The sequence below is a fragment of the Hirundo rustica genome, chromosome 3 (assembly GCF_015227805.2).
Source record: "Hirundo rustica isolate bHirRus1 chromosome 3, bHirRus1.pri.v3, whole genome shotgun sequence".
In the NCBI taxonomy this organism is placed as follows: Eukaryota; Metazoa; Chordata; class Aves; order Passeriformes; family Hirundinidae; genus Hirundo; species Hirundo rustica.
In genome coordinates, this window is record NC_053452.1 from 110,895,808 (window position 1) to 111,026,529 (window position 130,722).

Consider the following 130,722-nt stretch of genomic DNA (forward strand, 5'->3'; position numbering starts at 1 on the left):
AAAATATTGCTTCTGCCTCTAATGAACAACAAAATCCTAATGGTAGAGCTTATATTCTCTGGGTGAAGGCTCACAGGAAGCCTCTGTGAGTGGTAGCAGAGGCTGGAAACTTAGGCTGAAGGCAAAACATAGATGAAAGGGGTCAAACTGGGGAAGGAGCAGCTTTGCAAAAATTGATGTCAGAGGATGAAGGAGGCAGGAATTTGTGGATAGGCACTACCATACATTTTATAAATTAAATTGGACCAAATGGTCAAAATGATACTACAAACTCAGCACTGGATAATTTACCAGCTTTCTATCCTAGGAACTGAGACTGTGGGTTTTATTAATTGGGAACAAAAGGCTGTGGTCTCTGCTCTTCATGGAATCCTGTTTATTACCACATGAGAAATCATCAGTCAGGCTAATGAGAGTGATGGTCTTCAGGGGTCTCTGGACAGAAAAATTATCAATTCTTCTTATACAATACACCCTTGAGATGCTGGAAAATGTGTCTGTAGTTTCTTCTAGGAAGAACATATTTCTTGAGGCATTAACCAACTAGACATAGTGACTTTTCTCTAGATTCACAATTTAATAAATGCTTGCTAAATAGTTTTTAAATTTTTTTGGTATTAGAAACACTACAAAACATTCTGGAAAGAATGAGCGTAATTTTCCTGTTGCAATGGGTCGGTTTTTTCAGGAACCATATCTGGCCAATCTCAGAATCTTCTGTCTTCATGCAGAAGTAAATTGATGCAAATAAACACTTGTTTTGTTTGCATTCTATTTTAAAAATTCATTACTGGGCATGTGGTTAGGGTGATAATTCCCTGTAAGATACCTGGTACTACCAGGTTGTTCTCAGGCACAGCAGATGAAATGTTAGCATCCATGGAGAGGCTGTAATTCTGCAGTGACATCTTGCTCCATGCCCTTCATGCATGTAGGAAGTCCTGCTGCAGAGCAAAGAAGGAAATAGGTCCCCTGTCTATCCAGCTGCCAGGACTTTTCCCAGTTCTTTACCCACTCTGATCCATCCACGAACCTTGATGCAGCCCCATCACCTGTGTGTTCTAAGGCCTGCCCTACTTTGCTTGGACCTTTCAGTGGTGTGAGGCTGGGAATACCCACAGAACTGTAAATTCAATACCAAAATTTGGGATAATGTCAGTGCAATACAGTGCTGTGATAGGATAATGGTCTCCTGGCACAATAAAACTGCCAAAAAGAAGCCAAGCAGTTTATGGATAATAAATGTCAAACGGAGGTAGATGTTTATTTTCAGAACATCACAAGCCTATTATCCTGTCAGACCCTCCTGTTTTGATTTCTTTATTTCCATTATGGCAAATGAATAAAGAAAGGTAAGGAATGAGGTACCCTGCAGGCCAATCACAAGCTCGTTCAGCCTGAAGGCTCCAGTAAGGCACTAGTTTACTTCAACATACGTTTTTTTGAGCAGCTGCCTTGTACTGGTTCACTGACACATGAGCTTCAGTCGGACAGGAATCCCTCCACCTCTTCCAGGAGGTGTTTGTGTTCCAGCCTTGTAGTTCTCACTGCTGTTAAAACCTTTTAGTCCTGTGGATCTTCATTCCAGTGAAGGGGGGCACATGGAAGGGGAGCAAGGAGAAAACGTTTGTCCCTGTGTCGTGCTGCTGGCATCTGGATCAGCTTGGCAGAGATGAGCGTTAAATGGTCTTTAGAGGGGGTAGAAGAGGGTTGTGGGCAGAGTCAAACAGGACATATTTATGTGGGTATGATCACCCTGAGTTTCTAGAAGTGGATAATGGGTATCTCTGTTTATGTCCATATTGCAAATAGATGTGGGTTGAGTAAATCCAATGTCATCTTTCATCAGAAAATCACAGAAATCACAGAATAGTTTGAGTTGGAAGAGATCTTAAAGTTCCAAATCTCCTGCCATGGGCAAGGGACACCTTCCACTACCCCAGGCTGCTGCAAGCACCATCCAACCTGCCTTGAACACTTTCAAGGATGGGACACCCACAACTCTGGGCAACCTGTGCCAATGTTTCACCACAGTAATAGTAAAGAAATTTTTTTGACATATGTTCCCTCAGATGAGCATTTTTCACATTTTACTCCTTTTATTTTGTTGTTGTTTTTATTGGTGGTGATGGTATTTATTAATTTCTAATTATCTATATATTCATATTTTATATTGGTGTTTAACTATTAAATAATCACCACATTACTATTAATTTTTTTTAATATTAAACAATAAATATGGTACTTGTAAAAACAATCTGTGCCCCAAAAGATATCACAGTCTCTTGCTGAACAAGAAAACGAAGTAGAAGAGGAGCTGGTTGTGATTTTTTTGGCTGCTGCTGCGTATAACAAAACTCAGAGCTGCTGTAATGGGCAGGATGTCGTGAACAGACCATGCCAGTGTGGGACTGGAGTGGATATAAAGGGAAACAAGCAGGAGTATCTGAAATGGGGTGAAAAGGGTGTTTCCAATGGAAAATACACTGAAGTAAAAACCATCATGTGAGAAGAATACTGTGGTGACATTTGATCTCACAAACATTATTTATTTTGTGTGCAGCTTTCCATTCACCATCTAAGTAAAGTCAAAAGGCCTCCAGAAAAAAAGCAGCATGACTAAAGGAACTCCTGGCAGCTTTCCTGTGCAGAGAATGCCAAGGGCACAATATTAACCTTCAGACTTCACTCTGGTCCCTTTCTCTTCCTTCACTGGTTTCCCTGAAATTGTTCCACCTTCTCTTGGGGCAATGGCACTGCACTAAGGTTTTTTTACTCTCCTTCTTTCCTTATGGCTGAAAGAAAAACATCCAAGACAAAACCCGTCCACAGAGGAGTGATCTGGACATGAGCTCTAATATTCCATGGACAGCAGTCTGGACTTTAGCACATGTATTGCCTGGGAATGACTGAACATCTGAGGATTAGCACTTGAAAACAGCAATTCCAGGGGGAGGATGGATCTGGGCACCAAGGGAAAGGCCAGAGTGTCACAATAAGACTGTTTCAGGATTATCTCATGGTAGATGGATGCAGTTCTTTTTGCTTGCTGTGATTCTTAATTGCATCTGTCCACAGAGCCTTGTTAATTAACATTGATACAGAAAGGGAACAGATTTACTTAAACATTCCACAATTTCTCCACATAGGGATTCTTCCATACCCTTTCTGACTGGGTTTTTCTTCTCAGTTTCAGGGAGTGATGTCTTTGGTAAACAACCTGGATGAATGATGGCATCTGACAGCACAAGTGAAACACTCTCCAAGAGTGTGGTCATCTCACCTGATTCAACCACCTTTACACAGGCGGGCAGTGACAGGGCAAGAGGGAACAGTTTTAAACTAAGAAGGCAGATTTAGACTAGATTTTAGAAAACACCTTTTACTGTGGAGGATGGTGAGGCCCTGGCACAGGTTTCCCAGAGAGGCGGTGGATGCCCCATCCCTGGAAGTGTCCAAGGCCAGGTTGGATGGGGCTTGGAGCAACCTGGGACAGTGGAAGGTGTCCTTGCCGATGGCACAGGGTGGGATGACATAAGCTCTAAGGTCCTTTCCAACCCAAACCACTCTGTGATTTTCTGAAGGTCAGGGCTCTGGTCTAAACAAACCATCATGAGCCATTAATGGAGGCAGACAGTGCTGTCCAAAGGCTGCTTCATCCCCGTCTAAAAAGAGTTAAAGTCTAAGATGAACCCCCTGGTGTTGGAGTCCAGGGCATTCCTTTGGCTGCCCTGGAGGGTCAGGGACCTGGACAGGGGGGTCTGGGACCCCAGCCCAGAGCTCAGAGAGACACTGGCTTTGATCTCAGTCCATAGGAAAGGCTTCCTGCACTGCAGGAAGCATTGCAGGCCACAAGAGTGTGAAGTATAGTAATTTAGCTTATCACAGGGTGAAAAAACAGTAAGTTTAGGTTTCTAACATTGAAGTGAATGGGGGCAAGATGGAGAATTTGGGGCGTTGTCTCCTACTTCTTCTTTCTTCTTCCCTCACTCCATTTCGGCAGTGATGTTGGCACAAAGTAGTTTAATGGGGATTGGGTCAAGGTAGAGATGACCTGTTTAGTATTAGTAATAGGCATTGGTAAGAAATAATAAAAAAAGAATACGTAGCAATTAGTATAAAAGATAAGGACAGCCCTGGGCGGGAGGGGTCGTCAGAGGTCCAAGCAGCTGCAAACATCTTTTGGATGCTGAGAAAATTGTAAGATAAGAAACAATAAATGAAACATGCAACCTTGAAAAATCAGAACTTGAAGACTCCATCTCTTTCATCCGTTTGGCACAGAGCTTTGCAGAGGGCAAAAAATACTCTAAAACCACCTGAATGTCGGGGAACAAACCTGACACCCTGGTGAAGATGTCTTTTTGGTGAATGTTAAAGGACATACCTAAACTGATAAGACTGGGCACATATTTTCAACAGCCAAAGTTATATGAGCTGTAGCACATCCCATAAATTAATTTCATGACTTCCTATTGCATATTATTTCAATATTGCAATACAAAATATGCTCTGCAAACTGAAATCAGAGGAAAAATGAATAGGTGGTAAAATCATAAAGGTTAATTATATCAGATGAAAAACTAGGATTTTCAATTATGTTTTTATTTCAATATTAACTGTCCATAATATTTAATTTTAAATTCTGACACCTCTGTTAATCTACTTAGAATAATCTGGAACTGAGATATTACTTCCATTTATATAAATAATTTAAGCTAATTTGAAGAAGTTTAGGTTTCTTACCAAAGTTATAAAAATGTGACATCATCTAAACTGTGAAAAGCACTGAGCAAGTAGCAGGAAGCTGGAATTTAGGAATCAAAATGGTGGGAAAATTCTTTATTTCTGTCTGGAAGGATGACATTTGCTATGGTAATGCTGTGATAAAATCTTACGGAGTTGTGAAACTGTTCAATTTATTTGTACATATTATATTTTAGCTTCATCACAGATGCAAATCATGTCATTAAAAGCTCTCCAGCCCTGCTTATGCATCTAGGACATTTAAGATAATTTTATTTAACTAATAAAAATTATTTTTAAAACCCTTGGTTCTATACTTTAATTAAATTCTTGGATTCATGTGAAAGTTATTTGGCATCTACTATACAAGGGAGGGGAAGTTAATTACAGCTTTAGAAAATAAGAAATTTGTCATTCAACACATTTTCAGCAAAATAGACACACACAAAAAAATAGAGAACCCAAATAAGGGTATTCTGTGTTAATCTGTATATTTTGTTATGCATATGCAAAGATAAAAAATATCCAATATTTATAAAATGTGTCCCAGATCCTGCCAACCACTGAAGGTAAACATAAGAACACACACACACACACACACACATACACACATATATATACACACACACATATATATAAATATATAAAGTTGTTTTTTTCTTTCCCTATGTGTTTTAGGGGAAAAACCCACTGTCCATGTTTTCACTTTTTTCATCCTTGAGGAGGTTAAGGTTGGAGAAATACAATCTGTTCCAAAGCTGAGGAGGTTTGCATCCACAGTTCAAGACAAAGAATATTAGGAAAGCTATAACAGAATCCTAAAACCTTCTGATGATGGAGGCTGGGCCTCTTCTCCAGGCAGTTGGTGCCAGCACTTGTTCTCTGTGTTAGAAGGTCTTGTTGCAGTATTCAAAAACCTGCTCACTGAAGTTTATTTCATGTTATCCCAGTAACCAAGGTCATGCAAAACACACTATTTCTTTCTTTTTTTATATCTCCTTTCCATATATTTGCAAAAGACCATCACATCCCCTTTGTTCCTTGCCTTTGCATACACATTCTGCAAGGAATATCCTCAGAGGGACCAGTGCTGTCCCAAGAGGATCAAAATAGGTAAAGAATGAAGAACTGAGAAGTTTGCAGAGGGGAGACAGTTTTGGATTAGGGATAAATCTCGTAAACACTTGGGAAGGGGAAGGATTGTGATACTGGTGGTGAGACACTGGCACAGGTTGCCCAGAGAGGCTGGGGTTGACTCATCAAGGCCAGGCTTAACAGGGCTTGAAGAAACCTGGGATAATGGAAGGTGTCCCTGCTCATGGCAGGAAGGTGAAACTGAATGATCTTTAAGGTCACTTCCAACCTAAACCATTCTATGGTTCTGTGAGGATTCCATGATTCTCAGAGTATCACATCAAATTCAATAAGTTGCTCCTAATACGCAAAGTGCTTCATGATTTTGGCATGGCATTCCTCAAAGCCAAATTAATTCATCTCCTTTTGGCAAGACAGAGCCATTCACAAAAAAGACAGGGCAATCAGGTCGACTTATAGCAGAGCTCTGTGCGATTAGTTTACTGAAATTCTACTACATAATCCCTCCCCATGGGAGGGTGTGCCACTGAAATAAGCTCAGCAGAGATGAAAGAGGTTCTTCACAGGTTTCATAACCAATTCAGCAGAGCAACTTGACTTAATGGGAGATAGAAACAGAAATATTTAAACAGAGATAGATTTACTTTTGAAATCTTTTGTTTATCTTTTATTGCAATTTAATTAAAAACCATTGATAGCAAAAGATGAGGTTTCTGCTGCAAAAAGTTGCTCAGGCAATCATTTTCGTGCTGATGATAAAAAAATATTGAAGTCAAACCCAATAATTAAACTCAGGAAAGAACATCAGAGGAAAATTATTTACTAAGGCATCTATTCATGGTTTCTTGAGGTATGACGTCTCATGCCATGCAGCAGAACCTGCTTGTTGTGAAGTCTGTCTGATACATTTTGAGGCTGTTTCTTGAATAAATGACATGAGAGAAGTGGGCACTGATTCCTGAAACTTGCTGTCACGCAGATATGGATTTGCTAGGGAGGTAGAAAGAGGACTGCAATGACAGAGTTCTCTACAGCCTGGGGAGAGTGCAGAGGTTGGGATGATTTATGCCCCCTTTGGGATGGGAGTCGAAGATGACAACCACATTATATCAACCTTGACTTATCTTGTCTCCTTATGGTTTCTCATGTATAAGCAATGGAAATGGTCCTTTAACAGATGAAGCAGAGGTGACCTTTTTTTCCCAAGAAATAGAAATCAAAGTTTAGAGTAGACTATAACGCAGCATTGAGACAGGATCTTTCAACCAGCAACTTATCCTTGAGCTGTTCACTCAGAATTAAAATTAAAAATTCAACTTTGGACCGCATTTGCCCAAATCAAATCTATTTCTGACTCATCTCCTTATAACTTTCAGCAACACTGATATTAAACCACATCAAGCCTTAAGGTGTAAGCAGCATGATTAAGTGACATGACTTAGAGACACATTCCATGTGATGTTGGACTATTTTGGAAAATACCCTATTTTATTTTGAAAGGTGCTCAGGTTGTGATGAAGTGAAAACTCACTCTCCCTATTTGATCATCATTGTAATTCAAACTACTTGGCGATAGTAGACCAAAGAAAGAGTCTTGACAAATCTGCCACAGTACATCCATTTGGAAAATGAACCCATGCATGATAATTACTTTCAGGCAGTCAATTTTTACCAGTTTTCCACCCATCTTACTTCAGAATTAGCATGAACATCTTTCTCCCGTTTGTTATTTGTAATAAAATAACATTAAACAATATTAGCAGGCATCCTACAGTCTAATATTTAGCAACTGCTTTTGGCTATCCTGAAGCTGGCTGTAGCAGCAACTGACACTTTATTTTCTTTACAAAACCACATTTCTGCTCATTTCCTTCTATGAGCTTTCAGATAGTTATTGTTTCATTACCTCTGATTGACTGGTCAGTAGCCTTTGGCTTACTGTTCTTTCTCTTTCTTTTTAAAAACCTCCACTTTATTTGCTTTATCCTATCTTATGCGACCTTACCTGACGTCTAGGAGTTCACAGACATCAGCCAAAAATTCCGAGATATTTTCAATTTGTTATCTGAGAATCCAATTTAAACTCATAGAAGAGTTCTCAGAACCACTTCTACATTTGTTCTGCATTAATTTGTATTCCTTCATTTCTGGCATCACTTTTTTAGCTATCTGATTTGAACATACCTCACTCTCTTGTTGAAAATAAAAGCAAAAATGTTATCAAATATTTATAATACCTTGATGAAGAGTCAAGAGGATCCAGTCTAAGAAAATGTTAATTAATGTGAGGTACCACAGTGTCCATTCCCTCACGGAGTGATCTAAACCATCACACACCTGACGTCTTTGGTGGGGGTTAGGATCCATCAAAGGCAGAAGAAATTGCTTAAAGGAGACCGTTTTAGAGAACCACTAAATGCAAATGGAGGAGGAGGGGGGAAAGCAGAGAGGGGTGCATTTGTGTAATGAGGGAGGCTGTAGTGACAATGTCAAACTTACAATGGATAGGTGAGGTTTGTATCAAGTCAGAATTGCCTGTTGATCTACCTGTTCTGTACTAATTCTGACATTTCAAAATTAACAGGTTCTTTTGGGACTGGGGCTTTTTTATTCTGCAGCTGTTACCTCCCTCCTTTCCTCTGTATTCCTCCCGTTCCTCCCATCAAAGTTGTCTGAAATGACATTGCTGACACGCTTACTGAACACAATCACAAAAAAATAGAGGCCCTGCAAAACACAGGAAAATTTACATACAGGCCAAAGTATCTTGCATGCCCAAGAGTTTCTAGAGGAATATTTTCCAAAAAAACAGAATCCAGGGGTTCCTCCAAGGGGCAGGAAGCCTTGTCAATAGTATGTGTCAATAATAAACAACAAATGACATCTCCTGGGAAGACCACAGCAGCATCAATAACTGAACTGATTAGGGGTGGGGGGGCAAAAAAAAAAATTAATGAAGACTAAATAAGTAAGAGGGAATGTAATTAATTAATATTAGTCACCAAAATTTTACAGAAAACATCTCATAAAACAAATGCAATTCAATTTTTTGATGATTTTCCAAGGGTGGCTAATTAAGGTAATAACAAAGCTATAATCTATTTAGAGTTCAGTCTGGTATTTGACTTTTTGCTGCATAACATTTTGATTAAAAAATTGGCTCCATGTCATATTAATAAGGCAAATGATAGGAGATCAAGAAGAGAGTAATACACAAACCTGCAAGAGGGTTTGTCAGAATGGGAAACTGATGGAGAGAAGTTGCTCTTAGTAGAGTTCTGCACAGACTGTTGCTAGGTCTGGCACTATCCATGTTTCTGGAAGGCTGGTTGCAATTGGACTCAATGATCTTAGTGCTTTTTTCCAGCCTTAATGATTATCTGATTGTTCATTCGTATCTTCTCCTGAGGAGGGATCCAGTTTTCCTGGGTTGTCTCTCTAACTAACACCTGTATTTTTTGGCTCCTATTATAGAGCAGTCCTACAGTAAGCACCCAAGTTCCCAAGCGAGTAGTGATGACAGGTGACTTGAAGCCCTTGTAAAGATCCACTTTATCTTATATTAGTGATTGAATTTAGGCAAACAAGATATCTCCCTGAAGGCCTCCAGAGCACCCTGTCTATCTCCACTGACCACGTTGGGAATTTCAGCTCTTCTTCTGGAAGGAACTTGACACGGAGTCAGATAAACTGGATCACGTCCCCTTGGATCACTTGGCCTATATAAATCTACAGTCCCAACTGATAGGGAAATCTGTGTTGTTCACTCAGCCTTTCTTGCTTTTAAATTCATTAAATTAGTCCGTGCAACAAAACCGGATACCACACATGGGAATCACCTTTACTCTCTGTAGTGCATGTGCTGTGTCAAGAGTTAAGAGCATCCAGAGTTTTCATTAAGGACAAAATATGACCTGAATTAAATTCTTGCTTTGCCAGGAATTTAGGGCATGAAAATTGAATTTCCAGCTGGTGTAAGTGGAGAAAAAATCACCGGGTTCCTGGTTTTATGAAGAAATAACAGTCTTTCCTTTTTCTAACACTCAGTTTTTCTTTTCTCTTTGCCTGTGTCTTAGTTCCAGTCATTCATAATCCGCTCTTCTATTTTTCTATTTTATAGCCATCCCACAGGAATAATGTGAAATATAACCAATCAGTATTTGTAACACACTTTGGGGCTATCAGGTGGAAGTAAGTGTATAAATGCGAATTGTTGTGATTGCTCTTACATTGCTGCCAAGGGATCTGCAAACAGAACCAGGTCCTCATATATTCAGATATACGCAGACTTAGTCACATCTTCTGAAAGCAGCCAGAAGATACAAGCTGAGGAAGCATAAGAGGATAGAAGTTTAATAAAATATAGGAAAATGTTGTCCAGGAATTGTTTATAAGTTCAAGACTGAATCACTGCTCTGTCACAGATTTTTGCTCCATTTTGCTCCTAGCACTGTCCTCAATACCTGCTTTTGGAATATTATTACACTGTGTTGTGTGTACTGGTTTGTGTTCACAATGTGACCTGGTCTTTCTGGGCTCCTCTAGCAGTCAGTGTAATCTAATAGAGCTTTTATGAAGCAATCCTCGTGACTGTGGTTAGACATCCACTTAGTAACAAGTAGATCTCATATGATGAGACAAATTATGGCCAAGTGTTTCTCATCATCGACTATACACTGTCTGGGGCAGACCCAGACAACTGTCCCAGATGCTGGCATCTGTATTTGATTAGGCAAGTCCCATCCTATAATTACCTCTGTCAGTAGATTAAACACTGCCAGGGAACCTTCCCAAGCACTGGAATGCAATCATCTATATTCTTCAGTTTTAGAATGGTGCCTGGAATTATTCTGGCCTGAAACAAGCAGCACTTTCCCAAAGCATTCCTGGATACTGGAAGCATTCAGGATACAGCACCGGTCAGAGATCATTCTGAATGGTTGGTTTGGATACAGCTACCCTATTCCAGAGACAAGGATATTTCATAGCTATAGACACTGACAGGCTGTGCCAGCTGGAGCCAGAGCTAGAAACTGGACCCTGGCACTACTTGGTTTACCAGGAGAGTCAATACCCACAGCTCGACGCGCCACAACTGTGACTGGGGACATTCAGTGGTTCACAAAAACGCGTGCTGGTGCACCAAGTTGACAGAACGTTTACAGCCCTGATGGATCAGAGCCTTTTCAGTACCACTCCATGGGAACATTGTGGCAAAGGCAGGAACAAGACCATATTCCCTGCAGGCAGCTTTCAAATGCTTCACGCTCCTGCAGACACAGTCACGCTGGGTTTGGTTCAGGTTTTTGATAGTTTTTTCTTTTCCTGCTTGTTTTTCCAGGTTTTTGGTTGCTGTTGTTGTTACTTTAGGATTATTTATTTGTTTGTTCTTTGTTAATTTTGGTTTGGTTTCGTGGCTTTGGTTTTGGTATGGGTTTGTTGATCTGGGTTTTTTTTAAATGTTGCATTACTCTGTAAAAGGCAGAAAGAAAGACGCTGTGCTGATACAGTTTGCATGGACTCATGACCATGTAGGTTTGCTATTCACAAAACAAGTTCTCTAGCTCCCTGTTACAAATGTCTTAAAGCAACGCAGCTTTTAGGAGTAATAAAGTACTTTATCTTCAGCCTTTTTTCCTAGGTTATAAATTAATTCGTTTTCATACTCTTTTTTTACCTCTTGTTGAAACCACAATGCCCTCATGATGTTTAACAGCCAACACTATCACTAGTAGAGTTATTGCATATCTCTTGATTTCACATCAGTCTAAAGGAGCACAGTCCTGGATCTGGCTGCTCCTTGCTCCTTCCCATCAGTTTCTGTAGCAGCTTCTCTCACCACACTCATCTCTGCCCTCACAGGACTCACAGCAAAGGCCATCTCAGGCCACCTCCAAAGCAGCAGGCTAAGGGAGACAGAATTAGCAGAGGCAGCTGCAATAAAGGAGAAGCAAGAAGCCTCTTAGGAGGATGTTTTATGAAGGTGGTCTCTTCTACAAGATCTATAGTATTGCCTTTCAATCCTGAACCCACCACTGTAAACTGAAAATAACACTTCTGTGATCAGGGCATCACCCTCTGATCTGGGCTGAAGGACAACACTGCCCTCCATCCTCCATAAGGAGGTGAAATAGCTCAAGGCAAGCATCCAAGATGTTGTCAGACCAAGAATTAATACCGTCTATTTTCTTACTGGGATTCCTGTGCTTAGGAGAGGATTTCTGTCTCCCTCTGGAATTGCAACATTAAAAATACATTGCAGTATATTCCCCAGCCAGTTTGAAAACTCGTAGCACAGATCTGGTGTCTGTGTGAAGCCCTCACAGAGGACGTGGGGAGCAGGTATAATTGACAGTGCCACAGATCTCCACCTAGGGATGGGTTGTAGCAGGTACCTTTGTTTTCAAAGTACTTTTCCAAATAGGCAGAGACATGAGACTCAAGTCATATGGTGACAGAAGGAATGAATATTCATGGTTTGTCTGTTATAATAGTAGGAAGCACGGCAGCAAGAGCTGAAAACATGGGGTTTAATTGTTGCAGAAGTGATAAGGAACACATGTGGGAATGCATTTGTTTGATTCTTACACTCATATGAGGTAAATTCCTCAGTCATTTCCATTTTGTCCAGATGAATCAATATTTTCTCTCTAACAAAAGAAAACAAAACCACAACTTAACCTCCCCACCCACACAGAACATATTACTTAACTGCCTGCTGCTCCCAGCTATCTTCGCAAGCTGTATTCTTGCAGCATTTTAATTTTTCAGTCCTCTCAAGAAATATAATAACATTAACATTATGCATCTTGCAGTTCTTTTCTAACACTGGGAGCTTTTATCAGGTTACAGTGTAAATTAGCTGTAAAAGTTTAGAAAAGGGCAAGGATGGATTTGAAACAAAAAACAAAACAAAACAAAACAAAAACAAAAACAAAACCAAAACAAAAACAAAAAAAACACAAAACAAAACAAAACAAACAAAAAAAACCCACACCAAAAAAACACCCACAAAAAAAAAAAAAAAAAACAGGAGAAAAATGTCTATATCTATGTCTATATCTTTCTAATAAATTTCCAAGAAAGCTCCTAATTTTTTTGTTAAAAACCCTCAAATTTAATAAGATTTTTAGAATTAATCAGAGGGAAAAAATTACTTAAAACATGCTCCCAAAAGCTGGATTGACAAGTTTTTAATTTCAAAACTAAACTTGTTGTAGGAGAGACAAAACAATCTTCTCAATGTAGAATAAAGCACTGTGTTTGCACCCAATATTTTTCAAAATCTGCTTTTCATATGTGAAAGAATTTTCCAAGTTTATCCAACAAATAGTAACCCTTTAAAAACCCTGGCTTGGCATTCTTTACTTATGAGAGCAGTGTTTTAGCAACTTCCCGAGCCTCTCTTCAGTTACTTAAGGAAATAAAACCCAACTGGGGGAATAAAACTTTCACAATAAAGCAGAATACTTGAAAATACATCAATATATAATGCAATACTTGTTTCCTCCCATACCAGAGATTCAAAGGCTCTTTAGCTTTTGCTCTTTTCCTATTACCATTACAGCCTCCTGTGCCCCTTCTGAGAGCCTGGCTGTCCAGACTTTTCAGCAGCGTCAGGTGTTTCTGTATAAAATCTCCAGTGCCTATGGGTGCAGGTTTCTGGTCTGCAGGGCCTGACATTCTCCCTAAAAGGCATCTCAGTGTTTCATTCCCTCCCCTTCTTCAACTGGAAGGGGTTTTGCAGCTGTTTTCAAGAGTGCCACATAGCACAGAAATAAAACAGCCAATTCAACCGCAGCAACCACAGGTTTTGGCTTGTATTTTTTTCCCTGAAGGGTCACCCCAGTTCTTGCATCCTTTCTCCATTGCTCTCATCCCCCAGCAGGATAAATAAACCTCCTCTGTCTTCCGTTCCCATCCCTGCTCTCCCTGTGCAGTGCTGGCCCTGCTGTTCCATGAAGTTCATAACTGAAACGAGGATTCCTAAGGGATTTTTTTTCTTATGATCCACATTTTTAAAACTAAACTCTATAGCACATTTGAATTTTTCTTTCCTGGTTTGAGGTAGAAAATCATAAAAATATATGAACATGAACTGCTAGTTGGTCTAAAGTTTGTTTTGCTTGCTCTAATGTACACGGCCTCTGTTGCTATTCTGAATTATCCCTCTGCATTATTTTTTCACTCTTTAACTTTTTTTATACCATTAATTTTTACTATATCCACTCAGCTGTTAAACCATAACAACTTAAAATCACTATGTCAATAGGACCATTTGGGCCTTTACTTGTTTTTGAATCTTCATATGACAATCTGGCTCCTGGGCCCCCAATACACCTTTTTTCAGCACCTAATCAGTGCAGCTATGCCAACACCTCAAGCCTGTCAATAATTCTTATTTAAACCATTGTGTCTCAGTAGCTCTTTGAGCTGAACACAATCCACAATTCTTATTTAAACCATTGTGTCTCAGTAGCTCTTTGAGCTGAACACAATCCACCAGTGCAGCCTCATCAGAGAATCAGAGGGACTGTTCCAGTCCTCCTTGCTTTAGGTAACCCTGCAAGTAAATTTAGTTTGCTTTGACTTTCTGCTCTTCTCCAAAGCCTTTTCCAAAATCAGGTCTACTTTGCCCTGTGCTGTAATCCCATTATTTTCTTTGTGCTGAATCATTTGTTTCCAAAGTTGTCTCCTTTCTGGGAATAGGCAACTTCAATTATTTTCCTTAGACAGATGTGCACTTTTGCAAGCTGAATCGTCTCAAATATTTTGGAGTGTTTTTAGTTTTTCTCTGTGGTTTGCTATTTCTCTGAGCTCCAGACTCTGTGAACCATCACTCAGCTCCCCCAGTTAACATCCCTGACATGTCTGTTATTCCGCTTTAAAGAGGATTCATTGGATGACACCAGGGAGGATATAAATATCAGCATATCCCAGCACTGCTCTCAGAAAAGGTGCTGATGCCCTGCTTGTTTCTGAGACGTACTTCAAGCTAACTTTTTAGATCTTCCATGGATTTTCCCATTTGGGATGACCAATATAATGCACTGCTCGCTTTATCATCCACTTACCTGCGGGGTAACACTTGCAGGCACCTTCAGATCAGCAAGTATCTGGGCCACTACACAAAACCAGCCTGAATTTGAAAGGCACATTGTGCTTGCTGCAGCCATTCAAGTATCTGAAAATTAAGCCAGTTTTACCGTCACTAATGCTGGATTACACGTTGTTACTGTGTACTCCCAGGGACAGGCAAGACCAGCTGGCAGTGCCCTTTGGCACTATTCTTTATCTCCTGCTCAGGAAGGCAGCAGCACCTACTCAGTCACACCTTTCACTGCACAGCTTCCTTTGCCCCCTCCTAGTCTGGTCCGTGTTTCAGCCATGCTGTGTTGGAATGCTCCACTGCAGCATCCTAGCTGTCGGGGGCTCCTTTTCAGGAGCTTAAATTCCCCGGAATTCAGGTGGTTTTAGAGTTCTGGCCCTCTGCAAAGCTCTGTGCCAAATGCAGGAAAAGACGGAGTCTTCAAGGTTACATGCTTCGTTTATTAGTTCTTATCTTACAATTTTCTCAGTGTCCAAAAGATGTTTGCCACGGCTCGGACCTCTGGTGACTCCCCCCGTCTCTGGGCTGTCCTTATCTTTTATACTAATTGCTACGTATTCTTTATTTACTATTTCTTACCAATGTCTATCACTATTACTAAAAAGGTCATCTTTACTCTGACCCAATCCTCACTAACTACTTTGTGCCAACGTCACTGCAGAAATGGAGTGAGGGAACAAGAAGGAAGAAGAAAGGGACAACGCCCCAAATTCTCCATCTTGACCCATTCACTTCAATGCCAAGAATCCCAAACCCACTGTTTTTTCACCCTGTGATGTACTAAACTACTATTTTTCACACTCTTGTGGCCTGCAATGCTTCCTGCAGTGCAAGAAGCCTCTCCCATGGACTGAAATCAAATCCATTGTCTCTCTGAGCTCTGGGCTCTGGGCTGGGGTCTCAGACCCCCCTGCCCAGGTCCCTGACCCTCCAGGGCAACCAAAGGAATGCCCTGGACTCCAACACCAGCAGTTGTCCTGGTGTTGTCCTGGAGTGGTCCAGGACCTCGAGAAACAGCAGAAAAAAAAAATCATCCTTTGCCATATCTTATTCAGGCACTAGAGGGACGTACCTGCCCCACGGTGGTCCAGTCAATTTGTGCTGTGTTCCTGAACTGTTCCTGTGGTCACTGGCTGTAATGAATCATCTTAATTACTGTCTGCAACCTAACAGGTCAATGGGGAATGGGTTTAAGTTTGAAAAAGTGTAGATTTAGATTAGATATTAGAAACGAATTCTTTACTGTGAGGGTGATGAGTCACTGGATCAATTGTTCAGAGACATTGTGGATCCCCGTCCCTGGAAGTGTTCAAGGCCAGGTTGGATGGGACTTTGAGCAAAACCTGGTCTAGAGGAAGGTGTCCCTGTGCATGGCAAGGGGTTGGAACTGGGTGTTCTTTAAGGTTCTTTAGAATTCAAACCATTCCATCATTTTATGATCTGGCCAAGCTCCTGAGCTCCTCAGCTCTATGAAGGACCCACTGGGCAAGGCCACATCAACCCAGAGAAGTGATTCCAGGTTTCTCCCTGCCAGACCAGCTCCCAGCACTACCTCAGTCGCAGGAGCAATAAGTGCCAAGGATCCAAAGGCTCCAGGCTCACAGTACCCAGGTACCTCTGTCACCCACAGATTAGACGTGGTCACAACTCTTTGTCAAGGGCTGTTACAAGCCTGCACATATGGAAGTTAGGAATCAGGCTCTGGCTTCCCACTCAAGGTCTCACTTCTGTGTGTAAGTACAAAGGCTCGATAAAGCCTTTGCATTTAGACTTTATTCTCTGGGAGCACTCAACCATTGGCATAAGTACATCATAAAATAGACAAAGAGCTGTAATATGTACCAATGGAGCTTAGCATTTCCTGGGGTTATTGAGGAAGGCAGTACCTTAAGATGTGCAGATAGATGGCTGACAGGGTCTTTTCTGCAGAACTTCCCACCTTAGAACTCTCCTCATTGACTGTAAGAACTCCAATCCGCATTTGCAGATCAACTATATCCAGGCCACTAAATGAAAAAAACCTGAATTTGAAAGTCAGGATGTTCTTGCAGCACCCAATCAAATACCTAAACATTAAGCTAGCTTTACCAATAAAGTTGTTTCCAGACTTCTGAAAGTCTTCAGGCTCCCAATCTGAATCAGTGCCTCTGCAACCTAACACAGACCCTCCAAAGCCACCTCAGTTTGTCTCCTGCTCCATCAGTCATGTTCATCCACAAAGAGCCATAGAGTCATAGGATGATTAAGTTGGAAAAGACCTCAGAGGTCATCAGGTCCAACTGCTAGTAGCAGTAGAAGCCTGTGTAGCAGGGGTGTCAGCATGAAAGGGATTGCTGAATTTGCTGTTTCTTCTCCAAAACACTGATAAATACTTCAAGCTGAGTGCAGCCCACTGTTGAGTACTGAATCAGACAGAGGCTGCCAACTGACATTTTTGAGCTCCCCAGTTTCCACTCACCCTCTTGTTTCTGAGCAGCAGAGCAGCAGAGAAATGCATTTGCAGCAGGTGAGCTGCCCACCAACTCTCCAGATAGCAAGCTCTGCTCCTCTGGGAGCCTAAGCCAGGACTGCCCAGGACAGCAGGGCCAGCCCCAGCAGAGCTGACAGCCGCTTGCAGGAAAGGCAGGCTGGCTTTGCAGTGTCCTTGGTCCCATCTCAAAATAAAGAATTTCTGCTTGACAAAACTCACGAAAACATAGCAGAAATTTGGTGAAAAGGGAGACACCAAGCAGAGAGCTGCATTTTCCGGGTTTTGCTTTTTAATTACACTTCTGTGATTTAGAATTACAAGTTAAGTACAAAGCTCCTGCAAAGCCAGCCTGCCTTTCCTCCTGCCTTTCCTGCAAGCGACTGTCAGCTCTGCTGGGGCTGGCCCTGCTGTCCCGGGCAGTCCTGGCTTAGGCTCCCAGAGGAGCAGAGCTTGCTGTCTGGAGAGTTGGTGGGCAGCTCGCCTGCTGCAAATGCATTTCTCTGCTGCTCTGCTTTGGTCCGAAGGAGCTGCAGAATGGTCCTCCTCTTATGTAATGGTGTGCTGGTGTCTGCCTGGAAAACCTCTTTTTCAGCTGGAGGGTGTCAGGAGCTGTCCTACCTCTCTTGGGTCACTGCTGAGAGAACAGCTGGCTGAGGCAGATGTGCCAGGGTGTGGGGCAGCAGACAGGAGCAGCTCCTCTCCCCTTCCTCCCCTTGTGTCCAGCATTTCCCAGGGTCACCCTTCTCCTCACAGGAGCACGGGGCAGCTCCGTCTGGGCAACCCCGGGCAGCAAATGGGGGAAAAGAGAAATTTGGGCCGGGAGCTTTTCCTGGAGCAGTGTGTACCGTGTGTAGCGTGTTCCCCGCCCTCCGAGAGCCACAGCGAGGATGGGACAGAGCCGAGCGCGGGGGGATGCGGTGGGACAGCGGGATGAGAGTGGAGCGCGGCCAGGAGATGCTGCAGCCGTGGGACCGCGGGACGAGAGTGCAGCGCGGCGGCTGCTGCTGCTGCTGCTGTGGGAAAGCGGATCGCCAAGTCTCCGGGCCGAGCTCTTCCTCCTCCGGCAACCGGCGGGGATGGGGAGGGGGAGCGAGGGAGGGGCACGGAGGGGTCGGGGGACGTTAAAATGCAGCATCATCCTCCGGCCCCGGCGAATTCCGTGTGTGTGTGTGTGTGTGTGTGTGTGTGTGAAGGGGCGGAGGGGGGAAGGCGGCTGCACCTCCCGGAGCAGCGGGGCCGGGCGCGGGGCTGCGCGGAGCGGAGAGGAGCGGAGAGGAGCGGAGCGGGCACTGCGGAGCCGGCAGCGCTCCCGGTGCAACGCCCGAGCCTCGCCGGAGAAAGGGGGGCACCGGGCGGGAGGGGAGGGGAGGGAGGGGAAGGGGGGCGGCGATGATGCCTAGCTTGCGGGGAGGGGGGGGAGGGGGGGGAAGGAGAGAAAGAGGGAAAAAAAGGCAAGAACACCCCCCACACACCCCCTCCCCTGCCCGGTCCCTTCCATCTCCGGCACACACACACACACCCGCACGCACACACGCATCCCATTGATCAATATTTGGCTGTCTTGCTGCAACTTGCTGCAGTCTTTTAAAGGAGTAGTAGAGAGAGAGGGAGAGAGAAAGGGAAACTGGCAGGAAGGGGTAAGGAGCTACACATGTCACATGTGCTTTCTAAGACGGCCAGGAGCATCTGCAGGCTGGATCTGGTGGAGGATGCTGCGGCAGGTGATACACAGAGGGCTCCAGTCGTTTTTCTACAAGCTGGGCTTATTCGTGAGCAGGCATCCGGTGTTTTTCCTCACTGTGCCCGCAGTCCTGACCATCATCTTCGGCTTCAGCTTGCTCAACCGCTTCCAGCCTGACACTGACCTGGAGAGCCTGGTAGCCCCCAGCCACAGCCTGGCCAAGATCGAGAGGAGCTTAGCCAGCAGCCTTTTCTCCCTCGATCAATCCAAAAGCCAGCTGTATTCGGACTTGCACACCCCGGGGAGGTATGGCAGGGTGATTCTCCTCTCCAAACCCGGAGGCAATATTTTGCATCAGGCTGATGTGATCCTGCAGATCCACCGAGCCGTGCTGGAAATGAAGGTGAACTACAAAGGCTATAATTATACTTTTTCCCATCTGTGTGTGTTGAGAAATCAGGATAAGAAATGCGTGCTGGATGATATTATTTCAGTGCTAGAGGATCTGAGGCAGGCTGCCCTCTCCAATAAGACAACAGCCAGGGTGCAAGTGAGCTATCCCAACACTAAATTAAAGGTATGCTCTTACTGCATGCTTTTGCCAATTAAAGAGGCAGCACTTCATTTCTTGTCCTAAACAGCAAAGAGAAATATAATCATATCTCTCTCTCTCTGTATCGAAATGTGTGTGATCGGGGCTTTCCTCGTGAAGCAGCTGAATCCGGTGCCTTGCTTTCGTTCTGGGCAAGGAGGGAGGGTGGGGGACTGGAAACTGCCGGAGCAGGAGAAGGGAGCGGTGAAGAGCCTGAGCACCTGGAGACCTTGCAATGCCTTGAAGGTTCAGTACATGGGGGGAAAGGGACAGGAGGTCGGTGGGGGGTTGAGAGCTGGTTTGCACTATCACCTTTTCCAGCCTCACTGCTGTGATGGGATAATTTGTCTTTAATGTGGCCAGAAAATCTTTCCTCAAAGGCACAGTGAAGTCCTGTGTTGCCCTGCCCCTGCCAGTGCTGTGGGACCAGCAGGAGGTTTGGGCCAGAAGAAATTTCAGGTGTCCTGCCGTGTCCTGCCTTCTTTGGCTGCATGCAAAGGAGGTGAAGGGAAGTGGATTTTTTTTTTTTTCTTTTTTTTTTTTTTTTCTCTCAGTGTAAAAATTATTAACTCTGTTGCTGATGCTGGAGTTTTGGGATGGATCCCACCAGCTGGAGGCTTCCATCAAAGTTGAAACAAGGTAAAAGATGAAAGAAGTTTCAATCCTCCCAATTAAAAGAATAAACAATTTGGCACAAATTATCTCAGGACTATTTCCCTGGCACACAAGCACCCATCTGCTTTCCCTCCCATCTGGAGCAATTCCGCTCACCAGGACTTACCTGCTGTGAGTAAATAAGGTACAAAGTTTGCAGGTAGCACATGAAAGAATTTTTTGTGAATTACAGTACCTCTGCATGCTCCCCTGGGCATTATACCAGAGGCAGAATTTATTTAACAGAGTGTAACAAACTCCTTAGGATACTATTTACTCATGGCTCAGGCCATAAGGTAGAGGATATGCTCCTTCTTGTAGACCAGAGATCCCTGGAGTTCCTCTCCCCCTTTTTCAAAGAGTTCCTCAGGAGTAAGGATTGCTCTTGCAAGTAACAACATTAAGATCCTGAAGTTATAATTTATTTCTTACTCTACATTTACCAGAAAAAGATCCCATAAAGTCAGTCCCTGTTGCAAAATCTGAACAGAGACATAGATTGATTTTATTTGATAGTCTTTTCTCTTCAGTAAAAGTGCCAGGTGGAACAGCTTGGATTTGGTCCCATGGCTGTAGATGTTACAGTAATTGCTTGGTACAGAGTTGTGGCTGCCTGAGTTGAGTGTGTGGAAATGAAAAGGTGTCCTTGCTACTGCTGGAAAGTCCTGAGTGCAAAGAGTGCTCAGAAAAACAAGTTATTCTGGATTAAATATCTCTGAACAATTTTTATCTTCTAGTATGCTGCAAAGACAATCTCGTTATTGCAGAATTAAAGCGTATCCTTTACATTTTGCTTATTTTTAGAATTAAAATTAAGGTTGTTCAGTAGAGAACACTGATAATCTAGATTAATAGTGTTATAAACCAGCTTTATACAGAAATAGTGATCCTACTCTCTCAATCCAGATTAATTTTTTTCTCTAGACAAACCCTAATCGATCTTATCAAAACTAGGATGTGGTCACTTGCAATGTATTTTTTTCCATTAGAAGATTACCTGCAGCTCCTCCTTTTTTTTAAAGACTAAAGTAAAAGAAAAGATAATGTGGTCTGGATTAGCTACTTATTGGATTACCAGTTAATTCACACAGAGGGAAAGGTTTTCCCAAAACATAGAAGTCTAACTCTGAGCACTGCCAAACTATCTCAGCACTTTCAATCCCCCAAGGAGTTGTGTTTCAACTTCTGGGTGAGGGAATAAATGCCTTAAGTAACTTAGCTTAAAGCTGAGCAGAGCAGGGAGCTTTGTGCCCTCTTCCCAGTGAAAGCAAGTAAAGCCGCCAAAGCCTGTGACTGCACTTCAGAGAAAAGCCAACAATTACAACCCATTTCTGTGGGTAGGGAGAGTTCCTGCTTTTACTGAGAAAGAGAAACACACTTTACCACAATTTTCCTTCTTCTTATATGGTAAGGACTCTATTATGAAGCTGTGGTCAGCCCTGAACCTGGGCTGGTCTTCAGCAATGGTGTGTCTGCAGAGACTCACCTTTGCTGGTCTCCTTGGCTCCAGCTGCTGGGATTAAATTACTGATTTGTATAAATTAATTCACTAGTTTATATCTGTCATCTCTGTTGTCCCATCTACCAAGGGTTAGGAAGTTGTGAGCAACATGTCATGATCTTCAAACCATGGGCAAAATCTTGGTTTAATCCGAGCTCTCAGGCTGTTTACTGACCTCCTTCTCTTTGCACCTCTGAGCAAAGGCTGTGGAAACTCAGGCCTGTATTTCTTGTTTTGAGGTGTCTCATTGTGTTTAACCAGAAACATCTTGGTTGCTGCACCCACTCGGGTAGATAAGTTTCTGGATATTCAGCAAAGGGAAACAACTCCTGTGGCTGTATCTGTGAGGTTTTGTATTTCTTCATACTTGAGTTGTGACATTAAGGAAAAGTTGTGGCTAAGCTGCATGAGACTGCAAACAAGAGGGCCAAATCTGCCTACTCTTATTCAGTGTGGAACAGTGTTCATAACATTCACTGATCCATGCCCTAGGGATTCTTCTCAGCTAAACTTTCCTGTGCCATTAGGACCCACTGGGATTTCTCTTCAGGTTGCCTCACTTTCCCAAGGCCATGTTGTTTGGTTAATACTGGTAGGTTTTGCTTTGTTTTGTTCTTTTAATAATGGTCTCAAATTGAACAAAATTCTTCTAAAAACAATAGGAGGATTTACAAACCATAAAGGTGCCCCATATGTGTTTAGTTTACAGCTGACATGGGTCAAGTGTCAAACCATGCTGGTCTGGGAACCACAATGACAGCGTTGAGCTGTTCCACTCCTGCCCCATCTGGGACCTGCAAAAAAATCTTTTAGTTTTTTATTTCCCTCAAGTCTTGTGAGAAGCTGTTACTTTGTCTCTCTTCTCATGTCTTCTTGGAGGCCAAATCAGTTCAAGCCTCTCAGGTGAGGCTGGCTGAAGGCTGGCAGGGGGTGAGTTCTTGGCAGGTTTCCCGCAGGAACTTTGTGGGAACCACTCAAGCAGGTTTCAGCAAACTGCTCCAGTTTTGAAGCAGCTCTTATTGGGCTGCAAAATCTGATGAAAGTGCTTGGCTTTTCCTGAGGAAATCTGGATGTGAAGGATAATTGTTTAACCATTACTTGCTGTAGTGTTGGAAGAACTTATATCCCTAAATACTTCTACTTTCACTACCCCTCCGTAAGTCGGGAACTTGGTCTCTCCACTCACCAGAGAAGGAGCAAAGACACAGCACTCACATTCAGAGCACAGACTGCAGGGTGGTTTCAAATGCCTGAGAGGGGTTTAAAATTCACTCTGGTTACTCAGGGGTCATTGTAGGCAGGTGCCGATGAACCAGGCTGAAGGAAAATGCCAGCTCCCGTTGCTCAGGGGACACAGTAGCCTGTTCACTGCAGTCTGCAGCCCAGCCAGAGAGTGACTTGCCCAAGGTCATGCAAACAGACAGTGGCAGAGCAGGAAAACAAAGCTGGATTTATGACGTCTTGATGAAAAATTTTGAGATACTTCTTGGAGAAACATTGTTCATGCTTTCCTCAGTTCAGGGCATAAAAACGATGCTGCTGTGCTTGGGGTCTGGACTGTGTTCTAACTTGAACAAATTGGGCAAATCTACACTGAGCTCTCACTGTCAGTCATCAAATTGTTGAATCTCAAGTTTTGGCTAATATCAGCATTGTTTTTGTGAGTTGAGACTTCCAGAACAGTGACTGGGCATGACTTGGGATACAGCATGGGAAAGAGTCCGCTCCGGGTTGGTAAATCCGCTCCATCCTGCGGATAATGGTGTGTGGCGTTCTTAGAAGTGAGCACATTGTGCCCTTGCCTCCAGGGCCAGAATGTGGTCTGAGGCACAGTTTATTTTTTGGTATAAACAGAATTATTGATTACATGAGGATTACTTCTTGTGTACTGTGAAATATGAGGGAAGAGATTGCTTTTTGACTCTGATTCACCTATAACCATAGAAAATTTGCTGTCTTATTCCAGGAAAAAAAAAAAAAAACACACACACACACACAGAGAGAGAGAAAAAAAAAAGAAAGTTATTTCTGAACACAGTCTTTATATGGAAGGGGGAAAAAGCATAAAAACATTTTTTTCAGGTATTTCATCTTTACTGCTTCTTTGTTTCTTTTCATGTTTATTTGCTAGTTTGTCTGAGAAAAGATAATAACTGAGAACTTGCTTGTCTGAGATCAAAATAAATATGACAACTGCTGGTTTAAAGAAACCTTTGTCAGCAGATTGGTTCCTGTAATACTGCCTTCAATTAATTAAGTATCAGTCATTTATGAACACTAGGCAAAATAACAGCCAATAAAACAGAAATCTCTATTACCACATTTGTGATAAACACATCAGCTGGATATTGAATCTGATCTTGCTTAAGCTGAAGTGTTCCTTGCATCCACTTAATATCTTGAAACCTCTAATTGCAGTTTTGCTACTGGCCAGATTCTCAATTTTTCTCACATTAACAGCTGTACTTTAAATGAGTCTTGCTCTATTTGCATTTGTGGAGTCTTTCTGACTGCTCTAAGATTAATCCCTCCTTAGATGTCCCTGAGGGGGACACATCTATGCGACAGAGAAGATATGAAACCAGAGCCCACCTAGATCAGAGTAGGCATCTATGCACCAATAACATTCACATTCTGATTATCCCTTCAGCAAAATCAGTTAGAGTGTAAGATTGCCCTAACTTCAATGAGCAGATGCTTCCTTAGAGGCAAGATGGCTCTGCACCCATTTGTGATACCACCTGTCCCAATCCAAGCACGTGGCTCAGGATTTTGTGAAATGCTCTGTGGCTGGAAAAAGCTACCAAGTCAAAGCAAAATGATAAAACATACAGGGAGAAGATCAGAAAAGGGAGGCTGGAGGCTGCAAATAGTTTTCATCTCAGCCTCGCAGATGAAGACAGGATGGGGCAGGCTGAGCTCAGAATAGCTGCTCAGAAGCATAAAAGCAAGTGGAAAATGTTTGAAGCCTAGGAGCATCTTCTGGCTCACAGATTGGGAAACTAATTTGGGGGGAAAAAAAGACACTTTTACTCTTCCAATGGTGTTTCCATACCGTCTGGTAACGCTGGGGAGGGCTCCTGACCTTCCTCACCTGGAGGGGCCAGTGGAGCCGTGCCTTTGCTGGGAGATATCTCTGTAGATATCAGCCTTTGGGGATATGATCAGGCAGCTCATCTGCTCTGTTTGGGCAAGAAATTAAGTGTTTTCTTGCATTTTTAGGAGAATTCTCCACTCTGTCCTTTGCTTAGTTCATTAGGGAAGGTCTCTTCCTTGGCTCTGATAGACCAAGCATTAAGATAACTCTCTTCTGTAAAAGCAAGGCCAGGCTATGAGCCTTGACTGCACCGAGAACATGAAACTGGGTTAACATGTACCAGGATAAGCTATTCCAATGTAAACAAACAGCAGAAAGGCAGCAGAGACCTAGCAAAGCAAGAACAAGTGTTTGAGTGTTCTTTCTGAATTGCCATTCTTCGGTTCAGAATGTAACATTCCTTGTCAGTCTCTGAAGGACATTCCACCTTCAGCTGATCAGGGGTGTAGAGAGCAAGTTCCTTGGGTATGGGGCTCATTCCTTCCCATCCAGCAGCTGAGAGCTCTGGCCATATAGAAGACTGCAAAGAAAATATTCTCCATCGACCTTTTGGATGACCTTGGTTGTCTGCTTTGTGCCTTTCCCTCCCAGCTATTCCACTTTTTAGTTTTGTCAGCACTTGCAGGGGGACATGGCCTTTTGTGCAGTGCCAGGCCTTGATGTGAATAATAATAAAGAAACAATTGGAAGGTTGTTTAGGAGAGAAGAGCAAGATGCAATTACAAACCTCTTCTACTAGTAATAATGGCTCATCCCCGTGGATCAGGGATGGATGTCATCTGCTTGCCAAGGGAGAAAGCCCAGCAGAACTTTTCCATTTTCCCAAAAAAGTCCTCTGTGGACATAAAAAACATTTGGTTCCTTTACTAAATATTTGGTTAATTCTTGCCAATATTTCTACACTGACATGGTATCTTCTTATAACAGTCATCCCTATATTTTCCCAAAAGGTCTTTGTAGCCCCTCACTGTACTGATTGTGTGAGCTCTTGGAGGGTTCCAAACTTCTGTCTTCAGATTTATGAGAGATGGGTATTCTTGGTGTCTGTAACAAGAATTAAAACAAATTCAGACACCACCTAGAAAGGCAGGAGAATAAAACTGATTAGCATTAGTGAAGAAGAGATAAAATATTGAGAGGAGAGGAGAGGAGAGGAGAGGAGAGAGGAGAGGGAGAGGAGGAAGGATAGGAGACGGATTGTGAGAGAGGGTGTAGCCTCGAGCTTCTCGGAGATTCTGAGAGGCTCTTCTCCTCGGCTCTTCTACTTCTCTTCTTCTCTTCCTTCTCTTCTTGCTGCCTGTCTCTTCTCTTCCTGCTCTTCTCTTCTCTTCTCTTCTCTGCTCGTCTTTCTCTCTACTTCGTTCTCTCGCCTTCCTTCCTCGCGCTGGCTCTCTCTTAGGAGGAGAGGAGAGGAGGAGGATGAGGAGATCCTTATATCTATTCTATGGTAGAAGTGAGAGGAACCTTATAAGGACAAAATTAGATTGATAAATACAGCCAAAAAGAAGTCCTTAAGTTATTTAGCATCCTTCGTGCATATGTGGCTATGCATTTACATGCATATATTATTTGGTAAATGATGTAGATAAGGCTGGGGTAGGTGTTTGGAAGACAGTAATCTAAGAGCAAAACCCATATCAAACTTCTTCAGACACTGAGACAAGAGACTTCTATGCAGTGGTTGCTACCGAAGTCAGAGTAAAAAACCCACTGACTGGTTTTCCAAGAGAAGTGAATTGAGCTGAGGAAACTATGATCTTGCATTTGTATTGAAAGATTTCATTTATGCAGGCCCCACATCCACTGCCCCTTCATACTGCAAACAAGGAGACATGGTTGGGAGTTGAACTGTAAACAGCTTTAAGTACAAATTAAAGCCTTCAACAATGTAGGAAATGAGATACTGTATGTGATGGAAAGGAGAGGGCAAGACAACAAGAGACCGAAAGAACAAGATATGAAGTCTTTCATATCTCTTTTTCTCACTGGATTTGTCCTGTTCTCTGTTCTCCTACCTACCTACCAAGGGGCAAGGTGCTCATGTGGGGAATAGGCAGTGAAGGAAGTACTTGGAAATGAGGCAGTGAAGCACCCTACAAAGAGAGTAGCAACTGAGCTCCTGAGCATTGCAGAGATGATCACATGCAGTGGCACATTTCATTGCCCTAGCCCTGGACTCACCGGGTGTGAATTGGCTTCACTTTTTCACTGCTCAGGACACTTGAGAGCAGGAGCTTAAGGTGAAGTGCTGGAGATGTTTGATGACACTAGCAAGGGTGAACTGGTTGCAGCAGGAAGATTTCCATCTAAAAAGATTTACTGTGGAATCAGCCCAATGGCAAACTGCCAATTATTTTTTTGGTGGCGGGTCTGGTATGAATTTTTTCTGGGTTTTGGGTTGGTTTTTTTTGTTGTTGTTTTTTTGTTTGGTTGGTTTTTTGTTTTGTTTTGGTTTTGGTTTGTTTTGTTTGTTTGGGTTTTGTTTGTTTGTTTGTTTGTTTTCCTTAGTGCCACTCATACATTGGTAGGTAAATCCTACCCAACAGCATGCCTGGATGCCCAACAGCAGCTCTGCAAGACACCAGACAGCCTTCACAGCTGTGAATTGTCCAGATCAGCTTTTCTTCCCAGTTTTATGTTTTGCCACCAAACACTCACTCCTCCAGGCCACTCTTGCCAGCAAACTGGCGTCACAGCCAGGGAACTGCTGGTGATGATGGGTTGTGAGACTGGCATGTCACTAGCTGGCTAATTTTCAGAATGTTTTGGTCTGATAATGGTCTATATCTAAAAAATTAGTTGGCACTACATGTGTGTAACATTTCCTGAGTATGCATGATGGCAAATATTTTGATGCCTTGCAGAACAACGCTTCTTTAAAAGAATTACAAGACCTAAAGCCTGCTTGCCTGTGCTGAGGGCATCTGAGAAGGTAAAGGGCAGTCCTTCCTTCCTGTCCCACACTTTTGAAGGCAACACACACCACTGAGACTCCTAGAGCTGTGTAAGCAAGGGTATGCAAAGGGGACTAAAGATCCATCTCCAGTCTGCCACAGTTATTTCCTTGTGCTAATGGTGGGAGACCTGGGAGGCCCCATTAAATACTTCACAGGGAAGCCCAAACACCTGACATGTATCCTCTCACAATACGTAAGGATAAACACTACCTACAGGGCCATTTCTGGGACACATAACCCTCGTGCCCCAGTCTGCCACTGAAACAAGACAGAAAAGCTGCCCTCGTGTAAGACAGGGTCTCCCTTGTCTTACACACTGTGTAGTTGTTTCCACCAGTGTTACAGGAGCGTTGTCAGCCTGATGGACAGGTGTTATTCTTACCACATCCATGGTGCATTTTTGCACACATGTCAGCATCTCCCTAAAGGGTGCTACGATTCAGCAATGGCCATGAAGAGTTGTGCTGCTTCTGTTCTAAATGCTGAATTACCTAAACCAGATCATTCATGACCTAGGTGGCCCAAAAATCTTCAGCTGCATCTTTTTCTATCTGAAGTTACAGTACTCTTGAAAACAAAACCACCCTGCCCCTAATTTCATTTTAGAGGATGAAAGGAAAAGGTCAGGTTCCCATAGCTTCATTTTGACATGCCCCTAACAAAATGTTCCAATTTTTTTGCGTTAAAATGGTTCATTTTAGGTAGTCTTCCAAAATTATTCCAAAAACATTTTTTTCACTCACATTACACTTTAGATTAAAAAATAAAGGAGGGAAAAAACCCAAAGTCACTTTAAGAGGAAATATTTTCCCAAGTTCAAACTTTAGGGAAGGAAAATCACAGCAAAATAAACTCACCTAGTTGACTGAGGACACAGCCCAGTGCCCTTGCACACAAATTTACCCACCAGGAGGGTGCTCTGGCTCTCATTAATGCAGCTTTACACTGAAGACCAAGGCACTGTGTAGATGGAACAAATGATTCTGGCTTCCAGTTTTACAAGCCAGTTAAGTTTGTAAAAAAATTGTGCCGCTCATTAAGAAGAAAGATGTTGATAGCAGTATTTCATTATGCAATTCCATCTCTTTGACAGAATCTGTGACTTAAATATAAATCACCTTTTTCCTAATAATTTTGCAGAATGATTTCTTAGTTCAGATTTTAATACATTAAACAAATACATTAACAAATTCAGTGCTGAGTTAATGCAACATGGAAATATTCATGTGCATTTTCCCCCTAAAATTCGCCGTTCATTTTGTTCATGTTCTTGACTTGAGTGAAATTTTACTCACAGATAAGCACAAAACATCCCCAGAAGAGATTTCACCATGTAGACTTTTCATCCAGATGACAAACCCACTTTTCTTCAAGAGTGGCTGGAATATGTGGTAATAAATATTCTAACAGTGGTGGTTCTTTGTTAATTAACCTTAATTTTCCTGTCCATAACTGATTTCTCAACTGGATGTAGAAAACATTGGTCAACCAGTTGGTGCACAACAGATTTGTCATTGCAAATGGCATAGAAATTTGGGACACCAGCAGAGAAATATGAACATTTCTGAAGATTTACAAATGTCTCTCCACTCTTTTCTTTCCCCAGGCTTCAAGATTAGCACAAGCATTAGGCTTTAGGTATATACCCGAAAATAATTTTCACAAGCTTGACAAGCTTAAGAGGTCCCCTGCTATCATAAAGCATTTCATTTTTGGCTTTGGGAATTCAATTTAAAACAAGAGGGTGTTTTGTTTTTTTTAACTCCTAAAAGAATGAATCTTGTATCCTTACAATTTTTCTCATCTTCTTCCCTCAAGTATCAGATTTTGGAAGTGGGAGAAAGAGGACATCCTTGAAAGGAATTTTGTCTTATATAAATGACCAATGCTGTAATTTCATTAGATTCGTGGTCTTTTCATAACAACATTCACCTCAAAAGGCAAGTTAAATCAGATCATTTGTCACTACTTAACAGATCTGAACAAAGCTCCTTTAGGAACTATTCTGATACTTTCTTTGTGGAAAACTCAAATAAATTTTAAAATAGTAAAAATAACAAAGAAAAATAAGGCAGAATGGGATGTATTTTCATTTTTAGAGTGGCTAAAAAAAGAAAGATAACCAGGATAGGAATAGTCCAGGATGAAGTTCAAAAAATTCAGGTTCAAGCTGAAAGCATTTGAACTGGCTTTTCCCACAGCCTCTTCACTGAGGATACAGTGGACACAAAGGACAACATTACAGATGTTGTTTGGTAAAAGGAGCAGTTTGGGGTGTGTGGGATGGTGGTTTTGGTGCAGGGTTATGCATTCAAGAATTCATACTCTGCTGTGACTTCTCCTTTACATTAATTTTTTCCCATAATAAAGGAGGGCTGTGGTGCTGCTGGAGAAATTCAAAGAGCTGTTGGAGTTTTATGAGCCTTTTCCATGTAACATCAAGAGGTCAAACGCATAAAAGGTTTATAAGGTCATTCTAACCCATTCCCTGGTCTGTGCAGGATTATGAGGGAACCCTGATAGAGAAATTAATTCAGATTGGTTTGGATAGGAAATCAGTCATGTAGGTTGGAAACTGGCTGAAAGATTGTAAACGAGGAATCATGATAAATGATAATGTAACGAGTTTATGGAAGGTATCTTGCAGGGTATCTGGAGAATTTGTGTTAGGTCTGGTCTCATCTAACATCTCTATTAATTATCAGGAAACAGAATTGAATTGTACAGGAGTGAAATTCACAGATAATATTAAGCAAGGAGGACATGTCAGCAGCAGCTGAGTCATGGAATTTGCACAGAAAGATCCAGAGCAGTTAAAAAGCTGAGCAGAAAATAATACCATTTTCTGAAGAGCTTTGTTTGTATTCTGGCGCCCAAAGGGCAGTGTAGGGTCCTCCCTTGGAACGGTTTCCTGTTAGCTGAATTCTACCAATCTCAAAGTGAAGGTGCAAAGTGTGGGTGCAGCACTTAAATGACATGACCAAGGTCAAAGAAAAAGTTGATGTTGAAGTTGGAGTTTTGCAGCCCCAGAGAAATGGCGTTTACTTTGACTCTGACACTGCTTTGCAAGTACGGACTTTTCAGTACTTGATGGTCTTCTTCCTTCACCTTCTTGCAGATCTAGCTCTGCAGGACACGTAGAGTTCCCTGTGTAGAGCTTGAACAGTGCTTTGGAGACTGCAGAGGATATGTTAAATTGTCAGGGTAGCCTTGATGAAATGTTGGTTGTTTTTTTTTTTCTTTTGTTATCTTTCTAGAATGAAACAAGACCTCTTCTGGAGTTTTGTTCTGACTGTGGATTTTTGATGGGTGATTTGGATGATTTTTAAAAGGAATTTGATTTGGATTTGGGTGATTTTTAGAAGTTCTTCTGCCATGTTGTGCATTGTTTGGTTGTTCCCCAGCATTTCAAATTTGAATATCCTCATACCCCTGATGTCACAAATTGGCTCCATTTTGTCCCTGTTGAATTTTGTTATTTCTTAATTGTATGTTGGTTGTGCCAGGGAAAAAAATATGGGAGAAGACAGTCTTAAAACTTAATTGAAAAGGATAGTTATGAAATATTCAATTGGATTATATCCTAAAATTTCCTGTCCAACTTGAGAATGATTGCAGACTGATTGTCTAGGAAATGGCTGGTGATGTTTGTGAGAATTATGGAGTCAGGCCATTTCTTCTCTTTTTGTCCACAACATCAGGGCCCTTGCCATGGAGGGGCAGTGTATCGGACCTGGTCTGGTCTTCAGAGTCAGGCTGTGATCCTTCCAGTGGGGGTCTGTGGTGGAGAAAATTGTGGGTGCTTATGCAGAGAGTCACGATAGCAACACATCTGTTTCCTCTAATATGGGCCCTTTTCTATTCAGCATCTCATCTAAAGTGGGCCCAGTGTGCAAGCAGAGGATAGAAGGGTGAATGTCCAGGAGTAATTAGTTTCAGTTTTTCTAAACATCTACATTAAGACAGGAGAAACTCACCATTCAGAGACGTCATGGACCAGAGAAACAATATTCATACTATGCATTAACCTTTCAGATGTTAAACCTTAAAATTAGGTGAGATGAATGCCACAATACTTCTTATTTCAAATCACCAAAAAATAAAGTTCCATGAAATTTCTGTAAGCATGAAGATATACTAAATCTAGAGGTCTTTACAGAAAAGGCTCATGTCAGGTGAAACTTTTCCAAAAATCCTAGGGAATAATCTGTGTTTGCCTTGACAAGAGAAAAAATCTCCCAGAACCATTTCATGGGAAAAATCCAGGGTCCTTCTCAAGTCCATTGCAACTTTTTCTCACTCCAGATCTCTGACAGGGCTTTGAAATACTCTTTGGAAATTATTATTAGACAGTTGCAAAAGAACTAAAACACATTAATCTGAATAAGGAATTAGCTCCCACTGAAGGAACTGGAATTAAATGCCATCTTCGTCCAAAATAGATTGCCAGATATTGGCAGTTTATTGCATCAGGGAGACAGAGATTTTGCAGAGTGTTCAGAAGACAAATGCTGAAATTCCATCATCTGGAAATGCTTTAACATCTGATTACTCTTTGGCTTACTCTATCAGAATCTTTCCCTAAATATTTGTTTGAAATCTAAAGGGGGCTAGATACCACAAGGTCCCCACCACCTGCAACATTTTTGTTTTAGAATTAAAAGTCCAATCCTTCCTGTTCTGCCAGAACCAAAACCTTCCAAATAGACTACACTAATATAAAATTGAAAAATCACTTTGCACAGCAGGTGATTTTGAGAAACCTTTTTAGTTTTTTAACACCTATTGCATTACAGTAATTGTAGAATATATATTTGAGAAGAAAAGCTTTGATGTACTGCAAGGAAACATCTGAAATAAGTTGAAAAGATGGTTGTTATTACTAATATTATTTACAGAGCATTTCTGCATTTTTCCAGAAGAGTTTATACACAGTAATTAAATATTCATCTTGCTTTGTATCTGAGCTCATTCTTAACAAGAGCACTACATTACCGTATACATCTAGGAACCCATATAACCTAACTTTAAGCATTTTATGAAGCTACATAAACTAGGCTTTGGGGCATTGTAGGCTTTAGGAGGACTGAAATCCCTAACAATGAGATTCAGTCCATTTAAGATAAAAATTGCCCTCCAGAGGTGCCCTGTTTTCCTCTTTTTCTGCAGCAGGCAGTGAAGTAGTCCTGATATTTCCAACCTAACACCTTGGTTAGGCAGCCTGACTCAAGACCTCAGAGCCTCAACTGTGGCTTCTCATGTTTGGAGCTTTGTTCTGGCTGAAGAGGCGCATCCAAATCGGAAACTCTCCTTGAAGAAAATTGGGATTGTGTTCCACAAGTAAGGACAAATACTCAGCTGTGAAATACAGCCACCTTTAGGATGGAGCCATTCAGGTGTGGCGCAGTTGACATCACCAACGGACTGGGGGGTCTGAGCAGAGAAAATTAAAGAAACCTTCTGCCAGATGGCAGCAAGGAGGGGATTAATTTTTATTTTTTTTTTCCCCCCTTCTGTTCATTTTGCATAAACCTGGATTATTTCTCCAATCCATTTCACCATGCATCACACGAGCAGCTGCTGCACAGCTTGGCAGGGAGGAGATGCAAGTTTAGGACAGAGAGGAAAGGGAGCTCTCCTTTGGCAGCATCACCAGTTCACACTGAGAAATACAGAGAATAAAGAAAGCCCAGCACCAGAATGGGAAGATTTATGGAGCATGGGCAGCTTCTCCAGCTATGTGTTTGCACAGCACCTTGCACAGCAGGGTCCTGGGCCCTGCCAGAACCTCACTGGTGATCAGTGATTATGGTCTGAACCAAGACCTCAGCATCTGCTGAACTCTGTGTCCTCCCAGTCCTCCACAGCACAGAGGTTGCATTGAGATAATTTTTCAGGCATGCAGACCTTGTTCAGTGGCATCCCCTGAGATCTCTAGGTGAAGGGTTTGGGATGTTAAATTTCCTGGTTGTCTCCCTCTGTTGCATAACACTTGTATATCACTGCAATGTGCCCTGTGCTGAGACAAGCTGCAAGACACCCTCTCTCGCAGAGTATGAGAAAATACAGAAATCCAACCCTCGTAGTGTCTTGTGGTGAACTTCCAGTGTAAGAGCTCTGCAGTGATGAGAGGCAATGGGAAACCCAAAGTGGACAACCACAGAATGATTTAGGTTGGAAAGAACATCAAGTCCAACAATTAACCCAACTCTGCCAAGTCCATCACTAAACCATGTCCCCAGACACCACACCCACATGTTTTTGAACAATTCCACATGATGCCACGGACTTTACTTTTTTATACTAGGATAAGAATTAAAGAAGACCTGTTAGAGGATCACACACGACGACACCTTCATCTCTATGGGCTACAAAGAACAGAAGGTTTTACAATGAAGGGAACACATTACAAGGTGACCTTGAGACAGAAGTTACAAACGTAAAAGCTACCTGCTGATAAACATGGGTGTCAAAAATCTCTCTGAACGTACTGAATTCAAAAGTACTCTGGGTGGGAGTCAGCAGAGCCCCAGCTTTAGTTATATTTTTTTACATAAACACAGGCCTGCTTAAATGCCTCATTCCCACTTCGCCTTCCCAGATCCTCGTCCAGCACCATTAAAAAAAAGAAAAAAAAAAGAAAAAAGGAAAACGTCTGTAAGTAGACATTTTTTTGGCTCTCTCCAGCTAGCAAATGGCCAAACTCATTAAAAACCAGTGTGTGCTGGAGAGAAGGGAGGGATGCTTCTTGGTAGAGAAATTGCCTCACAATGCCAAATTCGAGAATAATAAAAAAGAGGGAAAACTGATTAATTATCTCCTAGAAAAGAGGAATTTTCAACTACAAGTGTTAAGTGTCCTCAACTCTATCTGCTTTGTACAGTGCTTTGTTATATCTTATTGAGCATTGTGAGAATAGAAGTCCCTGCTAAGACTTGGATAAGAGCACAGCAGCATCTTGTATTCAAAGGCTGGGCTTAGCTAATGCAGTTACCTGTAAATTAACCTCAAAACCATTCTAGCCTCAAAATCTTTCCACATCACACTTTGCTCTGTCTGATTCTCAGTTACTTCTTTTCTTCCTGCCTTTGATAGAACATTTGCAGTGTTTCAGTACTTTGGCTGCTGGTCCCTGGAGAAAACAGGATGAGCAGAGACAGCTAAAATTAAAGAGATGTTTGCCAACATAAAACAAAATTTAAAAAGAAAAAAGTACCCTTTTCTGTGTCATTATTGGAACTTCAGATTTTAAGAGCTTATATGATTCCTGTGGATCAGCTTTAGAGATCACTTTTTATTCTCTGCTGTTTGTTTTTTAACATTTCCTTTAAATGAAGTAATAAAACCAGGCAAATCCAATTCCTTTCACTTCCTGGCAGTTTTCTTCCTATTTCTTCTGTGCATTGGACTTGAGTGCATAGGGAAAGCAATTAGAAGAGGCACACAGTGGGTGTTCACAAAACAAGAGGGCCCACAAATATGCCAGTGAAAACCTGTGTCTTCTCTTTAGAATCTCCTGTTAGGGACAGTCACTGGATCCCATTCTCATCCACCCAAATCTCTGTAGCCTGGGCTTATGGAGTATGGGAGGAAGTTTTTCAAGCAGTTTTGTCTTCTGCTTTTGCTGATATGGAAAGAAGACAAGAAAGAAGGCTTTCTATATTTTTGGTGTATTCTGCTGTCTCTTTTAATTTAGTAATTATGATCTTGTTTAACCTATATCTCCATGGACCTCAAGAAATCTTAAGATTAAATATTCTCAAGAGATAGAAGGAATTTTGGTTAAATGTTATCCTGCTTACTCCATTTGGAGAAATCTATGACCCTCTTGAGATAATAAAACTGTTGAATTTCACTGGGGTACAAAGACAGTTTTAATTCACTAATTTGCTTACTTTTTATTGCTAATATAATTCAAATCACTGCATTTAGGAGAAAGATTTGTTTACTAAAATATTGAACAGTTTCATTCTTCCTCCTCCTTCCAAGCACCTCATTTCATTTTGAAGAGCTGGAAAATCAACAATACTCTGAGACTCGCAAAGGCATCTTCCATCTGTGTTGTAGAAGACACTCTCTTGGTGCATCATAGTTTAGAAATGGACAAAGGCTGAAAATTGGGCTGGATGGACCACTGGCTTGCGCTGAAAAAACACTTTTTATTTTTTTTTTTTTTTTTTTTAACGCTTATTGCTATTTTCTTTCTTTCCTTTGAACATTTTTAATACTGCACTTAAGCTGTGGAGGAAATCAGAACTAATACAGAGTATTCATTGATTAAAAGTACTCATGATATAGACTCATAGAGACTGCCAAACATGAGAGATGATAATTGCATTCTTCAAACACATTCCTGCATATGTCAGTGAGAGTGTTTAACTGTATCTATCCAAATATTGGTGTTTTATGCAATTCCCCCGAGGCATTGCTGTCAGTGATTAATTCCTGTGTTTCTCCTTGGCACAAACAAAATCCTTTGGGATGAAGAGTAGCTGTGGGTAAGACCACAGAGACCAACAACTTTTTCTTTTTTAAATTGTACCTGGGCAGTTTTCATGGCTTAGCAACTGGCAGAGATTTAAATGTTTTCCAGTTTGCATAGATGGAGAGTCACAGCTCTACCATGCAATACAGGAGCTTGTATTTCCCCCCACCTGTCACCTCCTTGCAAAAATTCTGATCTGCACTGGCTACTTTTACCATCATCCTTCATCCTGGAGGATTTAGAGGCCAGATGCAGCCATACCTTTTGCTCCATGATTCCTCCACTGGCAGGGGCAGGCTGTGAAAAGCAGAGGCTGGTCCCAAGGTGCTGCCTCAAGGGCTTGTGATCCTGGGCAGGACAGAGCACAAACTCCAAGGACAATGAATGATGAGGAGGCAGCAGAGGCTCTGTGCATGCTGAAAACAAGAGTAAAGTTGTGTTTTAATACCTGTCCTGGTATATTTACACATCCGGGGTAACCTACAACTTCAAAGGTCATGCTGACACACATCTCCTGTGGAAGTTGAACTTGTGTCACCTACAACAAGCTGTGATGAGCCACTCACCCTCCTCCTGAGTGAGCCATCCCAGCATCCCCAGGTTGCTGGGCATCCAAAAAAAGCTGTGTCCCTCACCCCTGCACCCATCTCATGGGGCTGGGGTGCAAACACCAGCTCACCTGCCTGAACAGTCCGTGTCAAACTTGTTTCGCTGCTGTGCCTGTGTCCTTCTCCCGATGGAGGGCAGAGGAGAAAAAGACAGAGAGACAAGCTGTACCCCAAAATTATTCCCCAGTGCTTGCAGTTCTCTTTGTGCTGTCTGTGACACCCTCCCCGCCCCGCCCCCGCCATCTTCCAGCACCTTGGTCACCTAGGGGGATGAGTGATCACAATCCACGTGGGTATTGCTCATCAGCTTCAAGGACACCTCTGTGTCCTTGGGTGCATGGGTGCTGTTCAGGACAAAACTCTGCTGGGCAGTTAATCTATTCCTCTTTTCCAAAAGGAACTGGGATGGGATCTGAGATGGACTGAGTGGGAATCTGACCTTGTGAGTGGAGGGAGCAGTTAAGCAACGAAGAGCTTGAAGATAGGACAAAGAATGAAGGAGAGTTGCAAAGGGTGTAAAGATGAAATATAATCTAGGAGAGAAGTGAAGCTGATACAGCAGGGAGAGGGCTTATCTTGTATTTGCTTCCCAGAGGGATGTGCAAGGGAAGCAGAAGGTGAAGTTTTTTTCCTTCCCTTCTGTCCTTCCCTTGCCTTGACAGAGATGCCCATTGAGGGTGGTGGGACACAGGGCAGCTTGTCCAAAGAGATGGTGGATGCCCCATCTCTGGAAACATTCATGTCCAGATGGGATGTGGCTGAGCAACCTGAGCTAGCTGAAGATGTTCCTTCTTATTGCAAGGGGTTGGACTAAGTGACTTTCAAAGGTCTCTTCCAACCCTGACCACACCATGATTCTAGGGAAACCTGACAGAGTGGCACTGAAGGAACAAAATGAGGAGCACCATAGAGAAATAGCCTGTGCACTGCCAGAAGCTCCTCCAAAGAGAAGAGCTCTCTAACAGCAGTCACACTTTGCTATTGCACCCTTATGTATTCTTCCATAATTTGATTTACTTCTAGGGATATTTCTCTAGAAACCCAAATCTATTAAGGGTGGGGCCACAGGACCTGAGCCATCAGAAAGAGGTGCCAGATGGTTCTGGTTCCTTTTTGGGTACTCTGTGTACTTCACTCTTTCACTTAAAAATCACCCTAGAAGTCCATGACTTCCCTGGGAAGGGCCTGAAGGGCTGTGGGTTTGTTAACCAGCAGGATATGTCTGTGAAGGGGCCGACATGAGCCAGGAATGACCAGACAGGTCAGGCAGTTTTTAGCATGATAAAATCTGGGGTCAAGTCTTAAGTAATCTCATGCCTCTGCTTTAAGTGGAGAGAAACGGGCAACTGCAGAGAACAAATCTGCTTTTGACCTGTACCTCAGGATTGAGCAGATCATCCTTTGGATGTGTCCAACTCTTCACAGCGACTATAAAACAAATTTGCTTGGCCAGCTGGTGAGCTAAGCTTTATCATTGCTGGGTAGCCAGAAATAACTGAATTCTTCATTATTGCAGCAGAGAGTTAGACAGTTATTTCCTGGATAGTTTCTCATGGCCACTTTCATACAATTCATTTTTGCTGTGTGAACAGACCCCTTGGCCATTGTTCTGTCCCTGTTCCCAGTCAGCCAAGGTGCAGCTCCGCCTCAAATGTGCTGCCCTCAGTGTTCACCTGCTCTGGATGCTCCCTCCATCCTTCATCCATAGAGAACAGCTGCACAGCAAACAGTGCAGGAGCACCTACGCAGCTGCAAGGGCAGGAAAACTGCTACATAAAAATGTTTGGGAAAATGGTGACATGAATCAGCATTATGTGCTTTGCTCTGGAAAGGAATGATGCAAGAATTTTTGGTAATGGGGTCGCTGTGTAACAGGGATGGACTGGTATGAAGTCTGCATGTGTAACTGTATTGGGGACAGGGACAGAAAAAGCAGTTTGATTAAAGCTAAAAAACCTTCCTCCAAAGTTTTATAGTCAGGATGAAGGGAACATGAGCGCCCAATATGCTGAACCTTAAATGAAAGGGGATTTAATTTTTTAAATTTTTTTTTTTTTTTTTTTTTTTTTTTTTTTTTTTTTGGTTGAAAACTTACAGCTGGCTGAAAAGCAACTTGCTTCATCCTAACTTCTGTGGTTTTTAGCATAATACTTTCTGTGACCTACAGTAGAGTAGGAATGTCCTTATCAGAAGGAGAAACAACTGCATTGATTTCATTAGGATGTTTATCACACAATGTATTTCAGCAGACACTCCTTGTTGACCTCTGTTGAACAGTTTAAGCTTTTAAGAAAAAATAACATGCAAGCAGGGTGGCATTTTATCCTAACATTTCTATAATGTAGCTTGATAATGATCTATCACTCCAGCTGATGAGAGGTAGCAGTTAAAGAAAAATAAAACTAGAAATAAATTTTCTGGCTAAGGTCCTGTAGGTGTATTTGAATGAGAGTGATCAAGCAGTAGGGAACAAGGGCTCCTTTCCTCATTGCCAGGGATCTGAAAAGAGTTTTCACACCCTTGCCAGCCAAAACTCTGCTGAGCAGGGTGCTAGGAAGGCAGGAGCGTGCCCTCTCAAAAATACCTCAGACCCTCCTTTTCCCTGTGAGAGGAAAGCTAGTGGAGCCTGATGCCATTTAGATCAGAGATAAATGATAGAATAATTTATGTTGGAAAAGACCTCTAAGATCACTGAGTCCAACCATTGACTTACCACTGCCAGGCTGACCACTAAATCTTGCCCCTCAGTGCCAATCCCCACTGTGGCCCTCCCTACCATTTACTGCACTCACTACTTTCTTTCTAACTTACTGTGGTCTGGGATAAAGAAAATACCCCAGCAGAGGTGAGGCCCTGCCGAGGGCCCGTGCTGCAGTGACCACACAGAACCCCCGTGTGGGGGCTGGGCCTGCAGCAGCTGCGCTGAAAATATTAAGGAAACACACAAACAAACAAAAAAAGGCCACAGGTAATTTTAGTAGTGAGGGAGTATTTCTATTGTCCCTCTGGGCTGCATGCTGAGAGAATCTGTGCCTACTACTATTATCACTAGCAAAAGATATTTAGCCCAGTAGGAGCAGCTGGTTTCCTTCAACCTGAGAGGCCCTCAGCTCTGGAGCAAGTCAAACTCTCCATACCACTTATATATCTTAGGAGACTAAGGGTCCAAGCATCCTTTAAAGATGAGTTTCCAGCCTGAAACATGCTAGGGATTTATTCTGTACCCATCAATTCACAATTAGTGAATCTTACTGCTGAACAAACAAGGAGTTCAGATTTTCAACCACAAGCAGTGTCAGGTCTGCATAGACACAGGTGGCAAAGTACATCAGGCTGGGGGAAAAGAGGGTGAAGCTGTTCATGCCCGTCATCTCCTCTCTTTCAGAGTCTAAATATATAAAATGGCTTTGGGGAAACTAGAAAAAGAAAAGGGAGAACACAAAATACAATTTAATAATGTCCGTTGAAGCAAAGAATTTTGCTTTCCCCCTGTTTTAGATTAAATATCACATGCCCCAGCAGGTGATCTATATTTCATTGCATCTTTAAAGATGCTCAGATCTGGAGAGAATTACCTGCCATCAGAATTGGGAAGAACAGACACTGTAAAGATTTCATTAGACATTAAAAAAAAAAATCAGAAAAGACAGACACATAGACACAGCCTGGGAATCTGAAACAAGATTCCAACCATGCAAGTGACCTTGCTAAAGTCAATTAGCATCTTCTGTTGTAGATCCTCTGGAGATACATTGGTATAATATCATGTACAACCAATAACTACTATTATTACTTACTTTGTTTTTATTTTCCTGTATATAGAATAAGAGAGTAGCAGCAGATGTAGGTAAAAAGTGTAAGGTGTCTGTAATCTGAAACAACAAACTATATTATGAAATTAAAAATAGCAGGGTGTAGGTATATACCGGGAAGGATGCACTAATTATGAGCAAAAAGCACCTTTTTTCATGAAGAACTATGTGGAATTTTATTCAAAACTTGTCTGGCTCTTCAGGCATCACTTATGTAAGTCATTGTGGCCACAATTTCTTTCCCAGATCTTAGGCTTAGTTCAGGAGTTTAGCCCTTCATGCCTTGTTCTTTCACTAAGTTGGTCCTGGACGACAACAGAGAACTTGGGGCAGTGAATAATTCCCCTGAAGCTCCCATGAGACTCCAAGAATAGGTAGGTCCCTGTCTTGGACTCTGGGAGGTGCTGAAAGGTGTTGGCAGTTGTCATCCATAAAATGGAATGAACAAAAGGCTCTTTTTCCCCGTATTTCTTCTGTTTTCCTCTCTAAGATTGTAATCACTGCAGAGAAGCTGTGGCTGCCACAGTCCTGGACATGTTCAAGAGCAGGTTGGACAGGGTCTGTAGCAATGTGGACTAGAGGAAGGTGTTCCTGCCCATGGCAGGGGGCTTGGAATGAGATGATCTTTAAGATCCCTTCCAATCCAAGCTGTTCTATGATTCTATTATTCTCCAAAACCATATCAGAGAAAAGCCTAACTTTCCCAAGTGCTGTGGTGCCATGTTCATGTTTGCACACTATAACTGAAGGAAAGGCAAAACCCTTATTTAGATAGGAAACAGTTTGTCCCCAGAAAGAAGGGAACAGACAAAACATCCTCACAGCAATCTGGTGCCTGTGATTTCCTCGATTCCATCTGAAAGCTTACTCTCTATTTTGCTGACATATGAGCTGGGTGCCCTATTGTACATCAGTGTAAAAAAATAGCTGTTATCTGCTGTTTCATGGGAGATACAGCAGAACATGATTTATTCGTGCCTGCTCCGCTGCCTCCTTTGAAATGTTGCCGTCGCTCGCTGCACCCTTCGCAGGGGAAGGCAGATGGTCATCACAAAGTTTCCCATAACCTTGCCGTGCCTGCTGCACAGTGAATCAATGAAACCTGAATTACAGTGCTCTGCCTGGGCTCTGAGTTCTGCTGCTACAGAATCCTGCAGCGCCTGCAAACCTCTGAATGTCAGTACTGCCCAGACACTGAGGAAATGTGAAATTTCTCTCCAAATTTTCAAAGCCAAGTAGGGATTTTTCTCTGCAAAATTGCATCCAATGTGAGCCAGGACTGCAATGCTCAAGCCTTAATTACCAGCCTGGAAATGCACTTTTTGTGAGCATTTGAGTGTTAGGTGTGACCTCTCCTTAGAAAGAGGAGTAATAAAAACTCCAGACAGGATTAAAGCATAAAATCCCAAGGATGAGGATTTTTTGGAGTCTGAACTGCAGCAGCTGCCCCTCTGTGATAGCTGTCTCTGTTTATGTGACATTTGCAATGAGGCTCCAGGTGATTTGGGAAGCTGGCACTAGACTGCAGTTCACCTTTTGTGTCAGCTCGTGCCAGGATACCCTTGCCAGAAGCCGCTATTTTGGTGGGAAATAACAACTGGGAATAGGGAAAAAAATGAACTTCTGAAAAGCACTTTGTCATGTTCCCTGGGCTGTGGCAGGCAAATGCTGGGAACAGTGTGAGCTCCTGCCGTAAAATTAGGCATAGGCAGAAATTTCTCAGTGGGAGGATTACCTCCTTTACATACCTGATTGAAGGTAAGGTGAGTACATAAAACATTTTCAACCCTGTCTCCCGATTTCTGATATTTATTTGCTCTGTGAGTCAACATGCTGGAAGACATCTGAGTTTTATAAAGCCTCATTTCACTGATTTTTCCTTAGGATGGGAATCATTGCCATGAGCAGATCTGGCAATTTCAGATAATGACCTGCATGCAGCACAGGTGCTTCTAGAAATGGGTAATGCTGGATGCCATATGTGTTTAAGTGCCTCCTCCAAATGGTTCTGGCCTTTTGCAGATGACTTCTTCCATGCGTGTGTGTGGAGGGCAGAACCTCTCCCAAATTCAAGTTGTAAGCTCATTCCAGTAGTGTGCCTAGGCAAGGAATGTTATCTTATATGAACTCACTGCTCCAAGGTAGTTTAGACATCAACTGCCTTGAGAATTTTATGGTTTTGGGTTTTTTTAAATACAAGAAGAATAAATCTGAAAACTTGTAATCCAATTTATGTTGGGGAGAAAGCAAAATATTATTTGGTGTGCAAAAGACTGTCTCTGGATTTACACTTTTTTGATCAAAGAGATTACTTGTGCTGGGACAATTTTATCACTGAGTCTTATTCCTCAGTTTGCAACTGGATTTGATTTTCTAAACCCACACAGGTGTCCCCTGTCTTGGAAGGGGCACATACAATTATCCTACAACTAGTGGCTGAGGACCTTTCTTATTAAATCCTTCTAACAACGAAAAAAAAAAAAAAATTAAATGGGGGCAGATAACTTTACAGAAAATAAAGGCCTGGTCTTGTTAACAGGGGCTGAGTGGACTGGATGTGTCCTTTACTGATTGTCATGGAGTTTGATATGTCTTGGCATTTATCGAAATAAATGAGACCAGAGTAAGGTTTATACTCCTGAAATGTATGAAAAAACAAATCCTGGTAAAATTTAGGTGTAAGGTAGGTTTTTTTCTCTGTAACACTCTATAAATCCATGAAATCTCAAATTAAAAATTCAAAAAGTCTGACTTTGATTATATTTTTCTGGAGACCAAGCAGCTATTAAACTTTGTGGATCTGCCTGTATCCTGAGGAATCAGGCTTTATTTTCCATATATTTCTAACGTCTAAAAATCATTTCCAAAGTGTCAAGAAATCACAATTCCAGAAATTAATCTTCATCTCAAAGTTTTTTGTAGTAATTGGAGATTTGTCATTGTCTATCAGTTAAATGTGGAAGCCCATCCTCTCCCATGGGGTTAGGAGCTTGCATGCAACATTTTGGTCCTGGATATCTGGGAATCCCAGGCACTGCAATGAGTATCTGGGCAGTCCCTGAACTGCAGCACAGAAATGCAAATGAGCTTATAATGAGTAAGACAGAGTTGTGGCAGGGAGCAGGGACAAATCCCAAAGCCCAACAAGGTGAATGGCAAGGCTCCTGTTGAGTGCACTGGTGTCTGAGCAGAGCTCTTGGCATGTCTGTGACAGGAAGCAGAGTCTATCACATCATAAACACGATAACCACAAGCTCATCTTTTCTGCTTTCTCTCCCAGGATGGAAGGAGCAGTTTCATTGGCCACCAGCTCGGAGGGGTCATGGAAGTTCCAAACAGCAAGGACCAGAGAGTCAAATCAGCCAGAGCCATCCAAATCACTTACTACCTCCAAACGTATGGCTCTGTCACCCAGGACCTCATTGGGGAGAAGTGGGAGAGCGAATTCTGTAAACTGATGCACAAGATGCAGCTGGATCACCAGGATCTGCAGCTCTACTCACTAGCATCCTTTAGCCTCTGGAAGGACTTCCACCAGACCAGTCTCTTGGCCAGGGGCAAGATTTTGGTGAGCCTGATGCTGATTCTCCTGACTGCTACCCTCTCAAGCTCCATGAAGGACTGCCTGCGTAGCAAACCTTTCCTGGGACTCCTGGGAGTACTCACTATCTGTATTTCCAGTGTCACTGCGGCAGGGATATTTTTCATTACTGATGGAAAATATAATTCTACTCTGTTGGGAATCCCTTTCTTCGCTATGGGTAATTATTTATCTTCATAATAATAGGATTAACAGAGTTTAATGACAGAATTGTAAATTACATCCTGGGTTATAAAGTGCAGATTTTACTTTGAGTGAAAGTCTAAGTCATTTTCATCTTTCTAAATTGATCTGTGCCTTGCCAAAAAAAAAAAAAAAAAAAAAAAAAAAAAGAGAGCGAGAAACAAAACAAAGCAGTAGCAACAATAAAAGCAAATGATATTCCTGGAATCTCAGCCAGCATGAGAGAGGGGCAGTTTTATTGATCTCTGTTACAGAATGAAGAAGAAATTGTTATTGAAGACTAGTCAGCTCAGCAGACAAAATGGGTATGTGTTGACCCAACTTTGATGGTAGGCCAGCCAAAAGAGTAAATTAAACAGGAGGGTACCAAGGAAGGGCAGATTTTAACATCCTTCCCAAGAAGGGCTTTTCTTTGAGCTCTGCCTGAAGGGCAGAGTGGGACTGGTTGGTGTAAGAATAAGATTGATGGACTTTATCTCAGAGAGGAGATTCCAGCTGTGATGTTTGCCAGGCTGTGAGCACAGGGGCCTGTCAGGATCTGTGGCGAATAATCCCTTGATATGTGAAATCCCAGATCAGCTGCGCTGATTTCCTTTGCATTGCACCCAGACTGGGGAAAGCGTGGACGAAGAACAAATGTAAAACCCAGCTCCTTAGGCAGAATTCCTTTCAATCCTTCCGTTACTGTTTGGTTTCAAACACTTCCAGAGCATCCATGTGGTTGATGAGTTTGCTGGGAAGTTGCATTGAAAAGGCAGAGGGCAAGGTGCCCAGCTCAGTTATGGAGGCAGCATTGTTTGCTGCCCTCACATCCAAGTTTGTTTTGCCATACCATGAGTCTGAACCCCAGTGACAACTCTGTGCAAAATCTCAAAGTGGTGGCAGCCCAGAACTAAACATTTTCATGCTTGATTTCTGGTGGCATAGAATCTTACCTGTAGCCAGAACTCTGCATTTTTACAGCTAATTTCTTAAGTGCCATTCATGCTTCTAGACCTCTAGACCAGGTACTGCGTTATGGTAAGAGACAACTAAACATGCAAAGTCACAAGCCAGAGTCAAGATTTGAAGAAGGGTCTTATACTTTCCTTAAAACTTCAGTCCCTGAAAAAACTATATTTTCTTATCTTCCCGTAAGAAAACTCCTGTGGGTGTATGCATCCCCAGTCCCACCTATTTAATCTAGCCCCTAATAATGTATCTCTATCACTAAACAAAAGGGCTGAGCTGTGGCCTCATTGGTCCTGCTCTCAGAATCTCTGGAGCAGTTACTTGAGGTGGGAAGGAGTGGAAGGGAGGGATTGGTCAAGAATCCAGAAGTGAAAGACAGAAATGAGACAAAAGACCCCAAGGTCTGCATATTTGGTTCAGCCTCATTAATAGTGATAACAAGGCTGTGCCAAAGCCTCTAATTCACTCATCTGCACTGTTAAATTGTGACAATGGCCCCTGACATGGACTGCCCTGTGCCAGCTCTTCAGATGTTGTGCATGGGCTCTGTGGTGTCAGAGGAGTTGATGGAAAGAGAGTGCTGAGATGGGGGAAGGGAAGAAAGCCAGCAGCAAACATGCCAGGTTGTGACAGATGGATCCTGACCTGTTTGAGGGGTGTGGGTTTAGGAAACAAAGAATGGAGAAAGGGATGAAGTGAAGAGGGGGTCATGCTTGTTATCAGATTTTGGCAACCGTTTCCTTGTGTGTCAGGAGGTGCATGTCAAAGGAGGAACCAAAAGGCACTGCCTTGCATGTGCAGCAAGTTGAAGTGAAGGTGAAGAAGCCCTGAAGTGATGAAAATCACCTTCCCTAAATTGTGCATTCCTCTGTTGGTGCCTCTTTTTAGATAGATGGAGAGATGGATAGCACAGTCTCTTTGGTTGGCAGGTCCAGACTTGTCACTCCCAAGGAGCTCCTCAATTTAAACCTTCTCTGCAGCCCCAGGGTGAGACAGAAGGTCAGATTTTCTGAAAGCAGAGTGCCTCAGTTTCCCACCTTGGTAGTCCATGACTTTGTTTGCTGTCTTAGGGAAAGTAACATATATAACTTTCTGTTGTGTTCTGCTCTGTCATTCTTGTCACAGCCACTGCCAAGAGCAAAAAGTAAGGAAAAAATGACCTCTCTTGAAGTGAGATGTTTGCAAGGATTGTTTCTATAATATTATATTGAATGCAATTCAGGTTGAAAAAGAAAGCATTTATGTAACTTCTTCAGAAATTTCATTCAGGAGTCTGAGACTGAATTGAAAATATCATTGGAGAGCAGCTTGCAATGTTCGGGAACTGCTGCTTATAAATATTAGGCAACACTTTAACAGTTTAGTGGAGGAAAAGACAGGCAGAATGTGTTACCAAAGTCTCACTAGGTTTCATTCTGCAAAGCACCGTGAGCCTTTAGTCCCTTAAGGGACACTGCCACCTAATGAGATCTTGCTCTGCCCAGAGTACACCCAGGGCCTCACTCACCTGGGCCCTTACTGGGCAGGGTTTTCTGCTGGACCTGGCTGTCATGGACTCATCTGACAGCCCAGAGTAGAAACTGTGAGACCCCAGGAGTGTTGATTCTGTGGGTGAATAAATAACCCTGGCCATGTTGTACCAGTGTCCCTTGCTGCTGGCACAGCAGAAAGCAAACAGCACATCAAGTAATAATTGAGTGAATATAGAAGAAAAAGTGTGCAAGGTGGGGTTTCCCTGAACTGCAAATGCCAGATTTGCAAGTCAAACTTTCAAAGTCAAGTTACTAAAAAAAAAAAAACAAAACAAAAACAAACAAACAACAACAAAAAAAATAACCAAAAAACAAAAACCACAGGCAATGAGAGTGACAAAGGCCCTGCAAGTACGATGCAGAGTACACAGGCAGCATTAATTCTGGCAGCTCCCAACTTTGGAACACTTCAACCTGACATTTGCAAACCATCCATTTAAAGTAGATTTGTTTAGTTAAAAATATGCAGTTTCTTCTAGCAGTCACTTTTCAAAGTAATTTTAATGGAAATTTTGTAATATTCTGGGGTTGTCCTTTTCCCTGCAAGGGTGGCAGGATGCTGCCATCTGAATGACAGGAATAATGCTGGATGTTTAGATCCACAATTCCTCTTCAAGTGCAGAGCTTCTGTAGGTTTCAGTAGGTGACAGAAGCCTATAGAAAAGTGGAATGTTTAATATTTTTCTAAATTTAGACTCTATGACCTCCACCATAATTATTCACTCTAGTCCTGCTGTGAGGGAATGGTCTGCTGGGATAAAGCACATCTCTGCTGTATTGAGGGAAGAGTGTTAGCTCAGATTGTCTTCTCTTTATCCTTGAAGGTGAAAAATTTCAGTCTTAAGTTAGGCATGAGGACAGTGGTGGAAAATCCTGCTTGCTCTGACTCCCTCTTCCCAACCACAATTTCCTCAGACAGCTGCCTTGGAAACAGTTTTCTTAGTACAGTGTCTACCACCTCATTTTTGCAGCCATTTGGGAGAAACTCTTAGGAAAGGTCCCCTGCAAATAATTCTCTGGCTTCCAGGATCTCCTGCAAACAGGAGCAAGGGAGGCTGATTTTTAGCTGTTCATAACTCAGACAAATAGATAAATGTTGTAAGTTAACCCAAAGGTGCTTCTTTAGTTTCAAAGCTTCCTTGTTTATTAACTGAGTTTGGCCTGAATGTTTTATTTGTCTATTTTTTAGTCAGAATTTATTAACCTGCGTGTGAAATCAGAAAACGAGACTGTTTTACCTCGGATTTCTCTTCTGGGAAAAATAAAACTTACAGTTTCTTCTTCAGATTTTACATCAGCAGAGCTGTCACAACTGTTTCAGACAGAGGATAGAGGGTCATATAATTAAGTTTCAGATTTGTTCAGGTCCTGGTTAGATGTTCAGATCTGCCTTTTGTGTTTAGATTCATATGCAATTTCAAAGTGTTATGTATGTGACATAATTATGGTTTCCCATGCCTAATCATCACTAATTAATATAACCAGAAGGTTAACTACATAATTGAGATATTATTGCTCCCATGATCTGCTTTTTAATGCACAGGAACCAGACTGATATCATCAGGGAGATAATGATTTAACTCAGCTGAGGTCCCAATTGTGTATTTTTAAATGCAGGTGTACCAATTACATCATTTTACATTGCAATTATTTTCGGCCAGTCCATGAAGTACTTCATTACACAGATTAGTGGAAATCTTATGATAAAAAACCACCTACAATATAATTATAGTATAATTATGCTTTTTGTACTGCAAAGGGTACTTGTTTCTTAGAAGACTAGATTCACAGTGGATGTGAGAAATATTTCCTGTCATGAAATCCATAAGATGTTTGTGGGAACAGCTGTTTGTAACTCACTCTTTAGAGAACATTAATCTCTGTGTCCTGCAGTATTGCTGCCACTCCTGTCAGTAGCCACACTGCTAGCAGAGATATAGTAAAGAGGTACAAAAACTTTAAGAACCAATAGGCTGCGTGTATCCAGCAGGAGCCCCATGCCTAATGTAAGAGCTCAAGATGGATGGCAGAGATTTTACTTTCAGTGCAGACTTTTCTGTTAAAATTTCCCATTATTTGTTCCTCAAAGTTGTTCAAACAGAAGGGGGAATCAAGGCAAAAGTAGACAAGACTCCAGGCAGTTATTAGCATTTCAGATAGAAGCCATCTAACCTCTTTCAGATGGCAGTTGTTGAAATGACTGGTGATCACCTTTCACTAAATTTGAGATGTCATAGTATTATATTATCAACAGAGTCATGGAAAATTACAGAAAAAAAGTCCTAGTTCAGATGAGAAATTTTTTTTTTTCAAACCTCAGAAGACAAATGTGAGAGCCAAAGTACACGCTGTCACTAGTTTACCTGAACACAAAGTATCACAGTATTCTAACCTTTGCTTCAAGCAATGGACTTTCTGATTACAAATGTGACTGAAACATTTCATGAGTGACTCAGACTTTGGGTTTTTCCTTTTGATGCAGTAGTAAAACAAATCCCATATGAATCTTATATTGCACCATCATCTCCTATCTGGATGAGGAGCAAGAGAATGACCTTTTAGAGAAAAGAGACCTCATGACATAAACTCCTACCCCTCCATGCCTTAGAAATGTAGGGAATTTGTTGTTTAGATGTAACAGCAGTTCCTATCTCCACTCATTCAGCAGATCTTTAAGGGCTTAGAAGTACCTTGTCTTTAATTATAAAATTCCTGTTAATTGACTTTTACAGAGAAAGATGGGAATTCCAAAAAACAAACACACACACACAGAAAAAAAACCCAAAACCAAACCAACAAAACAAACAACAACAAAAAAAACCCAACAACACCCCCCCCCCAAACCCCTGACTTCTTGACTTTAACACCTGAGGTTTTTTTGGGTTTGGGTGGTAAAATAGGCTCATTCCTAGACTGGGTTATTTAAGGTCCTTTATTACTTGCACTTTTTCTGCATGCTGATCTCGTTTAAGTTGGACATTTAGTTTGGGCATGAGAAAGAATTTCTTCACAGAAAGAGTGATTTAGTGCTGGAACAGGCTGCACTAGGAGGTGGTAGAGTCACCATCCTGGAGGTGTTTAAGGAATAACTGGATGAGGCACTCAGGTCTACTTGACACGGTGGTGTCGAGTCACAGGCTGGACTCAATAATCTCAGGCATCTTTTCCAACCTAACTGACTCTGTGATTCTGTGATTCTGTCATATACGTAAGTTCTAGGACACAGACACATGGAAGCATATACAGCAGATATGCACACACTTCCTTGAATCCCTTGGAGATGGAATTCTAGCCCTTCCTTTCCTGTAGAGACTCTTCTGAAGGTCTCTTATCAACTTAAATGTCATCCTCCAGGGATGGTGGGGCTGCAGGGCTGCAGGCCAGTGGCTCTGAGGCTCAGCACAGATGGAAGCATTCACCCGTGGACCACTGCCCAAGAACAGACCATCACTGCCAGATCTGTAATGACAGAGCAAACACAAAATACATTCTCTGTGTTTGTTGTTTGAGAGAAGGCAGGTAAAGGCTATCTCCTTCTATATCTAGTTGGAACTCAATTAACCCATTTGTCCCAAGAGAAGTCTCCAAATAGTATTGTCTGTTATTCCTTGTAGTATTATTAAAACATCTTCCTTGGCTGTCCACCTCCAGTTATCAGGCTAGTGGCTGTCATTTGAACTGCTTCTAATTTGCTGCAAGCATTTCTAAAATCCTTTGTAAAAAGTGAATTGATAAGAGAAGAGACCATGATTTAAGCTAAAAATTCGAAGTCTGAAAAAAATTATTTGCTTTTGCACTTCAGTTGTATGATTACTTCTCAGTCAATACACCAATTCAATCCTGATAGAAAAACATATTTCCTCTTCAGATGTTTCATACATTTGTCTGAACACCTCTTGCTTTCATTTTTCTACCTTTTCATGGCAATGCTCATTCCTGGCACTGGGTTATGGTTCTTTATGAGATGCATCTTTTCTGTGTGTTGATCTCATTAAAGCAGGAGCTTCATTCCTTACACTTAGTATGTATCGATGCACATCACATTCACCTTTGGTTAATTTGGGCTGGAAAGGAGCTGCTTCATGGTAAAAATTATTTAGCTCCATGTATATCATTCTTAATAGGGCACTGACAAATCCAGCTTCAAATAGCACCAATAAGCATTCCCCAACCTGCCTCGATGGCTTGTTCCAGGGCTTAATAAGCCATACATTTATAGAGGTATTTCTTAACATTTCCACTGCTACAGTTTGTACCTATAAACTCCAAGGTCTGTCTGGCTCAACTGTGGAGTGTAGTTTATCACAGTACCTATGCATATGCAGATATTTTTATGGTATTTTATACACAGGGTTATGCTTATTTCAGTTTGGATATAATTTCTTGCCAGATCTTTTTTTCACAGATATTTTACTATTAGTTCACACTTTTCTGTGAGCTCCATGCACACAGGAAGACTGATAGTGGCTTCTGGTCTCTGCAGGAGCACGGTGAATCTGCAGGAAGGAGCAGATGTGGGGTAGGCTGAGGATGTGTTCTGTGTTCTTTGGTGTCTTGAGGAAATACTCAGCCTTGCCCTGCTGTCTCTTTTGAGCTGGGAAGGAACGGTGGCTGCTGTTACACAAGGAAGCACAGAGTGAATGTCTTATGCTCCATCAAGCAGGCTGTCTGCTTGCTTTAAACACTGTGATCCTCTGCAGGGGAATCCCAAATCGTGCCTCAGGGTTTTGGGCAAAAACTAAAGCCAGCAAATGTATTTGTTTTTCTGCTGGAATACATTTTGTGTGCAAATCATCCCTGGAATTCACTGGTTTGAGATACGATTGTGGCTCAAAATTCAGCATGATGAAGAGAAGGTTGAATTTTTACACAGCTAGCTAAAACATCATTTTTTTGAATAATATTGCAACAGTAAACCATAACCATAAGCAAGAAGCATAAAAATTAATGACCATGATAAAAACCTGGTTCAAAAATTGGTACAAAGAAATTTAACTTGCGAAGAAATTTTCCCATAGCTGCCTATTTTTAGTCTGATAATTTTTCCTTGAAGAGTTTGAAAAAGGATACAGAACTCAGTAGACCATTTGCCAAATGTTCTAAATCAATATTTATCCACTATATTCATCTGCAATGTTAAAAACTTTGCATAGAATCAAGGTTTGAGGAGTCTATTGCAAATACCAAATGAACTAAAAATACTTTACTCAGTATTGTATCATTTATATTTCCTTTGTGCAGCCACTAGCTAGTTGAGATGTTAATAATTCAGTTTTATCTTTCCATTCCTGATCCTTTTTTACTCCATTTCCTCCCCATGAAGTGACTTCTCCCTGGTGGAATAACTGCCTGCAGTCACATCCAGCATGCAGGACCCACGCTGGCTCAGGGCTCCCTGCTCCATAAGCAGCAACAAATGACAGCAGCAGCCCATGTTACTCATGCCACCTTCATGTGTTCCTGGCCTTCAGGGACAGGTACTCCCAGGCATGACAGCTGACTTTCCATGTGTTAGTCCTGCTGGATGTGTACAAAGAGGTCATGTTTCATCCACACTTGTCTGATGGTGAGATGAGGAAGGAAATGCAATTTTGTATGCCCAAAGTGGCAGGAAGAGCTGCAGCAGCTGAAGGTGCAGGCACAGGGCTAAAGGGGTGAAAATCTCAGGCCTTTGCAGCTGTGGATCACTAAAATTCCTCTTTAGTTTTTGTTCTGCAAGAGTGAGCACACTGTCCTCACTGTCTTGGCTGCTTTTCAGTGAGGATAATTGCATTTGTCTCTTCCTCCAATTCCTCCTACTGTGTAGGTCAGATGCAGTGCTGGTGAGCACTGCCTGGCTCCAAGTACTGTGCAGGTGCTGCTCTGGGAAGCAGGTGCTGGATTTTAACCAGGCATGGCTGAGTTTCACTGGTGAATTCAATGGCCACATCACGTGGCTCAGCAGTCTCTAAAATCAGTATGAGTTCCCTGAGAACACATAGCTGTGCCTTGGCATGTTGTCCTTAAATTTTCCTGTAGTCATCCCTGGCATTTGAGCACTAGGAAATTTTTTGCACGTACTCTATATTCCTAAAGTCCACAAGGAGGAAAGGCATTCCTTTACAGCCTGATATGAAACTCAGACCTGCCCTACCCACATATCCCAATCTATATTCAAATGCAAATTTTCCCTGGAAATGCTAAAAGCCTATCTTTTCCTGGTTTTATGAACTCCATTGCTATTGATATCCTGCTTTAAAAGAAAATTATTGTACTAACATTGTCATGAAACCATTCAGTACTACAGCATTTTGCAAACTTTGCAGAAACTCAGAAACTATAGGTACAACCTGCTAGAGGGAGCACTTGCATTGTTTTATAAAGGGGGACCTAATGGCAGATTTGTGCACCTGGTGATGCCCTAGAGGGTGAAAAATTCTATATTTGAGTTTCTATCTGGTATTTTTGCTGTTACTCTTGAGAAATTATTATCCTGAAGGAAAAACATAGAGTCGCGAGGAGCTGAAGGTGGAGAGGTGCTCTGCATACTGAGTGCAGAGCGATGAAACCTTCCATCCTTCTACCGTAACCGAAAACTCTTTAACACAAAACTCTCTGCTAATGCAATTTAAACCTTCTAAAACTAGATTGGGAGACTTGGGAACAAAAAAGCCTATTTGTGTTTAGAGTAGATATCACCGGAAGAGGAAACTGTGCAAAGAGCAAAACCCAAACCCATCTAAAGCATGATCTTCTTACAGGAGCAGCTGAAAGAGAAGGCTCCAAAGGAGAGATGTTGGCTGCTCTCTTGAAAGCATTACCAGAAAGTGCCATGTTGGAGCTGTACAAAAGCTGAGTATTTTGGAAAACAACCCACCAGTGCAAATATCCCTCCCATCACTCTCCCTGTCAACTTCAAGACACCATTTTTTGGAGTAGGAACTTCTGAGTTCACCTCATCTTCTACTGTAAAAGTAGAATCATAGAATCACAGAATAGTTTGGATTGGAAAGAACCTTCAGTGCTATCCAGTTTAAATTCCTCTGCCACGGCTAGGGACATCTTCCACTTGACCAGGTTGTTTCAAGCCCTGTCCAACCCAGCCTTAACATTCCCAGGGATGGGGCATCCGCAGTTTCTCTGAGCACCTGTGCCAGGGCCTCACCACCCTCACAGAGAAGAATTTCTTTCTACCATCTAATCTACCCCCCACTCTCTTTAAGTTTGAAGCCATTTCCCTTTTTCCTGTCACTGCATGCCCTTGTCAAAGTCCATCTCTGAGCAGCTCAGTGCCTTTTGTATTCCCTTATGTGAAATTTCAATGTCTCTTCCATTGGAGCTAAGGAACTAAGAACTTTATTGTGCAATTAGCCTGCTTTTAAATGAATAACCTTGGTAAGATATTGAAGCAGGGAAGGCTTTACTAATCATAGAAGGAGATGTTATAACACTTTCTTAGGTTATTTGGAGTCAGACAATGCAGTTAATGAAGCAAGTTTCAAAAATTCTCTCTTACATGGATTTTGATCTCTAGGATACTGATTCTTTCCCTAAAGGGAAAGAAATAGGATCCCTTTATGGGCTATTATGTAGAAATTTATGACAATTTTAAAATTGGTCAGGAGGTGTTAAAGTAATTGGTGGTCAAGGACAGACAAACAAGACCAAATGCATAAACTGGGCAAAACAAGTCAAAAGATGTCAATTTTTTTTAGTAAAAAGCTCTATATGTGGTTTAGTTTTATAGCAATGAAATTGATAACCACTTGGGATTTTTGTTCCCAAGCTGAAAAACACATTTGTCAGCTCTTAAATTTCTAGAAGATTGTCAGTGCTCCAGGAGACCTTCTTTTGTCTTTTGTGACCTCTTTTACCTGACCCTGTCATGTTTGCATTCCACTTCCCTAGGACCTGCCACTCTATTGCCAAATGCACAGCAAATAATGCATTCCTCAGGAAATCTTATATTTTAGCTATTGAGAAATTCTCTACGGACTTCATTCAAAGTTTGTTTGAAAAGATGAACATACTTTTAATTTCTTCAGTCAGTGACAAAAATATCACTTTCAGTGTCTTTTCTTGGAGCACATTGCAAGGTTTTTAATTCCCAGAGATGATTGTTTTACCTGACGTGAGTAAGGAAAAGTGAAAGCATCATGGAAATTGTGGAAAAATAGAGACTGATTTTAACCTGCAGATCAAGTTCTTTCACTTTTCCCTCGACAGTGCGTGGAACTGTGAACTGATCCCCTATTAGCTTAAATAGGCAAATGTAGTACACTGCTCATATTGGAAAACCCTCAGCCCCCAGGTGCTCTCAAAAGAGGTGCCTTCTAGCTTTTCCACCATCTCCTACAAATTAAAGTAGCTTAAAGTTTTCAATTCAAATGTCACCAAGTTCCAGCAAAATTAGATAGTAATTTCTCACAAATTCCATTGAAAAGGAATGGTCAAGAATTATTTCAGTAGTTCACAAGTAAGAAACCTTTATTTCTTGAGGAAAAAGAGTGATAACTTCCTAGTTTTCATAATTTTCAAATTATTTACTTTCCAATCTAAAACCTCATTTTACTTTTCCTCTGGGCAGGGAGGGAAGAAACAGAGGCAAATGGGCAAGAAAAGAATCACAGTGTGAGGAAATAAATAAAGGGAAACATACAGTAGTTCCTTTCACTTTTTAAATTGTAAACACAAAGGGAAAAAATACATTTTTTTAGATAAAAGATTTAAGAACAAAAGTTCCAACAACTTTATTTTCAAAAAACTTAATTTAAAATATGATGGGAACAGATGTTTCAACACCATAAATCAAGCATCTATCTCAAAAAAAAAAAAAAATATATATATATATATATATATATATATTGTACATTTTATGCCATAAAATGATTTTTAAATGTGCATGATATTATGGAAAATATGTCTTATTAAATAAACCTGATTTTTAAAAATTAATCTCCATACTTACAGGAGAAAAGAAACCATGCTGGTATAGTCTATTTAAATAATGGCAATTTGATTCACTCTTGCACAACATTTTGATAAAGGCATGTATTTCTACTACATTAAATCATTGTAGCATATATTAAATATAGTAATAAAATATTAAATCATAAATACACACTCTTCCTGCTGTAAAGGCATAAATAACTGTGAAAAAAAATATTCTATGGTATTCAACATCTTTCCCCATTTTCTGGAATGAAAAAGAAATCAATAGTAGTAAACTTGGATAATGCAAGGTTTGGCAGATAAAACATAATGAAAACACAGCCCAAGCACATCGTTAAGCAGCTCATTTTGTCAACATGTGCTCCATCACAGTTAAGTGCAGGATTATGCATCTAGAAACAAAGAATGTATTCACATTTGCAAGAGGAGCAATTGCTTCCCCAGAATAAAAAACAATGAGATCACGGTAGATAATGCAATGAATATGAATTCCCAGTGTGCTGCTGCTGTTAACATGGGAGGAAGAAATGGGAAAAGTCTGTTAGGAAAAGAATGGGAAGCTGACACCAGTTAGCAGAACGGCTTTAGGAAGATGTTGGTTGGCATATTGGATGGACTTTCCCAATAAAATACAGATGTCTGTCATGTATGCAGCATCTCTGTGGCACTGCTGAGCCATTCCTAGAGTACATTTCCAAACAGACTGGAAAACTGAAGTCCAATGGGAGGAAGGGGACGTTCATGTCGCACTCAACAGCTGTGCAGGGCGGCTGGAGATGGCATAATAGGACCCCCGTATCTGGAATCTGCAGGAAAATCACTTGATACAATAATAAAAACACAATTCTTTTACACAGAGAAAAATTCATCACTGGGTCCATTCTTCAGGGCTTGATGGTCCCTATGATTAAAAAAATTAAGACTGAGATTTCATTTTGTAAGTTACAGGTTAGACCTCAGTACTGTGATTTTAACACAGAAAAAAATGGTTTCAGTGACTTGGCATATGATAGAAATAGTTTTCCCTAGTCTCAAAACGCATGAAGTTTCTGTTACAGAACATAAATTTTGTCTTCTGTCTGTGTAACAAATCAGATTTGCTTATGCTTGACATAAATTTTCAGCTTCTCAACTTTATCACACTATTCCCATTATATGCCCGCCTTTAGGGTACTTTGGATAATTGTCTTCACTCACCAGACTCCTACAAATATTCTTTCAGAACAATCTTATGCTCATATCTCTGCTGCATATCCACTTTTTTTGCAAGACTGATAATAAAAAAAAAGCTCTGCTGTTTAATGATATTAAGAGTGTCATGTTGCAATCAAAATCCAAATTAGCTTCTAAAACCTTTCTTCTTAGAAAATTTTGGTGAGTGCACAAGGTTATCTGACCACTAGATATACAAAAAATATTTTGGTGTTTTGTTTCATTTGTTCTTAAAAATTTCTAGCTTTTAGGCTCTTCAGAGAAGCTGTGACTAACACAAAAAACATTTCCAGGCCTACATGTTTTTTGCTCATATAAATTCAACATGTGCAGAAAATACCGGAAAGCTGTTACTGTTGGTATGGCTCACTGGCTTTTGATCACATTTTGCCTGAACTCATACAACAGCAAGACTCCGTGAGAGGTTACAGTGAGTCACTGAAAACCGACATAGTCACGGACAAAGACCCTCTAACTAGTTAAAGTTAGAAAGTGGTATGTTTATTCACCGGCAGGCGGCACGGGAGTCATCTCCGAAAGGTGTGGCTGCCCCGAACAAGGCTCTTTGCTCTCTATTTATTTTCCAAGATCTTACGTGTAATGCACATGCATAACCCCAGCACCTCCCGTCCCCACTCTGTATTAAAATGAGGTTATCAGTCCTTCACGCATGCACAGTTCTTCTCTTGAATTGGGTCAGTGGTCTTGAAGGATGAAGTCAGGAGAGTCTTCATCAGGTCTCTGTGACCCTCTGGCACTGTCCAAGGTCCTCTGCTTCGTGATTGATTGATACCAAGTCCAGGTGCTGGCCATTGTTCTTAATGGTTTCAATTGTTCTTATGATGGTTCACTTACTCAACTTTTTCTATAAACAAGGTCACAATTTAGCAGTTAGCTCTAGCTTGGGCATCTAATAATAATTAACCTGCCATTTACTAATCTAACTTACATCTTGATCAATATAAATTGCTTCTAACCTTTAGCTAAAAACTCTTTAAAATCATATTTCAACAGCACAAGGATTTTCTCTAATGAAGGCATACTGCATCTCTTCTGTTGGTTTCTGTTTTCATATGTCTTCCTGCTACACATTGGTCTTAAAAACTTTGCTCCTCCATAAACCCTTCCAGTGTTTCCACCTTGTGGCTGTCCCAACAGAGAGCTGGTGAATGCTCATGTGTCTAATAAATGATGTGTTGCCTCTCAACACAGAGACTAATTTCAGCTACCTCCCTTAACTGGTATCTTGTTAATGGTATTGCTCTTTAATACTGATATTTGCTTTTTCTTAGACATGAAAGCTGTTTTTTGTGGTTAGTAATTGCTGCACTCTACCTCTTAGGGTCAGCAGCAGGATTAGTTCTTCACATCTTCAGTTCTTTGACATCCTTTTTATGTCTTTCTAGTACAAACTGGAAGTGATTCAGAGAAGCTGGTCACAGTATTCTCTTCACATTATGGTACGAAGAAGAAAGCTGAGTATTTTGTATTTATGAAACACAGTGAAGGAATAAGTCTCAGAGTTCAAATTCAAACTCTTCTTCATCATGATTGTAGCACTTGCTTCTTAACATACTTGCTGGTTTTATGTTTATCACAATCTGGATTTCACAACAGATTAGAGCCCAAATACAGAGACTCAGATTCTAACACAGGGCAGGAATAGGCTGCTGAAAGTTTTCTCTCATCACAGCTGTCCCTTTATATGGCTTTGTTTTGGTACCTTGCATTCTTTAGATCAATGCTGGGTACTGGATTTATGGTATAACAGATTAAGTCAATATCCAAATCATTTGGGAACCTAGTACTTTCTGGAAATCAGAAACTGCTTCTTGGGGCAGTCTATCTTTAGAACTACGAGCAGCAGGGAGCAATTTTTAAGGGAAATGGAAATAAAAGAGTTATATTATTTTTTATCCCTGTTATGGCAATTTTACTTTCTGCTGATCACCTCTTAGAGATATGGTCGCATTATTTTCCTCCTTCCACAGATTCCTCTAATCATGCCCTTTTTTCCATACTTTGTTTTTGCCTTCTCTTGCTTCCCCTGGTCAATGTAGTTCATCAAATATTCTTCCTTTATCCTTTCTTCCCACAACCTCATATGACCTTTGCTCTTCAGAATAAAACCGTGGTCTATTTTTGCTCTGTTTTCAGTTACAGCATTTGATTCCTATTTGCATCAAGTGTATGGCATGTGACCATGAGCCTCCTCAAACCACTCTGCAAATCTCTCCTTTGGTTCCGAAGGATAACAGTGTTTCCCTATTTCTTCTTACAGGCAGCGTCCTTGTAAATCCCTCTGTGCCAGATGCCTGCTGCCTGCACCGGTAATCACCACATGAGGTGACATTGTCAAACCATAATCCACAGTCTCCTTGTTGCCCCTTCCTATTTGCTAACACTGTTCTTTTAATAGTCAAATACAATAATCTTCCAAGTGACAACTAAGGCCTCAGCTTATCTGCTGAGCTCCTCTGCTTACTTGCTAGGGTCCTCTACATGGAGCAGCAGAGGACCCTAGCAGTCAGTAAGGCTAGAAGAGGAATTTGCTTCCAGCCCCATCCCAGCAATCCTGGGATATGTGTTGCTTGCTCACCCAGGGGCTGGTTTCTGATGTCTGCCCACACCAGTTCGCAGGATCTGGGAAAACGCGGTTTCATGTGAGGAGTGGGAGTAGGACCCTTGTGAGGAACACTAAAGGACCTGACTGGCTAGAAGGTACTTGGCTCTCAACATCCTGACTCTGTTTCCTACATATTTTGAAATTTCCTCATTGCTCTTCAGATGATGTTATTGGCAAAATGAGCCTGCACTTTAGTTTTTGGGTCTTGAGGGGTGAAAACCTGCCATGGGCTGAGGTAGTTGTGTTCCTGATTGGCCAAGTGGAGTCTGTTCCTGCTCCTTCAGACAAGGGACAGCTCATAGGTTTTACCTGTCTCTCAGACCCCCACCTTACCTGATCACAGGTAAACAAATGTCTACAGGAAGGAACGCCATTGGCTGGACCGAGCTCTGAGGACCCCCATGATGCCTGTGTCAGGAAAGACTTGCTAATTTGGTCCTGGTAAAAGCAGAGAAATGGGAGCATCACTAAATAGGAGAGCTCCTTGTATAAGAGACTTTAAAATACTTGGTTAAAATGTATCTGTATTTTTTGTGTTAGAAAAAAAATATATTGCTGTCTTTATAGTCAGGCAAAATATGTATGTGGTGTACCAGAGAAGGGGCTCCTCTACTTCACCCTTCAACAATCTTCCACCTTCCCCAAACTTTTCTCAATAAATCAGTGTGGAAATGGCAAAAAATCATGCCCTTTTTGCTCTAGCTTCTCATTTTTATGGTTGAATTCACAGGATAAGTCCCTCAAAGTCAATGGAATTACCTCAGAAATTCTTTTTTCTGGGATATCTTGCAGCAGATGTGCTGTTGGCTTCTGGTTTTACAATTGCTGTGCTCATAGCATGGCCCTATTTTGTGAGATCCTTTCCAGGCTCTGAGGACTCTGAAACACAAAATCTTTCTGGAGACTGAGGGAAAGGAAAACTGAAAGATTTCATCAATGCCACAGAGGACACCAGGCTTTGGGAATTTATTGTGTCCCTTGTGACTCCCTTGCATGCTCTGGTTTGGGACCATGCCACCCAAGTGTTAGAGAACCCAGGTAGGAGTAACCACAGAGAGGCCAGATGTCTGCTTGGAAAGGTGCCCAAGGCCTGCCACCACTGCATAAAATGAGAGAAGAAGCCACTAAATCTACATTCTAATTTGATTTACTTGTGGCTGAAATAATTTATCTCACTGCAAAACATCTGTTTGTGATAGATGTGGCTGAATTGGGCTGTAATGAGGCCATGGGTTACTTGGCTGAGAAGGGTGTTTCTGCAGAGGTGGAGGTGCATTGCACCACTGAGGTAGAGCTGTTTCCTTCATGTCTGGCTGTAAGCCACCACCAAAACTCTGTCAGGAGGACTGAGACAGCTGCTCTAATGCTATATATGTCTATACTGTGCACTCTGGGACCTCCATTCAAGGGCAGATTAGCATTTAAAGAGGATAACGAAGAGTAGCAGCTGGCTCATCTGCTGGTCTACATCCAGACACGCTCACCCAAAGAGCTTTAAGCAAGAAAGACTAACCATATCCACTTTGGAGAGCCATAATGATATTGGGAAGTTTAGAGTCTTGCTGGAAATACCTCAGACACACTAAACATTGGCTGATAAGGGGCAGTAGAGGAAAATTCTTTTACTCAATGAAAAGATAAGTGAGCAAGAGATCAGCCCTGGTGTCAGCAGAACTGCTACAGGGACCAACTCCCCAGAAAAGTATCAACAGAAATGGCAAATAGTTTAAAAATCCCTAGCAAATATCAGCATCCTTCTGTTCAATTCTCTAACTGAAGTCACAGAATAATTAACCTTGGCTGGGTTGTAAGATCAGCAATGTCCTGAAGAGACTTGCATTGAAAGAATATTTACTGTCACGTATGTGGGTAGGAAAATCACATCAAATTCTTACTAGAAAGTTGACATATGACATTTCACAGATAAACGAGCATTTATGGGAATGGAATATGCTAGAGGTGAGATATAAGGGCTGAGCCTTTGTAAGAGAACTCTGTTTTTCATCTCAGGGATAGATGCAAAGTGCATCCAGAGCCACCAGTGAGATGAGGTCCCCGAGGGAGTAGCACACTATGGCACTATGCCTATCCAGGCACCACGGATTTGCTGTACACAGTTCCACTGCCATGTGCCTTCACACCAGGCAAGGCACTGCTCCTCCAGGAAACCCCAGCAGGCAGCTCTGCACAGCTGTTCCTGCCTCATGGACTGATTTTATGAAGAGACTCTCATTTTTTGGCTTAGTGGCTGCCAGCACATCTGGGACAGGCAAACAGCAGCCGTCATTGCAAGACTATTGATAAGGTTTTATCCTGTTTCATCCTCCAGCATTGCAATGTATTTTATAAAAAAAAAAAAAAAAAAAAAAAAAAAAAAAAAAAAAAAAAAACAAAAAAAAAAAAAAAACCTCCAAAGTTACCACTTAAATATGGATTAAATCCAGATTTGCTCCTTTAAGCATGTTTTTTTGAGTAGATAAGGAGAATAAAAGCTCTGGGCTTTTGATTTGAGAACTGAGCCTGAGACACAGAGCAAGAAACTATAAGGTACTTTATGCTTCTCTGCCAGTAACACCTCCTTGTATGAAAATGGAGCATCTGCCTTATAGGGAGAAAGTGTGATGAGAAATAGTTTAGTTGAAAGTGTGTCCTTGAATGGATGAAGATACTCAAGATGAAGGTCAGGATAGGGGAAAAAAAAAAAAAAAAGGAAACAAACCACCCTAAAAGAGACAACCTGAAACTTTTATTTATTCTGATGAAGTTTTAATGTCTTAAATTTCATCTTTGTGTTAACTAAAATATTTTAAATATCTTTCTATAAAAAATAAATTCCTACTCTGACAGAAGACAAAAGTGATATATTCACAGAAGCAGCTACTATGATGACACTGTAGTTATGATGAGATAATAAGATTGCAGTTAACTTTGAGACAATTTCCTGCCCATTTTTCACATAACCTGCAGTTCACCTACATGATGGAGTTATCACTTTTTTATTATTTATTTCTTGCTTAATAAGCCCAGTTTGTGGCATAGAAGTAACAAAAGCATTTTAGTCAAAAATACGTGTATATGGAAACAGCTTAAAAATTACAATATAATTGTAATGATATTACCCTCTACAAGCAGTTTTATATAATGAAGTGTACAACCATGAATGTATATTTGGAAACTTTGGAAGTGGTCATATATGGTTATGAAGTGGCCACATATACTGGCAGATCTGGTGGGAAAGCAAAGCCAGATGTCTTAAGTGTTAGTGGGTCTTGGTATTTAAGCTCCATGGAAGGGCTTGTAGTCAAAAGCTGCAGTTCACTCATTCTTATATATTCTAAATAAAATATTAAAAAATACAGATTAGTATATGGCATCTTGCTGCCTTGCTCATCTGAGGGCTTATTATAATTTCAGTTTTAGCTTTCTGTCCTTCAAACATACCTTTAACTCCAGTATAAAAACAAACAAGCTGAAAGTAGGAATCTTTGACTTATGATTTAAAATGTGAGTATGATAATTAATGAATTACAATAGAAACATTGTTGTCTGTTTTAAGCCAAATAAAGTAAAGAGGTTAGGGGCATTCTTTAATAACAATAAACAGGGAACTCTAATTTCTTTTTATGCTCTGTGATCACATACAAAAGATCTAATATAAATAATTACGTTAGATGTCCTATTTTTGGAAAAATGCATAGCTAGTATTTAGGAAGACTCTTATTGCTCTGATTTATCTATTAATGAAGCAAAACCCAGTTAATTACCTAATTTGCATGATATTTTGTATCCATATATATGCTAGAATGAGCACTGGGGAGAGGTTTTGCATCAATCCATTTTTAATAAGCTAATGAAGCTGGCTGGGCTGATACTGCAGATCAAATCACTGGATGTTTTCTTTTGCTGGACTGAGAATTTGTGATCAAGGTACAGATCAAATGAGCTTGTGGAGCTGAGGAAGGCAAGACCTTTCCTCCTCCACTGCCAAGGTCCTGTTACAGCACCGGATCTGTGAATCAGGAACCTGTTTGATGTCCCACACTCTTGTCGCACAGCCTTGAGTGAGGAGGATATTGTAGCTTATTGTCTCCTGTCTCTCACCTTCTTCCCTGCCTGCTCCTCTGCTTCAGTGCAGGACAGGACCCTGAAAACTGCCAGCCAATCACTTAAATCAAGGTATAAAGTGGCAGGTCTATTGCTGCTTTTGCCCCCTTTTTACAACCCACTTTCATGCTCTGGAATGTTTCTTCCCACTCTTTGTCTGTCCCTACGCTTTTTCAACCTCTCTGTCCCCCCATGATCATGAGCTTCCTGTTGCTGCATTCCATGTGTCTGTCAGGAGTGGCAGCTGCCTCAGGGAAAAAGAGACTTACAATTTTCCCTGAGGCCTTCCCAAGCCCTGTGCAGCAGAGGGTCTGATTTTCCACATAAAGCAGATTTGTACAAGAATGCATCTTCTCTGACATTAGCTATTTAAAACCAAAGCATTTCGTTCTAAACCAGCTGGTTGTCCAGGCTGAGCCTGCCATGGCCAGGCAGAGCAGAACCCCCAGGGAGTGCTTCTTCCCACATCCAGGTGAGAGTCAGAAATAGCTTTGAGTCCCCATTGGTATTCCCATCCCTCTGTTTTGGACGGAAGAGGGAGCTAAGGATAACAAGTTTTGTGTATAAACTAAATTCTGCATGGCTAAAGTTGAGAGAGATTAATTTCATCCTTGGGGTTTCTGAACTACTCTCACATGCTCTATGAGATAAATTACTCATTCTGGAAACTCAGCTACAGCATAAAAGTTACAACCAGCTAGAAAAAAATATTGTCCTAATTATACAGGGTCATATGTTGAAATATGGTAATTTGAGTGCTGAGTCACCAAGACTGCTGAGGAAAAAGAAGATTTTACTATTAAAAAAATGGTGAAGTCTGTGTTTTCTGGTTTTAAAACCATTTTTGGGAATAAGATAAATAAAACCACATTGGCTTTTGATCTAATCAATGCAATTTTGCTTAATTTTAATCCAACATTTTTAAAATACTCTTGTAATTTTATTCAGATTTTTTTCTACCTTTGTGTCTAAGATGAATTTTAATGATTAACATGAGGATTGAAGCTCAAGGAGCAATTTGACCTCCTTATTATCCAGGGCAAAAAGATTTTCGACCCAGTGGAGAGTGGTAAATACCTTCATAAAACTGCATTTTAGCTATTCAAATCTTAGTTTTATAGAAAAATTAATTGTCTTAACTCTTTTTATAGTTGCCAGTGACAAGCAGTTGCCCTAGAAAGTGATAAATCCCACATATTTTACCTACCTAGTTATGGTGAGGTTCCTGTCTCTAACAGCTGACCATAGGTAGACTCTGACAACAGATCTAGACCAGATGCACAACCTTCAGATCTCTAAAATCAGTGAAATTAATCCCACCTAGACTGAAGCATCAGATAAATTTCCACATGCTCCTAAATTTAAAACTGCATTGTGTTTAAAGCAGGCAAAGGATATATCTTCACCCCAATATTCTAAAGCACTCCCTTCAAACCTGATGAGGGGGGGAAGGGAAGGCATGGTTTGTTTGAATTATAGAGGAGGAGTTATGAAATCACAGGTTGGCAAGACATTGACATTTCTAGCTTGTTGACATTAAACATGAATGTCATTTAAAGATAACACCTGCCTGAAAAAGCTTGCAAATGGTGTTGTTTAATACCAGTGGAAGTAAGCAGAAAACCTATTAACTTCAATTAATATTTACATCCGGACATCCATAGTTCAACAAAATGCCTCCCTTAATGAAATAATACTCATGTTAAATATGACAAAAGTCTCCTGAAGAAGCATGGGCTCAGCACACTTTTAGTGGTTGTGCTGAATTAAAGGTGTTTTGGACAGCACCAGAGGACAGGAGAACAATGAAATCATCACTTTCATGAAAAGCTCATATAACAGACCAAGGATATGCCTGAGCTGCTCCCATGCAGGCTTGCTTTCATAGTCAGTGGGAAGAAGGACATAGCTACAAAGGTCAATTATCCCTCTTATGGTCTCAAGAGGATACAGAGCATCTGCTGCTCCTTTGCTGCAAAGGACAAGGCTGTCCTCAGCTTGGACATCTCACCCAGGGGTACCTGAGGGGACAGAGTGCCACCTCCACCAGTAACTGTTTGTGCTAACATCCCCACCATAAACATCTGGCCTCACTTTCCTGTTTGGATGGGGAGATCCTCCCTCAATATTTTTACCTGAGCATCTTTTCTGGGTTTTACCTCCAGCAGAGTGTGGCCTGAATAATCTGGTTTGTACCAGGTCATTGTTCTTCAGCAACTTCTTTGAGAATAATGTGAGATCTGCATAACTTTCATACTCGTGATACATCCCTTTCATGTAAACACTTTAAGAGATAAAGATACTTGCAAATACAGGCTTTAAATAGATCTTGGCTGCATTGAAAAATGTCCTAGCAACCTTGGTCTCCCTTGCACTTTGCAAGGAAGATCAAATGCTAGATGATAACAAATAAAGAAAACAAAACGATAAAAGTCTCAACTCAGTTCTGGGAGTAATTGCAAACTTTCTCTATTTCCTAAATGCTTTTCTGAGCTTAGTCCAATTATTACCTGTGGGCACTTTTGATATTTTGATACAAATTTCCTAGTTGCCAGACAGAAAATGAAGCAGGACTAGATCATGAAAAAAAAAGGAAAATGTAATCCAAAGGATTTCACTATCAGCTTAGCTACTATTATAATAACATAGAATGAATAACACAACATAGAGACATAAAATTCTGTAGCAAGGCTTCCATACCATCCTTCTTATTTTGAATTCTGATGCTCTTGAGGAGCAACACAAAAGTTTCCAGTTCTATTAGGCTGGAATTTCCAGCTCAAAGTAGCACACAAATATGTGGGGGAGTTTGCATCAATAGCTCTTGGTTTGATGAAGCTTACCATGAATTCATTTCTACTGTTTTACCCAAGTATTTTTCCCTGAGCATTACTGTCAGCCCTGGGTGATGATCTGATGGAGCTCATTGCCTCACAAAGCAGAGGCTCATGGATCTAAACACATATATCAGCACTGTGTCCACATATGTGCCAGGACAACATCACTACCAAGTATGGTGAGCTCAGTTTTCTAACCACAATGCTGGAAAATTACATTGGGGAAAAAAAAAAAAAAAAAAAAGTCACAGAAAATCTGCCTTTTCTAGAATTTAATAAGGAATCAGCTGGTGATTTAAGAAACTTACTTTCAGGAAACAGATATATACAAACAGAAAATAATCCCTTAAACCCTCTCTCCTGTCCTCTCCTGCTCTCTCCTCTCTCTCCTCCTCTCCCCTCCTCCCATTTTTTTTTCCCCAAACATCTTTCTCTGTTGTCTTAGAAATCACCTCTAGGAATAACAGTTCAGGCATTCCAGAGCTTAAGCTCTGCTCAAGAGCAAAATAATGAGATTCGTCTTTAATTGCCGTGGACAGCAGCCTTATTTGAAATAGTTGTCACAATTTTGAACTCCCTAATCAGACTGGCATTTAGTTACGTTATCCAATGAGATGGAAAAAGTATCTTAAAATAGAACTAACTATCTAAATACATATTTGTTTTTTGGAGGATAGAATTAAATAGTTTTTTTCATTTGTGAGAGCTTTGCATTTTTTTTCTGCAGCTGAATCTGAGCTCTGACAAAGTAGGAACCTGATCTAGAGGCTGATTAAACCCAGCAAATTTCACAGCATTGGCAGAGTGGGGCTGAAGGTCTCCTGGTGCAGTAATGGTGCTTGTTCCACTCCCAAAAGGTGGAAGAGTATTATTTCAGGTTTGCTGGAGGTTGGGCATTTTACGAAGGTTTTTAATGCCACATTGCATTGTTGTGTGCTGAAAGACCCTTCCTCCATGAGGAAAAGCAGCTGATATTGGCAGTTTTCAAGCAAAACTCTTTGTAGGGCAAAATACCAAAAGCACCATTGTGGTTTTTTGATGTGACCTCCCTACAAGGACTGACAATAGAAATTCTTGCATTTCTGGAACCAAGGGAATAAAGCAGGAAAAGAACGAAAGGAAGAATATTCTCATCCTCCTTGTGCCATTTCTTACCTTAGCTCCCCTGAATTTGGTGTGAGCTCTCAATTCACAACCCTTTCCAAAAGTGCAGATGAACATTTCTTCCAAGATGGTACCCAAAAATACGTGAAAACATCTGAAAATGTAGACTGCAGTTTTATTCTTCCCCAAGGACATTGCATTGGGTCCACGAGAAGGAAAACAGTAAATAGGCAGACCATAGCTGGGAAGGAGCATGACCATGGGGAACAAACACACCCATGAGGTGATGGGAGCAAGGAGAAGCCCTCACAGCAGGTAGGGTTCCTGTGAGTGTGTCAGTGATGACACTCCAAAGGAAACTTAGCTCTTGAAAGAGGAAAAAGAAACAAAGCAAAAGAAAATAGAGAAGGCACTTCTCCTAAAGAGAAGGACTAAGCCAAAGGGAAAGGAAGAGTTAGTTTATTTAAGAACAGGCTATGATGCTTGAACAGATAGAGGTGGAGGTGATGACAATGAGGAAAACACATTCCAGGCTTCTCACCACCTCGGAGCCTGTAACACTGACAATCAACAGATATGCTGAAAACCAAAATCGCACCGTTGTCATTGCTGCTTGGATGCTTCCCCTTCCAGTACCTGTGTGTACAACCATTCCCCCTGCAGACCTTGGGCTGCAGAGCATGGTTGAGCCTGCAGGACATCCCTGTCATTGCTGGGAAATGCATTTCTTCCTTCTGCTCTGAGTTCATTTCTCATTCATTCCTACTTGCACAGGATTACACCCCACTCCTCTAATGATGACACAGTCCTTACTCAAACAGAAAGGCAGCTCTTAAATACTCCATCCTTGCACAGGGAGGAGGGGAAAAAAAAAAAAAAAAAAAAAAAAGGATAAAGTTGGTGAGACCAAATAACGTTCTTTCCCTGATGCACATGCTCTTCTGATATTTGATATTGCATTCTCTTTGCCTCATTTTTATTTTCCTCAGAGCATGGTACAGAAACTTCCTCCTTCGCTGGGTTTTGAAGACAGAAAATCATCAGGAACAGCCTCTGAGTCAGACCCCTTTTTTCAGCTCATGGCTGGTTTCCTTGAGATGGAAATGTATCACACGTGTTCACCACCTTCCTCTGGTGCACCCTGACGCTCCCCCTGCTCTCTCCTGCCTTCAGGCAATCATCTGATATTCCTCTTTCCCCAAGGCTCTCTACAGCCAAAGGCAAAGAGGGACCCCCAGCAGGTGTTCCTGATCTCAGTAACCACTCTTCCTAGTGATTACAAGGAAGACCAGTGCAAAAAATACTAGTATAGGTTTCTTTTAATTGCCTAAATTTGGGTGGGGTGAGGCCGGGAAGCAGTATGCAAACTGAATGTCACACTTCATGTAGAGGTTATATAGATATTGTACCCTCCCTGTCTCTGGACTGGTGCTGACCTAAACTGGATGAGCTTCTTTGAAACCATGAAACCAAGAGTCACCTGCTGGTGACTGAGATCTGGTCTCTTTCAGCATTGATCATCACTAGTTACTCCATCACTAGTCACACAAGTATCTGGATCTTGTCTTCCTTTTTGCTATTGGATTACTATTTTCATGACAAATTTCACTGTGACTTCTGTCCATGAAAATAATTCTGTTGAGTTTTGCTGGTGGCATTTTTGAGAGACAGTCAGCTCAGGCTAGGAGAAAACAGGCAGAAAAGAGATGATCTCCTTCACAGTGAGACAGAGCCTCAATTACTCCTGGAAAACTTAAAGTGATCTCTTATTCTTTGGTCTTTCTAAAATGTTTTCTCCTCTACTTTTGAATTAATGAATTGTGTGCAATTCTGAGCAATGAAGCTGGAACCTAGGATACTAAAACATCAGAGAAAATTTTAATCTAAACTTTTCTGCAGAATTCTGTGATAACTGCAGTCAGCATCATTCACCACAGCCAGAGAATATTCCATGATTTATCAATTTAATCTATTTCTTTGTTGACAGTTTTTGTCAAAAGGAAAAAAAAAATATCTGTGGACTATCTATTTGACTGGCTTAAATAGGAATACTTCTAGTTAACTCTGTAGGGTTCAGTTCTCCAACGCCCTGTGTGGGATCTGGTGCTGTTTATCTCTCATGGAAGAACGTGTAAATAACAATGGACTAAAAATTACCTCAAAACATCTGTGGTCTTGCAAAACAACACAAGTTTTTGACTGCCATATTGTCAAATAACAATATTAGCAAAGGTAGAATCCTTTATGTATTTGATAATGTTTTTATATTTATATTTATATTTATATTTATATTTATATTTATATTTATATTTATATTTATATTTATGTCATACATTGAGGGGCCAAGCAAAAATTTTACTTTTTTTGAGCTAAAAATTCTGATGGGAGTAATCACATAACCTTAGCTGGCCTCACAAGGAAAATCATCTTCTCTCTGTTTAGTGCTAGTGAGAATTTGCCTTATTTGATTTTATGGTGCTAATTGAGGAAACTTAATTTAAAAAAGCTGGTCTGTAAAATCCTGCTACTTTCTTTTAACTTCAAGGTGTTGGTGTTTCTCCTAAGAATGAAGCAGGCACACAAATTTATGCTGTCGTAATTTTATAAAGCATGTCTCTGGCAGATGGCACATTTTAACGAGGTTGAAAAATCCCTACGGGCTCAAAAGAAGAACTGAGAACATAACAAACATTTCATAAGGAAGCTAAATTCAATATATTTAAAAACAAAGGAGGACTTTTTCCAGTAGCCAAGCTATATGAATGCTTTTATTCTCAGGGGTTTTTAAAACAAAACAAATCCCAACCATTTAAAACGTGTTTGAAAGTCTTTTTGCTCTCCTCTGTGTTGTTTTTCACCAATGTTCTTACCTCTGGTTTCCACCATAGACATGCTTGAAGAATTCTGTATAGAATTACTAAAAATGACAGTGTATTTATATTGCCTAAGGGGTGTGACAGAAGAAAATCACCTCTTTCCTAATTTCCATCAGGACAGACTCATCCTTGGTGCAACTTCTTATATGACTAGAGACCAACTTTGAATAAAACGAAGCTGAACCAATGCAGGTCTTTTGCACAGGAGCGAATCCAAAGTAATTTAAGAAAATGTAGCAGATGTACTTGGGTTTAAGACAGTATAATTGAAACGACAATTCAGAAAAGTATTTAAGCACAGATATCACTCCATCGCTGTTCATGCTTAGTTTTAAACATGCATTAAAATCCAATCACCTAAATACATGCTTAAATATTTCCCTATAGGATTCTTTCTTGAATCACATCCTAGATTCTGGAGCAATGTTCATGGTTTATGATGTGCAGTGTATTTAAGTAGTATCACACTTCACAGGCATTCAGAATGGGAAACTTAAACTGGTTTGTGATTTTTTTAGAACAACCTTGCTGTTTATTATGCAGACTTGGCTTGTGTCTCGGTGATTAAGACCATTTTAACTTTTCTACTAAAAATATAATTCAAATTCCTTATTTTCTCTCAGACGGTTTCAGTTACTTCACCACTGTGTTTTGAACTCTTAAGTCAACGGGTCTGGATAGCACCATGAAAAATGGTGGGGAAGATCAGGGCCTATAAAAAAGATGGGTACAAATATTTTATGATTGGACAAGGAGTAATGACTTTGAACTGAAAGAAGGCAGGTTTAGATTAGATAAACCAAAGAAGTTTTCTACAGTGAGGGTGGTAAAACATTATAACTGATTGCACAGAGAGGTGGTGGATGCTCCATTCCTGCAAACATTCATGGTCAGGTAGGAGGGGGCTCTGAAGAACTTAATGGAGTTGAAGATGTCCATGCTCCTGGCAGGGAGGTGGATTAGACAACCCTTAAAGGTCCTGTCCAACCGAAATAATGCTGCATGGCAAACAATGTGCATGGAATTTCAAAGCTCTGTTGGAATAACTTTTCAAGGCCAGAGTGCCATCTATTGAGATGAGCCACTTATGTTCCACATCCAAGCATTTACAAAGCTCTCTCTCAAAACAGACACTATGTCAATTTATTTTTTCTCAGACTGAACCACAAGATTTGTGATACTTTTAAATTCCAGATCTTGCCTACACATCAGTCTCCACAAAAACTCTTTTAAGAGATTAAGCTCTTTACGATCACCCATTACAGGGAAGACAGTGTGGAAAAATAATATATAGCCTGTGTACTGTCCAGCATGATTAAGGCTTTTGATATTATTTTGAACTAACTAAGCCATAATAATTATAAAATCACCTCCTAATAGTTCTCAATAAAAAGATGTCCTTTTGTCAGCAATTTGGAAGGTCTCCCTTTTTCTCCAGTGCCCAAAGAGAGGGAAGAGGTGATAATTTGGAACTAGATTCCTTTTCCCTTGACCGAAGATTGGGAAGATGACTCCCAGCCATCCCTGATGTTATCTTTGTTATGCACTGATCCATTACAGCAGTAGAGGTATCTCCATTTCCAGGAAATTCAGATGCCCTGAGACCACAAGCTGAGAAAGCGTGACATGAAGTCAGGCTTCACTAGAGCATTTCTGCAAGACAGTTTGGAGGATTTGCATTTATGTTCCCTCACTTTTTTCTTTCAAAAGCCTCACTGATCAGAAAATAATTTGTTCAAAGCATTCTTAGCTAAAGAATTTCTACATGAGAGCACATGCTTTTCCCCTTGAGGGTAATGCTTGTTTGACAAAAACTAAAGAAAATAACTGTCTGCTTTTCAGCAAACACTTGTTTTTAGGCAAACAAACAAAACCCCCATTTTGATTGCTAGACATCTGAAATTTTAATCAATCCAAAATTAGTTATAAGTTCCAGCTACCTGAAACTGGAAACCATAAAAGAGTTAAGGCTTCCCTTGCAAAACTTAAACCAAAATATGAATTTTCTGATGGAAAATAACTCATTTTTTTCTCACTGACTCTGATAGTCTGAGCTCTTATTTTTAAGCACAGCTTCTTGAAATAATGTGCAGTTTTATTCTGGATGAGATTTGCTGTGAGTGTGAAGTTGATTTTGTGGAAACACGTCTACTGTGTTCACCTACATGAATTTAGAGATAAGTTGCATAAGAAAAGAAAGTGGGATGATATTTCTTCATGCTCCAGGCTCTTCTACACCCTCCCATTTCTGAACTGATGGCACTGCTGGTGCCACTACCACAGCACTGCAGCTGAATACTCCTGGCTATTTTTGCAAATTAGATTTTTGTTTAGCTTAACATCAGAGAAGATAATTTTTTCCTTCCCCTGAATTTGAATCTCTTCAGAAAACATACATTATAGCCTTTAAGCTATAAAGAACCTATGCTAATATATCTCTAATCCTGACAAATGTCTTTGGACAATATTTTAGTAAAATATATTTACTGCCAAATGGCTTTTCAAAGGTAATGGTCCATTGTTAAAAATGGTATTTCATGGTAATTGAGTTCTTTCTGAGTTTAGGACACTTCACCATGCAACAATATAACTCATCAGAAAGAAAAATGAATTGCTATGAGTGGTATCCTGCTATAGTTTCCATTTTCCACCTTCTTGCCCAATACAGCTTGTTCTGTTTTGCCAGAGAAACATACAGTGAAACAAAAAGCTGATTAAATCTGAGTGTTTCCCAAACCCAGTTTTATTAAAACTTGCAATGTGTTTTACTGGCATTATATCTGAAAGGGAAAAGCTTCGGGGTTTCTCTGTCTCCTGTTTTAAAAACAAATGTTGACAATCTGATCCAATAGAGTGGGAAAAGGGAAGAGCACGAGAGAGGCCACAAGGATTTGCTTGCCTCATGTGACACGGGGCATACAGGATTTGTAGCTTGGCAGGACATCCTTTGTCACCTCTGCTTCTCTCAGATGCCAACCACTCTAGTAAATGTATGACCCCTCATGATTTGAACTCATTTAAGCACACAACCACTCCAAGATGCTGTAAATTCATCTTCAAGATGAAATTTCTGGCTTAGATCAAAGTATAGACTTGCAGAAAATATGACAAAATATGTTCCTTTACATCTTCACCTCATCTTTGGAAAGACTGAAAGGAGAAAGAAAACATTCTTTGATCTCTTCCACAGCTACAAATCAAGCAAAATCTGAGTTTTCTGAATTAAACTTTTCAATTTATATTTACTTTTTTGTTCTTCCTGATATATACAAGACTCTGCCAATGTTTGCTGACCTGACAGAAATTTTTTGCTAAATACTGATTGAAAACTTGACTTCCAGACAATTTATTTAAGAGGGATGCTGCTTTTATTATAAGGCATACATCACTTTAGAAAAAAAATTCACCTTGGGGCACTGTCATCTTGAACCAAGAACTTTCTATTGCAATGACATGCTTCCTAAGAATGTGTTGCAGTAAGAAAATAAATTAGGAAATGTGATGTGCAAGATCCAGGAAGAAAGAGGTGGAGAACCTTCTTGCCTTTTGAGGAAAAAGGCCAAATGCATTTGTTTTCTCTGAACTGCAGTAGTGTAGAGAGGCAGGCAGCAGAGGGGGACATGACCCATGAGTGGACAGGATAAAGAAACATCACTTATGGAACCTGGTGCCTTCTCATGCTGCTAAGAGTGACTTCCAAACATGTTCGGGTAGTTCCACAAACCAATGAGCCTTTGGATTATTCCAGTCTTCTAGAACAGAAGATCCAGCTCTTACCTACACAACTTTTTATTGTGGCATAAAAGAGAACAAGACAAGATGAAAAACACAACCACACTTACTTATATTTCCTATTTGACAACTACTGCTGTCAGTAGATTAACTTCTTATATACTTTCTCTGCTTCTGCTCCTGGAACTTAACCTAGTCGTTGTCAAATATTCATCTTGCATATTTTCCTCTTCCTAAGTAGTAAATATAAACACAGAGATCACCTAAGTCCCTCTCCTATGTCAAGTCTGTCATGGTAGCCCTGACAAGGAAGCTCAAACTCCAAGTAGGCTCTTCCAGGAAGAAAGCTTTTATTTCTGTGAATGGTTTCCAATGGTTGAACAATCCAAACAGTTCAACAATTTGAAACTATTCAGCCTGCTGCCAGATCTGGGAATGAAAACATTCCAGGACTCTTAACACCAAGCTGATAAGTGATGGAACACATGAGTGTAAATTGGAAATTTCATCTGACAGAGAGAGAACTCCATATGGGGCTTCTGCTCCAGAAGAGTACTTGATATTGGAGAACTGGAGAGGGCCTGAGGGTTTGTCTGGCACCCCATGCAAGAGTTACACAGGACATCATTGCCAGACCATGATATCTGTATGAAACAATTGACAGAGTCCATTTGCAAGCAATGAAAAAGAATCATGACTGACAAAGGAGGAGAAAAATGTGAGAAAATTGGATTAATGACCCAGAGGATATAAAGTGTGGCATTAAAGGAGATTTGCATCTCCCCGCTCTATTTTAAAGGATAAGTGACAACTCCATCCATTGCAGGATATTCCTAAAGAAGGATTCTCTTTTTTTTTTTTTTTCATTCTGCCAAGAGGTAGTGTATCAGCAGAGATGTTTAAGGTTTGCCCATCCAGCAACATGAAAGCAAAATCCATGAATAAAACAAATATCTTCTCTAGACCTTCAAGTCAGAGAGGAAATTACTCTCAGCACAGAAAAGGAAATTAGATAAAAGAAAAACACAAAACCTCAAATGTATTTGGATCTCTTAGCCCGCTGATAGGTGAGGGTTGTGTTTCTCTGCACCTCAGAAGGTTTTGGAAAAATCAGAAGTTTTTTATTCATAAGACACCTCTAGCAATCAGTTAGAGGGAGAAAAAAAGCACAGGGTTACTGAACTGCCTTAATTATTTATTCTGACAGTCTGAACAAGCAATTGAATTGAGATAGCTTGGGTGTCTCAATTGACTAATAGGGGAGAAATATTCCAGAGTTTACAGGCAAGGAGTGAATTGAGAGTGAGTGTTTATTAATACATGATTGAATTTACTACTCCAAGGAGAAGTTTATGTTATAGCTCTTTGGTTCTCATCTACAGAAAAGAATAATTTAGGAAGGCCATAGACTTCTTAGACAGGCTCTGAAACATAAAAACATTAAGTTAATAAAAAGTTAATGGGGAGCTCCTGAAGGTGAATAGGTAAGATGTACATTGATCATAATTCCTATACAAAGTGCAAACTAGAAAAAAACAGGAAAGAAATAAAGTAACTGGATAAAGGAGCTTTTTTAATGAAGACTAAAAAATAATTACACGGCATGAATAATTTATTATCACAGAAAACCTGAAAGACAGCAGACTTATCCTGAGCTTGTTTTATTCTGTTTGAGTCTCTTGTTTTGGGTATTATGATGTCAACTATCTTGCTGAGCAGCAAAAGCTTTAAAAAAATTTGTATGCAAAGTTGAAATTCTGAAATTTACAGAAGGCTAAAGAAATAAAGGATGAGCTATACGCAGTACAACAGTCTGAGATGGTTCCCTCAGCAGGTCATTGCAGGTTCTCTTTGTAGTCAATGGTATGAAATATGCACTGTTGAGTCATAATTCAACTGTCCTGATTCAGAAGCCTTACTAGACTGAAATGAAAGCATTTCTCTTTTGTGGATAAAAAGTGTCTAAACAGCTCACAGTTACTTGTGTTCAGATGACCTCACTCCACATGTTTTGTAAATGCATGAAATTCCAGGGAAGAAAAGGAGTAGATTAAATCCAAAATGCATCTATATGTAGCAAGGAAGCAAAAAAACCCCAAACAAACAAACAAAAAACCCCACCCAAAAACAAACAAACAAACACAAAACCAAAAAAAACCCAATAATACCAATAACTTGTAACTTGGATTCCCATTCTCTTAGTTTTATTTATCTTCCATCTTTGGAAGCAATGTCTGTATCCATAGCAGTTAGCAAGACTGTGCCACTGTTTACTCTTTATCCTGGAAGCCAGCTGGCATTACCTGACAACATCCATATGTTTCAATTCTCCTAGCCTTCAAAGGAGAGTAGCCATATCCAAATTTCCTATTGGGAACAGCTCCTGGCCTATAATACATCCTCAACTGTGCCTGGGAACGATTTATGGGAACGTTACTTGGCCCAGATGAAGCCTCTCTTCCAATCAGAAATATGGCAAGTAGTTTTGGGGTGCCCATTCCAGGGCATTTTTTAATGTAAAGATATAGAGTTAGCCACTGAAAATGACTACATAACACAGCTTTGAAAACCTGGGCTACAACAATCTGCACTACATTTCAGTAGAGACAGTAGCAAAAAAATACCTCAGTGCGTGTTGGATTCAGCTCTGAGTTATCTTCTCTCCATTTTCAATAGAATATAAGAAGATAGTTGGGAGCTACAAGAGAAAGTGGTAATACAGTGAGAATGACTGACAGCTGGTGCTGATAAAGGGGAATATTGCTGGATAACCCAAGTATATATCAGTGTAGAAGATACAATCAATGGGAAATGGGCATTAAAGTTATCACTGTCAAAAAACTGAAATCAAACCAGGCTGGGAGAACAGAAAATGACTATATGATTTATTTCTGATCTCTTTATATAAGACATGAATCAATCACAACACAGAGCTACATTTATCGTTTATTTTTTAAGTCAAGAAGAGGACAAATCTGGAGTTCTATGGTATTGCACATTGGTAGATGAGCGGTGAAGGGTCCAGTCTAGCAATGGTGTGTCCTGACAACTCAGGCCCAGTCTTGCTGGGAATAGGTGGAATAAGAATGTTAAATGTCATATTTAACATGAACTAAATATCTTAATCAATCTGGCAAAATAGACTTTCAAGGACAGTGCCAAGGAGATTAAAATTCAGACTGAGGAACAATGGAAAAGACCTGCATTGTTACCATGCATCTTTCCCTAACATCACCATCAACATTTTTAATCATACAGTAGGATTACTGCAAAATATAAGCTTTCTTTATAGAGGAATAGCGTAAGAGTAGAAATTACATTCAAAAATGAAAAAAATAAAAGGAAAAATTGGTTTTACTCTGGAACTGTAGATGTGTGTATGTCTTGTGTGACAGAATTTGATTCTGCTGCTTAAACAACTTGATTCAAATAAGGTTTTCTTGGTTCCCCTTGTATCAACAGAGGTCAAAGCTGGGATTCAGCTGGTTGTTGCAGGTATCTTGTGCAGTTTAAGAATCCCTGGTATATAATCTGTCTGGCCTCCAGCTGCCAAAAGAAAAGGACATGAAGAAACATGTATCAAATTACCTAAAATATTAGTGAACATCTGCATTTCCACCATTGGATTTCATCACTAGTAAACAAACACAGTCAAACATAGCTTTTCAGTTGATCAAATGTATTCCACATTTCCACAAATGCATTCCACTTTCAGGACTCAGTACAATTTTCCAAGACTCTGAATTTTCTAAGGGTATGATTTAAGAGTCATGCTTGAGTTCCTTGAATACTCCAGTCCTGGACACCAATTATTGGGCATCTGAATGGAGTCCCTGCTGATTTTGTGTAACCATTAGTTGCCAAGTAAGAAAATGTCTCCAACGCAGCAGAGCCTGCTGAAAATTAATTTCCAAAGGTTTGAGAGACTACCTCAACAGATCTTGTAAACTTTAGCAATTATTCCCTTAGAACTTTTAGAGGCAGGCCTCAGAGCATGGGACTATGAAAACATACTTACTTACCTTTAAATAGTAGCATAAGCAGAAGGATCCAGAAACTTATAGATTGGCCACCCTAGCTGTGAAAGCCACAAAGACAGAGAGGAAGGCTGTTGAACAATCAGTTTGCAAACATTGGCAGGATAATAAAGTGATAAGGAAGAGTTAACATGAATTTGTCAAGAACAAGTCACAGAAGATAAATTTTATGTCCTTTCCTGATGAAGAAACACAAAGTTGACTGTAAAGACATGCAAGTTGATTTATTTTAGTGATTCTTATATTTTCATTTTCCCATAAATAATGGATGCCAGATCATTAGTCCATCGTCATTTGTTTTTTATGTCTTGCATGTGTCATATGCCTCTGTTTAATGTGTGGCATATTTCCCAGGAAAATGTCATATATTTAATTGACACCCTGCAGTAATTGCCATACCTTGGCAAGAACAAAATAAAACAGTCGTATCAGAACTTGTGATGGAAGTATTGCCACCATGAGAAATTGCTCATGTCCTTGAGGCATTCCCCCTTTTTGAATCACAGCTCTACACCTGTGTCTATCATGGGTAATATTTCCCAAGTAAAAAAACCTGCTGCAGTCAATCATTGATGTTATCAGCCTGATTTCCACAACATCTATGCTGGTATTCAGAATGCTGCAATCGTTAAACTACGCTGATGTCAAAGAGGTACTGAAAAAACCACAAAATTTCTTGATTTACAGAAAAACCCCACAACATTCAAAAGCCCCATTTAGAACAAAAAGAACTGTTCAGTAAAATGACTCATAAAGAAAGAAAATCCTGAGGATTTAATATGAAAGTTATTGACTAGAATTTGTAAAAGCTCAAAGCCTCATTCTTAGTGCTTTTCTGCTGAAGGTATTATAAGATAAATGTCTACAATGTTTTTTCCCACCTCAGAATTATCACGGTGGACTTTTCATTATGAGCTTCTATTCATATTCTATTACATGAAACCTGCAGCAAATTATAGGCTGGCTTGCAGTAAATTTTTAAGCAGATAAAAAGACGCTCCCATACTAAATTAGCTTGGTGCACTCATCTTTCTCTGCATATAGCCTGTCAGTGCCTCTTCAGCAGTTTTAGTTTAAAGAAATTCTCAAGAAAATTGTTAAGGTGACATTTGTGAAGTTGAGTGTAATAAATTTTCAAAAGTTTCTAATGGAAAACTGTCAAATATGTCTACATGTTCATGCTTAGTGAAATTTTCAAAATTGTCTTTGAGGAATTACTTAGATATCTATCAGTCAGTTTAGATGTCTACATACATTTTTAACTACCTCTTTAATGTTAAGAGTAACTAAAATGTCATCTAACCTAAAGTTATCAGCCTGAAAATTAAACTTCTATACTCCCTCAACAGTCAGTGATGTGAAGTGAAAGTCCCCAGAGAACAATCCATCCCACCTACTTCAAGATGCAATTTATCATTTCTTTGCCAAACAGGAAGCCTGGGTGTCTATCCTTGTGTTGGTGTCTTTGAAAACTAAACAATATCAGGACATTCCATGTTCAGCCTTGTGCAGAAATCAGCTGTGGGTAGGAACTAAGGGACCATTGAGCTGGTTCCTTCCTGTTTTACTTCATTATGGACTGAAAAATGAACATGAACAAGCTGAACATGGCAGAGGCTGGAGTAGGAGTGTGTGTACTAAAGCACCTAGAATTCATTTGGAAGGGTTTACTGAGGTCGTTCTCTTATAGGGAAATGTCTAGGTTCTTCTCACAATTCTCTAAATATTTCTTTGAAGTTGTTTTCAGTTTTTGAAATCTACTTACATTTAATCACCATGGGATTTTCTATAGAAGTTCTTAATGAAATTGTAAAAGTCAGGCTCAATTTGGACCACCTCAAGTTTGAAAAACTTGCATCCAACTCTCCATCATTTTCTTGTCAGAAAAAAAGACAAGAAAAAAAAAGAGAATGGCTTTGACATAAAATGTTCAATTTGGCCTGGATCCCTTTTTTAGAGTCTTGGGGGAAAAAAACAGCAAAGGAAATTAAAAAAAGCCCTGCATTAACAAATGATGAAAAGTATCTCCTTCCTGTCAGCAGATCAATGGAAAGAGGACCTACACTTGCTTAGATCCAGTTCCAGGGTTTATTCCCTGTCTACCTGAGAGAATTAGTGCCCACTTGGTTCGCAGCCCAGCACAGTCTCTTCATCACCATGCAGCAGAAGTATTCTGGGGAAAGCAGTGCCTATCCAGGCACTGTTATCCTATCCTGGCTATATTCCTTAAATCAGTGATTGACTTGAGATGTCACTGGATTTAGTCCCAGATGAGTGACATAATCCTCAAATGAGACATTCTCTGCTCTCTTGCTTTGTCTCATCTCACTCGATTTAGGCATTTAAAGGCACTATTAAAGCCAGCTCCTAAGAACAGGAAAGGAAAGAATTATGTGTTCCTTAAAAAAAAAAAAAAAAAAAAAAAAAAAAAGTAAGTTACCTGGCACATTTGGATTCTGTAAATTTATTGCAAATTAAAACCAAACTTTATGGTGCAGGACAGCGACTTGTACCAGCAACAGTACTGCACACACGCCCAGGGCAGTGACCATCCCCTGTGCTGGGCACTGGTGAGGCCACACCTCAAATCCTGTGTTCAGTTTTGGGCTCCTCATGACAAGAAAGACATTGAGGGCCTGAAGTATGTTCAGAGAAGGGAACAGAGCTGGGGAAAGGTGTGGAGCACAAGTCTGATGAGGAGCAGCTGAGTGAGCTGTGGGGGCTCAGCCTGGGGAGGCTCAGGGGGAACCTCCGGACTTTGCGCAATTCCCTGGCAGGAGAGGACAGCCAGGTGGGGGTCAGAAATAAGGCAAGGGAAAACAGCTTCAAGTTTCACCAGAGAAAGTTTAGATTGGATATTAGTAAAAATTTCTTCATTGAAAGTATGGTCAGGCACTGGAACAGGCTGCCAAGGGGAATGAGGAGGTCACAATCCCCAAAAGCATACGAAAGTGTGTGGACATAATGTTAGATTCAGTTTGGTGGTAGACAATGAAGTGCTGATTTAATGGTTGTCCAATCTGAGAAGTGTTTCCCTACCTTAACATTTATATTATACTAGAATGAAATCTAAGGGCAACAATTCAGTCCTGAAAGAATAAAGATAAAAGAAAATCTCACCACGATTCCCTATTGCACTGTTATCTACTCTCAAATAAGACTAAGACACTCTTTTCAATGCTGAATACTCACCAACAAGGCTAAAGAAATTATTTCACTTTAATATAAAAAGAGAAGTGGCGGGAAGGAGATATGAAGAGCAGTGATAGAAATTGATGCATACAACCACAATAAAAAGGTTTGTAGTTATGTCATTTTGATTACCTGCTTCTTTGAGTCAATATTCAAGTCAAATTGTGTCTGTGCAGGTTAGAGTCTCTCCAAAGTCCTTTTTCAAGGGATAGTGTTTGTGACGTGAAAGTGTGAACAAGTACCCTGGCTAAGAAACCTGAGAGAATAGGCTAAACAGGATCCTTAAGTATCTTCTATACCCTCAATTTTTAGTTTAAATTCTTCATTCTTGTGGTCCAAGAGCTTAAAATCCCTGCTTTCTGTGGATGAAGACTTGTGATTTCCATCAGAAGTTTTGCCTTCTGTTTAAGGCGAGCTCTGGACTAACTAACCACTATTAATTATTTTCCTCTTGGAGACAAATAGGGGTCACAGAAGAAATTAAATCATTCACAGAAAGGCTGGATTGGGTTTTCGAACAAGCTACAAGAATCAGGGGAGGTCACTAAGTACCAGGGAACACCCTTCAACTAGGAATTGGACCCTGGAGAAGAAGAAGATTATACCTGGACAAAAAATTCTGGGGAAAAAAAAAAAAAAAAAAAAAAAAAGTGAGAGAAAATGGTCTGTCAACCACTTATGCTAAAAGAAAAAAAAAAAAAAAAAGAGAGAAAAAAAAAGTCAGTATAGGAGAATAGGCATTTTGGGTCTTGTTCTACTTAGTTCATACCTGAGAGCTCAGAAAACAGAAAAAGAGGAGATATATGAACCCATCCTGTCTTCATATGGGCTGCTGACAAGTCTGCCTAGACACACCACCTCCCAGTCTGCTGTTCCAGAAGTAATGAAATCTGCCGTCATCATCGTTCTGTTAGTGACAAAGGCAAAGAACATTCTGTGGAATTGTTTGTGAGAAAATTAATTGACATAAGGCTTCTTGGCAATTTGCAACCATAACATTTGTATGATCTGCTGATGCCACAGTTTTATTCCCTGCTAATCAGATATTACTCTCTTTACTGTGCAAGGGCATCTCTTGTAGCTGTTGTTGGCATGCAGAAGCCAGACCTCGTAACTAATAATTCCACAACATCTTTCCATCTATATGGGCACATATTGTCTCAGAATACTCCATGGAGACAAACCCAACACACCGAGCCAAAATGCAAGCATCTGCTTGATCACTTCATGATGTGGAAATTCAGGTTTGCCAGCCATCTCCTTGGATCCAGTACAAATCCCTACCTCACCAAAGGAGCTAGTTCCTGAGAGATAATTGTGGTCTTTATTTACATACACCTGGATTGATCCCACCTGGCATAACTGAGTTGTTGACATCTGAAGTTCTGTCTCCTTGAGCTTCCTCTGGGTCAACGGAAGGAGGCAAACACCTTTGATTTCCAGATAGACAAGCGATTTGAAGGGCAAGGGGGATAATATCTGCCCTGTACATGACAAGCTGTGGGATGGTATACCAGGGTTAGAGGCATTCAGTGTTATCCAGGACCCTCAGCTTGTTGCGCTGAGATATACCAGAGACCACTTACAGAAAATCTGTCATCTTACAGAAACAAGCCAGAGTCCCCTGAGGTAACAGAAGCCAAAAGGGAAGTATCATGGAAATATCTCTAAGGAATTAAGAGGTGTTCCTTTAGGAAGCCCAGCTGAAGTGACTCTACATGAATGCCTCTACACCCAGCATCAGTAATAAAATGGAGAAATTGGAAGCCACCATGCTGTCAGAAAGCTGTGACCTAGAAGCCATTCCTGAAACTTGGTGGGATGAATCTCATGACCAGAACATGGCTATCAATGGCTAAAGGCTGCTCCGGAGAGACAGGGGAGGAAGCAGAGATGGAAGAGATGTGGGTCAGGTGGAGTCAAGATAAGTTTATTTAGGAGAATAAACTTCCAGCTCTTTGAGGAACTAGTCCATACTATCCCACAGGAAATTGTCCTTAGGGAGCAGAGCAGAGCTAGAGGATCTTTAAGGATATCTTCCACAGAGCACAAGACTTGGCAATACCCAGGAGCAAAAAATCAGGAAAGGAAGGCAGGAGACCAGCATGGCTGAGTAGGGTCAAACTAAAAGACAAGAAGAAAATGTACAGGCCGTGGAAGCAGGGACAGGTATCCTGGAAAGATTATGGGACACACTCAGTTGTGTGAGGATTGGGTGAGTGAAGACCAAGGAACACCTGGAACTGAACTTGGCTAGTGACAAAAAACCTAAGAGGATAGGCTTCTACAGGAATGTTTACTGGAAAAAGAAGGTCAAGGAAAGCATAACGCCCTGACAAAAAGTACTGCCAAACTGGTAACACCAGGCCAGAGAAAGCTGAGGGACTCAGCAACATTTCTGCCTGGGAACACAGCACAGGACTGCAGTGATCTGGTGCTAGAGCAGCAGAACTCCATGTCCATGGCTATGTGAAGCTTTCATCTTCACATTTCAAATGAAAAGATGCTTATCATTAGCATTTCATATGAAATAAAAATGTTAAATCTAAAATGAAGTTACAAACATGCAGATTATGTAACAATTTTTAGTAGGAACATTTTATGGGAACATTTTCTGTTTTCATTTCTGCTTCCCTTGAAAAAATGCATTTTAAAATCATGGAAACATAGAATGGTTTGGATTGGAAGGGACCTTAAAGATCACCTAGTTCCAACCCCCTGCCATGGACAGGGACACCTTCCACTTTCCACAGAGGGGATTTTTTACAGAACACAGATAAAACTGTTGAAAGAAAGGGAATTTTAATATTTCTTGCTGAAATATTTTTATATTTTGCCAGAGTGTTCCAATTTTTATTTAGCAATCTTTTGAGCTCATACTGTACAGTTGGAGCCTTATGAATGAAAATACCATTATACAACCATTTATCAGCTTGAGAGATATAGACCGAAACGGTACAAATTTCTGGCTCAGTCTTATAATGATAACTCATGACAATATCTAAAATCATTTTTAGTTCTTTAAAACTGAAGGGAAAGAGCAATTTGCTATGTCATCACTGGGATGAATGGGCAACATTCTCAGAAGCAATCAACTAAAATAAACTGATATATAGGTTCCTGTAGGAGGCAAGCAATCTTAAAATCTCTTTCTAAAACAAAGCATAACTTTACATCCTGTCCCACACTTAAATTGCAGTGATTTACAAATATAGTTCATTTTATATTTATTGTTATTTGCCTTTCTGAATAGATTCAGAGTACTGAAAGCACATTGCGAAGTGCTTCTCACAAAGCTTTGCTGACACAAAAGTAATAAAACTAAGCATTCCATAAGATCAGTGATTCATTGGGAACAGTCAGCACCTTGCTCCTGGCGTAGATTATAATTTTCTTTCTTCTGGGCTTCACAAACAAAATCTTCCTTTGGTAACAAACTTAGGAGGCTGCTTCTTTACATATTTTATACATCTCTCAGTTACATGTACCAAGCTGCTAAATGGGATCTGTGGTCTTGTTTTGGGTTATCTCTGCCTTACCCCCACTGCAATGACTGACAATGCAACATTTTAAAGCGTATCAAAAGCACTAAAAACTAAGGATTTGAAGTAGTTTGGTCCAGCAGTTTCCTCATTTTCCCTTTTTCTTTCACAGTACTGGGCTTCTTATTAGGGGTAATGAGACTTTTTAGGGAGGAAGGATCACAGGAGCAGTGTACCAGATGGAAAGAGAGACAGAGATCATCTCCCCAGTTCCTGTTACCACGCCGGTTTTAACGGTCAGAGAAACGAATGAATGCACACAGTAAAGACGAGTGGGAGTGATGGGCTCAAAACAGCAGAGGGTTTGGTCCTAAAGCAGTAGGGACACACTGTTGTGTCAGTCACCCCATAAAGCAAAGCAGCCCCTGGCATTCCCACCAGCTGAAAGTGCTGCCAACCAGTGAAGCCATTGCTATAAAAATGCGATAAACTGAATTAGCACACTGTGCTTCCTGTCATTTCCACAAAGAGATTAAGTTTATAGATCCCTCAAGTGTATGGATGTAGGCATGATACCTCAAAAGAATTCAGAAATTCAACATCACTGTGATTTTTTTGTACTTGCAGTGGCAGAACAGCATCACCCTTTGGCCACAGCCTTTGCTACAAAAGAGAACAGAGCCAGGGCTGTGACTTTCTATACAATATAAAATTTTCTGAGTGCTCCCTGGCATGCTTTTAATCTGTCCATGGCACTTTCCCAAATAACTCCCAGGTGCAAATTAAGGTTTGTGCATGGCCACTCTGTTCTAAAGGCTAAAGGAGTAACATACCATAGTTTACATGCTTAGATTGCACCAGCTGGCCTCTGTGACAAAAAAATTAACCCTAGAAATAATTAATTCATTAGAATGGATGCAGATTAGGAATCTCCAATGACCTCCACAGGGACATATGCTCAACAAAAGATTCATCAGAGAAAGCACTACTTCTCCAGACTCTTTGATGTGCTAGGAGCACACATGTTCAAACTATGTTCATGTTCAAAATTATTCCCATCTGAAAATACGGATTTTCAAAATAATAATGGGAAAAGGGAGGGCAGCCAGCTGACTCACTGCTCCTAGTATTCCAAGCAAAAACAACTCTCCCCAAAACAGAAGGATGTCTCATGTATTGTTTCAAGACTATAGTTTAGCCTTAAATTTTCAGGCTGAGTTTAGCCAGAATAATAATTAAGTGAAAAGCCTAATGATCCTCCCCCTGGGATGGACTGCTAAAGGTCAGGTTTCAGATACATTAATGAGCTGCTAAATGCTGCTGACTGGAAGAGGCTTTTTTGAAGTCCTGCACAAGCTAACCCACTCATGTTTTTGATGGCAACACTGGGCATATCAGATGGCGGTGGGAATTTTGCCATGAAACAAAAGCTTCTCTTGTGCTTTATTTACAACCATTTCAGCAGTTTATGAGAAGAAGCTTGAAGTTGAGGCCATGTCCTACAAAACTGAGAAAGAGCTTTTTGGTCTAATTCCATCTCGTCATGGAGTCCTCTGGTCAGTGACTTAGGGAGTGAATCAGAGCCAGGTAGGGTAGGAGTCCTTCATTGGTGACAGCCCTGACTCTTGGAAAGGCTAAAAAACAACATGGGAAGGAGTCAAGCGTTCACGGGAAGAGCAGAAATCAAGCAACATATTTCAATTAATGTCTATGAGAGTGCATGGTTTACTTCTTCTGTGTCTCGGTTCAACACCGAAGGCATGAATTTTTAAAGTAAGACATATACATTGATTGATTGATTGATTGATTGATTGATATCAGGTTTTGAGTATATAAACAGCATTAAAAATCCTGTGCTACATGAGAACAGCAAAGCTGGTCAATGCCATGGGCTTGCTGGTGGATCTTTCTGATAGTTCAAAGCTAGACAGTTTGAAGCTAGATAGATTAAAACTAGATTTCCTTCTGCCTCAATTTCCCTGCCATAAAACTGGTGTAATACCCACAACACTCTCACAGAGGTTGTGATATTCATTCATATATAGGGTGCATGAGGGAATTGATGCATGCACTGATATATCATCCCATGGCAAAATAATCAGTTTTTAATCACTGCCATGCACAGGTGCCAAGGGTAAATGGGACCTGAGACCAGGCAGTGAAAGTGGCAAGTGTTTGTATCAATTTAAATCTAGGCTTCTAAATGGTATTGCTACAATACTAAAATTAGTAAAGTAAAAAAACTTAATAGCCAGATTTAAGGGCCTGAAGAGCTTCACAACTTTACTTCATGCTTCTCATGCCTTTGAATTTTAATGGAGTCAGGCCTATGAATACAAAGGAACATAAAAGCATTCAGACTGACTCAGGCCAAAAAGTTTATCTATCTCAGCATCCTATTTCTGATAGCAACTAATGGCAAATGCTTTAAAAATGGGGATTTCAACAGGTCAAGCATCAAGCCAGACTCTCCCAAAACACTGCCCCAGGCTCCCGCTGCTTTTTGACTCATTGACTTGTGCATCCAAATATGTTGTTTCTGGCTTAAATGACCCTTTCCATGCAATTTTCCTCCATGAATGTGTGCAAGGTCTTTTAACTTGCTGAATGGTCCATATGAGTGTTACAGGGTTTTGAACCAATTTGATACAAGTATAGCTGCAAGCTGTGGAGCAGCAAGCAGAGCATCAATATGTTTTGGAGTTTTCATTTCTCAAGAAAACTGCATGAAGAAATTTAAGGATAATTATTTTATTCCGGTCAGCAGACAAGTCATTTCTTCTCTCTTTGCTTCATTTTGCTTTTAACTCCTTGTCTAATGAGAGGAACTCTTTAGGTCCAAGGGGAGGTTTTTGGCTGTGAGGAGGCGTGCTGAGCACCTTTATAACCATTTATAGCTTTTCTGAATGAATCCATGCATCTACAGCACTCTGTCACTGCTGTCTCTTAAATAGTATATAACTAACTTACACATCCTGTACTGGCAACCTGGCTAAATTTATAGGGACATGCTGGGAATATGGGAGAGGGCTGCTGCTCCCCAGGGGTGCTGCTGTGTGAGCAGCTCAGCTTGTGTTTCACAGAGCAGGGCAGCAGCCACGGTGCTGCATCGGCTCCTTGGCAGCTCTCTGTGATCTGGAGCAGCCAGACGTTGTGAGGATGTGAGGATGTGAGGATGTGAGGATGTGAGGATGTGAGGATGTGAGGATGTGAGGATGTGAGGATGTGACGATGCTTCCCAGCCTGAGCAGCCCTGCTGGTGGGACAGCCTGAGCCAGAGCCCAGGTGCTGCAGTGATCCCAATGCCGTCCCAGACTTGGTGAGGGCAGTGGAGCAGCCTTCCTCCACGCTCCTGTGCAGTGCAGGAATGGGGCTTTTTGGGAAGGGAAAGGGAGATTTAACACCTCTTTTTCAAACTGCTGAGTCAGTCCCTTTATTTCCTCCACTCCCAGCAAACAAGCAAAAGGCCAATGTCACCTCCTGCTCTGCCTTCCCATCCCTTTTCTGAAGTAAACAAATGTCAGCAACTCCTGCACTAACAACACTGTTAAAAATATTCTGTCAGCAGACGGGTTCATTCCCTTTGCTCTGAAGCTCTCTTCATTGCAGTAAAGATGTGATGCTACATCAAGATAAGCAGTCTAGCTGTAAATCTCAGTGCCCAGAGGAGGAACAGAGTCATTGTGCTCTGCACCACAGTGTCACCAACTGGAGTAATTTCCAAATAAGAATTTTTCGAGTGGAAATTTGACAGGATTTGACCTGGTAACTATCAAGGTGGAGGCTAGTCCTGCTTTACTCAGCTGGAACTTGTCCCTGGAGTAGCAACTGAAAATGAGCTACTTCAGCCATGATGCAGCACTCACTCACTTTGGTGTTTCAAACCAAATTAACTCCAGCACCAGCTCTGCAGTCACAGTGAAAGGATGATGCCCCATTAGACTTTGGAGGTTCACAAAAAATGTTCATGATCTGATTGACTACATCCCTTTCAAAGGGAGATTAATCCCCACAAAGCTTTTCTCAGGTGGTTTTCCATCTGTTCCAGCAAGGGGATGTTGTTACAATGAATAATTTCACTGGGAAAAGTGACGAATTAGCTTTTTCTCCTTATTGCTTATTATGTCTGGAATCTTAGAGTTCAGAAATTTCAGACTGGGCAGAAAAATATACCTTGTCACTGAAAGGTAAAAACTTTTCTCCTTTCACAATTTGGTCCCACCACTGATAACATTTTACACTTGCCTTGTGCATAAAACTCCAGAAATTTGTCGCACTCCCTTCAAACACTGTCTTCATTCTCTCAAACATACAGATGCCCTGGTCATTTTTGGACATTTATTCCTTCAGGCCTATTTACTTCTCTAACGATTTAACCATTTTTTCCCTTTCTTTGAAGAATCCATTATTGCTCCATCTTTGCCAGAAAGCAACAAATGACCAAGATTATTTTTGCTGGATGCCAGAATCTACACTTGACTGAAACATTTTCCTTCCTTGAGCTTCACTAGTACCTTATTCTTTTGAATGTTACTGGATTATCAAATCCAGGTGATAAAATGTTCTGACCAGTGTCACAAATCCATCCTATGCTTTTAGCATAAATGAGTATATAATAACTTCGTTTATGACTTGATCTAAATTCATTATCTTTTCTTCTATATGTCACTTAAACTCTCATCAATAAATGGCAGTTTCCATATGTGCAGTTCTTGCTTACATCGTTCATTAAAAGGTTTAAATGAGAAACAGCGAAAAGCATTTTAATTCATTGCTAAGCACAGCAGAAAACTAAGCAGGATTCCAACTTTATGTACAATTTGCAAGCCATATACATTAGCTCAAACGTAAATCTCCTTTAATGAGGTATGCAGTCTGGTTATTAATCACATCCATTGAAACATTTTCCATGTTTAGCTCTATTTCAATGCAGGGGGGGTTGCTATTTAATATTTCTGTTCCTTCGAACCACAAGAAGAGTTTCTAGGCATAAAAAATTGTAAAATTTGACCTTAAAATGAACTGTAACAAGTGAAGTTTGAATACAGAGAGGTGTCATTACAGTTCAGTTAGAAACATGTTTGTGTCTGAACTAGCAGGACTTTGGCTCATCTCCAGGGCTCATTCTGGGCTTCCACCCAGGGATGCTTGTGGGGAAGCTCTGGAAAGGTCTTTTCAATATGAAAGATCCCAAACTGGATAAGATTCAAAATCAGAGATGCCAAATTCTTGTTAGCATTAATTATTTTTAATTTGAATCAAGATCAAGATCCCACTATGGTGGTCTCTGTGTAAACAAGGATAGCAGTGTTTGCCTTGAGAACCTGCAAAATGAGAGACAGAAACCGATGAAAGAACAAGGATGTGCCAGAGGGATGTGATGTGTAAGTAAATGATCTCCATGTGATTTAGCTCAGGTCCCATAGTTGCTTGCTTATATTTGGGCTTCTGTGTGTAGTCTGGGACATTTATTTTGAAGGGGATTGGAAAGGATAGAATGAGGGGGCTGTCAAGGTCTGTGGAACAAATCACGTGAAGAGGGAACATATCAGAAAGGAGACTAAAAGAGCATGAACCACCACTTTCAACCTGTGTTTCCAACAGACTGGTGTTAATCTAATTTATAGGTTGATGTTTCTTAGGAGATTGGAAGGCAAGGGAGCAACTACAGTTGTGAGTGTTACATCCTTACACCACTTTCTTCTTGAACAGGTGTCTACAACTGCAGCTGTGGTTGAGAAGTTGGCAGAATTTCATGGGAGCAGTGTTAGGCTGATACTGAGATTTTCTCAAATGCAATTATACAGCTAACTCCAGACAGAATCAAATATTTGCCTCTCTTCCCATTGCTCCTCAGCCTCAAACAATCATGGGGTTGCTGTCTGCCAGGCTCCACCAAAATGCCCATGAGGACCCCAACGCTTTTATGTTTTTGGTCTCATTGGAAATTCCCAGAATTACTTAAAAAGACTTTCAGAAGTGCTCATGCAAGCAGGAATAAATTTAGTTACTCAGAGTACACATGAAGGAATAGTCTGTATATTTAACAGGAGTGCCCCATAATGCTCTGCTACTTTTTAAATGAGGTTCATGATGTAATGGGGATACCCCAAAACTTCGAAGCTGGAAGTATTGACATGTTCAGGCCTATGGAAAAGTGGCCATAATCTAGCAGAAATATTTTTAAGGAAATCAAAATGTCTGTAATATATAACTGACTTTGTTGATGATATCTGTGATGGATTTAAGTGCATTTTCTGTGTTTATCAGAAGTGCTAAATTCTAGCAATAATGAAATCTCTTGTGCAGCACTGGAGATTTCCCTGAGGCCCCTGTCATTAAAGATGATGGCTCAGCTGGCTGAGGTTTCATTGCACATTTCATTATTTCATTGTATATTGGTTAAATATTCTTTCTATAAAACCCAGATTTTTAAATTAGACAATTTATTATTATAGAGATCTGTTACTTAAAAGAAGAATTCTACCCTGAATACTTTTCACAAGAGAAGGGCACAGCAGGATGTAAGAGCCCTCTGTCAGCATTCTTACATAATCTGGTTAGAGAAGAAATTGTGCATGTAGTCACCTCACAGGAGAATGGACCTAGAAAGGATTTAATTTCTCTGTTTAAATGCATTTAAATATCATCAAATTCCATGTACCAAATGAAATAAAGAAGTATAGGTTTAGTGAAAACAAAATTTCTGCAGGAACTCCAGCAGGAGAACTTGACGACTGGACTTCATTTTTTTGCTGTAGTTGCTGTAAGCTCTGTGACATTCAGAACATGTAAATACTGTGATACCACTGAAAATTCCTCTGGCTCAAGGACACTCCTCCCTTTGGACAATGCTCCTCATCAGCACATCACTGCCACAGTTAGACTATCTATCCCCAAAATCTGAACCATCCCAGGCATTTCACTAGCAGAATGAGGTCTGACTTCACCTTTAGTACTGAGATTCTGGAAAAAGGGTAAACCAGTAACCACAGTGAGAGTGGTTTAGTTTCTCAGCTACCTCATCAGACCCCCTCAGTTACCACTAAAGTAGAACAACAACCAAGGCAAAACTAAATAAAAAAGAAATGGTCAACAACCCAGCTATGTGAACAATTCAATTACAATCACTTTACAAGTACCTAGAGAGATGTAAAATTAAAACCATTCTTTTCCTACCTACATTTTAGATTGGTTCGAACAAATTTTCTCTATCTTCTTCTTCTCCTTAATCAAGTTGGGAATTGCTTCACTCAGTGTTGCGGTTAGGGTCCACTTCTTAGCTGAATTTATTCTGCTGAGATTTACCTTTATGGAATGGGATCTGGATTGGGATACACATTTCCTACTGCTACCTAAAGTATGACCAAGCTTCAAATTTTCTTTGCCTTCTACATCAAAATCCCTAAGGATCTGCTGACTCTTCATAAAGAAGTGGTTTAATAATTTTTTCTATTGCTTCTTCTCTCCCTGAGATGCAAAGAGTCCTTGGTGACTGTGATTAATTTGCTTAATCTCTGTGCTACAGTTTTTAAATGTAAGTGAGGATACCAATATTAATGATACTAATATTAGTGATTTAGCAGAACAACAAATGCATACTACACTGCAGTGCTTTGAGATGTTGTTTCTCTGTTAAAAAAGTGATGATGTGAACCTAAACTCTTCAAAATGGGGCGTGTTTTCAAATCAATAAACCTGGATAAGAGAGACCAAAGAACCAGCAACCTGGTCTTGTGGACGGTGTCCCTCACCATGACATAGAGTTGGAATTAAATGGTCTTTAATGTCCATTTCAACCCAAGCCATTCTATGACTCAATGATTCTGTGCTTCAATATGCTCCTAATGATCATGGCCCCTGCTTTTAAGGGGAATTTATTAGATAAAACTAGACAAATTTTTCTGTGATCTATTAATTACCTATGAATTACCTATTCCTCAGGGGGAGGGAGGGGGTGAGGGGGGGAAGAAGAAAGAAAAAAAACGGTGTTGTCCCCCTAGATAAAATAATGTAAAGTTTCCATTAGACTCACAGTGAAGAATTATAATGTAAAAATATACTTCCTGTCCACCACTATGATTTGAAAGAAAGCTCATCCTTTGTATACATTACAAGTTACATGTGTGGCTGTTAATGAAAACTGAGTACAATACTTGAATTTCTCAGTGCAGAAATGCTGAGTAACCTGTACTATGGCACTTCTAAGACTTTTTTTTTATTTATTTGTTTGAAATATAATGTAGACACCAAGAATATGACCACATTGACTGCTATCACCTATTGCAGCAAATAATCTTCTTTATGTCTTGGTGCAAAACAAAGTGCAGAGTCATCCTGATGTTCCTTCCTAGAAAGTTTACAAAAGCTGGCAGCAGCCAGCAGCTCTCCTTCCAGCAGAGCCTCATGGCTTCAGACTGGGGTATCGGTGGCTGTTATGAGGAGTGATAAATGCAGATCAAACTCCTATCCAAAGAAGCTGACTGATTGTGGCAGAAACAACAGCTAAGTGCTGATGGACATGCTTGCTTTGGTTAAGAGAACACTGAAGACAGATTGCTTTTCATGATTAAAAAAATCTTAAGTGTCTCAAGACAGAGTAAGGTATGAAGGTACAAAAGAGACCTCAGGAATGTGAACAGAATCTCTCCCAGCACTGATAGGATGTACCCAGCACCTACACTAACATTTATTAATCTAACCTTTACACTTGCAATGAAGAAGACTTTATCTCCTCCTTAGATCGTGTGTTCTAGAGTTTACTGAAGCTCAAGAAAGAAAGAAAGAAAGAAAGAAAGAAAGAAAGAAAGAAAGCTTTGTTTTTTCTGATATCTAATTTAATGGGTTTTGGGGATATTTTTCCAAATTAAACCAATGGCTTCTTCATCTTCTCCAAGTAGAAATGAAAACTACTTGATTGTTGTCCTATTATACCTATTTTATATTGAATGTTGCTGGGTTCTCACTGGCATTCCAGTCTAGGAGGAGAAAAAAATCCAACTCACTCAATTTCTCTTTGATTTTCTTGTACTAATAATAGTTTATTGTTTGCTGGTTTTATTCTACAGCATATTCAGTCTATTTTTTTCCAATTTTTTTAAATGTCATCCACAGCAGAGGTCTGGAACTAGGTGATTTTAAAGGTTCCTTCCAAACCAAAACTTTCTGTGATTCAATAAAAGAAATCATGCCCCATTTCAAAACAGTGCTCCAGTCCTTCTGCTGCTTCTTTCCATTCTTCTTGGACCATGCCACCTACATTTATCCCCTGAGCTGATTTCTAATTGTTCAGTGATTGCTGTGGCTTAACTTTTAATTGATTTATTTCTCCATGTTGATTGAATTTAACTCAATCAAGTGGTCTTTAATCTCTCATTTCACTCTTTTTGTTTTTATCCCCTATACTCTTCCATCTTATTTTAAATATCTGCTCTTCCTTTTTTTTTTTTTTTTTTTTTTTTTTTTTTTTTTTTTTTTTTTTTGGGGGGGGGGGTGGGGGAAGAAAATGTATTATTTATTTCTATCTTCACTGCAACCTGTCTTACTTGCTCTCCTACCCTCACAAATAATGGAAAAAAAAAAATCTTTTCTCCTTTCCTTTAAAGTAGTCATAGGCCATTTCCTATCCAGTAAATAAAAAATTGCTGTACTTCATTCACGTCACATTAGTACCAGAGAAACTTGGCAGTTTAGACCCAGAGCCAAAGACCTTCTGATCATTTCTGGAGCTGCTCAGTGAACTTAACTCTACTGTCAATGCTGTTGTAGCATTGGGAATGAAGCTGAAGGAACAGAATTTTATAGAGTGACTGTTGTCTGAATCCTGAGAACTGCCAGAAAATATTCAGGAAAAATGGATTTGTATCCTTCCTGGGAGAAGGGAATAGACCTGCTTATCTGGGGAGAGCAACAGACGCTGACTGGAAAAGTTGGTATCAGAGTAATGGGAAAACCAGTCAGGCAAAGATTTCCTCTTGTGTCAACAAGGGAATTACTGCACTGTTTTCCCCAATACCTGTGTAGGTGTGATAGAACTGAAGTTACTTGTAAAAGGGGAATAAGTGGAAATTTTACTTTTGTGTAATAACAATCATAGGAGAATCAGTATCAAGTTTGATACTCAAAGAAGCTACAAATTTCAGTCTTTTCCTTAAGATAGCATTTGTTCCATTTGCAAAAAAAAGCCCTAAGTCTCAACAGAGCATTTTCATTTTGAACATTATCACAAGTTTGAGCACACACATTAGTGCATTCTCTTGCATAGTTCTTCACACATATGTTTGACAACAAAGCCCCTCTCTATTAATTATTGTGTAACTACCCCAAGGTTAAATGCACCCAGGTACTCATCACTGAGAATGTGATACAGTAACAGTTATTAATTAATAACAATAGAAACATGGCAAAGGCACAGCTGTGGGCATAAAATCACAGAAGGGCAGATAAGTGAGATTTTGGAATAAGGAGAGAAATGTCCATAATACTGTTAATTGTTGACAGAGCTGGTAGAGCATTGCTTCACCCGTTCCAGTGCTGGAGCATCTCCAGAGCGGGGAACAGAGCTGGGGAAGGGTTTGGAGAACAAGTCTGATGAGGAGCAGCTGAGAGAGTGGGGAGGGCTCAGCCTGGAGCCTCAGGGGGAACATTCTGGCTCTGCACAACTCCCTGACAGGAGGGGACAGCCAAGTGGGGGTTGGGCTCTTCTCTCAGGTAACAAGCAATAGCACCAGAGGAAATGGCCTTGAGTTGCTCCAGGAGAGGTTTAGATTATATATTAGGAAAATTTTATTCACAGAAAAGGTTGTCAATCATTGGAGAAGACTGCCTGGGGAAGTGATGGAAACACCATCCCTGAAGGCATTTAAAAGATGTGCAGATGTGGCACTGAGGGCCATGGTTTAGTGGTGGGCTTGGCAGTGCTGGGTTAATGATTGGACTTGATGACCTTAAAGATCACTTCCAACCTAAATGGTTTTGTGATGTCTGTACCAATAAATTAAGCCACGCCAGGACATGGGCTCTTGAAGTTGTGACCAGCCAGCCTGGTCCACACTGGAGGAAACAAACTCTTGCTCTAACGATATAAAAATTGCATTCAAGTCACTTGATTCTGCAGATTTACTCAGCTGGAGGAGACAATTCTTTCTGCTTGATGGCCCAGAAACGACAGTGTGCAAGACAGCTGTGTCATGAGAATTTGAACAACTCACCCTAAACTTACCAGGGAATTCAAGGTCCCTCCTGAACTGAGATGCTGGTTCATAAGAGAGCAGCATTTCCATATAGACTTTTTGCTAACTGCAAGGCTTCTGTACTACTGCATGTTTATCTTTCACTGGGGACACTGATCTGCTGTAGAGCAGGTAACATTCACAGAACCTGACAGTTTATGCTGTAATTGTCCCTGTCTATAACGGCTGTCAGGAGTCTGCTTTGGGCAACATAAACAGCTGGATGAATCCAAACAAATCTAAAGACAAACTCAACAGACCTTTCGTTGCACACACTTGATTATTTGCAATCTCCTGTTGTCATATTTCTGGGTCTAATCTGAGAAAATTTGCTTTGTGCCTGCTTTGGTTCATGCAATTCTCCTACTACAGAGAGTGAAGGCCCACAAACAGAGGCAGAAACATCTACAATCTACTCCTACTTCTTTTTCTGCTCAGTAGTGTGTCTGCTTACATTGGCCAGAATTTTCTCAGGGCTAGATCCAAAGTGTAGAGAACTTAACACTTTCTAACTCAAATTGAAATTTGTGTGTTTAATTGTTTTAATTGTTTTAATTATTATTTAAAAGCCAAACCAATGGCTTTGTTTTTTTAAATGTTAGCTTTTAATTTTATTTTTTTTATGTTGGCTTTTTAAATTTTTCCCCCAAATTGAAATTCTCTAATGGTAAAAAAAGAATGTGTATGTATGCATATATTCTTTTCAAATACGAATATGAATACACATACATGATACATAACTTCTATTTCTTATTTGTTTGTCTTCCACTAAGATCAGCTTCAACTTTACCAATCTGTCACAAAATTTAATAGCTGTAGACTTCCTAGACTGTGACTGTGACAAGTAAAATGAAAGTAAGTCTGTATTAAGTTTTAGTTTATTAAAATATCATACCCGTAAAACACTTAGAAATGGAATACAAAGTCAGAACATGTCATGGAACATTGACCACATCTGACTTTTCTGAATGTCCTCTCATATGAGCTGAGAGACCTCCTTGTCATCAGGAGAAGCTCTGGACAGCAGAAAGAGACACAGATATCATTGTAGAAAATAAACCCATATATTGTCTAGACAAGTAATGTGGACTAATGGCTTAGACAGTATTCTGCTCTCCATCATTACCACCAGCATGTCAATTTTCATAGTGTGCAAACTTGTGTGCTATCATTGAGAAGTTCCAATTTCACTCGGTAGGAAGAGAATCATGATACAAATTACCCTGGTTATTTGTGCTTGCAGCATAATTTTTCCTTTATCATGTACAAAGAACACAGGTGTCCCACTCTTGGTCACAACTACTCATTTCTCAAATAATCCCTTTAATTTATACCCTTTGGAAGAAAATGTTACTTGTATTTTTAAGTGTTTCAAGTTGAATCCCTTAATCCTTGAAAGATATATAGGATGACAAAAGGCATTTTTAGAATGAGCCCCAGACTTGAACCAAACTTCATGTTCTCCTGCATTTTCAGTCCATTTGGGAACTAATTCAATGTCCATTAAAATCAATTAGTATCTTCATTTTTTTTCTGAGCATGGAGAGTCTCAGAATATCAGGGTTGTTAGTTTAAGCACCTGCAGGTGAATGTGGTATTTAGCTTTAGACAGACATTTAAGAGTTTTCCATTTGTTTAACCAGCAACCAAAACATAACAAAATTTAGCTGACGGAATTTTTCTTAGTGCTGAAGGATAAAACACCTGGGGGATGGTTGGACCCCATATGTATATCCACACATATAAATTTTGTTTCCTCATTCCAGGTCACGGAACCAAAGGAGTGTTCGAACTTCTTTCAGGATGGCGTCGGACCAGAGAGAATCTGCCATTCAAGGACCGAGTAGCAGATGCCTACTCAGATGTCATGGTCTCCTACACGATGACAAGCTCCTTGTATTTCATAGCCTTTGGCATGGGGGCAAGCCCTTTCACCAACATCGAAGCTGTAAAAGTCTTCTGCCAGAACATGTGTGTCTCCATCCTGTTGAACTATTTCTACATCTTCTCTTTCTTTGGGTCCTGCCTGGTCTTTGCTGGCCAGCTGGAGCAGAACCGGTACCACAGCATCTTCTGCTGTAAAATCCCCTCAGCAGAGTACCTGGACAGGAAACCTGTGTGGTTCCAAACCATGATGAACGATGGCCATCAGCACACTTCCCACCATGAGACCAACCCGTACCAGCACCACTTTATCCAGCATTTCCTCCGAGAGCACTACAATGAGTGGATTACCAACATCTACGTCAAGCCATTTGTGGTGATACTGTATCTCATCTATGCCTCTTTCTCCTTTATGGGGTGCTTACAGATTAATGACGGAGCCAACATAATCAACCTTCTTGCCAGTGAGTCCCCAAGTGTCTCCTATGCCCTCATACAGCAAAAGTATTTCAGCAACTACAGCCCCGTGATAGGCTTCTACATCTATGAACCTCTGGAGTACTGGAATGGTACTGTGCAGGAAGACCTAAAAACACTCAGCCAGGGGTTCAACACTGTGTCCTGGATTGAACAGTATTACCAATACCTTCGAGTGGGTAACATCAGTGCAACCAACAAAAGTGACTTTATCAGCATCCTCCAGAGCTCCTTTCTAAAAAAGCCAGAGTTTCAGCACTTCAAAAATGACATCATTTTTTCCAAAGCTGGAGATGAGAACAACATAATTGCTTCTCGTTTGTACCTTGTGGCCAGGACTAGTGAAAACACACAGAGAGAAGCGGTGGAATTGCTGGAGAAGCTGAGGCCACTTTCTCTTATACAGAGCATCAAGTTCATTGTGTTCAACCCTACTTTTGTGTTCATGGACCACTATGGTTTATCAGTAACTATGCCTGTCCTGATTTCTGGTTTTGGCATCCTGCTGGTGTTAATACTGACCTTTTTCCTGGTTATCCACCCTCTGGGAAATTTCTGGTTAATTCTCAGCGTCACCTCAATAGAGCTGGGTGTCCTTGGCTTGATGACCTTATGGAACGTAGACATGGATTGCATTTCTATACTGTGCCTTATCTACACTTTGAATTTTGCCATAGATCACTGTGCACCCCTGCTTTATACATTTGTATTAGCTACAGAGCACACCCGAACTCAGTGTATAAAGAACTCCCTCCAAGAGCATGGGACAGCCATTTTGCAGAATGTTTCTTCCTTCCTTATAGGGTTGGTCCCCCTTCTCTTTGTGCCTTCAAACTTGACCTTCACACTGTTCAAATGCTTGCTGCTTGCCGGCAGTTGCACACTTCTGCACTGTTTTGTTATTTTGCCCGTCTTTCTAACCTTTTTCCCACCTTCCAAAAAGCACCACAAGAAAAAGAAACGGGCCAAAAGGAAGGAACGAGAAGAGATCGAATGCATAGAGATTCAGGAGAATCCTGATCATGTTACAGCGGTCTGAAAGGCTTATAAAAATATAATAGTATATTCTCTTTTTAAAAAAGTGTTGCACAGAGATGCAGGGAAAATAGAGCAAAGATCTCAGCTGCTTGTGCTGGCCAAGTCTGACAAGGCAAAGAAGATCAAGAAGGGGTATTCATGACACCTCCAGGTGCAAACTTTTTTTTAACAAAAATAATGAAAGTGAAATAATCTCAAATGTTTCCTTTGAATCTTCATTCTCCACCAGGGAAGAGTCTGTTGGCCATTAAGTGTTCCTGAGTGTCAAACTGTAGCTGTAATGGGAATTACTTAATATGTCATATGTAGGACCAAAGTTAAGGTGAAAAAAAGAGTTACCATTAAGTAAGCACTAGGGAAAAAGTCAGATTTGTTTAAAAAAAAAAATCCATGGAAGAGAACTAAACAATATTTGAAATTATAAAATGTTATAAGACCAAAAGAGATTGAAAATGCCATGGTAATTTTTTATTTTCTTGAGCAAGTTAATTAAGATGAAACCTATGCACTTGGGAAGTAAATGTTTAAAACTATCTAAGCCAAAATACTTCCCAAATTTAGTATACCTTGTATATCTGTAACACCACAATTAGAGCATTATTACAAATATGGATGGCAAAGGGATAGAGGTACTATTTATACAGAAGAAATAATCATAGCCATTTGGAAATTTAACACTTAGTTCCTTTAAATGTGACGTATCACTGTTTTCCCAGGAGGTCACAGCTGGTAGTTAATACCATACACATATTTTGGTATTTATGAATTATGAATTTCCCCTTGAATTAACAGTTCTTTCAAAACTAACCCAGTCCATTGTCACTGCAGCACTGTTTGCAGTTCCTGCAGTGTAACACTTCTGATTCCTAATTTATCGGTGTTGACATTAAATACTGAATATTAATCAAGCAGGTGCTTTAACGTAATGATGGATTACATTTCACAGGCACAATGTGACCGTGGAGCAGCTGAGTCAGCTCTGGAGCACCTGCACAGTATTATCATTATATATTTGGTCCAAGAGACCAAGGGATATGTTTGCTGGTCCCTGCAATATGCTGCAGGAAGTGGGATTTTCCCCTCCTTTAAGCAAAACAGTATTGAAAAAACTTGCCACACACGAAAAAAACACCCTGTAAAGGTTTGCATGGGGCCAGATCAACCCCTAGTTGTAAGAGGACAGATTGGTCCCCTGTGGGAAGGGGAGGGGAGGGAGAAATGTCTTTTTTACTGTTATTATTATTCCTAAATATTTGCGTGTTGATCACCTGCAACATAAAGCTTTGTTATGGCAGTCGAAATTTCACAGGAGAGTGCAGTAAATCCCCAGTTACTATGTGGCACTAGAAATTGTACTGTAAAAGACTATGAATTACTTTCTCTGCTTTGTAAACTATTCAGCTTCGTAGCCCAAGGGAAGGGATGAAAACACATCTAGCCATTTCAGTTTGCTCTCAGCCCAGTTCTGCACTGGAACTTGCCATGTCAATCTCTACTTTCAGTAATTTAAAAGGGCTTGCTTTCTACTTCCTGGGATATGGTATAGCATCACCTCCATGAGCAATGTCTTCCTGAACCTATAGTATCCATGAGGACACTATGTAAAGATATAACTATATGAAGTGTCTATGTCTACTTTGTATTACTTGTGGGTACCTTTAAAAGATAATCTGGAAGCTGTTGGCCTTCCAAAATGTGTATATGTGGCTATTTGTGGCTGATAACTCAGTCTCAAACCTGCAGAGTTTGCTGACGTGGGTGTGTACATATGTTTTACTAAAAAGCTCTCTGCAAGATGTTAATTCTTTGCTATGTGACATCTCTCACCTCTTCCTACTGTTTCATGGTTAGGGAGAGCCAGAAAAAAATCACCTGCAGTACAAAAAAAAAAAAAAAAGCCATTTGAATGCCAGTTCTAATATTCATGAGCTGCTTCAGTTTCCAAGGAATGCAATTTCACCTATTTATATTTTCTGTACTTTGCTGTTATCATTTGCCAAAAATGACCTCTGTGTTTTAGGAGTGGTCAAAGCTCTTGGTTGTTTGAGGAAACTTTTGAGTGCAACATGTCTCAGAGAGAGAGAAACTTTCTAGACTGGCAAAACTTCCAAAGTTTGAATCTAGATCTAAACTTCAGGGGTAGCTAGATCAAGGTTACTTGTTTGACCCAAAATATATAAGGGCCAGACACAGAACTGAGATCTAAATAGGTCACTAGGGTTTAGAAGCAGGGGATGTTTTAATGTTGGGTTATGCTCAGATGTGTCTCTAGTTGGGAAGTTTTTACTGACCTTGATTTGCATCTTGATGGCATTGTGCAATATCCATCCTATTTTGAATTTCAAGCTTCCCAAGCCTCTTTTCAGATTTCCTCCTCTGCCCACACAAAACCTGGATTGCTGCAGCACTGTGACCCTTGGTTATCACTACTGGGAGTGTCACCTGGGAAATTCCTGGTCTTCTCTTTTACTGCCCAGATATATCCCAGGGATGTCTGTCATGCACTGTGGTGAGGGAAATAGCACTCTCCAAAGCCATCAAAGCCAGGATTCATCTCATCTAACTTCAGATATTAGCAATATAGATATTTTTATCTGTACTTCCTTTATGGCCATAAGAGAGTGACAGACACTTCTGATCCATTTTTCAGTTGTATGTTAGAAGTAAATTAATCACATTTTTTAAAATGCAGACTTCTGTCCACGAGTGATTAAGGAAGCTCAGCAATTGGTCCAAACACAGACATCAATAATGCAGACTCATTCAGGCTTGGGAAGATTAACCCCACGTAAAATGACAAAATATCAAGAGAAAAAGATTATAAACATGCCTCCCAAGCTTCAATTTTAGGGATAAATCCCAGGAATAACTCAGCCCAAATTTTATGTTTCACTTACAAAGTTTTATGCACAACAGATTGTTTAGAAAAAATGGAATTCTCATAGCAGAGAACAGTAAGCCAAGACATGAGAAGATGTCAATATTAAAGGTGGGTTCACACAAATGAACTCAAATTTGATGAGGCGTCAAACCATCTCCTCTCAGTGTCATGCATATGCAGTAGCACTTGTATAACAGGCACCAAATATACAGATCACACACTGGGACTAGAAGGTTTTTATTTCTCTGTCGATGCAGGAGTGAAGCAGAAAACAAACCACATCTGCCATGGATATAATTTTGTTATGTTTTTCAAACAATTTCCACATCCACCAAAAAAGACAAGTGCAGCCTTTACTTCTGCAGATACATCAGTCTCTGTGGAACAAGGAAAACTGGAATAATTTTGGGATGGAGTGTTCATTTTTTAAAATTCTTTCTACTTGTTTTTGCTTATTTTTCTTTCATTTCTTTTCAGTTCATTGTACCTTTTTTTACAGCACACTTTCAATTTAACTGGAGCTGCATAAGCACCTGTGAAGAAAGCACATAGCTCATGCCAAGAAATTTGACACTGATAACATGCTGCATACTGGATCTTCATTACACACCTTTTTCCCCAGTGACCATAAATCCCCTGCAATACTGTGTATATTCCTATAATGTTTGATTTTATATATGGTCTAGATAATCTTTCAAGAACCATGTTGCATTTCCTGTTTGGTTTGGTTTCATTCTCTCAAAGTATATTGCTTTGAATTCATTGTTGAGATAACTCTGTTGAAGTCAACAGATTTATTGCCATGATATATTTGACTTTGCATGTCTTCTATCTGGTAAGAAGAGATACCATGACAAATGAGCCTCTTACATTGTGGGTGTGCTTATTGAACAATAGATCTCTCTATACTCTATAGCCAGAGTTGCATGCTGCACTTGGGGGGCTGCAGTGAAGGCCTATTTCTTTACACTTTGTTCTATTTTAACCTTAATCTAATCTTCTTTTTTCTTTCTTTCTTTCTTTCTTTTTAGAGTTAAGTCTTCCCCTCTGTAGTCCAGTACTTGATGTAGGTTTAAATTAGATTTTAGGAAGAAATTCTTTACTGTGAGGGTGATGAGGCCCTGGCACACGTTGCCCAGAGAAGATGTGACTGCCCCATCCCTGGTTGTGTCCCAGGCCAGGATAGACAGGGCTTGGACCAGTGCAAAGTGAAGTATGCTGCCCATTGTAGGTGGTTGGAACTAGATCTTTAAGGTCCCTTACAGCTTAAACCATTCTATGTTTCATAAATTTATTGCCTAACAAAGCAATGCACTCTTTAAGGTCAAAGTAGATATGGATGCATGACACCTTGCATGCATAATTTTAAAGAGATTATCTTCCGGGTTATGATTCTCAACTTTTTACTTCAAACAATTCCTATTTAGAATGCAACCTGCCACATGTTAATGTCTATTCAAGTTGTTTGAACAACTCCAGTTTTGAAATTTTCTCTGATGGCAGGGAAAAGGACCGGGGGGGGAGGGAAGAATATGCAGTTAAGTGGTTGTGTAATCAGCATTCTTTTTTTCCCCAAAGGCTTTCACTGCTCTACTCTTAATTAAGTCACACTGAGTAGTAACTCTAGCATAATTAAGATTTATTTCAACGTAGTTATTCCATATTTCACTATGACAAGAGCTTGGCTTATTGTCTTTATGCAAGTACCATGCTAAGTCTCTGATTAATTTTTCAGTAATTATAAACTTTAATAAGTTATTTTTCATTGCAACACTAGGTTTTTGAGTACTTCAAGCTCCCATTTGATCTCCTAGGAAACACTGTAAGGAAGCAAAGTAAGGCAGTTAGTGAGCAAGAGACGTGTTGTAGTTGGGTAAAAGGAATTCTTCACAAAGAGACATCACCTCCAACAAGGCTTTAAACAAACAGAGATGCTCAGGATATCTGAGAAAAACAAGGTGAAGTGGAAACCAAGTGAAACGTTGTTTGGAGTGTAACCAAATTAAGATAAAGCTTTGATTCTTCTTTCATAACCTCTTACACAGGCAAAAGGCATTTGAACAGGAAAGGAAATTGGATATGGAAAGCACTTCATCCATCACCTAAAATCATTCATTTCACCATAGTCTTGCAGAAACAATGTCACACACCAAGTTAATACAGGCTGTTCCATCTCAGCATGGGCCTCTCCATGGCCTGTTTTCCATGGACAGCAAGGGAGGGATTCCATGTTTGTTTTCACAAACCTTTGGGGAGAAGATTCAGATTCAGAACTGCTTCCTTACCTGGCAGAGCTGTGTGTAGGTGAGAGATCAAATATGAAAGTACAGGTATTTCATGCCCTACTTGTTCGCTCTCTGCCTTCTCATGAGCAGCAATACCATAAACCCCTGCTACCAACCCCATGCTGAGTGCAGGAATTCATAATGTCCCCTGGAGTAATTTCGAATTTTTGACCACAGCAGCTCACAGTCTGACACAGGCTCATACACATCTGATCAAGACTAAGGGTTGTGTTTTTTTTTAGAGGTGTTCTTTGAGAGATTCCCACTTCTCACTACAGAGCCCCATACAACACCTCACTTGCCCAACACTGGAGAGGTGTAAATGATTCTTCTGATATGGCAGTCAGGTAAAAGAATTTTATGGAGGCTTTTCTTTTTAATCCTAGAGGATCTTCCCAAATGTAATCTTTTATTATTTTTTTTTCCCCTCAACCATTTCTCCATCTTTTTCTACCTCCTTCATGGTTTAAAAACAAAGAATCCAATGTGAAACTTGGATGCTCATCCTACTCACAGCCATGCAAAATGTCATTAACCACAAATTTGAAGTGGGTTTTGTATGTTAAAGTAAAATACAAAGATCTGGCTTTCTTGCGCACACAGGCAGTCAAAACCCTGCTGAAAAAAAGTAAATGTGAGGCAGCTCATCTTTCGTAGCTCTCTTTGTTTCCTCTCTAACATACCGGTGTGTCCACAACACTGTTCTCTTTTTTTTTCCTGCTTCCTCATTAAAACAGAGTTTCTTCTTCCTGCTCCCTGAGGTTATCTTCTTTTTGCAGCTCAACTTATTTTGTACTTTATTCTTCTCCGTGGGCTCTCAACCTCTTCAAAATTTCCGTATTTATTTTTGAAAATTCTGAGAGCATAACTCTGTTGAAATAAATGGAAGATGTTTCTGTGCTTCAAAGTGTAGTCTGTGGTACAGACCTAACTAATTTATAACAAAGCCCAAATAGCAAAATACTTTCTTCAGACAGAAAAGTGTCTGTAAAAAAATTCAGAAAAAATTAAGCCTAAATTTCCATTTTTATGAGGTTTTTATTTTGTAAACTTCTCCTTTTGATTCCTTTAGTTTAGGCATTTGTTTTTCAGCACACTTTTATCATAGAAATGCCTAGTTTTTCTCTGCTTTTCTGTCTCAGCAACAAAAATAAATTGACATTTCTTCATCCCCTCAAAAAGAAATTATTACCTCTGCTTGGAACAATTTTTTGTCAAATTTCTGTCCACAGCACATTTTCTAGGCTTAATTGTACAGACCTCTGGAAACAAGTATTCTAGTGGAAATGCTGATACAACCTTAATTACAGAGAAATGATTGGTACCTCAAAAGTATCCTGCTTAATTCCAACCCATCTGCATCAGCCTGCTGGATACTCCAGGCAGTATTCCTCACATGGATTCATAATCATTTCCTCCACCACGTGGGGAATATCAGCACATCAGAGTCTACCCTGCTTACACAGCAAAACCATGAATGGATTAGCCCAGGTTTTGCTGGAGAAGGGAAATATCCCAGGGTGAGGCAGTGTGGCAGCCCTCTATTCTGAGAAGGCTTCTGTGTGTTGGATACTGCACTGAGTTCCTCTGAAAAGGACAAGCATCACTTTTCTTTCCATAAGCTTTTTGAGAATAGAACATGAAATACTTTAGATTTAGTCATGGATAGACATTTTTTACATGGGAATTTGAATAGAGATGTCAATCAAATAGAGTAAAAGTCTCCCTGAATAGAGAAATCTGAGTCCACAATGTCTTGCAATTCTGGCTTGATACTTCTCTGATCTTATTTTCTTTCATCAATAAGGACTGAACTTTTCTCACACTTATCACATTGAAGATAATCCCTAACCTGCAAAAAATCCTGTCTGCCAGAAGCAGACATTCTCTTGGAGGAAATCCCATTTGTTTCAGCACCATATCAAGGGAGATTTTGCAGGATTTGGACAGCAGTGGTTAGTATGTACCTCCCCAGGCATAAGCCCTCATTCCCAACATGCAGACCCAAATACTAAACATGTAGGATTAGTGGGATGTGTGATTTTGCCTCTACAGAAGAAGAAGGGGTCATTGCAAAAGTCAGTTCTGAACTCACCATGAGGTGGAAAAGCAAAGAGTGGCCAAGGAGTCTGCCTTGCTATATTATTGTACCTGTGTGAGAATTTCAGAGAGGGCTCATCCAGCTGTGAAAGCTTAAACAGGGACAGTATCATGCCCTGAACAAGAATTCATTCTCTGCTCACTACCTCAGAGAACCACACTGCTCCTGAACAGCATCATGGAGCCTGTCCTAAGTCCTAGGTATGATAAAGTTGAAGCACAGAACTTGGGGTGCATCTTCTTAACACCAGGTGATTCCAGGTTTTGTAATGACACAGGTATTGGAAATTAATCTTCAAAGCTATTAAATATCTAGAGAAGTCCCTGACACAGCTTTGTTCCAGAAAACCAGCTCTCTCACCAGCAACCCCTGGCACAGTCTGGGTGCTGTTGCTGGCATGGCCCAGGGACTATTCCCACCAGACAATTTAGTTACAGTCACCCAATCTTTAGACTACAGGACTGTTTAATAGTATGGACACTGACAGACCACATCAGCCCACATCATCCTCCTTCGGGGCTGCAGACAAATCCTGACATCCCTTGATTTATTGTCAAAGTTATAACTTTAGACAGCAGTGCAGCCTATGTTCATAGTGGTATTTTACATCTGCAGATCTTCATCTGGCAAAGTACTCTAGAATTTGATTAAACTAGATCATTTACTTAAGTCTCATGGACTGGGACATCCTTAAATTTAAGCATGTGTTTAAACACTGAGCTAAATAAGGATGCATTTAGCTCTGTGCTTCAAGTTAAATAGAGGCTTTGCAGAAAGAGGCCTTAATAGAAAAGGCCTTTTTTCCCCATAAAATACTAAATTTTACAATTATAGTAGCAATTTCACAATATGTAGAAAAATCGTGCCAAGCACATATATTTTTCAGGGTTTCAATTTCCCTGATGTAAGACATCTCAGGGACATTTCAGTGATTTGTCACAGTCATACAACACTCAGGCAACAAAGTAAAAAATAGCAAGATATTTGACTCAGAATGAGAATACAGTATCTCATGATGTTAAAGCTCATTTCTAAAAGAAAAAATGAAACTTTTCATTTAACATAATTCATTATTTCTTTCAAGTGACACACTAGGAAAGCGCTGGATATGTCTGTATTATGAATAAGACAGGAATTGCTCAATGAAGTTAAATTCAGCTTTGACAATAAAAAAGATAATAACGCCCCCTATTAAAAAAAAAAAAATAAAAAGCAGGCTTTGTGCCTAGTGTAAAATTTTTCATGGCATCATCTGTTGCTTTTTAATTAAATTAAATATGAATGGTGACATAAATATGACAGTAGTAGAGAATAACATATCCTAGGGCTGCATCTGGTAAGGAACACTTATATACACTCGGAGGAGAAATCAAGTCCACACTTGTGCAAAAACAAATGCAACTGCCAAGTCATAAACACGGTGAATAATCCCATTGGCTTCAGTGGAGCCATCAGGATGCGTATAAAGGCATGGACGTAAGCCTTTGCCAGTCTGAGGACTGGGATAAACTGTGACTGATGAAAAGTAAACAGAATTTCTTAAACCTGACATTTCTTCAAAACCTTCAGAAAGGTTCAGTGTAATTAATCTCTGTTTCTTCCAAGAGCAACACTTTTTGATAAACTTCGCCCAAAAACATAAACTCAGTAGGTACACAGGCTCTATAAGCATTTAAGTGTCTAATGAAAAACATGAAGTAACTCTTCCCCTGGGATGCCTGTAGAAAATACTTTGTGGAAGTATGTGACCAGAGGGAAAGGAACATGCAAAAATCAGATATTAGAGGTGTCCCTCACAGGCTACAGTCAAAGGAGAGAAACAAAGAGAGAAACTGCAATTCCTTGAGCTCAAATGGATACTTTAGAATGAGAGCCCTTGCATGGGACTGGCAACAGCTGCCAGAGCTGGAGAATAGTCTGGGATAACCAGTTCATAAACTTGAGGGCATGTGCATAAAATGGGGTCAGGCAAATGCCTCTGAGGCATCTCTGGTCATTGTAACTGCAATGAAAACTCTGAGAAGTAGCTTTGGGTTGACGGGCAGTAACCAGTTTGAGTGTTCTCTTTGTTTGGTGGGGGTTAGGATGGGCCATTAGGGCTCCATGAGGGCAGCTCAGTGACTGGACAGGCACAAACAAGGCAGCTGTGAGCAGCCAAGTTACTAAAGCAGGGCCTGAATTAAGCAGGTTCTGTAAGGAAAATACAGGGAATTTTTTCCTTTATCTATTTCCATTTGCCCCTTCTTTTAATGCAATGCTTGGTGTCGTTGTTTTTTTTGTTTTGTTTTGTTTTTTGTTTTTTGTTTGGTTTTTTTTTTGGTATGAATTTAGATTAGATGTTTAATTACTGGGATTTCTTAGGTGTAGGCAACTTTACTATGCTACAGATAAACAGCATAAATCAATATTAATTTTCCTCCCTTGTAAAGCTCCCTTGTCTGAAAACTGCTAACATTTTTCAAGATTCAACTGTGACCATATTTATATAACAGCCTTTTACTGAGCTTGAAATTCTATACCAAATACTTATGTCTTTTAAAGACCGAAATCTTCAATAAAATATGTTACCTGTAAATATTAGAATTTCCCCTTTCTTCAGCATAAAGATATTCAGTATTAATCCATATTACAGTATCAATTTGTCAGGTGCCTGTCGCCTTATGTTTAGATTTAGAGGAAATGAACAGGGGTTTTTAAGACCAAATGTGGAGCAGCAGCAGGAACTGGCACCTCTGTCCTCACAAGAGGTACAGGGCATTTCGGGACGTGGAAAGAGTGGGTCAGAGCCAGGGAATTGGCAGCCCTGAGCTGGCATGTGGTCTCTCACTGATTATCTGCAGATAGGCAATTTACAGGTGCCCTGAAGCTGTGTGAAATGCGACCAAATGTTTCATTTCCCCAGACAGAGCTGGCTACATAATGGTCTTCACAGAACACGAGCCAGTTCCATTCCTCACCAAACACTCCTCACCAAATTCCCTCTTGCTTTCTCGTTCAGCCTTCTCCCCTCTCCTCACAACCCTGGCAGCTCTCAGCTCCTCTTCCCACAGTGGTAGAGTTGGAATTTTAAGCCCTTCCAGTGCAAAGGCATGGGGCAATCCTTCCCAGGATTTCTTGACCATCTCTGGGAAGACCAGGAGATCTACCAGGTACCCAGGGCTGCTCCATGGCTCAGAGATCTGCCTCTGTGCTACCTCTTCTCTTGCTCATGATAGTGCAGGAGCATCCCTCAGACCCTGGAGTTTACAGAAAGCTTCTAAGGACACATTAAATTGTTCCCACATTCACACACATTCCTCCATCCCATGCAAATGGGAATATTTGGGCTTTGCCTTCAAGTGTCTGTCGGCATCCTTAAGTCCTGGTCTGTGGCACTCCATCTAGAGAGAATGTATTGGACTAAGATTATGTGCCTGGTTTCCTTTCAAATGAAAACAGGCAGAAAACAGAGTACAGCAATTTTCACCTGAATGTGAGGAAGAGCTTATTAGCTGTAAGGGTGATTGGGCACTGGAGCAGATTGCCAAGAGGGGTTTTGGAATCTCCTTCTCTGGAGATAGCCCAAAGCCATCTGAACATGACCCTGAGTAATACGCTCTAAGGGACCCCAATTGAGGGAGGTTGGACTAGATGTCCTCCAGTTGGCCTTCCCAACCTGAACTATTTTTGTTTCATTTAACTAGGTGGGTAAAAATTAGAAAATCTCTACTCTTCTTCTAACAGATTTGTTTCAAGGGGAAGAAGAATTTTCCTCTATTACATCATAGCTACTAACACAGCTTTATTTGGGAGAAGGTGTTGACACCTGCCAAGGTGAATGAAGCAGAGAGCCACTGATGCCTCCGAAGTGTTCAAGGCCAGGTTGGATAGGGCTTGAAGCAGCCTGGTCTAGTGAAAAGTGTACGTGCTCATGGCAGGGAGGGTGGAACTAGATGATTTTTAAGGTCTCTCCCACCCAAACCATTCCATGATTCTATAATTCTATTTCTCCTGGCCTGAGCTGGGTCCTTCCATTTCTGCTTGTGTTGATCCTGTGCTCATTTTCATGAGGGAAGATGGAGATTTCACCCAAAGTTACAGAAGTACCCTAGAGAACGAAAAGAGCTTTTTCACTGTATTCCGAGGAATACTTCAGAAACTCCATAAATTGCTATGAATAAGAAAATGTAGCCTAGAACTGCGGCATGAATTCCTCCTCTTCATTGCCGAGGACTTTGATCAAGTTTGTGCTTGGTGCAAATAAAACAATTAGAGACTCATTTCAACCAGCAAGGCCCTAAACCTGCTCAGCTCCTAGAAAGAGGGTAATCTATGTTTGGCTATAAGAGAGAGATCTAAAGGATTGAGACTGCATACAAGTTTGAGGAGGGCTTTGGCAGATATATTTACTATTAAAATTAGAGGGAGAAAAGGAGTTTGAGTTTTGCAAACAAACTTCTCTGCCAGGAGTTGTCTAGCCATGGTAAGTTTCTCTTTTCCCTCCAACATGGGTTTGGTCTGGGAAATTACAACAATGAAGTAAAATTAGTGACAACAAATCTGTCTTTCAGAGGCAGGTTGGACCTGCTGGCTGCAGCACCTCTTGTTTGTAGCTGGCCACTATACAGAAGCAGCAATTACTGTTCTGGCATATAAAGTAACAGCTGAAAATACTGGGGTTTTGCCATTTTAGCTTATATTGGTAGTTGGGCTGCCCTCCAGTGATAAAGACAGTTGTTCCAACCTGTATTCTAGACTTCTGTAGCATTTTATTTCTGGTCTGCTCAATTTGTGCTGAAAACTGCAGTTCTCATTCCAGAATTTTAGCCAGTTCTTGTCTAAAAGTAATAACAATAATAGCGTAGTTCCAGTTAATTTTATTTGTAGTTTGTTGGGGTTTTTTGTTTGTTTGTTTTAACTAAAAGCAAATGCAGATCAATTCATTGTGAGAAATAAAATAAGTAGCATGGATCTAAATATGAAAAGATGCATAAATACTTAATTTGGACCTACTAGAGTATCACAGCTAATAAGAGTTTCAATAAAATATTTTTTATGCAGATTGATATTTGAATTTTAGTCCTTAAAAAAAAAAAAAAAAAAAAAAATCCATGTTCATTGCTGTTATTATGCAAACAGTTCCCTCATACTCTCAGTACTGGATTTTGGTGGTGTTCTGCTGGATGGATCTTAGATCTGTTCTGAATTTCTGGTTCTCTCCCATGCACCTCTGAAATCTGTGAAGAGTGTGAAAGCCAGGTGGCACCTTCCTGGCAGCACACAGACAGACAAAGGATTGGTAGCATTGAAGTTTCTATGAGCTCACGGTGCAACAAAAGAAATTTTTGTGTTCCTCATCTCAAAGGATTGGCACAGCTTCTCACAGCAAATCAAGTGTTCCAGAGGTATTATTGGTGTTGTAAGAACTCATCACCTGCCAAGAACCGACCTGTATTTTGGCTGATTGTGGTACCTGTAGAAATATGAGAGAGTGGAGAAGTTTGAGCATATTTTACTCTGCCATTTCATTCATGACCACTTTTGGATTTCTAGCTGCAATTTACATTTCACTTGGGAAGGATGCAGTTGTGCTGGCTGATTTTTCCTCTGTTTCTCCTTTACTTAGTGCTTTTTCTAGCATGTATCTCAGATATGTGTCTGCAGCTCACATAGACATTTATGAGTTTTAGAGTATGGGGTGCAAACAAAATATTTATGAGAAGTTGAGTAAGTGCCTGAGTGAATGGCTTGTGCAGAAATCCCTGTTGCCCTCATTATCAATGGTAACCTTTCTATTGCTCTTAAAACTAAATGAACCTTTGTCTCCCACAGAATTGGAGCACCTGGGTTTGTACAGTGATCAGCAGGGCAGGACAGGTCAGAACAGAATTCCTGTGATCTGGACCTGAAGGAGTTGGCATTATTTTCCCTTTGACAATTGGCAGTTAACCCAGCATTGACAGTTTAAAGACCATTCACTTCTTCAATAAGAAGCAGCCACAGAAATTTTTAGGTGTAGGATCAGTCCAGGGTGAGCAGTTTTTCAGCCACAATGCAATGAGCAGAGATCCACTGTGAAGTGGTGTGCCCACAAGGTTCCCCCACATAGAAAGAAATGGTTTCTTGCTTTTTATTAGTCTGGGATAGTAATTTTACCAATCCTTCTGGTCTAGGCTTCCCCAAAATAGTATTGAACAAGAACTTGAATGGGTGTGTGTAGCATCTAGGCAGAAAGCTTGCTGAACAGATAATACTCAATGAAAGAGTTAATGACCAAAAGGTTTTGCAGAGTATCCTCAGGGCTTGCTGGATGTAGGTCTGGTTTTCTGCAGCCAGCTCAGGAAACAATTTTATGTAAACAGATGATGTGCCTGAAGGTATCACTGAAGAACAGGCCCAGGGATAGAAAAATACAAGACCTCATACCACACCACAAGTTCTTCATCCTTTACACAATTTGAGCTGCCCTCTTAATTATCTCAATCTGGGCCAGGTTAATTGGAGCCTTCCCTGACGTGATTCAGTCTCACACATTTTCTGCATCTTTGCTAATTAAGACAATTTTCACCTTTTATAGTTGCTTTAGTATTCAGAGCAGTTTGCCATAGGCTAATTATAATTATTGAGTGATGGCTTTAAAATTTCATGTTTGTGATGACATTTTATCACATTAAATTAGCATCCCATAATCCTTCATGCTCTATGGTAGATGAGGAGGTCATCTCTATTCTGGAAGTTATCCACTGTGTGATACTGTGTTGACATTGGCCATTTTCATTCAGAACCAAAGCAATCTCTTCTACTCTTCAGCTGAAGACATTCAGCATCCAGCTGATTCCAAAGGAATACAAAAATACTGAGTTCAGGATCCAAAGCACAATCCTTTTGCTTTCATCCTGTAGATGACCTTGCTCTGTGTGATTTGAGAGAATTGGATAAGCAAAAACTGAGGGGCAGGAAAGAAGGAGCCAAGGCAACAAATTCCTCTCATCATTGCTCCCGTGTCCAAATCCATGGCATTTTAAAAGCATAATCACTGATGCAGAGTAGAAAGTCTTCCCTTGAGATTTTCAAGGTTCCCTTGAGCTGGAGGAGCAACAAGAAGAGCTCAGTCTCACCACGCAGTCATTGCTGCTTGCAATCAGTGCTGTATCACAGCCCACAGCAGCTTTTCCCCACCAGTTTGTGAAGGTGAAGGCTCCTGCAGATGTTCTCAGGGGTTTCCAGAACTGACACTTCCCTGGAGTACCTCTGAACAGTTCAAGGCTTGACAGCAAGGTCCCAAGGTCTCCTCTTTGCTGCATGGCCGTGGGTTTGCTGCTCATCACTCTAGCTGCAGTCCCTTGGCTTTTGGTGCAAGTTTGAAAATGCTGTAAATAGAAAAATCAGGGCATAAAGTAGAAGAAACTTCACTGATTGATGTAAGCATAATTTACTTGGATTCATCTTGTAGTGGGCAAGGGAAGTTACTTACTGAATTCCAAATCTTTGCCAAACTACAGCCTTGCAGAGGCATTTTCTACGCTGAGCAGTGCTGTGGTGGTGAGGACACAAAGAAGTTTGCAGGCACAGACACAGAGCTGTGTCAGCACAACCCCGTGCTGGAGCTCGTCCCTCCTGTGTTGAAACACGGCTGTCCTGTGAGTAACATACACCAGCACAACCACACCATTTTCAAAATCAAACCTGTACCAATGCTCAGATCCTCTGCTGCTAACCCTGGTAGCCATGGCCTGGAATAGCTTTACAAGCACAGATATTCCCACTCCCACCCATCGCTTCCAAGCACATGGTCCCATCCCACTGGTGTCTGTAGGAGAGAACATGTGCTTATGAGCTTTGTTCATTTTGTTCACGCATGAGTTGAAGACTTTATTGAACTGTAAGTAGCTGGATGTTTAATTCCCTCTAAGGCAGGAATAAAGACTAGTTGCAAATGGGATTTGCTTTGTTCTTGGTTGAGAAGAAGAAGCTAAAAAGCTAAAAATTAAATTTGGTGGTGCAGAGAAGCTGCCATAGCATAACCATGCTGTTACTTCTTCTTGGCTTCTTATTAGAAGACAAAATCTTTCTGTTTGTTAAAGTGCCATCTTTTCAGCCCATGTGATGCTGTAACCTGTTTTACCAGAATTTCAAATAGACTTGAAAATTTGTATCTATGGTGGTTTTTTTGCTGAAGAAATAATGTCAGATATAATTAATGAGTCGTGATGACTGCAAATTTGAAGCTTACAACTTATGAGTGATCATATAGATAAGGCTGTTATTTTTTCTGTCTTCAGATAAGGTAGATATGGCCCATATCTCTTTGTTCTGTTGTGCTGTGCAGATCACAGTCTCTTCTAAGTGGCTGACAAAATAGTCAGCTATTGAGTGTGGGTGGACCAGCTCAACTTTTACTGGATTTCTTTAGCTCTTGGCCAAAGCGCCATGAGATTTTGGGAAGGTAACGGGGTCAGCAGAGGCAAGCAGAAACAGCTTTGAAACACACCCCTGAAAAATAGTGCTGAACATCTGGTTTTTAGGACTACCCAGTGAATTGTGCACTCGTGGCAATATAGAATTCTGTTCTAGAAAACCCCTCCAGCCTCCAGTGTTGTCAGAATAATTTCAGAGCTATACAGAATTTTGTTTCAAAGATGCTTGCAAATATTTCTTAACAAGCAGCTGGAAGTTTGCAGTCCTAATAATTTTCTCAGAGTACCTCTCAAAAGAGAGCATCTCTGAAGGAGTCCACAGCTCTTGGAGTAAATCTGCGGCAGCAGAAGGCAAGGGAAAATACACTCCCCTCCTACATTTATAATGTGTAACACCAGTCAAAAAAAGGAAGGTTACACCAGTCAAAAAAAGGAAGGTTAATAGAAATTGAGGTAGGAATAGATCTATTTTTAGAGCTTTAATTTTTTTTCTTTCCCTTCCTGGCAATTATCCATATTTTGGAGGTTGCAGTCATTTCTGTTGGCAGGTGAAATCAATAAAGAATTCAGCTATTTCTTCAGCATCCTCCTCTCTCACCAATGAGGCATGTGAAAGGCACAGCCTCCAGGCAGGAGGGAGCAGCCTCCCTGGCTCAAAGAAAGTCCCCTCTTCTCTCCAGATTCCAATCAAAAGTCTCCCACAGGCATTTTCAGAACTCTATTCCCACTCTGGCTGTTGTCTGCATTTTTATATCTCCACTTCCCTGGTGTTTTCTACATCTTTCTTACCTGTCCTTCTGACTCAAAGGTTCAAGCACCCCAAGTCATCAAGTCACCCTTTCTCGGGGTGTTTTTTTTTTTTTTTTTTTTTTTTTTTTTTTTTTTTTTTTTTTTTTGTTTGTTTTTTGTTTTTGTTTTTTTTTTTTTTTTTTTTGAGATTTAGGTGGTTTTAGAGTCTTTTTGCCCTCTGCAAAGCTTTGAGCTAAACACAAGAAAGAGACGGAGTCTTTAGGTTCTGATTTTTTAAGGTTGTGCACTTTGTTTATTATTTCTTATCTTACAATTTTCTCAGTGCTCTACAAAGGTCTGTGCAGCTGCTCGGGTATCTGGTGACTCCTCGACTCCTCTTGAGCGGGGCTGTCGCTATCTTTTATACTAATTGCTACGTATTCTTTATTTATCATTATTTGCTAATACTTATCACTTATACTTTATTTATCATTATTTGCTAATACTTATCACTTATACTATCACTTATACTAATCCTCGACTCCTCTTGAGCGGGGCTGTCGCTATCTTTTATACTAATTGCTACGTATTCTTTATTTATCATTATTTGCTAATACTTATACTAAACAGGTTATCTTTACTTTGACCTAATTTCTTTAAACTACTTTGTGCTACTGTTACTGCTGAAAATGGAGTGAGGGAAGAAGAAAGAAGAAGCAGGAGACAACGCCTTAAATCTTCTATCTTGCCCCCATTCACTTTAATACTAAAAACTTAAATCTACTGTTTCTTCACTCTGTGATAAGCTAAACTATTATCTTTCACACTCTTGTGGCTTGCAATCTTTCCCGTAGTGCAGGAAGCTTTTCCCATGGACTGAGATCAAAGCCAATGTCCCTCTGGGCTCTGGGCCAGGGTCCCAGACTCCCCCATCTAGGTCTCTGACCCTCCAGGGCAGCTAAAGGAATGCTCTGGACTCCAACAACCCTTTCCCACATGGACCCCACGCCCTTTGGGTAACACCAGAGGCTTGTGATGGATGGAGATGTGAGACTCCTGCCTCCAGGGGTGAGCTGTGTATCTCATTTACCTGTCTCAGCCTTCTTTTTCCCTTTTTCCCAAGGCATATCCCGGAGTCACAGAATGGTTTGGGTTGGAAGGGACCTTAAAGATCATCCATTTCCAGTCCCCTGTCATGGGCAGGGACACTTTCCGCTACCCCAGGTTGCTCCAAGTCCCATCCAACCCAGCCTTGAACATTCCAGGGATGGGGCAGCCACAGCTTCTCTGGGCAACCTGCACCAGGGCCTCACCACCCTCACAGGGAAGAATTTCTTCCCAATGACAGCTCTGAAATATGACTGGGGGTAAGCAGCAGCAGCAGCAGCAGCAGCAGCAGCAAATCTAATGGTAGACAGCAGTTCTAATGTTGTCATCGGTGATGGTCATGCTCAGCCACACTGCCCTTGACTTTAAAACCAAAGGAGAGCTAGGTTTGACCTCTGAGAGCTCCAAATGAAGGTAAATTCACAATTTTATATTTACAGGCAGATCAGACCAAGTACTGTGCTATATCCACTGAGCAAAATAATTAGTCATTCACTGAAATCCTTTTTCCTGCTATCAGCAATGTCTTGGCCTTTGCTGCAAATTAAGATTATAACTGTGATCACAAAAATGCAATTACACTGGCACAAATTCTCTATCCATATTCAGCCACAGAGATGATAGACACATTTCTAAATAGAAATGTATCCATTTCTGCACTGTAACATTAAAATTCTTCCCCAAATCAATCAGTACATGGATGGAATACAAATCAGGTTATCTCATCATCGTTTTTTCTGACATCCCTATAATGGAAAAACCTTGGTTTAAAGAGAATGCAGTTGGTAGCAACTGACAGCTTGGAAGCATATAAATTTTGTGTATTTCTGTATGTTATTATTCTCTCATTTTTCAAGCATTTAATTCAATCCCTGGCATTCAATTGTATTTTTCCCTAAGACTTCATTGTGAAATTATACAGCAAGTTCTCTAAATAGTTTTACCACATAATTTTGGCCATCCTCTTATAAATAGCTCCTCAGCATAAATTTGCACTTATGTTCCCAATCAGACAACTTTCTATTTTTAATTCTTCAGAGGAATTCCCAGAGGAATAGCTCTTTTAAGATCGCAGAACTGTAAGGGATCTCCTGCTCATAAAATCTAACAAGAAGTCCCTTGACAGCTGGTTCCTGAAAAATGTGATTCATGCTGACTTGCTAAAAATAGATGTGGCTGAACCAAAATAAAACTTCCAATGTAACAGAAACCCCCTTGAAACACTGTCAAAAATATAAGTAGCCTCCACAAAGCATTAATGACCTGAGGTGGCCAATGTCTACAAAAGTCAGGAAACAAGGTAGAATTTTTAACAGATTCCTAAAGCTGGTGCCTGGCTCCCATTGAGGCTCAGTGCTTGGGATTTTTTTTTTTTAAATCTGGCAGAAATGTACTTTTATCATTGCAGATGCTTTGAAAACCCTGGCTGTACAGAAGCTTTTATATTGCCTTGTTAGTGGAGCTCCCCAGACGGAGAACTTTAGGAAACCCATTTTTCTGAGCTTGTACTTTCATCACTTTTGTACCCAGTAAGGGATATCTAATCAAGGTCTCAAAAATCCTTAGATGTGATCAAATATCCTGGCCATCCTAGTGTTAATGGAAGAACATAAAAAATTGCCTAGAAATAAAAACTGAAATAGAGCAAATAAATTTCACTGCTTTTGAAGACTGTATTGCAGAAGGAAATGGGAACCAAAGCCAGTTAAAAATGCATTAATCTTTTAAAAAGTCATTCATTTTTAATAATATAAGGTATAGGTTCCATTATTCATGCAGGTAAAGTCAACTTAAAGCAGCTTTTGCTAAAATCCTGACAGAATCTCTTTGATGTCTCAACACTCAACTTTCATCAACAGGAAGGAAAAGTTCAATTCTGTTCCCTAGATCCAGATAGAGACTCAGTGAAATCAGTCACAATGCATAGAGCTCTCCCCAGGCTGACCCACTTGCATGAACAGCTCCTCAAAAACAATAAGCCTGTATTCTGGAAGATTAATCCAAGCAGAAAATAAATCCTGATTACGTCACAGTTTAAGTACTCAAAAAGAAAACACTTTGGGAAAAGTGCTGGAAAATTCTGTGGAAATTGGATGTAGGAGAGGCAAGGGACAATACACAACTCTAAATGAAGCAGAGAACCTCTACAGACAAAAAGTTTTTAATATTGAGGCAGCACATTGCCCTCCTCCCCTCTGTTCTGCAGGTGGCCAGCAGCATCCTGATGTGTCTCAGGTCATCTGGAATTGTTTCAGAGATCTCACTGCTGACTTGAGAGCATTCAGCATGAGCCATAATCTTCACATTACACCTTGAAATGACAGAGTTGCTTATTCAAGAAATTATTCATGCACATTCTGTCATTTTAGGTCATTCCCAAATGGACACAATCGGGACCTGGGAATTTGGTTTCACTCACTATGTAGCATTTGGGATTTGGTATAAAACAAAACCTCATATGGTTTGTGCCTCTCCCTTATGTTTGGAGGTTTGGGAACAGCTGTACCTGAACACTTTTAGTCAGGAGCTGAAAACCACATAAATAAGAGCAGAACAAAAACTGCCAAGTTACTGAGTACCTTTTAGCTGAGTAAACCGAGAAATGGAGCACGTTTTTCACTGTGGCACAAAATTCAAACTTTAAGCAGAGCAAAGCAAAATGGGAACTTTTCAATTAGATAAAGCAGGCAGAAGAGAAAAAATATTTTTACACCAAAGGCCACTGTGGAGAATATCTTTTTATTGGCATCTTTCATGTAATTAACATCCTAAATTAAAACCTTTGAATAATGAGGGAACTGTGAAGACCACAGGCATTTGAGAGACTCAGTGTTACAATAAATATAACCATGGTATCATCAGGAATGGCAGAGAGAAAACTTTCTATGCAGTGTACTGCTCTTGGATTATTATGTCCAGACACCATTAATTTCTCTCAGATCAATAGGAACAAAAGATTTCAAAGTTTCTAGAGTGTGTGAGGAGCCAGATCTGAGGCTTTAGATAACAGCATATCAGAAATTCCTTTTTATGTCATTTTAGTAGCTGACAGACTGACGTTCCTAGAAACATAATTCCTTGACAAGAGAGAGATAAAGTGTGAAATGCAAGATAACACAGTGAAGAGTGTATTGTGGAGGTGAAGGGAGATACAACAGATAAGAACAGAATAAGAGGACATTGTTAATGTGTTAATCTGCATGAGCAGCTTCTTGAAGGCGTTGTAAGGCATCGTGCTGAAACACACAGAACTATCCTGTCCTGTCAGAGATATGTCTCTGAAAGATATTCATGTGTTCCTCAGAGTGAACATCCCTCTGCTCCTACACCTTGCCCATAGTGTTACCTTTGTGTGAAAGCTTTTCCATGACAGTAAATACATGAATACTCTGCCTAGCTCTGAAACAATCTTCTCCTGGACAAAGCAGGTTTGCTTTGGTACCCATTAAAAACTCTTTTCCTGCATAGAAGAATGCAGTTATTTACCAGCTGGCAGAGTGGATGTCTATTGTCCTGAGAGGGGCATGTAAATGTTTTGTGTGTGTGTTTGCACATGGTCTAAGTCAATTCTTTGTGTAAAGAGGTGCTGACAGCCAAATTTTTTGTGTATGAGAAGTTTATCATCATGTCCCTTCCAACCCTAGCCGTTGTAGGATCCTATTGCACTCAATGACAAAACCTATCAAGTTTTCTCTATGTAAATTTTGAAAAACATTCAAACAACTGACTAGACAAAGCTTGGAAAACTTGTTTGAGCTGTTGTCAAGCTCTCAAGGCAGCAGTGGAATTTCTGCCCCCTTCAAGGCTGTTAACCATGAGCTGGTAAAATTTCCCAAATCACGTGCCATAAACTGACTCCTCAGCATCAGCTTGTTAAACCCCAGTTGCTGATGATTTTCAGTACCTCGAGCAGCTCTTGTACAAAGTTTTATCTCTCCACCGTGTATTGGTCAGGCTCTATAGCCAAATAGCTCCTCTCCTGGGCTGCCAAGGTGGGGGATCTATAAGTTTCCCCAAAAAAGAGGCCATGGGAGCATTGAATCCCATGGGAATCGTGTTGGCATTGAAAGAGAGGTTGCCCGGCTTTGAGCCAGTCAGGATATTGAAACTCTAATGCCTAAGAGGAGACAGTGAAGCAATGGCAGGGATATATAGTTTTATGTTCCAAGGACAAGGACTGAAGGAATTTAAGTTCAACAAACAAAGCGTAATATTTTCAGGAAAAATATTGAAACACTTGATTCCATTTCAAACACATGAAAATGAATAATTTATAAATCCATCTCTTTCAGGATTTAGGAATAAAATCAATAATAAATTATAATAATTACTAAATAGTCAAAACCAATTGTAAACCCCAGCTTTTCATGCCATTTGTAAGAAAAGCAAGTGTTGATAGAACAGTACTTTCCAAGGATAAGGAAAGGGCAGGACTCACATGGCTCTGATATCTAGGAACTCTTGAAACAAAAATACTCAAAGATTGCACCAAGACAGCTACAGCTCTTGGGAGGGAAGGTGGAAAAAGACACACCGATTTAGGTAAAAAAAAAACAAGAAGAAAGTCTTGGTAATAGTTGTCTATGAAAATTCCTACACTACCTTACCTATGTGATATTGCTCTGCTATTGGTAAAATATAACAGTTTTTGATTTAAGAGCAATGGATTTATTGTGCCAAAAGAAAGCAGGGATTCAGCCCCCACATCTTCCTCTTACTCATAATTATCTTAGGTTTTCTCTTGCGGCAAGTGAAATTAGATTATTCTCAACAAAAATAAAACAAATAACACCTAAAAAGAGCAAAAATAAAGGCGCAAGATGCCATTTCTTCTCTGCTTGGAAGGAGAGAAGACACTCCTGGGCAAGGAGTACCATGTGTTTTACCATCTGTGCAGAAGTTTGGTTACTGCTCTGGATCAAAATTTAAGGGAGAAGGGACTCCAGGGACTTTAGTTCAGAACAAAATGTTGTACAGCACAAGCAAGAAAAGGTTTAGTGAAATTTTGCATTCCTATTCTTGTTTTCCACTGAAGGGATAAATAATGGATGAGCAGCCTCATGTTTTATTGCCAAATGTAAATAAATTATTAATTTGTGTGTGTGTGTGTGTGTGTATATATATATATATTTAATTTTATTTTTTTAAAAAACTGTTTGTAATCAAATAATAAATTTTACTAGCTCATGACCCAGAGTTTAGTTCATGGTCTGTGAGGATGAAAGCTTACAGTATGAATCAGCAAAAGGTTCTGCTTTCTCAGCACATGCATTGCAAAGGGAGACGCCTCATGTACATTTCAGAGAGAAAATTCCTCACTTTCTGTTTCTGTGCTCCAGCATTTCCCAATATTAGTTATCACTGAGCATTAAATTGCCCAACATTTTAGTGAAATCATTTTAGATTATGCTCTCCTAGGGGCATGCTATGTGCGCCATGGCCTTCACTAGAGTAGATGAACACCAAATGTTTTGAGTTCTGCAAAATCTAATGAGAGGATTTGTTATCTTTTGAGACTTGAGGCCTTTTGTATAGAGGCTCCCACTTGGGCTCATCCTGTATTTCACTTCCTCACACTGAGGATTGTTCCACAGCCTCCTCGAACTGTTGGAAATGCTCCCTTTGACTTCTGCAGGGTTTTGCATCAGTTTGTAGGGGGACAAGAGAAGGCAGTTTTCAAAATTGTTGGTATAACTTGACTGGAACATAAATTAATGCAGCCTTTTATACAGAGATAGATGGACTGAGCAGTAATACAAGAACAGATGCTAAAATAATATCCAGGGTATTATCAATCTTATATTTTTAGTCTAAATCTTTCCCAGGATCAATTCAGTTATTAATGATATTTTCAGGACAAAGAGGAGATAATGCCATACTTTCCAAGCTGTTTCATTTTCACCTTTCCTTTTTGTTTTTGAATTTCAGGACAGAAATTAGGAAGGGAGACCATGTTGCATTTGTTACACAAAGTTACCTTCTGACCTTAATTTTTTGTTTGAAATTGAGCACCAGTTCAATTAAGTCAAAACTTTGATCCCATTAACATCAGAAGTTTGAATATGTAAAATTTTCTTAGCATACTGTGATTGCAGTTATGAAACCTTCAGCATTTTGAAACATGTGGAAGAGCTTGAAATGCATCCATGAGTTCAGCCAAACCACCTGCACATCATAATGATGATTCTTTTGATAATGATTAGTGGGGAAAAAAAAAAAAAAAAAAGAAAAAAAAAAAAAAAAAAAAAAAAAAAAAAAAAATAAAATGGTTTATTTTTTTTTTTTTTTTTTTTTTTTTTTTTTAAATAGAAGTTCTGATCCAACTCTGTTTTCTTAACTGAGACAAATTTAAGCTCCAGCAAAACACATGGTTAGGAACCTCTGTGCAATTTCAAAGTGGCAGTTTCCCACAAAGTGTCAAAATCAGACTTTTCATTATGCTTGAGATAAGCAACCTCATGGCTTCTGCAGTTAAACTTTGTCTGACCTTGATCAGTGCTGACAAGTAAATGATGCCTGCTTTTAAAACTTCCAAGCCAACCATACAAGCATGAACCAAGGCCCCAGCAGGGAAGCCTGGGATTTTTCAGGCAAAAGTAGGGACATTTCTAGAGTTCATGTTTGGCCAAAAGACAGAAGCAGGTCTTTCCTGGGCACAATCCATTGTGTCAGAGCAAAGGTGAAAAAAAAAACAAAAAAAAAAAAACAGGAGAACTGAATTGTGCCCTGAAAATATACCTACTTCTTTCTGCTGAAAAGGAAGGAAGTTCGGGGGCTCTAGTTCACACATAGATGAATTATCAGTTGTGCTAGTTCATGCACAGATATATAGAGAGAGGATAGAGAGGTGTGAGGTGAGTGCAGTTCTGAAGGGATTTCTTCTGCGTAAACCTCCTCTAATGACAGCCAACAGTTGGAACAATGGGTACAGCCAAACATCAGCAAACTAATTCCCAGGGAGTAACAGGAAAACTACAAGCATCAAGTAAGGCACATCCTGAGACTTTCCTGAAGCCTAGAAACAAGAGTATTTTTATGACCATTAATGGGCTTTAGAACAAGCCTACTGAGAGAACAGTCTGAGAATGTGTTGACAGATGCACCTCAGAAGAGGTCTGGATATGTACAGGGGAATCAGCAATGAGGTGTCTACCGAGAAGAGCTGCATTATTGCTGTGCTCATTGCTGATCCCAACCTTGGGATGACGATGAGTAATTATTTTCAGTAGGGCTTCCATTACAATCCAGATTTAAAAGTGTATGTATATTTGTAGCCTGGGGGGAGGGGGGCTAAAATCATGGAAAATTATCTAGACAATGTCTAAAAGTTGGTAATTTAACAGTGACTGTTTTAGACAGTGCAATATACTTGCTCAGTGTAGTAATAAATTATGTGCAGTTTGCCAAGTAATTTACCCAGTCATCTTTTCATCGTTTCAGCTTCAAAATGCTTTAAATAAACTGTGACATTATGTAAATGACTGTGTATTTATTTAACTGTTTCTCTTAGACTCTAATCATGCAAGTGAGAAAATACCGGGTATTAAATGGACTATGCAAAATAGATACAAAATCCCAGACTTTAGGCTCCGTTCTATTAATTAGATATGAATGATAAACTGTTTGTCATTTTAATGAGGAATGTAAGGCGATGTACATACTGTATATTCATTTTTCATAGGAGATTTCATTCCACCGCTCGTGTTCTCCTCTCCAGGGAAGCAGCTGCTTTGTAAACATGTCGTGAACAAACTTTGGGCTGTCTCCAAGCGCCCTTGCACATCAGAGCATGGGGGAGCTCAGTAGTGGCCACTCCATTTGATGCAGTTCTCTAAAAATGTCCAGGTCACTGTCCCTGCACCTTTAGTCAAAGTCTCTGTGTGTCAGTCCCATGTGAATCACCCAGAGCATCCTGATCCATAGGCATGCCCACACCTCACAGGCAGCACAGCACACCAGCACCACGTTAGCAGCACCCCGGTGCCGAATCTGTAATATAAAACTGCAAGCTCGACTGTGTAAATCGATTCAATGTTTTCATGCTAATTAACGCTCTGAGTTTTCTTCTTTTTAAAAAGACAGTGTTATAATCATCAAGTTCCCTGTGTGCTCCCCTGCATGTTGTTGTTTTGCTGAGTTTAGAACATTAAAATTCCATGTATGGGTTAAGATCTAAGCCTGCTGTGTTTCCACTACTGCCATTCAGTCACAGAAAATTATTAATAAATCATCAAATATTAATATCATCCCTTCAAGTCATAAAAGGCTGCAATATACATCTACGGTTTTTAAATGAAAATTGATGACTATAATTTTTTTTGTAATTGGGAACATAGTGGGAGGAGGGGAGAGATAATCTGATGAATGCTGTTATTTATTTTAACTTTTATATTAGGTCCACCAAAAAAAATATTCTCTCTATAACCTACCAAGATTTATCAGCCTGTGAAATTTTATAATAAAGAAAAGACTGATTTTCTAATTAAAGATTTGTCAAATAAAGAAAATAAGTGTGCATGTATTTTCTGTCTTTGGGGGACAGTCATGTGAAATAAAATCATTGAGCTGCATTTGCAAAGTGCTGTGACAATGCATTTCCTTGCTCTGTGCACATCCATTCCCACTGCCCTGCACTGGAAGTGGTTGTCAGTGCATGTGGATAAAACACAGAAAAGGGCCATCTCTAAATTATTGAACTGGCATTAATTTCAAATTTAGCCTACCCATTTTTTCTGATGTGTGTGCCTGATGTTCTGAAAGCAGCAGAGCTCTGCCAGGGGATTATAATATCACTGTTACATTGGTTCATGGCAGATTATCCTGTCCTTATCTCCTTTCACCAACTGCCCAGAGAAACCAGAGATGAGGTTTGTGCTTCAAATTTTGGTCTATAAGAGATGGGATAAATCCAAGCTCAGGATTTCCATGAGTGAGGTGAAATTCCTTATCAAGTCCTGCCAAAAGTACAGACGTGCCACATAAGATTTTTCCTGTGGGATAGAATTGTCAATGCCATCCATAAAGAGTGAATGTCCACAAGGTACAAATTAAATGTCTGGAAGACAAGGTTCGAAACCCCCAACAAAGGCAAGGGGTTTTTTTCTTATTATTTATTAGAATTTCTCTTGCCAATCTTTTTATCCTGGTAACAACTCACTCCCTCTTCGAAGGTCACCACGGTCCACAAGGTACTGCTGAGAGCAGGAATTCCACAGACCATAAATCATCTGAAAAAAATATCCTCTTCCAGGGTGTAAAATTTGCCACTACTTGATTTCAATGACAATTTTGTTGTCCTTGTGATGTAGATTTCTCTTTTGCTACCCTGAAATCAGTCACTGACAACCCATGTCAGAAACTCAGCCTTCCAACAGGATCAGGTTAATCAAAAAAAACCCTCAAATTCCTATTCCTTTCTTCCCTATCACAGAAAGAGAAAATTAACTCCTGTGGTTCCTGAGACAGAAATGCATTTTTCAAAAGGATCTGTTTATTTTAGAAGTCTTGGACACACTGTCACTTTCGGCATTTCAGAGAAAGGCTAATCCCATTGTCTATTTTCTGTTCCACTTTTCTTTCCTCTCCCTGCTAGTGTTTACTTCATCCTTGAAACACACAGGATCAACCTCATATGAAAGGCAGCTCTTTGCAGACACAAATGTCCATTAACCCCACTTTAGAAAACCTACTACCCCTTATCTCTGTAAAAGTAGCACTAAGCAGTGGTCACAGCACATTCTCTGGGCCACAGTTTGTAACAGCTGCAATGCTGAAGATCAGTTTTCTGACATTCTTTCCCAATTAATACCTACATGATAATTACAGCAGCCCTAAAATGTGAGGTAATCTTAGAAAATCAGCATTATTTCAGCCATTTTTTGTAGTACTTAAGCTTTGGTACTTCCTATGTTGCCTGTTTGATGTTCTTGCCTTTGCTTTCACGCTAAACAGATCGCTGTTTTGAGAAAAGCCCACCAATTTTCTTTGATTATTTGTGAATAAAGGTGAGAATGTTTATTGGGATCTGCATGGTGACTGTAACCAGCAGATTTTGTCTGTGGGGAGCAGAAGTCCTCAAAGAGTTGGATGAATTCTCTCCTCAGGCAGCTGTGCCATGGCTGACGTGAAGTTAGCCTCTGGCACAGCTCCATAAACACCCAGGAGATGATTTCCCCATGCAAAGTTTGTTGTGGTGAATTCCCTAAGTTGGTCCTTAAGTCAAGTGAACTGGTTCCCATCTGTGTAATGATGGGAGAAAGCACCCAAATCGAGTCATATCTGAATCATTTGAAGCCTTGTAGGTCAGTCACTTTGCATCATGGTAAGTGAGGAAGGATTTTGCAGGGGTTGCAATCCCACATCTGTGAGCTGCATTGGGCATGAGGCCAAAGGGACAAGCAGAGGGACAGAGCCACTGCCCAGACTCCCCTGCCAACTAAGACATGGATGGAATGTATGTTCTTCAAAAACGGGATCCTCTTCTCATACAGTGCTCTATGGTCTGTATTTACTAATGTCAGCATTAGTAAATGTAGGGAAAATTGATACAGAGCATTCGTTTTCAGGACACCAAATCACACTGTCTTCAGTAATAAGGGTTGCAGAGGAAAAACTGGTTCGATGAGATTGCTCAGCACAGCTTTGCTGTGATGACTAAATTCTCTAGGATCTCTAAAGAACCCTAAAATCCACTTTTTTCTGCTATGCATTATGTATAAATATGAATTTCTAATCAAGATATGCGCTCTCCTCCTGGTATATATAGAACAGTCCTGAGTTAGTAAGAAATAGCTTTCTGCTCTCTTAAAAATTGAGATTCCTCTCTAGTGGGTCTTTAAATCTTTGTTCCAGGAATTGATCATCCTGTTTTGACGTCAATGGCCCATACTGAGGTTATTGAGTACAGCAATTTTACAGCCAGCTCCTCTGTTTTCCTTCATGTTTTACAATTAGCCAAAGTTTTAGCAGAAATATCAGCTGGGAAGAGAGCCTCTTGTAATTTCAGATTCATCAGCTACAGAAGCCACCAAGAAAGGTCAAAACCAAAAGTAAACATATGTCTTTATATTTACATTTAAAGCAGGCAGCCCAAATAGCAGAGAGCTCTCTGCCTTTGTTAAGCACAAACAGAACATTCTCAAGTAGTGAAGTGTGAAGGTGACTGGTAAATCAATCAACAATATTTTAAGTGTTTACAAAAAGAATAATTTAGGTTGGAAAACACCACTTCTTCCTGAGAGTATACTATCCATGATTCCACCTTGAAAATGGCTCCCCATTAAGAAGGAATTATTTTAACACCATAATTTCTTTGTTACTATTGTTTTTCTAGGTGCCAATTTTTTCTTTTATTCCATATTTTTACCTCTGAAGATGAACCTTCTTTACAGATTGTTGCCTTTTGTTTTCACTAACACATTTTTTTCTTCTGCCCCAATATGTAGAGCCACATAATTGACAAACCAGAGCAATTTTTACCTATTTACCTATTGTTTTATTTTTTTGTAACTTTTTTTTACCTATTATTTTATTTATTTACCTATTGCTTTTTCATAAAAATTACCCCCAAACTAAATTTCACAAGTTTTCTCTTCACATGAAAAAATTTTGCATACCTTTCATAACATGGGATTAAATTGCTGACATTCTGCAGTGGCCCAAACTCTGACTGAAAAATATTTTCATATTTTTCTCTTTGTAGTAGCAGAGCTCATTGCCTGAATCATTTGCACCATGAGAGTTTTATGGCTGCACACTGTGGTGGGTATTAGGTGGGCTCAGGCTTCCCACACAATAAGGGATAAAAATTTAATACATTTTGTCCAAATTTTATTGTGTAGCATGTAATTATATATCTCCCCTTCCAGTACAATAAGGACATTGCCACACTGGGGAGATTCCAGCTGAATGTCACTGAGATTTTCAGGGGACAAGAGATGAATTTGACATACACAGATAAACTGAGGGAGAAGGGTTTATTCAGATTATTATAAAGAAAACTACGTGGCAGGTGTCACAGGAGGCTTCCATAGATTATTTGGACTAAGGAATGTAGATAAAGCCTGACTTTCCAGAGAAGTAAAATGAGACATGTGACAGTGGGCATAAAATATTAGAAAGGAAATTTTTATGAGATCCAGGGTAAAAATAGTTTCACTATAAGGGTAGTCAAGTATGGACACAGGTTACTCAGGGTAGTCATGGAATTGCTATCTTTGGAGACACTCAAGCTCAACTGGACATGGAACTGCCCTGTTGTCCTGGGTTACAATGTAAGATGTGCCCAAAGTATGTATTCTATCACCATCTACATGAAATGTTGAAACTAAGTTGTGCACTGTTTCCCTTGCCCCTCCCTCCAGACTATCTTCTGTTAATGGCCCATCAATGCTCTGCTGCATGACTCATAGATAACTCCCTCCAGGAGCTATCTCTGTTTAATGGACAATCAAGGACCCATTACAAGACTGATACAATGATATCAGCCCATTGTGAGATGCTCCACCCAGGGGGAGGAGCCAAGCATTCCCACCTGGATATAATCTGGGATTTGGGACAGCACAGGCAGCCTTACCCACTGGATTCCCAGAGGACAAGAGCCACCAGACCTTTCTGCAGGAACACTGCTTCAACAAGACCACTTCATCTGGACTGCTACCACCATGGTTTCAGGTTGTATTCTGTCAGTGATCTCTTGCATGTGTTTTATTTTATTTTATTTTACTTTTTTTCTCTCCTATTAAATTGTTTTTTCTGACTTAGAGTCTCTCGCTGGTTTTGCCTTCAAGCCAGCACACCTGTGAAACCCAACTGGCCTTGAAGACAGCCCTGTTTGTGGTTTAGATGACCTGACTTCCACCTTATTGCTCTCTACAGCTCCCTGAAAGGAAGGTGTAGCCAGCTGGGGGTTGGTCACTTGTCCCAAGCAACAAGTGACAGAAGGAGAGGACACAGGGGAGAGTCAGGATGGACACCAAGAGGAATTTCTTCTTGTAAAATGTTGTTTAACATTAGAATGGACTGCCAAGGAAGTGATAGAGTCACCATCCCTGGAGGTGTTCAAGAAATGACTGGATGTGGCACTAAGTTGACAAGATGGTGATCAGTAAAAGGTTGGACATTATCGTGAAGGTCTTTTCCAGCCTAAAAGATTCTGTGATTCCCTGACTCTGTGGTCTCCAAAGCTATCTCGGCTGAAAATTAAGCTACACACATACAACTTGTGCATTAACCTACACTGAAAATTTATTGGATTTCTATCCTCAGCTCTTGTACCATGAAAGAAAGAACTTCTCTGCTAGGAGTTGGGAGCTCTCTGTCCCTTACCATGTGGCCTGTAAATCAATGGATCCACTTTAAGAGATCTCAGAACACTCAAGTCCCAAA

General features: G+C 40.4%; 1 protein-coding gene across 2 annotated transcripts; it reads left to right on the top strand.

Moving 5' to 3' along the window:
* The first annotated feature begins 18,915 nt into the window (after positions 1-18,915).
* Positions 18,916-101,718, top strand: PTCHD4 (patched domain containing 4). 2 transcript variants are annotated; one of them, XM_040059535.2, is made up of 3 exons: positions 18,916-19,504; positions 44,088-44,568; positions 98,205-101,718. In XM_040059535.2, the coding sequence occupies exons 1-3, from the start codon at positions 19,079-19,081 to the stop codon at positions 99,836-99,838; spliced, it is 2,541 nt and encodes an 846-aa protein (XP_039915469.1). In that variant the 5' UTR covers positions 18,916-19,078; the 3' UTR covers positions 99,839-101,718. The 2 variants fall into 2 exon arrangements, with proteins under 2 accessions (XP_039915469.1, XP_039915468.1); XM_040059534.2 differs by having other exon boundaries at positions 18,953-19,678.
* The last annotated feature ends 29,004 nt before the right edge of the window (positions 101,719-130,722 follow it).

Bases quoted from the DNA above. Each gene is read 5' to 3' on its own strand.
- PTCHD4 (XM_040059534.2), top strand. From the start codon at position 19,079: ATGTGCTTTCTAAGACGGCCAGGAGCATCTGCAGGCTGGATCTGGTGG. The intron at 19,679-44,087 runs GTATGCTCTTAC...TTTCTCTCCCAG, and splicing joins ATCCCAACACTAAATTAAAG to GATGGAAGGAGCAGTTTCAT. The intron at 44,569-98,204 runs GTAATTATTTAT...TCCTCATTCCAG, and splicing joins AATCCCTTTCTTCGCTATGG to GTCACGGAACCAAAGGAGTG.